At 34.3% G+C, this 118,773-nt stretch overlaps 1 protein-coding gene across 1 annotated transcript; it reads left to right on the top strand.

Moving 5' to 3' along the window:
- The first annotated feature begins 7,417 nt into the window (after positions 1 to 7,417).
- On the top strand, positions 7,418 to 76,301 carry LOC145294115 (gephyrin-like). Its single transcript, XM_080141213.1, has 18 exons — positions 7,418 to 9,210; positions 26,867 to 26,945; positions 29,009 to 29,066; positions 34,011 to 34,103; positions 35,437 to 35,531; positions 38,578 to 38,644; positions 40,665 to 40,841; positions 44,699 to 44,807; positions 45,954 to 46,085; positions 47,552 to 47,644; positions 48,713 to 48,768; positions 51,361 to 51,539; positions 52,597 to 52,750; positions 63,405 to 63,526; positions 65,391 to 65,478; positions 72,020 to 72,093; positions 74,130 to 74,298; positions 75,841 to 76,301. The coding sequence occupies exons 1-18, from the start codon at positions 9,153 to 9,155 to the stop codon at positions 76,099 to 76,101; spliced, it is 2,064 nt and encodes a 687-aa protein (XP_079997339.1). The 5' UTR covers positions 7,418 to 9,152; the 3' UTR covers positions 76,102 to 76,301.
- The last annotated feature ends 42,472 nt before the right edge of the window (positions 76,302 to 118,773 follow it).

Genomic DNA, 118,773 nt, shown 5'->3' with positions numbered 1-118,773 from the left:
TAGTACTTGCGATATGCGCCTCTGGTAGATCTCACTAGCTGATGAAATACCAAATGGGAGGCAGTTGAATTGGTAACGTATGAATGGGCTAATGAAGGTCGCCAGTGCATGAGATTCTGATGAAAGTTGAATCTGCCAATATCCACTGTTGGCGTCCAGTTTGTTCATTGTTCTCAGTTCCATTTAACTCGGCTAAAAGTTGATTGACAAAAGGTAGTATGTGGAGTTCACATTTTTTGCACTTGTTGAGCTTTGCTTTTGGTACTACAACCATGGGAAAACGCCAATCAGTTGGTGTGTCATTCTTGCTTATGACCCCCAGCTTTTCCATTCTCTGGAGTTCTACCTGCATCTTCTTCAACATCATGGTGTGGTTACTGAGTCTGGACTTGGATTGGTGTGTAATGGTATGTTGCATTCTTTCCTAAATGTGTCTATTGACATTTCCTTTTTCGCATCAAATGGTCGTGTTTTGCTTTTCTCTCTCTTTTTTTTTTTTTTTTTTTTTTTAAATTTTTTTAATTACATTTTCACCCCAAACAAGGCACATTGCCACTTTGGTGTAGGGGGCTACTATCAGGGGCAACAACTACTGGGGTACTATGTAGGGATTTTGGGCAGCAAGATGTTGGTTCACGTTACACTTGAACTTCTGCATGTCAGTACAGTTGGGGAAGCAGGGACCTGGAATGGAATTCCAGGGTCTAGTGGTTCTGGGGAAGAAACTACTGGAGTAGAAAGATCTTTTACATCTAGGGATCTCTACTGTGTGGGGGTGGGATTTAGCTGCCTGTCTACGTTGTGGGGGCACAAGTGTCTGCAGTTTGATAGCATTCACCATTAAAATACTTGTAGAACAAGCAGATGGATGCAACATTTCGTTGATGGGACAGAGGCTGAAGCTTAGATGCCAGTTCAGGATCTATCAGATTGGCGACTCTCTTTTGAACCTTGTCTAGGAGTGAGAGACTAGTAGCAGATGCACCAGCCCAAATGTGACAGCAATACTCTATACATGGGCGAATGGTGGCCTTACAGAGGTACAGGATACTTTCAGGTGTTAGTAGTTTTCTAGCATGGTAAAGAGAGCCTACCTTCTTTGCAGCGGCCCTGGCAATGCCATCAATGTAATTGTTCCAACTCATGTTTCCTGTGAACGTTAGCCCAAGCAATTTGAAAGATGTACTCTCAGATAAAGAGTCACTGGCCATTGCTATTGGTGGCAGAGAAGGTTTCTTGTAATTATTGAAGGGAACCAGTTTAGTCTTAGCAGCATTGAATGTGACTATCCATTTTTGTCCCCATTCCACTACAGATTGGAGGCCGTCCTCTAGTGTTTTTGCCATTTCTTTAGATATGTGTTCACTTGTTTTTCTGTCGTGCCTGTTATAGAGTGTGGTGTCATCAGCATATATACCCATCTCAGTGGCAATTTTGTCGGGGAGGTCATTTATGAATATCAGGAACAACAGAGGTCCAAGGATAGACCCTTGAGGCACTCCCGCATTTATATCATATTGTTTAGATGTATGATCGTCGAGGACAACCTGGATTTTTCTCTTATGTAAGAAGGATTTAATTATGTTAAGTATTCTACCAGTGATACCGTATGATCTAATTTTCCTGAGGAGACCCTCCTGCCATACCCTTTCAAAAGCCTTAGATATATCTAGAGCTACCGCTCTGCCCTCCCCCGCTTTGTCCAGTGAATGGTATATACATTCAGAGATTACAGTTAGGATGTCTGCTGTGGAACGGTCTTGTCTAAATCCATATTGCTGGTCAGTCAGAAGTTTAGCATCTGTAAGGTGATGAACTAGAGCATGGTTAATTATGGTCTTAAATATTTTGGCAAAAAGTAGGAGGAAGCTGATGGGGTGATAATTTAATGGATCAGTTCTTTCGCCAAACTTCTTGAATACTGGTACTAGCAGAAGCAGTTTTCCAACAGCCCGGAAAGCAAGATTCATTAAGGCATTTGTTGTAGAGTTTGGAGAGAACTAGAGCTACTTTGGCTGAGCACTTTTTTAATAGCACAGCTAGAATGAGATCAGGTCCACATGTTTTTGAAGTGTCAAGGTTTTTTATGATAGCATGCACCTGAGCAGCTACTGATCGTATATAAGCTTAGGTGAATGGTTATAAGCTTAAATGCTTCAATGGCTAGTCTACCTAACAGTTGCTTCTCAAGATTGGGGATAATAAACATCAGCTGTTCTGTTGCAAGTTTTTTATGCGTTATGGTTGCAGTGATAATTCCAGTCACTTTGAGTGAGATGAATCTCGGATCATTTAGGGTTTTCTAGATCTCTCTGGAGGGCTAGTAAGTGTTCCTCCTTACTTTGTAGGTCCAGGGATTGCAGTCACAGCTGCTCCAGTATCCAACTTGAATTGTAATGATACCCCATTGATGATGTCGGTTCGCCAAGGTGTGCTTAGGCTAATTTTTGATATTGTCAGAACACCAAGGTATGCACTCTGGTCACCTTCATTGTCATCCAAGTCATGCTTAACTTAATGTAGCCTTCTCACGTGGCACGTGACTGAAATAGTGGGGTGTACATGTCTCTGATGGTGCGTCTTATTACCACAATGATGGCATCCAACTTTCAATCCATGCTGCCATATACTCCCTATCTTTTGTTGATCTTTGTAGTGAGATTCTCGTCTGAGTTTAGTTTTCGATTTGCTCTGCTGAGTTTTGTTGTGACTAATGAAATGGACAGCCATATTACTGTCAGTCGATTCTTCACCACCAATGTGTTCTCATGGTTGCAAGTGACAGTGTTGTGATTTTATTGTCTCACATTGCCACGCGATTATAATCCTGTCAGTTTTTGTTCCGTGTGTAGAGATCATACGGCATAATCATATTGACACACAGGTTCTTGCCAGATCACCATAGTTAAGCAACGATGAGTTTGGCCAGTACCAGATGGGTGACTATTTGGGAAGGCTAGGTGCTGTATCTACAGCGTCAAGTCATAGAAATTTCCAGGTTGGTATCTAGGGGTGTATTTAACTCGCTGGGGGAGATGCATCATTGAATCAAGAAGGAAAGCAGGGCCGCTGATGATGATGTAGAGATTAATGATAAAAGAATTAATGGACTCACCTTCTTGACATGTTTGGTTGATAAAGTTCATGTCGCCTTTGAAGTGGTCTTTGAACTATTTTTAAGTCTTGCTTCCTCAAGTGAAAAAAGATTGAATGTGGCAAAAATGTTTTCTGCTTTATTACTCATGCAATATATCAAAGCATCTACCTGGCAAGTGTTTGGCTTTTCATTAAGTCCAAACACTGTCCTGTAATGGTTGAACCGTCAACTCCACCTTTCCCATAACTTGGTTGAACATAAAGGGTTTTGTTGGACTCACATGACTAGTCATATTGGGGTTTATTTGTGGAACTAGCTGGCAGCCTGGCATTGTCCAGCTGGAAAGTACGCTTAAACATACTTTAATTTATGCAGATTGCATATGTATTATTATAGAATCACTCCTTTATTTATTATTATATATTACGAGGTATAATTTGTCTGGTGGACATTCGAAAAAAAAAAATTAATAATTATAATGTTGTTCATCAAATTCCGTTTGTATGTATTTGTTTGACGATGAATGCCATAGAAAAATCTGTTTAGTTTTAAAATATGCAAATGAAAAAAATGATTTGCAGCGATTTTAAATGGTACCTCTTTTATCATAAATTGAACTTATCAATAAGAAAAAATTAAAATAAAATGGTGAGGTACATACGGGCTTGAACAGAGGATCATTCAATCTGTAGTTGAATGCTCTACCACTAAGCTATATCTCCAGGTTATAATAAATCTGTTTTTTTTTAGAAGAAATGATTTGATGAAATTTTATTACCTCCCTTGGTCGATCTAACATAAAATATTATCTTGTAAAAATTATTCTTTTCTATCTAACGACACTGCCAGACATAAATTAACTTTGTGTGAAATTTGCAGAAGATAGGCTCAGCCATTTTGGAACCTATGAGAAAGGAATTCTTTCACACACACACACACGCACACACACACACACACACACACTGCCTTTTATATAATAGTAGAGATAGAGATTTTACTTATTTATTTTTATGTACAGCTTTCGGGATTGATATTTAGTTTGGCTTCTTCCTTGTGTATTGCTCAGGTTCGTTTGTAAATCCCACTTCTGACACCATGTTTTGTTATATTTTTATTGGAAAAATGCTTGCCAATACTAAGTTGATTTCCAATCTCATTTTATTTATGTTGTTGGATGGGAGTTTACATTATTAAAGAGAGGCAACTCCCATTAATGCAGCATTTTTGTTAGCATAATACTTTTTTAGGCAATTACGTGTGAACATCCTGAAAAATGTGGTGAAAAGTAATAATGACTAAAAAAAAGAATAAACTAACCAAAAACGAAAACAATTATTTTAGAATGTAAATTGGGGCTATAAATTTCGCAAATAAATTTAACATAAAACAATCCTTCACTTTTGGGATATTGCAACGTTTTAGGGTAGTTAATCAATTTTTTTCCTATGAGAAATAAATTCTGTGCATTTAATTTTTAAGATGATGCCAGTCGGAACCAGGATTATTAGTAAAACAATTAGTAAACTGCCTTGCCTGGAAAAGGGGAGGGTCATTTTATGTTAAGTTTATTTTATTTTATTTTTTTTTTATACATAGGCATCACCACTTATCAAGGCCAAGAGGTCACTCGAGGATAAGGGTTAAAGAGTGTACAGTAGAAATTGGACAATGTAGTAATCGTTAGTAATGGAAATTCGGTAAATTTGTTAACTTATATGGAACGGCTCATCAAAAACTTGTTCATGTTGGACTTGAAGACAACCATATTGTAGTCAGCTGGAAAGCAGGAAAACGGGAGACAATTCTACAGGTGTGCAGTTCTAAGAAAGAAGCTTTGTTCATGGAATCTACGTTTAGGTTTAGGCACAGATAAAGAGTGGGCGAATTATTGATAGTGTTTTCAGCTAGACGGGTGTTTCTTGTGAAAGTTTGGCAAGAGGGACCATAGATTGGAGCTCAGCCGAGCACTTGCCATGAAAATAACGATAAAGCAGAGACAAACTCACAACATTTCTTCTGTAATAAAGAGGTTGCAGGTAAGAGAAAAGGACATCCCCCACAAGGCTACGAAGTCTATTTTGAACTTTATCAAGGCAGGACAAGTCCTTTATAGCAGCTCCTGCCCAACTGTGGCAACAGTATTCCATCCTTGGACGTACCTGGCTCTTATATAGATAGAGAATTGCATCAGCTGTGAGATATCTACTGAAGCGGTAGAAGGATCCCACCATTTTTCCAGTGGCCTTGGCAATGGATTAAATCTATGTGTTCCATTTAAGATCAGGAGTAAAGGTCAAGCCCAGAAGCTAAACATGAGGCCTCCCCAAGACGAGAGCCATTCATTTCAATTGATGCCAGATGGGGATCAGAGCGTTGATGATGTAAAGATAAAAGCTTAGTTTTAGATGCATTAAAAGTAACAAGCCACCTCTTTCCCCATTGAACCACTTGCTCAAGATCAGAGGAGAGAGAATCAGAGAGAACTTGGTCATTTACGGTTTTAGATGTGCTACCAAAGATAGTAGTGTCATCAGCATAAATGTCTATGAATGATATAAGGATGTGATTTAGAAAATCATTAATATAGATCAGGAAGAGAGTTGGACCCAGGATGGACCCCTGAGGGACTCCAGCATTAATACTGAGAGCTTCTGATTTCTGCCCATCAACCACTACTCTTATGAATCTATCAGAGAGAAATGATTTAATAATTGAGAAGACATTTCCAGCTATACCATAGCTGGAGATCTTGTGAAGTAAACCTTTATCCCATACTCTATCAAAGGCCTTTGATATGTCAAGAGCAATTGTCTCTCCGTTGAGAGATTCGCTAATCCTATGAGATATAACTGCAAGCACATTTGCTGTAGATCTAGCAGAACGGAAACCATATTACATGTCACTAAGAAGGTTATTTTTTGCTGAGATGGTTGATTATTATTTAACACAGATTCCAGCAACTTACTCATGGCACACAGGAGATTTATTGGCCTGTACTGAGAGGGGGATGAACGATCACCTGAATTCTTAAATACAGGACAAACTGATGAGATTTTCCAGGGTGATGCAAAGCAATTCTCCTTAAGACAACATTTAAACAGTTTTGTAAGGATGGGCGCTAGTTCTGGTTGAAGTCTTTTGAGTACTATAATTGAAATACCGTCAGGGCTGGTTGCTTTACTGAAATCAAGGTTTTTTATTAGCTTGGCAACATCATGTACAGATATTTGTATATCACAGAGTGTGTTTTCTGATACAGAAGGAAATATTGGAGGTTGGCGCCCTTGGTCGCAAAGGGTAGAGTTAGCTACAAAGTTCTTGGCAAAGAGTTTGGCTTTGTCTGATGTTGACGAGATTACCTCAGGTCCATTAATGATAGTTGGGATAGAGCACACGCTTCTGTTCAGGATTCTGTTTGCTATTTGGGACCCAAGCCGCTGCTCAGCTACTTTGGACTTGACGGACTGAACATACAACTCTCATGCGTTCTTTATTAATTTTTTACAGTGGTTGCTGGCAGTTCTGAAAGTGGCTTTAGTCTCAGTACATCTATTACGTTGGAAGCAATGGAAAAGGTGATTTCTGTGCGCAATGGCAGCAGCACATTTTGGATAGAACCACGGCTGGCTGTTAGGTTTTTGCTGGAATTTTTTTGAGGGTATGAAATTAACCATTCCGTCAGGTCTGATACTATAGAGGACACATCCTTTTTAAACATGGAACGCAGAGGTAGATCTGATATAAATGTACGGAAGCTATCCCAGTCAACCATAGGGTATCGATATACTGTACGATGAAGAGGTATATCTGAGGACTTATTATATTTAATTTTTATCTTAACTGATACAACAGAGTGGTTAGAAGATCCAAGTAGAGACAGAACGGAAGTTGAACACAGTTCGGGGCAAGTTGTAAGAAAAAGGTCTAGGACACTTGCATACTGGCCGTCAGTATCGAACACATGGGTTGGTTCGTGAACAATCTGAGTGAGGTCATAAGCAATGGAGAAATTATGACAGAACCTCCCCCTCATCATCGGTCTTGCAATACTTATCCCCTGCTTTAAATTTTAAAATATTTATTTTTCAAGATGTTTTTACATGTAATAGCCTAAAAGAATAGAATTTCATTTTCGTAGGAGAGGATCCTCATCTACTTTTAATGTAGATATAATTTCTTTTTTTAAACTTGTTAAATTTCTTGTTGTTTTCCACTTTTATGCATTGTAACCAACATTTTGATGGACTTGTTAAGTTTTCATCAATTGTGCTGGTTTTCACTAAAATCCAAATAAGACGAAAAACAAAAAAATGATTTTTTTTATTTATTTATTTTTTTATTACATTTTCACCCCAAACAAGGCACATTGCCACTTTGGTGTAGGGGGCTACTATCAGGCGCAGCAACTACTGGGGCACTATGTTGGGATTTGGGCAGCAAGATATCGGTTCACGTTACACTTGAACTTCTGCATGTCAGTACAGTTAGGAAAGCAGGGACCTGGAATGGAATTCCAGAGTCTAGCGGTTCTGGGGAAGAAACTACTGGAGTAGAAAGATCTTTTACATCTAGGTATCTCTACTGTGTGGGGGTGGGATTTAGCTGCCTGTCGGGTTTGTCGAGGGTGTCTACGTCGTGGGGGAACAAGTGTCTGCAGTTCGTCAGAGCATTCACCATTAAAATACTTGTAGAACAGGCAGAGGGATGCAACGTTTCGTCGATGGGACAGAGGCTGAAGCTTAGATGCCAGTTCAGGGCCTATCAGATTGGCGACTCTCTTTTGAACCTTGTCTAGGAGCGAGAGACTAGTAGCAGATGCACCAGCCCAAATGTGACAACAATACTCCATACATGGGCGAATGGTGGCCTTATAGAGGTACAGGATACTTTCAGGTGTCAGTAGTTTTTGCAGCAGCCTTGGCAATGCTTTCAATATAATTGTTCCAACTCATGTTTCCTGTGAACGTTAGGCCAAGCAGTTTGAAAGATGTACTCTCAGACAGGGAGTCACTGGCCATTGCTATTGGTGGCAGAGAAGGTTTCTTGTAATTATTGAAGGAAATCAGTTTAGTCTTGGCAGCATTGAATGTGACCATCCATTTATGTCCCCATTCCATTTACAGTGAGGATTGCACAAGTTTTTGCATAGGAAAAAAAAAAAAATGGTATTGTAGATTAGCACTTTCTGCTACCTTTCTCCACAAAAAAGTGATTCTATTTATTTAGGCAATTACGTAATGGAAAGGAAAAAAGGTTTATAATTACACTTAACAAAAAAAAAAAAAAAAAAAAATACAGAAAAATCTTTATGATGTACATACTCGTTACGGATTGAAAATGTCATATTCCAAAAAATTATGTAAATTGAGCACATACTTTTTGTTTAACTAAGAAAATCAAATTTCATGAGGAAGTGAGATGGAGTACAACAGGGGGGATTTTGTTTTAAATGTCAAGGGCGACAACTCAATTAAACTACCGAGATTTTGTTTGTATTCAAAATAATTAAAACTTTTTAATCGCTGCAAATCATAAATTTTTATTTTCTTACTTAAAAGACAAACAAACCCTACTTGATGAATTTACGTGAATTTTGGAATATGACGTATTCGTTTCGTGACGAGTGCGTACTACTGCGTAGATGATAAAGATTTTTGTGTGGTTTTGTTTTGTTTTTTAGTAAGTGTTATTCTAAATAAGTACTTAAAAAAGTTACTTTAGAATGCAATTTTTTTTGATTGTGCCATTTTTTTGCTATTTATTCTCTTGTGCCATTTTTACCTAAATTCGTACGCTACATTTAAAATATTTTCGAGGTATTTTCCCGCCACCAGGAAAGTAGGGCGGGAGTAATAATTAAAATAAAAAAAAAGAACAAAAAGTCAATTGTTATCTTTTTTTTTTTTTTGCTGATTTTGTTGGGTGTGTTTTGCGCATTTCCACATGACTCTTTCTTACTTCCTGTGAGTCAAGAAAATGGTTCGGCTGAGGCGAAGTTGAAAACAAAAACAAAAAATACGTTTCCGTTTTTTTTTTTTTATCTTCCTGAAAGAGAATGGCGACCGACAGGATGGAACTTCTGCGACAAAGAATTACAGTCGGATTATTGACAGGTTATTATTTTTTTGTTGTTGTTTCTTTTGTTTATTTTTATTTTAGTTTTTTGTAATTGACATCAAACATCGTTAACAACAAATTATAAGTTTTTAAAATTATCTTGAAATTTTCGGAAAATTTTGTTGTAAATGCCATTAAAACATTTTTTTTTTTTTTTGCAAGATTAACACTTCGTGTATGTGTGTGTGTGTAATAAAAAACATTTAGAAGGTCCCTATTCACTTGGCAAGAATTATACACAAGGTCATTTTTTTAATGTGGAGGTAAATCTAGCTCCCTAAAAACAAAAGGCGGCAGGTGCTTGTTTACATCGATGATCTTTTAAAACCAACGCATTTCAGGTGAAAACATGATTACTTAATGACGGGGTTTGTATTACTGTACACATAGATTCAAAAAAGTTGTCAAAAAACAAATATATAACAAATAAATGTTATCAAACGCAAGATAAGTTACGTGTTTTTATTCAATGTAATATGTTTATTCAGCTCGAAAAACATACAGTGTTTACCGATGTATTGGAAAATTCAAAATGGCGCCCGACTCTCTCTTTAACACGGTAAGTTTGGGAAAAGGTGTTATAAATAATAAACTAGAAATAATACTATTAAAAAACCACCGAATATATGTCAAGTTATGTCACTGTAACATATATTGAGCGAATTTCTAACAGTATTTTGTCTAGTTTATTATTTATAACCCCATTTCCCGAACTTACCGCGTCAAAGAGAGAGTCGGCCGCCATTTTGAATTTTCCAATACATCGGTAAACACTGTATGTTTTTCGAGCTGAATAAACATGTTAAATTGAATAAAAAACACGAAACTTATATCCAGTTTGGTAGAAATGTAACTTATCTTGCCTTTGATAACATTTATTTGTTATATATTTGTTTTTTTACAACTTTTTTTGAATCTATGTGTACAGTAATACAAACCCCAAAATAGAGTTTTTATCGAATTGAGACAATAAATTAAAAAAAAAAAAAAATTGATCCGCTTTAAAAGGATTTCTTCTTTTGTCGACTGTGACCGAGAACAGAAAAGATGAAGAGGAAGAACAGATACTAGACTTTGATTTCAGCCAAAATTTAAAATGTCATTCAAAATAAATGTTCTTGTTCAGTCATATTAAAAAAACCCAAAAACAATTAAACATCGTTTAATATAAATTTTGTTGCTTACTTAATTATTAACAATAATTATTTTGGCCAGCCTGAACGAGAATCCCCCCCCCCCCCTAATTTTAACTAGTGTTCTGCAGATTTCTTTTCTTTTTTTTTTTTTTTACGGTCTAACCCAGCGGTGTATAACCCCCCCCCCCAACCTCTCCATGTTAAGAACGGCTATCGGAATACCCACCCCTCCAACTTCGAAAAGTATACTACATACTAAAAATTATAAGGGGGTGATTCTCGTTCAGATCCGCACCGGCGCACCACCGGCGCACCGCACTTATTTTTTCCGGAATGCAAAGTAATTTTGAAAAAAAAAAAAAAAAAAGAAAAAAAAAAAAGAGAATTAAAGTAGGATTGTTGTTTAAAAATGTGGTACTATGCAGAGAGTGATCCGTGCTGAAATAATAACATTATTATTTAAAAAGCCATTCTTAACATGGGGGAGGGTGTTTTGTACCTATTCTGTACTTTACTAGTACAATTGAGTAAAAAAAAACATAAAACTTTAATTAAACGTAGAAATACGATTTAAAAAATAGCGCGGATCACTCTGCATTAGCACCAAAATTGTTAGTACCTATTTACAATGCCTCCCCACGGGACAGAGTTAGATACCAGGGTCGTTTTTTAACGTGGAGAAAAGCCTACAAAAATAAAAATTGTCTCAGTCGTGAAGGATTTCTCCTCCACTGAAAGAGAACGAGAAATGGAAGTGCCGCAGTGCCACATCTGAAGAACAGATACTATACTTTGATCTTGGCCAAAATTGTTAGTAAATAAGTCTTTGTCGCGTTAAAATTGTTTTTAAATGAACAAAATTCTTTTAAACGGCTGATTTTTGCACAGTGGACTAATTTGACTTGTCACCGCTATGAAAACCAAAACTAATCGTAAAAAAACAAAAATGGTTAACACTTTTAGGGCTAGTATCTTCAAGATAGTCAGTAATTCTAACTTAGCAAATATCAGCAAACGAATAAACGTTTTTGGTACGTATGCAGAATTGCAAAATACGAACCGTGCTGAAAGAATAGGCATTTTGTAACTGTTTGTTCTGTACTTCCAGCTAACAATTTAATAAACCAAAAATATAAAAATTGAATTTATTTAACGATCTCTTTTTGACACAATTATGTTTTTACGTATCATCTTTACATCTTCGTTCAAATTCGGTAAAATGTGCTGATTTATTTTTTCTTTCATACGTCGAGCGAGGATCGTAATTTTGATCTTTTTTTTTTTTTTTTTATTTTCGAATTATCTGTACATCTTTCAATCAACATGATCCGACGGGAAAGGTGTGCTTGTAAATTTTTTTGTTGTTGTTTTAAATCCAAACAACAGTACTTACTTGTCATGTCGAAGATAGTAATATATCCCAAAATTAAGAAAATTCATCAGGGAGAAAATTATGTATAGTTACAAGTAATTTTTTCTGAAAATTGGGAAATTGTATTTTCCCTAGATGTGAACACCTTGAAGATTGCGAATTTCGCCACTTTAATGATTAACGTTTTGTTTTAGCCGATAGAGATAAACTTTTTTTTTTTTTTTTTTTTTTTTTTTTTTACTAAAGACACAATAACAGTTGTTCTACTCCATGGATGTTCGTAATTTTTGGATATATTACTATTTTCTACATGACAACTACCGTTGTTTTTGCTTAAGACGATGTATTAAAAAAAATCGACCGAAATCGAAAAAGTTGTCAATTTAAAAATGTTTTGGTTGAAGAAAGAAAACATAAACAAAACATTAACACCAACTTTAGATATTTAGTTATTTTAAATGCACCCTCCTGCAGTCCTGCAGTTGCACCCCACGTCTTAATCACGGAATTTGTATGTCTATAATATTATTTCGTCATAATTTGCACTTTTTAAATGATAAAGAATAATATAAAAGCGAATTGTGCACATTTTTTCTCTTTTCTTTCTTTCTTTCTTTCTCGATATTTCCCCGTCTGGAATGCGAGGAATTCAAATAATAGAAGCCAGCCACATTTTTTTATTTTATTTTTTATTTATTTTGGTTTTAGAAATGTCAAGAATTTCTCCAGAAAAGAATAAATTGTGATTATTCAGATTGGCACTTATGGCGGCAATTAATATTAAAGAAAGTGCAAAATTGTTGATTTTGATGGGGGGAATAAACGCGCCCAATAAATCGAAGGGCAGACAACCCTAATGCACGTGAAAACTGTCAAAATAATCACTGATTACCTCCCCTTATGTTCGTTAGAGAAACATGGTCTCGTTTGTTATTTTATTGGTAATAAACGGCAAATTTGTTTTTCGTAAATAACCCCCCCCCAACGATTTTATCAATTTTTGTGATTTTTTGGAAATATATAAATCTTTATTCCGTGACAAGTAGGTATAATATAAAAGTTTTTCTTCATTTTTGTTTATCGTTATAAGTGCCAATCCGAATAAGCACCAAATAAATGGTTCTTATTTAGAATTCAACCTAAAAAAAAAAAAAAATACAGAAATATCTTTATGATGTACCTACTGATCACGGAATGGAAATGTCATATTACAAAAATCATATAAATTGATCAAGTATATTTTTATAAAGAAAATGATTTTAAAACGATGAAATAATGACCAGCCTTATAACATATAATGCTGGTCATGCAAGTTCGAGTTATTGTGGACTTATCTGTTCTTGATAGCAACGTGAGACAATTCCTTTTTTCCTTACTCATAAAATTTGATCTTCTTAGTTAAAAATAAAGGCAATTTGGAATCTTAACTCATTGTTCTAAGGGAGGTAATTCTATTTTACTGAAGTAGTTGAAATAAAAATCAATTTTTCTGAACTGGAAAAGTTTAAGAAAAATTACAATATCGTCACATTTTACATTTTTTTGTTATTAATTCTATAAAACTTGAAAAAAAATTTTTTTTTTTTTCTTTAGAATTCTTAGTAAAATTGAGTTACCTCCCTTAAAACACTGTGTTAAGATTCCGAATTGCCAAAATAAAACTACTTGATCAACTTTTTTTTTAATCGAAATCGCTCCAGACAAGGCGTAAAGCCATTTAATGTTAGGGAGTTAACAAGAAAGAAAGATTATAGCAAAGACAGTAGATGCCTATTAACCTTAGTCTTAAAAAACCAAGGTTAAAAGTAGAGGGAAAACAGTCAGCAGGGAGAGAGTTGCACAAGTCTGCGGTTCTGAGAAAGAATCTACTGGGACATGAAGCTGTATTACAATGACGTATTAAAACAGTGGATTGATGAAGACTACTAGACAAACGAGCTGGAACAAAGGAAGCAGGGAATAGATCAGAAGAACACATGGCATTTATAGAAAAGACTTAGACTAGCAATATCACGTCCGTGAGAGTGGTTGCAGAGAAGAGGGCATGGGGCCAATTAAATTGCAAATACGTTTCTGCACCTTATCAAGAACCTTCAAATGGTATAGAGATTCACCAGCTCAAAAATGACAATACTCCATACATGGTCTGACAGTAGATTTGTAGAGATAGAAAATTGCTTCAGGTGTTGGAAAGAGTTTAGAATGATATAGAGAACTTATTTAACGAGAATCAGAAAAAACAATGGATCAAATATTTGAGGAGAAAGAAAGACTAAGAAGTTTCATAGTCAATTTCTCCTCAAGAGCAGAGCAATCCATGAGAATCTCAAAAAGAAAAGGGATACACCTACGATTGAAAGACAAGCTGAGTCTTAACAGGATTGATTGAAACAAACCATTTCGTACCTCAATCTATAACCGAACCCAGGTCAACTTCTAGATTAATTGCATATTTCAATTGATCCGAGGGAGATGGACGAGAATCAACACCAGAATAGAAAGTGGTATCATCAGCATAAATATTAATTTTCTTAACAATTTTCCCTGAAAAATCATTGATATTGAGAAGAAACAGAATTGAGCTTAGAATAAATCCCTGAGGGACACCAGCATTGATAGGAAAAGAAAATGAAGAGACACCATTCAGAGTTACTTGTAAGCTTCAATAAGAAAGAAAATATAATAATAATATCAAAAACTTTACCACCAATACCATAACCTCAAAGTTTATGTCAACGACTAAAATGCTGCACTCTGTTAAACATCTTCAAAATGTCGAGCATAATGACCCTACCATCTCTTGAATTATTCATAAGCTGACACAACAGTTGATAGATCAGCAATTGAACAAAAAACACACTGAACATAACTAAAGAAACCCAGATTTTCTAGAAAATCAACAAGCTTGCCTTTGATTAACCTTTCAAAATTGTTGCTAATAACTGAGGAGACTAACTGCTTGGATCACAAGCATTTTTTAAAAATAAGGATAATAGAGGACTCTTTTGAGCAAGAAGGAAAACACGATTTTGATAAGCAGGGATTGAATTATTTTGAGAGGATGGAAGAAAGTTAAGGATTACAATTTTTGAGAACGGCAACAAGAATTGAATCAGGACCAGAAGCGTTAGACTGGTCAAGATCAGAAAGAATGCCAGCATCTTTAGAGTGATAATTATGGAATCAAAAGACTTAATGGTTTTCAAAGGAAAATCAGGAAGAACAGCACCAGAACCATCAAAAGAAGAATTATCAACAAAAAGATGAACAAAGAGATCAGCGTTATCCTTAGAAGATGAAATAAAATGAAAACCATTAAATGGAGCAAGAGAAGCAGACTTGACACTATTAACCACACTGGTGTAGCGTCTCTAAAAATCTATCGCGATAACCTGTTGATATGAGATAGTCACAAATCTTTTGAGAGTAGGTAGACTTAGCCTCAGAAATTGTTCTCTTGCAGGCATTTTTAACTCTTCTGTAGAATTGTGTAGAAGGCTCAGAACCATCTCGACAATACTGATTTAAGTAATGATTATGAGCAATGGCAGAAACACAGACTGATGAAAACCAAGGAGAAGAATGAGGTTTGGATTGAAACTTAGGATGAGGAATGAAGGTATCAATTCCAATAAGAAGTAACTTCCTTTGCAGCATCATTCGGAGACATACCAAAGATAGGACCCCATGAGATGTCACACCAGAAGCTGTGAAGCTCATCCCAATCAGCCCTTTTGTAGTTAAACATATTTCTATGGAATGGACGATCAATTGAAGGCTTAACAGAAAAATCGATCTCAACATCAACAACATGACCAGAAGAATCCAATGGAGAGGAAATAAAACATGATTCAAGAACAGAAATAAGAAAAAGAATCAAGTAAAGATGGTTGATGAAGGTCGTGTAGGGAAGGTGATAATTTGGAACAAATCATGAGACAGAGAAAAAGTTAAAACAGATTTCATCAGCAAGATCTGTATGATTAGAGTGGACGAGCCAGACAGAATGATGAACATTAAAGTCAGTAAAAACAAAGATGAAGCTTGGTGGAAGAAGTTGCAATGCATTATCAATAATGCTGGATATAACAGCAATAACTGAGCAGTCATTGTCAGAAGGTGAACGATACAAAAAGAACAGGAAGTAGAATATTGGCAAAGACAACCTAAGACGAGTAAAAGGGCACCCATGCGATTCAAAAGCTGGGGCACATGAAATGGGGACATCCTTGTGAAGATAAAGAGCAATGCCATGTAAATAAGTAAGGGAATCTAAGCAGACAATAGCCAAATACTTATGTGATTTTTGGAATATGACCTCTTCATTCTGTGATTGGTATGTATATCCTAAAGTTTTTTTGTTTTTTTAAAGATTTTTCTCTATTTTTTATTTATTTTAATTAGGTTGAATTCTAAATAAGAACCAGTGCTTGTGCAGATTAGTGATGTTTTAAATCAACGCATTTCAGGTGAAAACATTACTAACATGTCATATCAAAATTAGTATAAATTCCAAAAATTACAACAAATGATTCAGTAGATGTTCTAGATGTATTTTTAACAAAAAAAAAATCATCCTCAATCACCTTCTGACATATTGTGTTTAAAAATGGTGGAGCCTTAATTTAAGTCAAGGGAGATAAGTCAGTTATGCTGAATTTGTCGCACAACTCTTCCACATTAAAACATGATAAAACTTAATAATTCGATAAATTCTATTTTTACTTATTATTTTTTTACTGAATCGTTTTCACTTATTTTGAGAATTTACACTAATTTCACCATGCCATCTAAATACGTAATAATGTTTTCACCTGAAATGCATTGGCTTAAAACATCAGTAAATTGCACAAGTACTGATTAATCTTTAAAATAATCTATGAAATGCTTGAGTTAACTTTGGAGAAATAAATAAAAAAATATGCTTAAAACAACTTAATGATTTCATTTCTTATTTTTTTAAAAAATTCTTTTTAACTTAGGAGTCACCATTTATCAAGGCCTGAAGGGGCCACTCGAGGATAAAGGTCAATGACTGTAAGATGGTAGTGTAGTAATTGTTAATGATGTGAATTGGGTAGAATTAGATTATTTATGGGGATGGTTTAACAAGAACTTGTTTACATTGGATTTGAAGACTATCGTGTTGTATTCAACCAGGAAGCATGCAAGCGGAACAGTGTTCCATAGGCGGGCAGTTCTGGAAAAGAAGCTTTGTTCATAGAATCCGCGTTTAGATTTAGGCACAGATAGAGAGTGGAGGAAATCATTTATAGTAGTTGTAGCTAGTCGAATGTTTTTTTTATATGAAAGTTTAGCAAGGGGGAACCATAGATTGGAGTTCAGTTGAGCACTCGTCATAAGAATAACGATAGAGCAGAGACAGGCTCGTAACGCCTCTTCTGTGAGAGGGAAGAGAAATTCATATAAATTATTTGGATGAAATATGTTTCGGCATTACTCCCAAATAACTTATCATTAGTAACATTTTTTTTTTATTTGAACCATGTTTTTAAAAAAATATTAAAACAAACATTAAAAAACGGGAGGTTATAACGAGTTTCATCGTACATATGAAACAGCAAAATAAAAAGATGGCAGAAAAATAACTATTTTTCATAAGAAAATAATTTTCTAGTTAAAGAGTAAAATGCTGTTTACTCCACCCTCCACCTTTTAAAAGGGTTTTCTGTTTTTAACCATAAAATTATGAACTAGAGTTATGTCCCCTTTGTCTATTTTTCAACTTATAAAGATGCCGACTATCTTTTTTTGGTTGCTTATCTATTTTGGTGTATGATGCGGCTTTCTATAGCTTAACTGATTTTTTTGTTTCTTATCCAGAATACAATCTAAATTAAAAAAAAAAAGAAATGTAGAAAAATCTTGGATGTATGTACTTGTCACTGAATAAAAATGTCATATTCCAAAAATCATATTAATTAATCATGATCAAGTATTTTTTTTTTTTAATGATTTTTAGCGATTACTAGTATGTCATAGCCATTATAAGGCTGATTTTAAAATCCCAGTAGTTCAAATTGAGTTTTCTTTCTTCAATAAATATGGCTGATCAAGCCACACCGTTCTCACTTCATTATAAAATTTATGTGAATTTTAGAATATGACATTTTCATTCCATTGCAGGTACATGGATCATTAATATTTTTCTGTATGTTCTTTTTTTTTTTTTTCTTTTTTTTTTTTTTTAAATTAGTTTGAATTCTAGACTTGTACCATTTTTTAATTTTTTTTACTAAAACAGGGTTTGGTTAACATCAAGTTCCGTTCGTCTTTGTTTAAACTCTCCATCAGCTGATCTTATTTGATATATGTGAATGCTCTGGAAATGTCACTTCTGATTAATGTTTACTAGTTTTAAAATATTCAAATGAACTTGGATGTTTTCCAGAATAACAGACTATTTTAATACTGGTGAACATTGATCAAAAGTGAATTTTTTAATTGGCTGGTCGGGTTTGTATTACTGTACACATAGATTCAAAAAAGTTGTCAAAAAACAAATATATAACAAATAAATGTTATCAAAGGCGAGATAAGTTACTTTTCTACCTAACTGGATATATTTTTTGTGCTTTTATTCAATGTAACATGTTCATTCAGCTCGAAAAACATGCAGTGTTTACCGATGTATTGGAAAATTCAAAATGGCGCCCAACACTCTTTAACATGGTAAGTTTGGGAAATGGTGTTATAAATAATAAACTAGACAAAATGCAATTAAAAAAATACCGAATATATGTCAACTTATGTCACGGTAACATATAATGAGTGAATTTCTAACAGTATTTTGTCTAGTTTATTATTTATAACATCTTTTCCTGAACTTACCGTGTTAAAGAGAGTGTCGGCCGCCATCTTGAATTTTCCAATACACTCCTCAATCCCCTCTAACTACTTTAACATGTCTGGCTATCTCCCACTCTGCCGTAAGGACTCTGACAGACATATGCATGAATTTGGAGTCTGCATTCGTAATACCCTCCCCCTGACTAGAGAAACAAACCTAGAAACGAACGATCAAGCCTTTATGTGTTTTAGACTAAACATACAACATAACATTAGCTACTTTTATTTTCTCTACCGCTCTCCCTCGACCCAGGACTGCACCATGATAAACAAAGTCTCTGACAGCATAGATACAGCACTCTCCCTCGACACTAGCGCACAAGTACATGTATTTGGTGACTTTAATGTTCACCACAAAAACTGGCTTCGATTCTCTACTTACACAGATGCAGTGGGCAGCACAACACATAGCTTCTCTATATCTCACTCCCTATCACAAATGGTTATGTTTCCAACCCGTTTCCCTGACCAGCAAGAACAACACGCATCACTTCTAGATCTGGTTTTGACCACAGTTCCCGAGGAGTGTAAAACAAATGCTGACAGCCCACTCGGGAACGCTGATCATGCAGTGATAATGGTCGAAATCGCCCTAAATTCTAGACTCAAAACTGAAGAGCCAGTGCTCAAAACAACGAGATATTATAAAAAGGCTAACTGGGAAGCCATCAGAGATCTTATCAGAGACGCCCCACAGGAAAATATTTTTTCTCTTCCTGCTGAGCAGTGTGCAAGTGAGACCACTCAATGGTTCAAAACAGCAATTGAAGCACATGTTCCCATGCGGAAATTTTATAGCAAGCCCCACTCTTCCCAATGGTTTACTTCTACTTGCGCAACTGCCATTGCTCAAAGGCAGCATGCATACCGCAGAGTTAACCGACATAAGTCCAGTTCAAACAGACATAAGTATATAGAAGCTAGAATAAGAGAGAATTTACTGAAACCACTAAAAAGCGCATCGAAGCACAAAAATTAGGAACTCGTGACTTTTGGAAAATCTACAACAGTGTAGTAAATAATGGGCAATCAACAATTCCTCCACTAACCAACAATCACGAGGTTGTTTGCTCAGCAACCGACAAGGCTAATATGCTTTCCAGCCGGTTTGCCTCAAACTCCACACTGGATCCTTCCAAGCACCCCCTGCCTGACTTTCCTTTGCAGACAGACGCCACGCTAGACGATCTACAAATCACCCCTGCTCAGGTACATGCTATCATAAAAAACCTTGACACTTTAAAAGCATGTGGTCTTGATCTCATCCCAGCTGTGCTATTAAAAAAGTGCTCAGCCGAAGTAGCTCTAGTTCTGTCCAAACTCTACAACAAATGCGTTAATGAATCATACTTCCCGGGCTGTTGGAAAACTGCTTCTGTGGTACCAGTATTCAAGAATTCTGGTGAAAGAACTGACCCATCAAATTATCGCCCCATTAGCCTCCTCTCACTTTTCGACAAAATATTTGAGACCATAATTAACCATACTCTAGTCCGTCACCTTACAGATGCTAAACTTCTGACTGACAAACAATATGGATTTAGACAAGCCCGTTCCACAGCAGACATTCTCACTGTAATCTTTGAACGTTTATACCATTCACTGGACAAAGCGGGGGAGGGCAGAGCGGTAGCTCTAGATATATCTAAGGCTTTTGACAGGGTATGGCATGAGGGTCTCCTCAGGAAAATTTAAATCATACGGTATCACTGGTAGAGTACTTAACATAATTAAATCCTTCTTAGATAAGAAAAAAATCCAGGTTGTCCTCGACGGTCATACATCTAAACAGTGTGATATAAATGCGGGAGTGCCTCAGGGGTCTATCCTTGGACCTCTATTGTTCCTAATATTTATTAATGACCTCCCCGACAAAACTGCCTCTGAGATGGATATATATGCTGATGACACCACACTTTATAACAGGCATGGCAGGAAAACAAATGAACACATAACTAAAGAAATGGCAAAAACACTAGAGGATGACCTCCAATCTGTAGTGGAATGGGGACAAAAATGGATGGTCACATTCAATGCTGCCAAGACTAAACTGGTTTCCTTCAATAATTACAAGAAACCTTCTCTGCCACCAATAGCAATGGCCAGTGACTCCCTGTCTGAGAGTACATCTTTCAAACTCCTTGCCCTAACGTTTACAGGAAACATGAGTTGGAACAATTATATTGAAAGCATTGCCAGGGCCGCTGCGAAGAAGGTATGCTCTCTCTACCGTGCTAGAAAACTACTAACACCCAAAAGTATAAGGCAACCATTCGCCCATGTATAGAGTATTGCTGTCACATTTTGGCTGGTGCATCTGCTGCTAGTCTCTCGCTCCTAGACAAGGTTCAAAAGAGAGTCGCCAATCTGATAGGCCCTGAACTGGCATCCAAGCTTCAGCCTCTGTCCCATCGACGAAACGTTGCATCCCTCTGCCTGTTCTACAAGTATTTAAATGGTGGATGCTCTGATGAACTGCAGACACTTGTGCCCCCACGGCGTAGACACCCTCGACAAACCCGACAGCCAGCTAAATCCCACCCCCACACAGTAGAGATCCCTAGATGTAGAAGATCTTTCTACTCCAGTAATTTTTTCTCCAGAACTGGTAGACTCTGGAATTCCATTCCAGGTCCCTGCTTCCCCAACTGTACTGACATGCAGAAGTTCAAGTGTAACGTGAACCAACATCTTGCTGCCCAAATCCCAACATAGTGCCCCAGTAGCTGCTGCCCCTGATAGTAGCCCCCTACACCAAAGTGGCAATGTCCCTTGTTTGGAGTGAAAATGTAATAAAAAAAAAAAAAGAAATTTAAGTGATAATATCAAGAAGTCGGTCAAAAGGCAGAATAAAACAAAGAACATGAATATACAACGTTTGTAAATGGACAAACTTGAATGCTTGACGTGACTAAACAATCTGAAAACTTGCATTTGATGACAGAAGACCTTGTGCAATTCCGTTTATGATGAGTAATGAAGCATATAATGTGGCTCTAGAAAGTTTTTACTTTTTCACATAATTTTACGGTCCAGTTGACACGTTCACGCCTGTATAAAAATACAGGAAGGATAGAATATATGTGCTATAGATGTTTGCTTTGGTTTTGTATGGTATGTGTTAAGAGGTTTGAGCGGTTTTGTTTCATGTCAAGAAAGCCTAACCTAAGCTGATTCCGTTTGATTAGTTAGTAAAATATAAACACAAATTGCAAAGCATATTATTTAAAAGTAGTTAAATACCCCCCCCCCCTCCCCAGCATTTTTTACTTTTTCAGCATTTTTAAATTACTGAACAATTTTTAAATTACTGAACAATTTTTAAATTACTGAACAATTTTTAAATTACTGAACAATTGAGAATCATACTATTCAGTACTATGTTTCGTAACTTTTTTCATTCAAGATGACACACCAGTTTTCATTAGATCACAAAAGTTAAGCAATGTTGAGTCTGGTCAGTACCAGATGAGTGGCTATTTGAAAATCCCAGACACTGTATATGGGAAGATAGTGACACCTCCCTGAAAAAAAAAAAACTGCAATAACTCATGTTGTCGTTTTACCTGACAGAAATATATAGTTTTTTTTTTGTTTTTTTATTTTTTTGTTAGAGGCATTGAATTTTAAATGAAAATAAACCACAGAAAAATATTTTTATCTTACAAATATGTGATTTCTTCCAAAGATTAAGTTTTGGCATTTGTAATTTAAATACTATTTCAAGCACATGGTCCTGTGGTTCTTGTGTATATGGAATAATCTAGAGGTCTAATTTTTACAAATTCTATTCATTAAATTAGGTTATATTTCAGTAATAATATGTTGAATGTTGTCTTTTAAGTGGTGTATTGTGTCTGGTTTATCAGCATAAATATGAGACTTTACTTATCCGCAAAGAAAATAATCTAATGGGGTTAAATCACACAAACAAGATGGTTAGTTGACAGATCTCCATTTTGTGAAATTATTCGTTCATCAAATATTTCTGCTGGTAAATTGATCGTATCATTTACAATTTACAAATCCTGCTCGGTTATCAGTCTCTTCATGATGAATTGCCAAACCAATGTGAACTTAAAATAACCGATAGTTGCCGAATCGGTAATTAAAGAAAATGAAGTTGTCAATTAAAAGTTTGCTGCCTCAAAAAAAACCCCAAAAAACAAAACCAAAACATCTTATACATTCTACTGGGAACTGCTTGTGAATTTACTATTTCCTAGAAACTTTTACCTTTGGAGGAAATTAGTTCAACCAGGGCAGAGTGATTGAGTTTCTAGCAAACAATTGAAAAATATGCACAAATTTGAATATTCGGTGCCAAACTCTAAACGCGGTATGATATTGGTCACATGACTATTTTTCTATTTTTTTTTTTTTTTTCCACAAATCCTTGAGGCAAATTGATGTGCATTTTGTATCCTCTTTCGACCTGACATGTTACGTTCCCACGTTATCGGAGCTATTTAATAGATTTTTTTTTTTGACTCATCTTATCAACATTCCCCTTATTTGGGTGGTCTTGGATATGACCTTAAACTATATCCGATGGTGAGGCCCCAGCTTGCAGGCTTTGGGGAGTGTGGAGCCACCCTTTAATTGCCATTGCTCCCAGGTCCACTCTGACCCAGAGTGGTAGTACCTGTTAGGGTCCCAACTATGGGTTAAATAGAAACCGACTTGAAAACACCAAATATATTCTATTAAAAAAAGTTTTCTTCAAAATCACTGGATTCGGCGTTAAATAACCTGAAAAGGATTGATATGCCGTAAAACAACCAACTTTATTTGGGACCATAGATAAGGTTAGATGCTTGTAGCATCCTTAGAAAAAATGTTAAGATCTATGCTGACAGTTTTAAAATGTTATGAACGTTTGAAAGTGGTATAAAACAGATAACATGACTGTTGAATAATCTAATATATAAAAAGCTATATGTCTGTCTGTCTGTCTCCATATTTTCAAACTCTATCTCTTCCGAAACTAAAAGTCGCAGAGAGGTGCTAGGAGCCTCAAATTGGATTTTTTTACGGACTGTTCTTTTCTGGGTCTTTAGCCGGTTAAAATAGTTTTTAAGGAATCAAAATTTAAAAAAGCGTTATACATTTTGTACATTCATCTTAGTTTATTCTTAATTTTTAATCAGTTCATATGCGTGTCACGTTGGTTCAGTGGTAACATCACCAGCTTTGAATGCTACAGTTTTGCTTTCAGTTTCGATTCTAGCTGAAGGCACCCAAATACGTTTTTTTTACTTTTGAAATCTCAACTCTATAATAATATATATGAAATGGGGACAAATTAAAATATATTTACGCATATTTTACAACCAGGCAAAGCCAGGCTCCGCCCCCACCCCCACCCCCCTGCTAGTCTAATTTATAAACTCACTACATCTGTCTGTTTCCATATTTTCAAACTCTATCTCGTCCGAAACTAAAAATCACAGAGCTGCGCTAGGAGCCCTAAATGTTTGGATTTTGCATGCGCCGTTCTTTTATGGGTCATTAGCTGGTTAAAATAGTTTTTAATGGGTAAAAAATGAAAAGATCGTTATACATTTTGTATGTTTGTCTTTGTTTTTAATTGGTTCATATACGTTTGATGTTGGTACAGTAATAACGTCACCAGCTTTGAATGCTTCAGTTTTGCTTCCGGTTTCAATTCTAGCTGATGGCATCCAAATACTTTTTTTTTTTTTTAATCATGACTATGATAATATATATGAAATCTGGACAAAAATTAAAATATATTTAAGCGTATTTTATGACCAGGCACAGCCCCCCCCCCCTCCCTCAGTCTATATATATTAGTGGCTTGGCAAGGCCACAGGGGAGACAATCGGAGCAGCAAAACGAAAGCTGCTTGCTAGGACACTAAATGTAGGAAGATTTGTGCATATTTTATTGGTTTGAAAATATAGGGTCTTTTTTGCCAATTATTATAAAATTTTGACCATAGAATAGTATTATAATCTTCAAAAAGCCTGCAAATTTTCATGTAGTTTCGTTCGATACAACTAATGGTATGAGCATTTCAATATTCAATTTGGTTATGAGTATATATATATATATATATATATATATATATATATATATATATATATAAGTTATGTGGTTGTATTTAAATTCTGAAAAAACAACATATATATTCGAATTCAGAATTTATTGTTTGACAAAAGGAATATATAGAAGGGGTTATGTTGATTTTCTTAATCCATGGATTTTCAATTAAGGCTCATATCATCAGAGGAAATGAAATGCGTTTAGCAAAATTTTCAGCTGTGAATAGACACTTATTTTGCTTTTCAGCACAAATATTGAAAATAGTTTTTTGAGTGATGAATGATAATTATATGGAAATAATTATAGGAAAAGGAATTTGAGACAACCTGGGCAGTCCATTATCGGAAGGAGTACAATGTCCTCCGGGGTTATAAATCAAGGTAGACAGAGTATTGGTCCAGGGGAGAAGGCAGTAGTCCCATATAACAAAAAAGCGTGGTTGCTCCTTATTGATTTTCCGAAATGTATATGGGGAAGCCGTATTCGTTGGTGTGTTGAGCGTGTTTTGGTAGATGTATCTTTCATCTGATTTCTAATCAGTGTCTTATCTCGATTATATATATATATATATATATCCCCAAAACGTCTGCCCTTGTTAGAGGGAAAACTAAAACTTGCTGCTATGTTTTCAAATAATCTGAAATAACAAGGGGAGACTTGATTCCAAATTTTTTCTCATATGTTATATCTCTCCTGTTTAGAAATGGGTTACGATTATGAATATCTCCAGTATCAGATAATCCTTATACACCGTTTGCCTGTTTCTCACCTGACTACAATGTGGATGTCTTTAAGTCCAACATAAACAAATTCCTGATAAACCGCCCCCTTAAGTAAGACACTTTATCAAATTTCCATTACTAACGATTACTATGATATTATCCCATTGATTACAGTACACGCAATAACCTTTATCCCCGAGTGGCTTTGGGGCCTTGATAAGTGGTGACTTCCATGTAAAAAAAAGAAAACAACAAAAAAACTGAAATTTACTTTATGTATGAGAACCAAAGAGTGGAGATATAACATATGAGAAATATTTGGAATCAAGTCTCCTCTTCCTGTTATTTCAGATCATTTGAAACCATAGCAGCAAGGTTTAGTCATCCTCTCCATCAAAACCAGTGGTTTTGAGAGTAATTCTTTATTTGAATAGTGGAGTCCTCATATTGTAGAAAATTCGGCGTGATAAAAGTTAACATAGCACACATCAAACAAATGTTTCAGTATCATCATTTCAGCCTTCAGAATATTTTTTTTTCAGTTTTTTCAATCTAATATATATATATATATTTAAAAAAATTTTTTTTATTGCATTTTCACCCCAAACAAGGCACATTGCCACTTTGATGTAGAGGCTATTATCAGGTACATAAGCATCAGGAGTACTGTGTAGGGAGTTGGACAGCAAGATGTCAGTTCACGTTACACTTGAACTTCTGCATGTCAGTACAGTTGAGGAAGCAGGGATCCGGAAGGGAATTCCAAAGTCTAGCGGTTCTGGAGTAAAAAGGTCTCTTACATCTAGGGATCTCTACCGTGAAGAGGTGGGATTTTGCTGTTTGTCAGGTTTGTCAGAGGTATTTACGTCGAGGGGGCACAAGTGCTTGCGGTTCGTCAGAGCATTCACCGTTAAAGTACTTGTAGAACAGGCTGAGCGATGCAACATATTGTTCGCTAATTGTAAGAAACAGATATAATATAAATCTCACCTGTCTGTTTAAATCTATGTTTGTATGTCTACCTAAAACTTTTGACAGCTGCAACAGATTTTCACAAGATCGGTATCATTTTAAAGCCTGACCCTTCGGACGACAAATATCGAAAAATTGGCTAAAAACATTAATTCCTTCACCCTCAACTGGGCACTTTTCTACAGGGAGGAGTCGCTTTTTTTGCCGATATTTTCGAAAGCCATCCTCCCTTTTTGATTGTCTTGCCTTAATTTAAACCTACGTCACTTCCAGTTTGGCGATAGGCGCAACAGCAAACATGTTGGGTTTTTTTTTTTTTTGCATTCTTTTCCTCCTTCGAGCTACGGGTCCGAGCCTGCCTGTCTACTACCATTTTTTTTTTAATCTTTTTGTTGTATTTGTTGTTTTTCTTTGTTTTTTTATCAAATCCATTCTTTTTTCACTTATCAGTTATTTTATATTCTTATTGATTTTATTTAATTTTTTGTAAATTCCTGCATTTCCTTTCCAGTGAGTGACAGTTGTTTCACAAAGAAAGCTCATGATAAGAGCGGGAGTAATCTGCGATGTCTTATTGATGAACAACAAATGTAAGTATATACTCCTCTTTCTTTTATCTACATCATTTTCTATTTTGTTTTATGGGAAAAATAATTTTTGATGAATCTGTTACGAACACAAAAAACCCCAGATGAATTGGACTAAATACAAACAGCATTTAAATTGGAAATAAGTTCTAACATATACACAGGGTGAGGACGATATTTGTTGCAAGATTATTGTCTAGCAAGCAAATATCGAAGCTAGGAACCACTTAAATTAATACTTAAGCTAAGTGTAAGAAATATCGGCCACTATGCAATACCATCCACACCAGACAGTTAAAGTTCTTTGTCCATTTAATGCGGGCGGACAGTTTGGAAAAAAAGCTTGATGTTAAGAAAAATCACCGGAAAAAAATGCAAAGGCAAACAACGGACAAAGTTGACTGACATTCTCAACAGGGTCACTGGAAACACAACCATAGATCTCATCAGAAAGATCGAATGCAGAGGGGACTGGAGAGCCATGATTATCGATGCCTGCAATAACAGACCTGATAGCTGAAGAAGAAACAAATTCGCCAACAAATTCAGATTGTCTATTTAATCGCACAATTCTATGTATTTGACTATTCCTCCAAATCTGTTTGTCATTTTTTTTTTGTACAAGGGAGTGGCCACTTATTAAGGGCCGAAAGCCACTCGAGGATAAAGGTTAATGAGTGTACGGTAGTGTAATGTAGTGATTGTTAGTGATAGAAATTGCGTATAATTTGATTATTTAAGAGGGCGGCTCAACAAGAACTTGTTTACATTGGACTTGAAGAGCAGCTCAGCGGAACAAAGTTTAGCAGGTGGACAGTTCTGGGAAAGAAACGTTGTTCATGGAATTTGCATTAAGATTTAAAGTGGGGGAAATTACTGATAGTGGTTGTTGTTAGACGAGTGCTTTTTGTGAAAATTTGAAATTGGAATTTCCCTTAAAATAGTATGGATACATATACACAAGGGCTTAAATCTAATGACCTTGGCGTTCATCCAACGATTTCCCTTTCCGAGATCAAACATCCAAGAAACTTGTCCTTCTGCATTGTTCTCAATTTTTATTTATTTGACAAAGGGCTCGATGGTCACTTGAGTGGTGGGTTAGATCATCATCATCATCATCATCATCATCATCATCATCAGTTTAATGTTTTTTTTACATGCTGGCATACGTTGACAGCTTTAAGAAATTGACTTCCAATCTCTGACTAGGCCTTTATTGATCTCTCTTTTCTTCAAATACATTTTTATCACTTTATTTGTTTTCCTTGATCTTCCTTTGTGAGCTGACCCTGCTATCTCAACTGTTCTGCATCTACTAAATCCAAGAACTTCTATCCATTTTTTTTCAACGTGACCATATCATAGATGTCTACTCTTCCATACCTCATTTCATTGCACCCACAGGCCTGATAGCCTCTTCTCTTGGTCACTTGAGTGGTGATGCTCTCTGCTGGTTACTAATGGCAGAAGTTCCTTGAAATTATTCCATGCACTTTTCATTTTTTGCAATCACACTAGCATCTGCATCACTCTCTGCTTCACTCTGTTATCACTATGGTAACAAAACTTTGCAACAATCTCAATAGCTTCACCATCCAGATGTATTTTCTCCACACGAATTTGTTCTGCTATCTCAACCTACCTGTGATTTTACTGCATTTCTTGTGTACTCAATGCTTACAGACACCACAACGCCAAAAAAAAAAAAAAACATTGAATTACATCTGATTACTTTTTCACAAACTGAACAGGGGAACTTGTCTCATCTTGGGAGCTACCCAGCTGTCTACAACGTGGTCATTTTCAAATCCAATGTAAACAAATTTCTATTAAGTCATCCTTTTAAATAAACAAATTCTCCCTAGTTTTAACCATCATCATCAATCCTCCAGGTGTTTGTCTCTTTATAGACTCATTAAAACCTATCCTTGAGTGGCTTTTTGGCCTGGATAAACGGTGAACCATTAGTACAAAATTTTTTTTTTTACCTACCATATGTGGAAAATATCGTTTTTAATGTTCAATTCAATATCATCAAAGTTTTATCTCATTCGTTTATACAGTATACCTGGTGTCGTTGAAGTCCAGCAAGTTGTTCCTGATGAGTTACAACAGATTAAAGTAAGTTCTTTCTTTTTATTTTTTTTATAAAACAAATGAAATTAAATTATCTAAACAATAAAAGTTTAATAACAATATACTTTTTTTTTTTAACAAAGGCTGTTTAAAAAAATATCTGAAGAAATTAGAATGTTCATACCTTCAAGTATCAACATAAAATTTCTTGTATATTTAGAATTACACTTTTCTTTTTTTTACAAGGTGGTCACCACTTATCAAGGCCAAGAAGCCACTCGGGGATAAGGGTTATTGCGTGTATAGTACGTTACTGTTGAGATTTTATAAAGTGTCTACTTAAGGGGCCGGTTCATCAGTAATTTGTTTATGTTGGACTTGAAGACATCCCAGTTGTAGTCAGGTGGGAAACAGGCAGACGGAACAGAGTTCCACAGGCATGCACTTCTAAGAAAGAAGCTTTATTCATGGAATCTGTGTTTTGAATTTTTGACAGTGGTTTCAGCTAGACGGGTATTTTTCATGAAAGGTCGGCAAGGGGGGGGGGAACCAAAGATTAGAACTCAGACGAGCACCTGCCATGGAAGTAATGATAAACAAAGACAGGCTTGCAACGTTTCTCCTGTGGGAGAGAGGTTGCAGGGAAGAGAAAAGGGCATCCTCCACTAAACCGCAAAGTCTATTTTGTACTCTGTCAAGGCAGGATAGTGTTTTTAGTAGCTCCTGCCCAGATGTGGCAACAGTACTCCATCCTTGGACATACTTTTATATAAGTAGAGAATTGCATCAGCAGTGAGATATCTTCTGGAGCGGTAGAAGGATCCTACCATTTTTCCAGCGACCTTGGCAACAAACTTGATGTACGTGTTCCATTTCAGGTCAGGAGTAAAGGTCAAGCCCAGAAGCTTATCAAAGCATGGAGCTTCCCCAAGTCGAGAGCCATCCATTTCAATTGATGCCAGATGGGGATCAAAGTGTTGATCATGTAGATAGGAGCTTGGTTTTAGATGCATTAAAAGTAACCAGCCACCTCTTCCCCCACTGTACCACGCGCTCGAGATTAGAGGAGAGAGAATCAGAGAGATTTTGGAAAATCCGTGATTTCCGATTATTTTTGGCTAATTTTGGGGTAATTTTGACCCATTTTGGACTCTGAGATACCCTAAAAAGCCCTATACTTGTGGGATAGCCAATGGGAATGTTAGATTTAATGATAACAATGCATTTATAGTAAAAAAATGCACCCTGTGGCTTTCAATAAATGATTGTGTGTTCGGGGGCGAAATTTGGGCCATTTTCACGTGTTGATGCCGTCAAATCACGTTTGGGGCCAGCGACCCTCCAATTTTGACCCGTTTTGAAAAAAATCACTTGTTCCCATCTATTTACATATAAATGAAGGTAATAAGCCACTTTTGGCATTTATTTGAAAAATTTTGTTTCTATAGCGTACCCCTACTGCAGGCCTCTGATTTTTGTCAATCGACCACTACTCTTATGAGCCTATCGGAGAGAAATGATTTAATGATTGAGAAAACATTTCTTGTTGTACCATAGCTGGAAATCTTGTGAAGTAGACCCTTATGCCATAACCTTGTCGAAGGCCTTTGATATGTCAAGAGCAATTGCCCTAGAAAGGAAGCCTTTGTCAAAAGATTCACTCATCCTGTGAGATATAACCGTTAGCACATTTGCGGTAAATCTTGCAGAACGGAAACCATATTGTGTGTCACTAAGAAGATTGTTTCTGCTGAGGTGGTTTACTATTTCTCTATTTAATATTGATTCCAGCAACTTACTCATAACAGACAGGAGGCTTATTGGTCTGTACTGAGAGGGAGATGACTTATCACCTGAATTCTTAAATACAGGGCAAACTGATGAGGTTTTCCAGGGAGTCGGAAAGCACTTCTCCTTAAGGAATGCTTAAACAGTTTCGTAAGTATGGGAGCAAGTTCTGATTGAAGCTTTTTTAACACTATAATTGGGATGCCGTCAGGGCCAGTTGCTTTACTTGAATCAAGATTCTTGATTAGCTTGGCGACCTCATGCACAGATATTTGTATGTTACCTAGTGTGTTCTGTGTTATAGGAGGAAATATGGGGAGTTGATGGCCTTCGTTGCATAGGGTAGAATTAGCTGCAAATTCTAGAATTCTATTCATAGCTCTCTTGCATTTTTTATTACTCTTTTACAGTGGTTGCTGGCGTTCCTGAAAGCAGCTTTAGTCTCAGTGCATCTATTACGTTGGTAGTTATGGAAAAAGTGATTTCTGTGCGTGATAGCAGTAGCACATTCTGGGGAGAACCATGGCTGGCTGTTAGGTTTTTGTTGGAATTTTGATTGCAGTAGTTCTTCACTGAAAAAAGAAGTTAACGAAACTTTATGTAAAAAAAAAGGAATCCTTCAAAAGAAACCGGACAAAAAAAAAAATGAACATTGTTTGTCAAGAGGTGCTAGACCGAAGGAATAAAATAAAAATTGTCTTGTGATAATATAAATTAATAAATTAAAAATTATATATATTATATTATATATTATATATATAAATAATAAATTAAAAACTGTCTCTTCCAATGTGATTTTATTATTTGTATTGAACTATGTAGCACAATATTACTTTCTGAGTATTTATTAGTACTTATGAATTTATTTCATTTGGGTCAGTTCTATATTTAATATATAATGGACACTATTTTCATAGAAATGTTAATAAAGTTTTTTTGCTGTGTGTTATTGGTTTTTCTGTCAAAAAAACTAGTTTTTTTCATTATGAAGAAAAATGTTTGCTGGTTAAATATTTTTATTATTCTGTGGAATTTCCATGGGTCCTGCTAGTTGTTATATTTTAGAAAGAAATTTTGAATAAATAAATGAACAAAAAACAACATTTGTAATTGACTGAGGAAAAAAAAATTGTTTTTAATTAACTGTTAGTGTTCTATGCCATCTAGAACCACATTAACCGAAAATGAAGTTTGCATCATTTATCCGCTCAACAACACATGAAGTCATAACTCTTTGTTTAAATCTATTTTTAAATAGGTTTAAAAGTTGTCAGTAGAAAAGACCAATCACTGTGAGGCTTACAAGTAGATACTGATACAAATTTCAGTATTTCATTGTTTGCATAAATTTCTTTCAAAATATCTGCTTTTGACTCTGTATTTTCTTGTGATTGTCAGTACTTAACTTCTTTGAATATCCCAAGTATTTACGGCATATTCTGAACATTTGTTACAATCCCAAGTATTTACATGAATATTTACTCAAACTGAATTTACTAGTTCATTCTTTGTTGCTGATAATTTTTAATTTATCTCAGAAACTTTTAGTTCTTTGCCCGGTCGTAAAATATGTTTAAATATGATATTTTAATTTGTCCAGATTTCGTATATATTATGATAAAGTTGTGATTTTATAAGTAAAAAAAAAGTATTTGGGTGCCATCAGCTGGAATCGAAATCAAAAGCAAAACTGTAGCATTCAAAGCTGGTGATGTTACCATTGTACCAACGTGACACGCATATGAACTGATTAAAAATAAACCCAGATGAAGGTACAAAATGTTTAACGATTTTTTAAATTTTGAACCATTTTACTAAACTATTTTAAACCATTTTAACTAGCTAAAGATTTATAAAAGAATGATCCATAAAAAATCCAATCATTTGAGGCTCATAGCGACTTTTAGTTTCGGAAGAGATAGAGTTTGAAAATATGGAGACAGACAGATATAGTGACTTTTATAAATTGGATGGGTGATAACTTTTGCTGTTTTTTTTCTCATGTTTATTTCTAAGTACAAGTCATTAACTTCTTTTCTCTTAGCAATTTTGGTGTATTTTCAAAATATAAAAGAATAACTTTTCAATAGTTTATTTTTTTTTATTGTGTTAAAAATTTCAAATTGAAACTGATACTGAGAAAAATATGAATTTTTTTTCTATTGAATTTAAATGATTTTTTTTTTTTGCATTTGAAATTTAAAATTTCTCTTTACAAAACTAAAACTATGAGAAATGTAAATGAAACAGTTTTTGGGATAATTACAAATGAAATAAATAAACTTAGATGCGTACAATATTGATTCTTTCAATTCTGTATGCATATATTTTTATGCGGAATGCCTGTACCAAGAATACTCATGCTAATAATGTGTATAAATTTTTAACCTACATAACCTTTTCAAAATATTGATTATTTTATTAAAAATATTTTCAACTTAATCAAATATACAAGATAATTAAGCAAATAAATAACTTGTTTTGGATGAAGAGGTAAAATATTAAACGAAAACTTAACTAATTTATTTAATAACTAGGTTTTTTATTTTTTGGTTAGAAACAAAGTATTGTATCTGTTCTGATGGTACACATAATCTATTTTGTTTCTGGTCAGTGAAGGAGTAGTCCTTTTAAATTGATGTAATTTTTATTCCAATCCATAGTGCCCTTTTTAAGGATCTGGTTTTTCCTCATATTAAAAATTGACCTTGTGTCTAACTTTTTTCTTGTGGCAATTGAAATGCAAGTAAATAAATTGGAACTATTGTTTTTTGTACAAATGATAATTAACAAATGATAATTAACAAATGATAATTAACAAATGATAATTAACAAATAATGTTTTTAACATCAAGTTTCTTCAAAATTTGTCTAAAAGTGAAGACCTTGTAAACATTTGAATAAAAAAAAAATATGATTATTCCTTACAGGACCTTATCCTCAAGTGGCTTTATAAAGGTCTTGATAATCATTGACTTTAGTAAAAGCAACAAAAACAAAAGAAAGAGACTCCGAACTTGGAAAATTTTCATAAAAGATCAAATATTTATGGACAAATTCTTTTTCGACTGAAATTATTTTTATGATTTTAGTTCAGAAATTTGAATCCTAAATCCAATTTGATATTTTCGTTTTTTTTTTTTGAATGTTTGATCTTAATAGTTTTAATTATTTGTTTTTCTTAATGTTTATAATCTGTAGGACGTTCTCAAGGACTGGTGTGACCGTTTGCAACTTGATTTAATTTTAACCACTGGTGGAACAGGTTTTGCACCCCGTGATGTCACACCAGAGGTCAGTTTATTTTGTTTAGTATACATTTTTTTTTAATTTGAATTGTTCATTTTTTTTTTAATTTGAATTGTTCATTTTTTTTTTAATTTGAATTGTTCATTTTTTTTTTAATTTGAATTGTTCATTTTTTTTTAATTTGAATTGTTCATTTTTTTTTAATTTGAATTGTTCATTTTTTTTTTTTAAATTTGAATCGTTAATTTTCATTGGTTTGCTTCACAGTTCTCATTTAATTTGAAAAAACCCCCCAAAAAACATTAAAATTTATTTTGAAAATGCATTTGAAACTAAAATGTAGATAAAAATAAACACCTAAACAATTTTTGTTCAACAAAACATCTATAAAAAGTATTACAGTAGAACCCTGGGATATGGTATTAATCTATTCCGGGATTGGTGAAATCGATGTATGATGGGGGTCTAACCAAATTTTTTACAGTACATATAAAAAATTAGTAACAAAATACAGTAATACACATTCTTTTAAAAACAAAGACAAATATGGACTCTGCAAAAAGTTTATCATTGATTGAATGTATTTTGAAAATAAAATATTTAACACCTTTTCAAATTTTAACATGTTAAACTAACTTAAAATTAAAAATGGTAAATAAATGCCCTAGTTACAAAAAGGAGATTTTTGAACCAAAGAAAAATTTAAGATATTGTTAAAACACAAAAGCAAAAAAAACAATACAAGCCTAAAATCGAGATTAGTTATCTCCCTTAGATTGTCAACCTTCAACAGCATCAAAGTAAAAAAGAGGATTAATTTTCCTGAATAAAAAAAAAATAAAAAGGGATTAATTTGCAAAGTCAGCCAAACAGAACTAATTAATAACCTTAGCAGTTGTTTATCATCTCATATTTTTATTAAACGTTTGTCAAAATTTATTTAAATGAAGATTTTTAAAAATTTCCATTGAAAACAGTTTTTTATTGGTTGATCTTTCTTTGAATTGAAATTGCTTTAAGTTACTTTCTTTTCGTGGGCGAATGAGTAACTTATCCAGTTTTTCGCCTCAACGTTCCGGGTTCGATCCTACCTACCTACCAAAACTTTTTTGTATTTTTAAAAAATTTTTCTTTTTTTTTTTTTACATCATGTTCGTTGTTTTTTTTTTTTTTTGTTTTTCTGATTTTTCAAAAGAAGTTTAACATAGGGTTTAGATCTACCCTCCCCCCCAAACACACACACCTACAAGCACCCGGGCAACGCCGGGTACCCCCGCTAGTCTATGTTAAAAAGAAATGTGTGAAAGTTTACTTGCTACATAATTTATTTTAATGTGTAAATGATAAGTCTTTTATAACTTTTTCCCTCTTTATTTAGGCAACCAAAATGATTATTGAGAAGGAAGCACCTGGTTTGGCTTTCACAATGATACAAAAGTCTTTGGAAATAACACCAATGGCTATGCTCTCTCGGTATGTCACATTTTTCTTGTTAAACTCGGGAAAAATATTTTAAAGTGTGTGTGTGTGTGTGTATATATATATGTGTGTGTGAGAGAGAAAGAGAGTAAGTAAATGTTGAACTCAAATTTAGTATAATAATAATAAATTGCACACACACACACACATATTCTCATCACAGAGAGAGAGAGAGAGAGAGAGAGAGAGAGAGAGAGAGAGAGAGAGAGAGAGAGAGAGAGAGAGAGAGAGAGAGAGAGAAAACAGGAACAAACCAAGTTATGTATTCATCAACGTTTTGTCTTTATTGCAAGACTTCCTCTGGATGAATGAAATTAAGAAAACAAAACACAAGTACAAATATTTGAAAATATATTTTTGATGTATGACCTTGTTTCGTTTCAGAAACAAAAAAAAAAAAATCTCTCTTTTTCATAATCCTATGCCCCCCCCCCCACACACACACATTTTTCGTTTCTGAAAATGAAATAAGGTCATTACATCAAAATTATTAAAAAATATTTGTACTGGTGTTTTGTTTTCTTAATTTCATTCATCCAGACAAAGTCTGGCAATAAAGATGAAACGTTGATGAACACATGACTTGGTTTGTTCCTTTTTTCTCTCTCATCGGAATACTATTTCCATTATTGTCACCACATATGTGTGTGTGGATATGCAATGTAAATGAATGAACAATAACCAACAACTTCGATTGCTTGTCTGCATTAAGAATTTCCCCCAATTGTGACACATCTCAAGTCATCCCAATTGTTGCTATTAGTAAGGTCTATAATAGCTGCATAAGAAGTATGATGTTGTATGGCAGAGGGTGTTGGGCCCTCATCCAGGCCTCATTTGCCCAAGTTCAGAGAAACGATAAGGCAATGATTACGTAGATATGCAAGATAAATCCAGATCCGAATCCAGAACATTAGGTCAGACAGTCTACATGAGAAATTGGCAATCTCAAAACTTGATGTCCAAATTCAAATGTTGTATGAAACAAGGGATACAACAAAAAGAAAGAAGCTGTGTGTACTAAGATGTCATAGAAAGAAGACATCAAACAAGATTATGAACAAATGATCTCCACAGTTGGAGACTTTGCATAAGAATCTGTTGTTGTTGTTGGGAACATCAACAAAAAATCTGGATAGTGTGTGATTTTTACCATAAATTATTATTTTTTCTATACACGACTTTTAGCTGATATGTCTGGGTTTCTAATCCCCGCCTCATAACATTACATGATCAGTAGAGATGATTGTCTTTACTGGAAACAAAAATGTTGACAAGTATTTAACTCCTTGAATACTGAGCAGTAACAGTCATAGAGATGTTGATCATTCTCTATGTGGTTGGGGTAATGGGAGCAATTAAAAAGAACAACAAATTGTTCCATTATTTTCTCTGGGATTTCGTTTAATTTTTAAAGCAATGTTCAGCAAGTACATCTAGATGAACTGCATTTGTCTAGTCAACCCATATAGATGTGATGGCAGCCACAAAAGCAGATACTTATTTCCTTTGACATCAAATACCTAAAAAAAAAACAAAAAAAAACAGAATCGATCTCTTGTCCATTTTTCTGTGCATGTAGTATAACCTCTTGACCTCCAACAGAAAATTTCATTTGCTTAATCTAAACTTACATGGAATTTTCTGTTTTTAATCTTATTTTTAACAACTATTTTTGCTGCATTTATTTGTTATCGAAATGCATTGAGATTATAATACTATGACATTGGGAAAATAATAAGTAAGATAAGAATGGTAGTCTAAATCAGGGTTTTCCAAACTTTAGGACATCATGGAGCCCCTGAACAAGGCAAAGGTTTTTCACAGAATACTAACAATTTATAAAATGAATATGCAAAACATTAATTTCAAAATTTAACACTAACTATGATAATGATAATGTTTACAACCCTTTTTTGTTTTTGATTAATCAAAAATTGTTGCATTTTTTGTTAATTTAATTTTTATTTACTTTTCCATGAACCATATGGAAACTCTTTACGCCTGTAGTTATGTATCGTATCTCTTTCCAGTAAAAAAGATCAATAATTAAATGTTTGCAACCATTTAATTTTTCCATATAAAGCATTTGGTCCTCTTTAAGAAAGGGCTTCTGGAGAAGAAAATTGGGTATTGCATTAACCAAAACATTGTAGAAATGACACTCAGGATAAGAACAATAGTCCGAAGAATCCAAACAATATGAAGAAAATTGCTGATAAAAATAATAGATTGAATGAATTACAATATTTATTAATTGATCAAATATTCAAATGCAGAATTTAAATAAAAAAAAAATCCTTAATCTATGCATCTAGTACATTTTCTATTGGATCTTTTTTGCATAAAACTAAATCAAACAAAATATAACCCACATCAGCAGTGTTTCAAAATTTATAATGATCAGCTGATTAGTTTAGGAGTGAATCCTGTAGACACATAGACATAGAGCTCACTTTGAAAATTCTAATGATAGGTTTATTAGTTTTGGAGTGGATCCTGTATGTACAGATATATAAACAGAACTTTACATATAGACAGATGTGTACCTCATTTCACAATACTTCTACAGAATTTAAATCAAATCAAACAGATTTTTTGTCAAATTAAACCTAAAACTTTGGGTAACCCTGGTCTAAGTAATACAATTTATCAATCCTTATCTCAAAAATTTCAAAAACGTTTGATCTGTAGTCGCATATTACTGTCAAAAGCCAATATAATGTCAATCAATTTTGAGTTTCACAAACGTTGGAGCAATCTATTGGTTAAAAATTAATGAGCAAAATAAAAACCAAGATGAGAATAGTAGTCTGAATAATAAAGATTATCAATCTTTTAAATATTTTTCACATGTTTTCCTAATTGATTTTTTAAAAAAATTATTGGTACACAAAATAAGAAAACAGTACAAGAACAGAATAGTTAACAAAGCCTGTTCCCATGTCAATAGATATTATAAACATTTGTTATTTATATGGCTTATTGCATTTTGCTATTTTTTCTGCCAATAAATTTGATCTGCTGTATTTGTTTTCAGATTAGTGTGTGGAATCCGAGGCAAGACATTAATCATGAACTTACCTGGAAGCAAGAAGGCTTCTCATGTAAGAAAAATAAATTTATATTTTATTTCTAGATCTGATTATTATTTAGTCTGTTGTAATTTTTAATGTCTGACAAACTAAAAAAATGTCATTTTGAGTTTTTTTTTTCTTGATGGAAATTCCCTTTTGCTTGTAAGAAAAGAAAAAAATCTTACAAATACTTCTGATTTAAAACAGTTTTAACATATTGACAGTGCCATAATCAAGTGGCTGTGCAACAACAAACTAGAGGATGATAAGATATTAGTGTGATTTTGGATGCTTTATGGTGTAAATGAGTTAACCTGTATCTAAATTAAAACTGTTTTTTTAATGTGTTTACTTATTAAAGGTGATATTAGTGTCTATTTATAGTTGTTGTGGATGGTACATTCTAGAATTTCTAAAATGGAACACTACGGCTTGGAACTTTTTGGAGCATTCAGAAAAAGAACACTTTTCTGTCCTATTTTTTTTTTTTTTTTTTTTTAGAACTCTAGAAACACTTTAAAAGAATCCTTTCATTTTCTAATTGTAATTTTATGTATTTTAATATTAAAAGTTTTGGTGCTTATGTCAACGGATCATTGAATCTAAGGGAGATAACCAGCATAGACATTGCAAAAATAAGCATATTTTGCAAGATATAATTTGGGACGCTGAAATAATCAGTAGAACAATGAAATAACTTTAAATGAAACAGAAGAGAAAAAATATGATTACACAAATACTGAACCTGCCAGAAGTTGCTGTCCAATTAGCCAATGAAAAATGCTTCCCTTATTTAAAAGAGAAAAAAAAACCCCAAAAAACTCTGAACACGTTATCTTGTGCTTTGAACGTGTTATTTTTTCCTCCCTTTTTTTTTTAAAAATACATTTGCACATAATGGTAAAAAATAAATAAACTTTAATCATAGGCAGAAATGACTGATTACCGAAAATAAAGAAAAACAAATTTCTTATTTTTTAATTTTTTTATTTTCGTTAAAAAAAAATTATATTGACAGTTTAAATATGTCAAAATCTCCTTCAAAAACGTTTTCTATTTTCGTTGTTTTGTGTATGTTGTTATGCGCCCCAAATCATACCTTCCAAAATGAAACTACAAAATAGTAAAATAAATAAATAAATAAATAAACTTTAATCATAGCCAGAAAATGACGGTTTAAATACTTCAAAATATCCTTCAAAAAAGTTTTAATCATCCTAAGAAAAACAAATTTCTTTTTTTTTTAAATTTTTTATTTTCGTTTAAAAAAAAAATTAAAATGACGGTTAATTAATCTTCTTCAAAAGAGTTTTGTTATTTTCGTTAATTAACAAGTTTATTAAATTTTTGTTTTTGATTAATTACCATCGTTTAAAACAAATTTATTTAATTTTTATTGTAGATTAATTAACATGGTTACAGTGTAACAGGTTGTTTACTTTTGTTTTGTGTTAATTAATAAGTTTATTTTGTTACTTAACATTGTTATATTTTAGGTTCGTTGAGTAACTTCGCTAACTTGTTTCCTTTTCGTAAACTGCTTCAACAATTTCCGGAACTCGACTACAGTAATCGTGTTATCATTTTTTTTTTATTTTATTTTATTTTTTTTTAACATTCTTTCATTGTTCTACTGATTGTTTCAGCATCCCAAATTATATCTTGCAAAATATTCTTATTTTTGCTATGTCTATGCTGGTTATCTCCCTTAGATTTGATGACCTGTTGACATAAGCGCCAAAGTTTTATATTGTTATTTATTATAATATTAATTTTATGTTATTATTTATATATTTATTTTATATTTATATTTTATTTTATATTATTTATTATAATATTAATTTTGTTATTATTTATATATTTATTATATATTTATATTTTATTTTATATTGTTATTTATGAAGAAATTGTAATTTCCTAATATATTAAAGAGGAAAATGTCCTCTAATAACACCGCGACATCAATCCATTAAATAAAAATATAAAATAAATCAGAATATTTTGAAATCTTCTAAAACCAAATGCTAATGTTCGTTCTATCTTTTCAAAGGAATGTCTTAGCTTTGTGATTGATACGCTTCCACATGCCATTAATTTAATAAAAGACAATCGCGAAGAAATCGCCATCACTCACCAACAAATCCAGAACCAAGTGAACCAAACAAACCACGAAGAGGTCAACAGCCCAACTATTGTGTTGCCATCAAATATTTCTATTTCAGATAAAGTAAGTCCCGTTGCTTTCCACTTCTTATTATCACTCATGTTGCATTTTTCTCATCTTTGTCGAATCCTGAATCTTTCAATTTCTTTCAGACATTTTCTACCATCCCCCTAACCATAACTCTAACCTTTGGCTAACACTGACTTAGACCTAGGAACTCCTGCGTCTTGCGGAACGAGTCAGACAAAATATACCATCATGTTTGATCTGAAACCAAATCACAACGACCTTCCAACTTCTTCTTCCTGCTGCAATAAAATCTCTGTCCCTCCAATTCAGTTTTGTTCTTCCTCTTATTTTTCCATAAGTGGTCCATTAGAACACTTGGTTGGCAATTCTCTTGGGGGCCAATTTCAGAATATGTCTGAGCCAACCTAGATATCGTTTGCAGATTATTAGTGATACTACCTGTTGGTTAGTGTGATTTCTGTCTTCTTGATTTGATCACTCCATTTGATCCCTGGAATCAAAAATTTCTTCTCTCCTTGATTTTAAGATGCCAAGTTTCACTTCCATATAGCAGTGTGGACAAGATGTTCCTGTTTATAAAATTTTGATTTGGATCTGAGGGTGGATTTTAAAGGAAATCAGAAATCGTATTTGTTCTTTCAGTGTGAATTCTAAGGAATTTCAAAGTAAATATAATCACTGTCTTCTGAATACAAGACAACCAAAGTAAAAGAAAAATGCAAAAAATTGATAGTTAAAAATCATGAAAAAATATCTGCACTTCATTATCATATTGTATGAATCTGAAGATGCTATTGTTAGCATTGGTTTCCTCGATATTTTTCCAGTCAGAATTTATTCTAGAAAGACATTGAGTGCTTACAGGAAGGACCATGTGAAGGTGCCAACATTCTAAGTGAAAGTGATTTTTTGTGTGGATTGAACTGGATTTGAACTTGGGACTCCCAGGTCATATTGTTAATCACTTGACTACTATCACCTCCCACTCAGAACATGAAGACAGTTTTTTTCCAAGAATTTACAATCTGTGGAGCACATTACTGCAAGATTGCTTCTCTGTGGGTTATGATAGGGTTGTGGCATCTGAATTATGAAGCGTTTCCCACAAACGCTAAAAAGCAAATAGCTTTAATTACTATCGTTTTTTTCTTTCTTTGTTCTTTTAAGATTCGCTTTCTTCAGAAAGTTGGTTTTTCACATTAGCCTGTGAACTGAAAATATTTTCCAACGAATGAAAATCATACCAAAGCTAAAAAGTAACACATATATGTGCATGTAATAAGCCAATGCAACGTTTGAAACTCCTATAAAACAAAGAGTCAAAATCTATTGACATAGAGAGATTTCACCAGCTGCACCTGCACGGAAGAACCCAGGAACATTTAAAAATCTATCTCATTAACATGTGTTCTTGAGTGGCTTTTAGTCTTGGTAAGTGGAAATCCATTAGTAAAAATAAATTTTAAAATTACTTAGCCATCGAGTCAACATTAATTGAAGTTTAATATTGTATCATTAAGACCTGCATAAATTAAAAAAAAATTTTTAAAGAATTTTAAAAAAATTAAAAAAACTCTTTTAAAAAAATATAAAAAGGAAAACGTAATTAAAAAAGCCCTTTATATTACGATTCTGATTTTTTGAGATGAGGATTGATTCTTCGTATTATTTGGATTCTTTAGACTTGAGTGTCACAATGCTTTAGTCAAACTAACCTCCAACCTTCTTTATCTATGCGTACATTTACAATTCACTCTACCAACCAACAAGGATGTGTTCTTTCACCTACATCTTTCATTTATGCTATCGACTGGATCACATCGAATGCACTGGCCAACTTTCATGGTGTAACAGTTGTATCTACAATTATTGGATCTCAACTATACTGATGATATTGCCATATTGGTTGAAAGCTTTGCTGACATTCAGTCAGCCATTGACAAGATGCAACCTTACACTTCAAAGATTGGCATGAAGATAAATAAGACAAAGATGCTGACTGCAGATTGTCTTCCAAATGAAAAACAACCGGTTGTCCTAAACATCAAAACCCTTGAAGATGTTGATTTGCTCAAATATCTTGTCACCATCATCACCGCAACAGGTCAAGGGGAGGAAAACATTTTTAATCGCTTGCACCGCCTTCTGCCGACTTTGATTACAGCTGTGGTCTTGAAATAAGGCTAAACACCAAAGTCAGAATTGTCCACACCATTCTTCTTTATGGTTGTGAGAGATTGCCTATGTAGGTAAACAACCTACACCAACTGGAGATATTTAACCCTGACTGACTACACTGCACCCTCAACAGTACAATTTGTACTTGTTGTAAGATCCACATCCTCTAAAAATCTCTCCTTGCCAAACACCTTCATTGATTCGGCTACATCCTTCGAGGACACACGGGTGACTTCATCCGTGAAGTCATTAATCCAACTCCACCACCAGGTTGGAAGAAATGTTGCAGGGACTAACTCAAAATCTGGCTCAGGACAGTAAAGTAGGATGCTAAACTGATTCTGGGCCCTCACCTTTTCATGGTACGTCACTGGAACTGCAAATGGCTTACACTTATAACGAAAGCAGCCTTGAATCGCTGTGTCTGGTCAACTAGTGTTTAGGACGTGGTGGACTTGTTGGAAAGAGTTGACCACACCGATCCAGGATGAATACCACGACCATGATCATGACTAAAATTCATTGATCCTTATTAAATTCTGGGCAACATCTGCTAGTTTTCTTTATAAAAATAACATTACTCGACTAATTTACATGATTTTTGGTGTACGATTTTTTTTTTTGTCACGAGTATATGTATCGTGCATGTTTTTCTTAATTTTTGTTTTTTAGGAGGAATATGGAATTATGAACAAAGACCTAATTTTCTTACTATTCTACATGTACACAAAACATACTTATCCCCCTTTGTTTTTAAGAGACTACCATCTATTTATCTATATTATAGTAATAATTTTATAAGTTGAAAAAAGTTATAGTAATAATTATATAATGGGCAGGAGCTGCTAAAAACAGCCCATCCTGCCTTGACAGAGTATAAAATAAACTTTGTGGCTTAGTGGGGGATGCCCTTTTCTCTTGCCTGCAGCCTCTCTCCCACAGGAGAGACGTGAGCCTGTCTTTGTTTTATCGTTACTTCCATGGCAAGTGCTCGTCTGAGCTCCAATCTCTGCCCCCCCTCGTCAATCTTTCATTAAAAACACTCGTCTAGCTGAAACCACTGTCAAAAATTTTCCCCACTCTTTATCTGTGCCAAAACCAAAATGTAGATTTCATGAACAAAGCTTCTTTCTTAGAAGTGCATGCCTGTGGAACTCTGTTCCATCTGCCTGTTTCCCACCTGACTACAACCTGGATGTCTTCAAGTCCAACATAAATAAATTCTTGATAAACCGCCCCCTTAAGTAAGACACTTTATCAAATCTCAACACTAACGTACTGTATACGCAATAACCCTTATCCCCGAGTGGCTTCCGGGTCTTGATAACTGGTGACCACCTTTATAAAAAAATTTTTTTAAAATAATGTACTTCTTGGCTAAAAATGTTGAAAAACATTATCTTTAATCCAGTTAACTAATAATGTTCAAATAATTTTTAGATGTTTAATTTTAATAAACTACTTGATAAATTTCTATGAATAATGTCCGTTTGGTAATCTCTATGGAGTTATCTTTTTTATTATTTATATTATTTGAACTATGATTCTCATCTTGGTTCTTGTTGAACTTGGTAATTTTTAATTTCATAAACTGAATTTAATATGTGGTAGATTGTTCTTGTTTCATCAACTTGATCAACTAAAATAATAATCCAAATAATTGATCCTCCTCTAAAAAAAATTCTGAAACATTTTTTGTTTAATTTTTTTAGTTGTGCGTGAACCAGCCAACTCCGCCTCATAATTACCGTATTTATCATGACCAGCAGCAGCCATTAAATAACCCGTATGCGACTCCTCACATGCATTGCGCGAATGAAAGTAAGTATAATTTGTAGTAGTATTTGAAATATTCATCGAATCTACACTGTAGTTTAACCCCCACCCCCATAAAAGCATTCTGTTAGAATTTGATATCAAATTTTTAAGTATTGATGTCTTTTATTTAGTGTTGAACTCCAATTTCTGAGTTTCATTCAGACATATTGAATCTTTGGTTATAGTCAGCTAATGTACTTCCTAACTTCTGGCATGGCTGCTACCGGAAGTGATGACAAGGTAAATCAGATCTTTCACTTTTATTGTTCATTAGTATTTCTATTGTGAAGCGATTTATTGAAAAAAATATAACAAAAGGACATTATTGAAAAATATACAATAAAAATCAAAATTATAAAAAAATCAAAATAACACAATTAGTCTTTATTTGCACTTTTAATTATAAAATTAAAAAAAGTTTTATTTTATTTGAAATTTTATAAGAATTAAATTATAAAAATACATTGTTTTATTTTACTTTTAAATATAAAAGTTTTTTTATTTGAATTTTTATAACATGTTTATGAAAGTATAAAAATAAAATTATTAAAATCCAAATAACAAAATTTCAAACGTCGTAAAAAACATCCAATACATATGCCCTAAATAGTTTTAAAAGATTTCAAAGTGTTTTTGATAATTTTTTTCAAAAACTAAAAAAAAAGAAACTGTAGAAAGTGTTTTCAGTAATTCTAAAGAAAAAAAATTAAACTAATTTGAATAATTCTTAAATAAAATAAGTAAGAAAAAACTTTTCAATGATTATTAAATTAAAAAAAAGAACAATTGGAAAAACATAATAAAAAAAGTATATGCACAGGGGATATATAGACGTGAGAAAAAAAAAAGCGAAGGAACTGATTTGCCTTGTCACCGCTTTTGGTACACCAGAAATTAGAAAGTATGTTGCTAAATTTTCTCATTCTCTCGTTTGGCTGATTTTCGTCTAATCCATGCCAGACAGGGCATACTTGAACAATTCTCAAATTATAACTAAACTTAAAATAAACATTATTTAAAATGAGCTAAAATACTTGAATAGACATTGATATAAACTTACATAAATACACATTTATTTCTTCAAATAACAATGAATGTTTAAAAATTTTTATTTATTTAATTATTTTATTTTATTTTATTTTTTTTTAGGTCAAGTGGATGCTAGTCGTGTCGCATACAGGGCTCGCCAATCTCCATATAAAATGATAACTGTTGAAGAAGCACTTAGTATTGTTCTTAGAGAAACTCCTGTGTCTGAAATGGAAACCATCAAATATTCTGGTAATTCATTGCATCTGCTTGAACTTATTGATGTGTTTGATAATCTACATAAATTCTTTCCCTGTGAAATTGTCACAGCTTTGAGTAAACTCATTCCTAAACTTGAAATCTGCACATTTTCACTTCAGAAAATTTTTTTTTACAGATTTATTCCTTTAAGGGAGAGAACTTTGTAATTTATAAGAATGAAAGTACGAATTGAGTTATCGCCCTTAGACTCTAAATGGGACAATTGAAATTCCATCCGCATTTCTTAATTGCACATGGTTCTATATTTTGATTTTGTCAATGTGATGACCTATGGAAGAGAAAGGTTGAGGACATGCGTTGCATGGAAAGAAATTATATAATTATGATAAAATGGATGTGTAATATGAGTTTCAAAGACAGGTTTAGATCTGATGACACCAGAGGGAAATTAAATTCGGGCAGTATAAAGAGATGTATGCAGAACAGAAGACTTTGATGGTATGACCACAGTGAGAAAAAAATAGATGAGAGTATTTTGGTTTGTAGATGGCGAACATTGAAGTAGCAGGTCTAGTTCGTATTGGAAAGCCAAGGAAAACATAGGAAGTGATAAATATTGATTTGAGAAAAAGAGAGATGAATAAAGGCTTGGTCAGTGATAGGTCAGTTTGGAAGTCAACGCTTGTAATTTTCGGCATCTGCATAACACTCGTATCCCTTATTTTGTCCATTAGTCCTCACATTCCAGGAGTGATGTTTCTGACAAAGATGGAAGAATTGCTCTTTTCTGTGTCCGAATCTATTCCATCTAACACTTATTGTTGAAAAGTTTTTGATCTTGCAGTAGTATTTTTCTTTTTCAGCTTACATGTTTATCTTTTTTAGCTTTTTACATCAAATGGTTTCATGCCTTGTCTGGAACAATTTTCATAAAAAGTAAATAAATTAACTGTGGTTGTAGTTAGATATGTGGAGGTGAAATATCACACTTCAAAATGAATAAAGCGGGAAACTCTTTAATATATTTACATATCAAACAAACCTAAATATCTACACCAAAAATTATGAAAATTTATCAGGTAGACTTTTAATTAAAAATATAAATCAGTTTTATTGTATATTTCTAATCCTGCATCTAATCTCCATTTTCGATTATGTAAAAGGAAGATCAAGGGAGATAAGTCAGTAAAATGAATTCATGCCAATGGAGACTTGGAAATATATGATTAAAGTGATTTTTAATTTTAATCAAAATTCTACCTAATAATATTTTGTATTTTATGGTGCAGATATCGACTTTTGCCTGATAAGTAGATATATCAAAGAATTTTCTTGCTAATTTATTTTTAATTGCCATATTTCATGTGCAAGCACCAAATAAACTCTGAAATTTCATGTTGATGATTTATTTGGTAGAAAATAAATTTGTTTAGACCTTGCTATAAAATTTAAAAGAATATTGTTTTACTTTATGCCATATTTCTTTTTATTTTAAGATTGTCTTGGACGTTATTTGGCCGAGGATGTATTTGCAAAAGAACCATTGCCTCCATTCCCTGCTTCCATTAAAGATGGCTATGCTGTAGTGGGTAAGTTGTCATTTTTGGATTGATTTGAAAATATATTAACTGCATAATTGTTATACAGTTAATTTCTGCTACTAATATTGCTGTCCGAGTTTTCCTTAAGTCAATCTCGTATATAATAAGACGCTAAGTCACTTTACGTTTATATGTTATCACTACGCCTATGACATATTCTTTTCATTGATTTTACTCTCGAGTATATATCTGACACGGACATAATCCTCCGAGAACCACATCACTCTACATAAAAATATATAAGATGTCAATGAATATATACCTGAGAATCAAAACAAGGAAAAGAATATGCTGTTGTCATATAGCCATAGTTATCACCTTTCACAGACATTAAAATAAATGAAATCGTTTAATTAACAAAAATGATGATTAGTGATTAATCTGATGTCACTAAGGTAAAAAAAAGTCACCATTTTAAAAGAAATTGTTCCCAAATCAAATCATGTTGTCCTATTGACTAAAATAGTACAATTTTTAAAGTAAATGCATTTTAAAAAGTGACATTTATTTTATTTTTGCTGACAATTATTTTTTTATGGTAAGAAGATGAAGAATATTGTTTTTAATTGCAAAAAATTTCAATAAATAAAAATAAGAAAAGGAATTATTTTATTTAAAAAATATTTACTTGACAATGACAATTATTTTTACGGAAAAGACAAGACATTTTTTTCTTAATAATAATGACCCTTTATTTCAAAAAGAATATGATTAATAACATTAAATTATACAAATTGATGTCAAAATCCCCATTCAATTTCTATGTTAAAGAAATATTACAGTAGGAATCATGCCCTACATTCTGTCATTTGAACCTGAAATCATAAAAATGGTCAGTCATCTCATAAAATGTAGTGAATAACGTAGTGAATTTTCAAGAGTCTACGACAATTTTTAAATGATTGTACAAACAGTATGGAAACTTATTGAAAGCACTTCATAGTTTAATCAGCTAGAAAAAATAACTTCATGAAAACGGTGTAGATTTCAACAAATATCCCCCTTTTTTTTTTTTTTTAAAATGATTTGTATCAGTAGACATTTTTTTATTCCTAGCCAAAGATGGTGCTGGAAATCGACAGGTTATTGGACAAACAACTGCTGGAGTCACCGTAAGTATAGCATTAAGTTCTTTCATTTTAGATAACCATTTTGAAGATATTTTCTAAGATTTACTGCAATACATCTATTATTTAAACGGTGGTTTTATAAATATTTTATAATTAGGCTGTTTCAAATTTATTAGAATTTTTTGTTTGATTATAAATTTGAAATCGTGAACCCATGTTGGCAAATCCAAGATGGCACTTTCACCATCACCCTAGCAAACAATGGTGTGGGCTACTCAACTAAAAACACTAACACCACGCAACACATATCTACTTGCCAACCGTATGTTAACACCTCGACTCCCCTAGATGAAATGCGTAAAATTCGCCTTTCACCATGCGCCTTTATGCACCCTGCCAGCGAATGTATAAAAAACAAAAATATTTTGTCAGCCACTGACCCCTGACCCGACCAAACCCATTCTTTGGTGGACATAAGTGAAGACACTCCACATGACAGAGGCTATCGACTTTCTAGCCAATCAAAATGCGCAAAAAAGCATATTTTCACCAAACCTTTGCACACTATTGGCTCACTGCCTCTGGTGATGACGGCCATCTTCATTGAACAAAGTGCTTAGTTGTAAACAAATATGCAAATCAGTGTCACCGGTTATACTGATGAGTCATTTCAACAACCAATCACTGAGAACTTTCACATAATATGAACACATGAAATTTGGTTTATTCATTTGTCCTCTTTTGTTTTTTGTTCTGTGCATGTCATGGTAATATGCTATTGATTCTTCTGTGTTTACGTTTTTTTTTCTTACATCTGCTGTTCCCATTTGCCATTCCAGAAGATCTTGATGAACTTTTAAAATGAAGAACGTCATTATCATAATGTTTCAGTATTTAAGGTGCTACGAGTGTCCTAGACTCGTCTGGGCAACACCAGGCAACATCTCATGCCAATTTTCAGGATAACTCGGTTCTTAGACAGCCTCACATGTATAGGCCCCGGCCTTTCTAAAGGAAAACTTCCCGGCTTCCGACCAACTCCCACCCAGTACCTCAATCACCGACCAGCCAGACGTAACCTTCTTGCGGACCCTGGGCTTATGAAGACCTACCAGTACTAGTGCTACCGAAAGACTCGATTTCATGCAGTCCAATCTATAGGATTAATATCAGTTATGTTGCATGCAGTTGTGGTTAAATAATCAACTTTTTTTTACTATTCTGCACTTTTCCAGATGAATTATTAACCATTCTGTATTTTCAACTAATTATTAACCATTCTGTATTTTCAACTAATTATTAACCATTCTGTATTTTCAACTAATTATTAACCATTCTGTATTTTCAACTAATTATTAACCATTCTGTATTTTCAACTAATAATTTCTGAGGTTAAATTCAACATGTTGCTGTCAAAGCTCACTACTTCAAATTCGCACCAGTCTCTGAAAAATAGGTTTTTCATTCAAACCAGCAGCATCTCATTAGCATATGAGGTAACGATCACAAGACCACCATCACATAATTTAAAAAAGTAGCCATGTTTTTTCTTTCTAATTTATTCTGTTTTATGTTTTATTTTTTTAATTTTTATTGGAATCCTTTGAGAGATGAATAATTTTGTGAATTCATTCTTCTTTGCGGACTGCTATCCTCATCTTCATTGTTGTTGTTGTTTCACCACGTTTCAGCCAACTCATCTTCAGGCCTTCTTCAGGTGATTAACCGTGATGGGATAGGAATGTTGAGTCTTGTAACCCCCCAGTAATTACTGCCTTCCATAGTTGTTGTTGTCTCACCACGTTTTTGCCAACTAATCCTCTGGCCTGTTTTGGATAGGATTGGAAGTCAGAGGATTAGTGGCCCAAAATATGGTGAGACAACTATGGAAGGCAGTAATTACTGGGGATACAGTTACAAGCATTCCTTAGCATTGCTATCTCGTTGGGTTAATCACCTGAAGAAGGCCATTGTTAATATCACGAACACCAAGTTTCCAATAAAACAGTTTAAAGGATCCTTTCCTCTAGTTTGCAGCCATGCCTTCACCTGACGATGACACGATCATTATGCCCAGAGTGATTACAGATCAAAAGTGCATGTTTCACTGTTCTGCAATATGACAGAGTGAACACAGTTTGAAAAGACTTTGCCCTGAATGTGCCGAGATGTAAGAATTGGAAGCAGCTTCCCAACCTTCCCCGCTCTTGCTACCAGATTAGGCTGTCTAAAGATACCAGCTTCCTAACCAAAAATACATCAAACATTGATCTTATTGTTTTTACCTTTCCCTTTGCAAAACTCAGCCATGTTCTGCAAAATAAAAAAAAAAAATTTTTTTTTTTCTATGAATAAATATTTGAAGATATAAACACTTTAACGCATAAAAGCTGTTTCCAAAATTACTGGATTCGGCATTTAATAACCTGAAAATGGTTGGTATGCCATAAAACAAAACAACCTGAACCTTCCTCCATGTAACACTATAGCAAGCGGTGACAGCATATTTACAACTACCACCAATATTTAACGTGTCACCTCAGTCGCAAAGGATAGCATCATCATTCACAACAATTTGTCCATTGATTAAACGAGCAAAATGTTAACATCTTTTGTTTTATATATGTTTTTCAGCCACAAACTCGTGTCCAATCCGGTTTTTGCATGCGTATAACAACAGGAGCTCCTGTACCAATCGGGGCTGATGCAGTGGTCCAAGTTGAAGATACTGTTCTTGTTCAGCAAGCTGAGGACGGCAAAGAAGAATTAGAAATCAGTATTACAAAGACCCCTTCTGTTGGACAAGATATCAGGTAAAGTTAAATCTCTGTATATTTGTATAAAAATTGCAATCTAATAATCCCAATCATGCTTATATATGAACAAGCATTCGATCTGTAGTCATTTGATCTACCATTAAGCTATATCTCCAGATATCAACAAATCTGTTTATTTTTTTTGTTGTTTTTTTCAAGAAGAAATGATTTGCTGGAATTTTATTATCTTCCTTGGCCCGGTGTAACATAAAATATTCCCCCACAAAAATTATTCTTTTTTATCTGTAAGAGAGAAAAGCTATTTTTAAGATCGGATTTTTTTTTTATTTTCAATACTTATGGGATGAACTTCTGTACAAAACATATCTAAGAACACTGCCAGACATATAAATTAGGTTTGTGTGAAATTTGCAAAAAGATAGGCTCAGCCGTTTTGGAACCTAATGAAGAACTTGCTCACTTACACACTTACACACACACACACACACACACACACACACACACACACACACACACACACACACACACACACACACTTTTATATAATAGAGATATTTTAAAACAATTTCATGTTTGTATGTACATTATTACCCTTCACCCCTTTTTTAAAAAATAGGATTGTCCAGTTGCTGAAATGACAATGGCAAATAAGTGATATTTAAAAATTGGAAAATTTAATCTGCTGTTGTGTTGAATATGAAACTCAAACTAAAATACACTTTCTTAGGGTTAACATCAAAGTGTTGTATCTGTTCTATTCAAAGATGATACAATAATATGGGGGAAAGATTATCTGCCAGATTCGACATCTTTTGACAATTGTGATAAGAATAAACTTGAGAGAAAGAGGGATAAATAAAGACCTGACCAGAGATAAGTAAGTTTGAAAGTAAATTTTGAAAAACATTCAACGCATATCAGCATGTAAAGTAGATGTTAAACTGAATATGATTATGAATACTGAGAAAGGTATTAACCCCAATATTCCTCTACTTTGGATTTTATTATTAAATAACTGAAAAATATCGACATGCTTTTAAACGGATTGATTATCTAATATTGCTTAACATTTTTCTGATTTTCATATTTTTAGGCCAGTTGGTTCCGACATCCCACAAGGTGAAAAAGTTCTCAAGAAAAACCAGTTTCTTGGACCTTCTGAAGTCGGTTTATTAGCTACAGTTGGTGTTTTTAAAGTGAAGTGTTTTAAAAAACCTACCATTGCAGTATTATCCACTGGAAACGAGGTCAGTGCTGTTTTATTTATCTTTGCTCCATGCATGTTTTTTAAAATGCCTTGGATATGACACTACCATTTTCAGTATCATGAGTAGGGCTATGACAAGAGAGTATTGTTATCATTGTTTTGACTCTCGAGTATATATCCGACACAGTTAATCAATTGAGAACCACATCACTTTATCTAAAAACATATAAGATATTAACTAGAACAAGCTAGGTAACATACAAATATCCGTGCATGAGGTCGCCAAGCTAATCAAGAACCTAGATTCCAGTAAAGCAACTGGCCCTGATGGCATCCCAATTATAGTGTTAAAAAAGCTTCAACCAGAACTTGCTCCCATACTTAGGAAACTATTTAAGCGCTGCATTAAGGAGAAGTGCTTTCCGACTCCCTGGAAGACCTCATCAGTTTGCCTTGTATTTAAGAATTCAGGTGATAAGTCATCTCCCTCTCAGTACAGACCTATAAGTCTCCTGTGTGTTATGAGTAAGTTGCTGGAATCCATATTAAATAGAGAAATAGTCAACCACCTCAGCAGGAATAACCTTCTTAGTGACATACAATATGGTTTCCGCTCTGCAAGATCTACCGCAGATGTGCTGACGGTTATATCCCACAGGATTAGTGAATCTCTTGACAAAGGCTTCCTTTCTAGGGCAATTGCTCTTGACATATCAAAGGTCTTCGACAAGGTATGGCATAAGGGTCTACTTCACAAGATTTCCAGCTATGGTATAACTGGAAATGTTTTCTCAATCATTAAATCATTTCTCTCCCATAGGCTCATAAGAGTAGTGGTAGATGGACAAAAACCGGAGGCCTGCAATATAAATGCTGGAGTCCCTCAGGGGTCAATCCTGGGCCCAACTCTCTTCCTAATCTACATCAATGACCTCCCTAAACACATACTTAAATCATTCGTTGACATCTATGCTGATGACACGACCATCTACGGCAACACATCAAAGGCTGTAAATGACAAAGTTCTCTCTGATTCTCTCTCCTCTGATCTCGAGCGCGTGATTCTGTGGGGGAAAATGTGGCTGGTTACCTTTAACGCATCCAAAACCAAACTTACATCATCAACGCTCTGATCCCCATCTGGCATCAATTATGATGGATGGCTCTCGTCTGGGTGAGGCCCCGTGTTTTGACAAGCTTCTGGGTTTGACCTTTACTCCTGATCTGAAATGGAACACGTACATCAAGTCTGTTGCCAAGGTCACTGGAAAGATGGTGGGATCCTTCTACCGCTCCAGAAGATATCTCACTACTGATGCAATTCTCTATCTATATAAAAGCCAAGTACGTCCAAGGATGGAATACTGTTGCCATATCTGGGCAGGAGCTGCTAAAAACAGCCTATCCTGCCTTGACAGAGTACAAAATAGACTTCGTGGCTTAGTGGGGGATGCCCTTTTCTCTACCCTGCAACCTCTCTCCCACAGAAGAGACGTTGCGAGCCTATCCTTGTTTTATCGTTATTTCCATGGCAGGTGCTCGTCTGAGCTCCAATCTCTGATCACCCCTTGCCAATCTTTCACGAAAAACACCCGTCTAGCTGAATCCACTGTCAAAAGTTTCCCCCGCTCTTTATCTGTGCCTAAATCAAAACGCGGATTCCATGAACAAAGCTTCTTTCTTAGAACTGCACACCTGTGGAACTCTGTTCCGTCTGCCTGCTTCCCACCGGACTACAACTTGGATGTGTTCAAGTCCAACGTTAACAAATTCCTAATGAACCGCCCCCTTAAGTAAACACTTCATCAAATCTCTACACTAACGTAATGTACTTGCAATAACCCTTATCCCTGAGTGGCTTCCGGGCCTTGATAAGTGGTGATCACCGTGAAAAAAAAACAAAAAAAAAAAAACTGATTAACTGATATATACTCGAGAGTCAAAATAATGAAAAAAATATTCTCTTGTCATAGCCCTAATCATGAGTTAACTGGTGAAATTAATCAGATCTTTAATTAATTATACAAATTAAAAGGATAAGTTAATTGATTGTGAAAATAATTAATTTTCAAATTACTGTATCGTTTGGATTTGAGTAAGTAACAAATTTGTTAAAATCAGTGAAAAAATGAAAAAAAAAAAGTCATCGAATACAGAGACGTTAAAAAACCAAAAGTAAAACAATTGTAAGAAAATGTACGGAGTTATTAGAAACAAAACGAAATCATTTTAGATTTTAATAAAATTAAAACAACACAAAAGTGTCGAACATTGACAAGTGCACTGGTTCAACATGATTATGGCAGAGAGTGCAACGTTTGACACAAGATCTCGGGAGCATTCAAAGAAATTGAAGCCTAGATCATTAATTATGGCACTAGCCATTGGCTGCTTTAGAATGACCAATCATATACGAGTCTGGGGAAGAGGTGTTTCCTCTTGCCCTCCTCCATGGTCGTGGTGTTAAACCATTGGTTGACACTTCTGATTGGCTAACTAACCAGAAAGTGCATCTGCCAAAAATTGGGTTCATAAAAATGGGAAACCAAATTGAGAAATCGAGTTGGTTTGTTTCCCGTTGACCAAGAACCAATTCGCTTGCCGACAATTCTGCTGCCGCCGTACCTGCTATTTTTGATTATCAAAGACTAGTCAACCATATTCTCCCTGTATCTCTGGTATTCGACTTTATTTTAACCAAGTTTTTTTTCCACATATCATTGTAACACTAACCTGTTTCAGTAAACTTTGTTATTGTTGTCGATTGGTTGTTCTCCACATTTCTTTTGGGGTTACTAAATGCGTTTGGTAATCCCAACTATAAGCATTAAACATTCTTTTGGCTGAATTACCTCAGGCCTTCTTTTGTGAAACTATTTTAACACAATGTTAGGCGTGAAGGAAGGTTTGAATGGCCGAAAACCTATGGGCTAGTCACAAAATCCCGACCACTCCAGTATCATGACAAAATTAGGACCACAGGATATTTCTGAGTGAAAAGAAAGATCCAGAGCATTCTTTATAATCGTACATCCAAACGACACCACAAGGGGTCGATACTTGTATCTATATTATCTTCATGATACAATCTGAGATGGGTGTATTTGTTGATGACCCTATGCTCTACTTCCGGGAGAAGGGGAAACCAAATGCCCATATATGCAAGACAGTAGCTGAATCTTTAGAAAATAATCTTCAGTTTGTAGTAAAATGGAAGCCAAAAATGGATGGTTGCATTTAATGCTATCACGACAAAGCTTCTTTGTTTTAACAATTATAAGAAACCTTTTCCATCATTGTTTATCATATCCAATTGCACCCTTCCCAAGATTCAAATGTTTAAACTCCTCAACCTAATATTCTCAATCAACATGAAGTAGAATAAGTATATAGAAGATACTGCCAAGTCTGCTGCAAAAAAGTAACCCCTCCCATTCTAGTAAACTACTCGCACCTGTCAGCAGAGTTAGGTTTAGCTATTGTGGGACCCAATGCAAAACAAGAGTGCATGGAGCCCTGTATGGGTAGGCATAGGGATATTACATTTCCACTCCTGTATTGAACACTTTAGTTATCTTCAATCCATGCATGAAGACTAGTACATAGATACTCTGTTTCAGCTTAGACAAGGATGAGGGAGTCTATCATTGAAAATGCGTCACCCAAATCTATCCCACCAAACGAAAGCCTAATGAGGAAAACCTTCATATGGTGCCGTGTCGGGTATGGGCTAATATGCTTATATTCCTCGAATAAAGAAGGAAGTGAGATTGGCAGGTTAGTAAAAAGCATAAACGTTAAACAAACGAAAAAACAGAGAATTAAAATTTTATAATTTTTTTGTTTTTATTTTTATGAAATCAACAACTCAATGGAATTGGAAAGTAAAGACGAAAAATGAAAGTTGTTTAAAGTTCTCCATTGCAGGATAGCATGACAAGGTAAAAATCCTCAGAGCACTGAAAGCTGACAATCCAATAATTTCCTCAGTCAGGAAGGATTACTTCTGAACCAGAATATAAAAAGTGAATGTCAAAGTGCAAATCAACCAAATATGTGTGAAAACGCCAATCCCAAAGTTATTATATATCGAACCGGCAGCCATTAAAACACCACATAAGAAATTTAAAAAGGAGAGAATTGAGAATGAAAATGAATTTGTCACCAATCTTTCCATTAGGTTAAATCCACGTAAGGAATATTAATTCACGCATGATGATCTCATACCATCCATGGCATTTTTTTTTTTCCTCTTTTTTCTCTTTTCATTTTCTTTTCTCTTCCCCTTATTTTATTGTGCATCCTATATCTCTATAAGCCCACCATTTGTCCATACATAAAGTATTGTTGCAATATCTGGGCTGATGTATCACCCTCTAGCCTCGATCTCTTGGAAAGGATACAAAAAGGAATTTCTAACCTAATAGGTTCTGCACTGTCTGTTAATCTCCTGCTCTGTCACATCACTGCAGTGTTACATCTTGAAATTTGCTTACTGCACTTGTAGCCACTCAATATAAATACTCCTAACCCACTAGACTAGCATCAAAATCCCACTTCTTCACTATAGAGGAATTCCCTCTCTGCTTTCTGTTTCCCTGATCACATCAACATGCAGAAATATAAATGTAATATGAACAACCACCTTACTGTCCAAATTCACACATAGCTTACCCCTCTATAAATCTAACTCCTATCACAGTAACTTGTCACGCTTTAGTGGCAATATGACTGGCTTCAGGCAGACAAAAGTAAAGAAGAAAAAAAAGGAAAGACCTTGATTTGCCAAGTTCCAATCCAATCATATGGATCCCAGGTAAAACTAAAATAACGAAGGAAAACGTTACAATCTCACTAATAAATAAAAGAAATCCTAAAGTTAATTAAACAAATATATTCAACTGCTTAGAAATACATGAACCTGCCAACTGACTGAGCTTCAATCTATTGTCTCCCCTCGCCAAACTTTCACAAGAAACACTCGTCTAGCTGAAAACACTATCAATAATTCCCCCCACTTTTTATCTGTGCCTAAACCTAAATGTAGATTCCATGAACAAAGCTTCTTTCTTAGAAGTGCACACCTGTGGAATTCTTCCGTTTTCCGGCTTTCCAGCTGACTACAATATGGTTGTCTTCAAGTTCAACGTAAACAAGTTCTTGACGAGCCGTTCCACTTAAGTTAACAAATTTACCGAATTTCCATTATTAACGATTACTATATTGTCCAATTGACTACTGTACACTTTTAACCCTTATCCTTGAGTGGTCTCTGGCCTTGATAAGTGGCTATGCCGATGTATAAAAAAATTCCAAAAAACCTTCACCTGCTATTATCACGAGTTTAATCTTTTGTCATTTAGATCGGTGATGTCGACCGAAATATAAAATATCTACTGATAACAGCAATGAAATAATAGCAAGAAATCTGGTCATCATAGAATTATGAAAATATCGTTGGTTCGTTAGTTTTCTCTTAATAGTTGTGTAAAGACTACATTTTGTATTGATGTTATCAACTTTGTTTACAATTCCGCTACGTTGCATTTCCATACCTTTTGTTACATGATAAGGGCTGTCCCCTTTTCATGTAAGTATAAAAATAGAGAGATTTAGTTAAAATGAAATAGAATAGACGAAATTCGAACCTCGTAATTTAGGTTTAGAAATAGATTACGAGAGAGAATTAGCAAATGGAATGTAAAACAAACCATTGTTTAGCTTAGAGATAAAATAGTTTTAGGAAAAGAATGTGTATTGTCAATTCTGTTATGAAATTCAATTGAGGAATGCAACTATAGGATAATTTAATAAACATGTTTTTAACATATTGGAAATATAGGTTACTGGGAATATAGGTTAAAATTCCTTTTGTAAACAAAGAAAAAAGTTTTGGACACGCATTTCCAGAACACGTGAAAGAAGACACATGTTTTAACATGTGTATGACGTCATGGAAAATGCGAAGTTCTCGATATAGTTAGAAACTTTAGAGTTAAGAAGAGAGAGTCTGAGGACGACAGACGACAGTCCAGACATGGGATTCGAACGTCTAGAAGCGAGACGGTCACCTTTGAAACATAGAATGTGAAACTTTGAATTCAAAGCCACCGGCCGGTCCATGGAAATAAACCCATCATGTGTTTTTATAAACGTCGTCTTTGTGTTGTAATTCTACCAAAAAGGTAAAGTGGAAATTGTCATTATATGTCTTCTATATCATGTGGTTTAAAATGTCTTTACATACACAATGTCTCAACACTCAAAGAGCTTCTACACTTCTAAGTATGAACATTTTATATATATGAATCGCTTCATAACACGAACACAGAACGCAACAACATCTCTCTCAATAAGGCTCTCTAAGACTCAACAACATAAACTCTTAATAAGACTCTCAACAACATCTCTCTCTCTAAGACTCTAACTCACTTTTAATAAGTCCTAACAACGAACAACAAGAAATGCGAACAACAATAACAAGAATAATAATGAAAAACCTATATATAACAGTTACAGTAAAAAAAAAAAAATGTCTTCACATCTTTAAAAGTTTCATCTTTTGTATTTTTTTAGGTTAAAGACTATTTTTTAAAAAAACCTTAGCATAAAATTTACTTTTTGATTAAAAAAAAAAAAAAAAAAAATGGCCGCAGCTTTATTTTAAAATGTTTTCATCGAATGCAAATATCGTTTGTTTGTTGGTTTTAGCACCGTAAATTATGATATGAAAACAAAAACGATTCTCTTAATAGTCGCGTAAAGACTACATTTTGTATTAATAATGTTATCAATTTGTTACATTTAAAAAAATTCGTTGCAGCTTTCATTTTTTTAACGTTATGCTTTAATAAAAAAAAAATACTGAGCGTCCTAAATTATGAGATGAAAAAATGAATCTTTTAGTAAACAAGAGTTGTCTCCCTCTGCATAGTGACAAATTGTAAAACAACGCCTTTTAAACGACCATATTTGGTATGTATTGTTGAATAATCGGGGTACATATTGAAGACACATATAACGGGGACTCATAATAGAGGATGATAATGACATTTATAATCTGAGAAAGACATTTATGACAGAGCTGAGAGAGATGCAAATTCATTATCGAAGGAATGTGTAATACAGTTCTTTTACATTAGAGGGGAAATACTTCGCTTATGATGGAGGAGGGGTTTATACAAAGTTAATTTCAGATGATGATCAAAACGTATTTACCTTGCGGTTAAAATGACGACACGAAGACAAACAGTTACAAAATATGGATGGTGATTTCTTTATTCATCAGCCGGCTGATTGATGACTCAAGAATTCAAGCTCGTATGACTACATGGTCTACTCTCCTCCCCTTCGCCTCTAAGGGCATCAGCTTCACTGTCGCTGTGACTGTGATTCTCTGATTGTCTCTAACTTCAAACCCTATCTCAATATATTGAGAATCTCCTTTTTTTATGACATCAGAGGTGTGGTCAACCAATGTGACTTTATCATGTTTCAATTTACCCGTGCCCTTTGCACATGTATCTAACACTTCTCATGAACAAAGCAAATCCATAAATTAAATTATATCATTTAACCGGTTTGTTACATAACAGTTTCAACTTTGTTATTGTTCATTCTTTTAACTGTCATTAATATCCAGTTATTTCCAAAAGAATGGACAATCGCACTATCTCGGACATAAATAATACTTAGTTATTTGCGAGAACAATGCCCATCATTCTGCATTCCTAGCATTTCAATATCTATTATCTTTTAATACTTGTCTACTGGGTTCGATTCTAGTAGCAATACACATGAAAAAATTTAAATGGCTTAAAATATTTCAATATTGGTATATATAGAAAGAGCTTGATAAGCTAAGAAAGAATCTTAAAATTTTTAAAATCCAATTAAAAATCAAGGAAGTTATGACTATTTTTATGCCCTGCGTGTTTGGATATTTTTCCCTCTTTAAGACCATATGCGTTTTGTCACATTTTTTTGCACTACTTTTTCAGTAAAAATGCTATATCTTTGTTAAAACACAAGACTAAGCAATGAAATTTGCCATATAAGTGTATTTTTGTGCAAGGAGTCTGAATATGGTATTGAAAATCTCCAGAAATTAATGGTTTCCAAATAATCTGCAGTAAATGCACATAAATATGCTGCGATTGTTTAAAAGTGCCATGTATTCATTAAAAGAAAAGAAGTTAGAGAACGCAAAGTTTAGTTGTAATGTATTTTATGTGCCAAAAACTGAAATCGAAGTCTAGGATTGGTTAAAAATGAATATATTGCAATATTTCTTTGGTATTATTATAGATTAATACCTTCTGCTACCCCTCCCCATCTGACCACCTCTCCAAGATATGTGATTCTACCTTTATAGACAATTGCATGTGAACAACTTGAAAAACTTTAATAAAAGATAAACAAAAATTATTTTAGAATTTAATGTAAAATGATTTCCCATTTTGAATCATTTGAGCGTTTTAGGGCAGTTACCCCCCCCCTTTTTCTATGATAGATAAATCCTTGGTGTTCTTTTTTGTTTGTTTGTTTGTTTTCTAAAAGGTGATTATGCGTGGTTTTAAGAGGGTCTTTGTGCAATTATGAGAAGGTAGGGAGGTTGCCACTCTGACTTTGGGTTAATGATAGGGCTAAGAAAAATTCTGTGTGAACATCCTGAAGACTTGATAGAAACAAAACAAAAACAATTTTAGAATTTAGAGTGAGGGTTGGTTTCACATAAATGTAAAATAATTCACCATTTCAAGATGATCCTAGCGTTTTAGGACAGTTGACCAATTTATTTGGGGGGGGGGATTAATATGTGCACTTTTCTTTAAACGTTTTTTATGCTTTTTTTTTTAACGTTTATATGAGCTCACAGAGGAAATTTGTTTAGTGGGGAGCTCTGCCACTTGTACTTAGTGTTATTGTTAAGACTAAAGGTTTTAGAAGGCTTGCTACTCGTATCTAGGATTAGACATAGAATTAAGCGAGTTTTTTTTAAGAGGGTGTTTGATACAATTGTGAAACTTTACAAGAATTATGACAAACAGACAAAAATAAATGTTATTTAAAAAAGTGACATCCCTCTAACAGAAAACATGATGCTTGGAAAAATATCAAGTATTTAAATTCTATTTAAATATAAAAAAAGAAACAAGTGTTTGCTAAAGCTGACAAATTGTTAAAAATTTTGAATTAATGTTATTTTGATTTTTAATTACATTTCATGTATTTTCCTACCGTTGTTATTTTTTAACTGAGCACCTCCTATAAATATTTAAATATTGATTATTTTTTTTTTAATTTATTTTTTTTTCTTAATAATCGGGTAGATTAGTTTCCATTCGATAATAATTCACTGAAAACATTTTTTAAGGAACGAAAATTAGAAGTGTGTGTACCGTTCGTACACGTGAACCAAAACATATTTCACATTTTCGCTTGTTAAAATATTTTAAAATTTACTACTACCCAATTTTTAAAAATATTTGTATGGTTGATAATAAAATAGCTCTAACTAAACATGTAAGAATTTTTTTTATTACCAGATTTTCAATTAAAAAAAACGATTTGGATAAAAATAAACAACAAAAACAAACGTCTGTTTACGCCATATAATCGCAGCTGCTGCTGCTGCTTCTATCACTATTACTACAGAAGTCTTGATTCAAATTCATAACGATTTTTTCGGATATTATGTTTTTAAATTGCTACGTACCACTAGAGAAAACCCTGTCCAATCATCTTTTTAACGAATAAACATAGTAAAAAGATTGTTTTATTTAATAGTGAGTGTCCGAAAGAAAATTTTTTTCAAAATTTTCAATACTCATTATTTTGAATTCTTTTTTTTTAACACAACAAAAAAAGAGTGGTCAAATGAATTTCGGACACTCGAAATTATTAAAAATGACATCTCTTTTGGCTAATTTCCAAATTTCATTAAAAAATTCTTAACAGAAACACAGTACGAATGTTTAAAAATCAGGGGGTATTGTTACAAAATCTTACCGAAAATGCTGTTCTATGATGTTCACATTTTTATCACTTTATTTGTTTAAAACTCTAAAAATATATAATGTATGTTATTATTTACTAATTCATTTGAAAGTATATTCATTTCTGAACAAAACGGTGGTATTTTGAAGACTTAAAGTGCTTTGGTTTTTAAAAGATGACTATTTTAGCAGAAACCTTTTGAAATCTGTGATTATCCAAAGCATTTTAACGGCCATGTGTATTGCTGATTCTAGACTTTTAGCCTTTTCCTAATATTTTCAAACTTGTCTGGTTTTGTTTTCTTACTTACTGGGGTCTGTCTCTTTTCATGACAGTATCTCAATACAAATAAGCATCAAATATTCAGTGGTTTCATGTGAAATAATATTGAACGTCTAGAAGTGTGTATAATATCCTCCTCTGTGTGTTTTCATGGAGACAATGAGATGTTACTTAGTTAAGATACAGTTTGCTTTATTCCATGTCTGATGTGGTTCTCCGTTTGACGTTTCTATTAAAATTTGCACATTAATTTTTGTCTTCCATTGTGCGCAATATCTCAACAATGGGGAGGGCATAACCTATATATTTTGTATAAAAGATAACGTTTGTCTCTTATGAATGATTTTTCAATCTACCTTAGTCTAAAAACGAGTCAAAATGTCACAAAATAAAATGATTTTTTTTTTTTCCAGTTGGTGGAACCAGGTGATACTTTGAGTCAAGGAAAAATCCGTGATAGCAATCGATCAACGTTACTTGCTCTTCTCAAGGAACACAACTTTCCAACCATTGATCTGGGCATTGCTGAAGATAGGTAACTATAATCTTGTCTATTATATAAAGGGCAAGTGGTTGTATGTCTAACTAAAACTTGAAAAATACAAAACAAATACCTACAAATTTTGTATTTTTTTAACAGGTGTAACTCCAGATGTAATTAATATCTAAAATTAAAGATTCATTATTGGGGGGGGGGGGTCAAATGGCCATTCATATCATTTGATTATGTCAATACATACATCTTTTAATATTATCTATGTTTTCCAGCCATCACCGAAAGGGAAGTAACTGATTTTATTTCACAGAATTTCTTCCATTATGCAGACTTGTGTATGTTCAGAGAGAAGAATAGGCTGGGTTAAGAAGAAATAGAAGGTGGGAGAAGAAGAGGAAAAGACAGAGGCATAGAAGTTATGTTACACTTTTACCTTGGGCAAGGCTGGGTAGCTCTGCTAGTGTTATATAAAAAAATTGTGAATCCTAGAAAATATAGACTTGCGAATTGTTATATATAAGGAGAGTTAATCTTCTAATCAATGCAGTGTTTTAAGTTTATTATGTCAGAAATTTTTTTCTAAATTTGAACGAAAGCTTGACCATTCAGATATGTTTTATCTGATCACTCTTCCAATCCTTCCAAGTAAAGGCTAAACTAATTTCTGGAATCATGGATGAGGTACCAAGATTTTATCTTCCAGCAACATTCAATAAAATTAAATGTTTAAAAGGAAATATTGATTTTGTAGGAGTAAACAATCAAAGACAAAATTGAGAATCCAGCTGACTTTATTATATTTATTATGTTATTGATGAGTGAGATAGTTGACGGCATCTATACATTAACTGGCGCAATTTTTTTATTTACTAATTTATTAAAATTATTATTTATTAAAACACTTTTGATATGTCAGTTGCAACTGTGACTCAATCATGTGATCATTTACTGATCAGAGAACATCTTGACTCTTTAGAAAAGATGTAATTTGCATATTTTAAGCCCCATTGATTCGCCTGATAATGTAGGAAAGTTGTAGTTTTATTTTAAGAAAAATCCTTATTTTAAAGAACTAAGAGTTTTACAAACTGAACAATCCTTACAAAAAGAAAAATGAAATTTAGAACCATTAATTACTGTTAGGTGACTACATCAGTAAAAAAAAACAAAACAAAAAACTATCGCCTAAAAATTAGATTTATAGTTAAAAGATAATTAAAGGGAAGTAACTTTGTACTTGGGAATTAAAATTGTGAGATTTTGGAAGCAGGAGTTATCTGCCCCTTAATTGGGGCCTGACGATGATAGAATAACAAATATTCAATGGACGTTTATCATTGATCTACATGAAATAATTTTCATCCGAATTATTTCTTAATATTTGTTTCTTTTCACACTTAGAATACTAGTTTATTTCATTCTTATATATAAGTTAAATATAAGAACCAATTTAATTATGGATACAATAAAATACAATAAAACGAAAATAAATAGATTTTTAAATTTCATATTAAAATTAAACCAGATTTTTTTATTAAATTTAGTAAAATTTAATTAAAAATTTTTATTTTAAACTTTGATGAAAATTAAGATAAATTTTGTCAAAAAACCCCCAAAAAACAGAATAGACCCAGATTATTAAAAAAAAAAAAGAAGAAACTATTTGCGTTTTGAATTTCTAACGGCTGTGTTCATTGGGAAAGCAAAAAAAATAAACAAACATATTTTATTATTCACCAATAACATCCAATGTGAATGCACCTGAAGATGGTCGGAGGTTACATCGGCCGAAACGTGAAAAAACAACCAAGATGAGAATAATAATCCAAATAATACAAAAAATAATCTTTGTATGTTTTTATTATTTAATATTTCCTTTTATTTCTCTTTTCTTTTCTTGAAGTACCGATACATTATTTACGAAACTTGCAATGGCATTTTCTGAGGCGGACGTCGTTGTCACATCAGGTGGTGTATCAATGGGAGAAAAGGTTTGTACATTTATTTATGCACAACTAGCAGTTCAGCTCAGCATTGCTCGGGCCTATATACTGTTCATAACTTGCCCTACGTGTAAATACACTTTATGTAAAATTTCAAATGTTTAAGCCAAAATTTGTCTGAGTAATTTCATAGAGACCACAGAGGTCAATTTTTTAAAAACTTTGACCCCAATTTTGGCCCCTTAACATTTATTATTTTGGTCTCAAATCAAAATAAAAAGTTTTACCCATGTCCAACTTGCCTACATCTAAAATTTCAAGTTGGCAGAGGTAGAATCTGCAAAGGTCAACTCTTTCAACTTTGACCTTTTGGCAGCCAATTTTTTGCCCCCAAACTGATTAAAATACTTGCCACACATCTGAATACCAGTTATGTATAAATTTCAAATGTTTAGACCCAAAATTGGCTGAGTAGTTTGCTAGAGACTGCAAAGGTCAAATCTTTTGAACTTTGACCTCTTGGCCACTCAAATTTCGACCCAAACCGATTACAAAGATTGCCCTATCTCTGAGTACCCTTTATGTAAAATTTCAAATGTTTAAATTGGCTGAGTAATTTGGTAGAGACCGCAGAGGTCAACACACACATGCACACACACATTTTCACTTTCTATATATCTATAAAAGTGAAAATGTCTGTCTGTCTGTATATGTACACTTTCTTACCAAATAATTAGGTCAGTTTTCGATTTACAGACTCGAGATAACGGGTATTGAGATTTGGGAAAATCTTTTTAATTGGTTTTTGGTCAGAAATTTGGCTGTTAAGGTCAACGACTTGGTCAATTTTGGGTCTAAACACTTGAAATTTTAGATATAGATTACTTGGACATGGATCTAACTTTATAAATTGATTTGAGCCCAAAACAAATGTTAAGGGGTCATAATTGGGGTCAAAGTTAAAAAAGAATTGACCTCTGTGGTCTCTACCAAATTACTCAGCCAATGTTTGGTCTAAACATTTGAAATTTTACATAAAGTGTATTCAGACATAGGGCAAGCTATTTAATCAGTGTTTTGCTGAAAATTTGGCTTCCAATGGATCAAAGTTAGCAAACTATTAACCGAATTTTGGGTCTAAACATTTGAAATTTTACATAAAGGATATTCAGACATGCAGCAAGCTTTTTAATCATTTTTTTGGCAAAAATTTACCTGGCAAGAAGTTAAAGTTGAAAGATTGACCTTTGCAAACTCTAAACTCCTCTGCCAATTTTGGGTCTAAACACTTGAAATTTTAGATGTAGGTTACTTGGACATGGGTCAAGCATTTTAATTTAATTTGAGACCAAAACAATAAATGTTAAGGGGTCAAAATTAAAACTATTTGACGTCTGCTGTCTCACCAACTTTTTTCTATGGTAGTTAAGGAAGATTATTATATAGAAAGGCATTACCGGATATATTCACACTTTTTAACATATACAGTTATATACAGTACATAGGGCCCGAGCAAAGCCGGGTGGAACTTCTAGTATAAATATAAGGCGCTTTTCTAAAACCGTGTCATTGTTCTAAGGGGGATAATCATTTGTTAATTTTTAATTTTTTTTTAGGAACCAATGCAACTTAGGGGGATTGTTAAAAAAAAAAAAAAGAAAGATGTGACTCCTTTTTTTTTTTTTTAAATGTAAACATTACAAAAAAAAAAAAACTGTTTTCGTTTTTTGTCTACTTTTTTATTAAAAAAATAAACTTTTTAAGAAAAAGTTTTTGTTTTTAATCAATTGTTAACCTCCGATACTTTCTATGAACCTGTTAACAGAAGCGGTGAAGACTCAGAGTAATCCCTTCTGTTTTTTGTTTTTTTTTCACCTCTGCATGACTGGTGTAATTTTCTTATTTACCAGTAAAATTTATTGAAAACACTTTGTAATCTTTTTTTTTTCAAGATTTTCCATGAGTTAACCTGAAGTTCATTACTTCAGCAACAAAAGTCAAAATAAGGAGTTTTATTTTTTTAAGTTTTATTTAAAAAAAATCTCATTTCCTAAACATTTTTATTATAAAATTCAAATAAAGAGTTTTATTTCTTAAAAAATTTCATTTCAAAAAATATTTTTATTTGAGGACTATTTTTTTTTATTTTAATAATTTTCAATAATTTTATTTTAATTTCAATATTTTTTTTTGTTTTAATTTCAATAAATTGCTTCACAATACAAATAGTCTTTACATTATTACACAACCAAAGTACCACTATCATTGCATTTTCCTTTCATTTTTTTTTGTAAACTGCGTTTTTTTTTTTTTGTAAAGGGTTTTAAAAACTAATCTTTAACATTACAAAAATAAAAGGAAAATGTGATGATACTTGCAAAGGAATTGTAATTTTTATTAAACAAAAATTATTATTAATAAAAATGTGATTTATTTTTTAAATTAAAGAAAGTAGTGAAAATAATAAAAAGTAAGTAGCCATGTCGTGGTTTGTTACATTAAATTTTTTTTTCATTTTTGTGTTCTTAAGGTTAACATTTATTTAAAAAAGTAGTCGCATCTATTTTTACAATCCCTTGAATTAGCATTAAATTCTTTTATCTAAAACTTGAATGAATCTTTTAGTAAAATGAAGTTATCCCCCTTAGACCAGTGTAAAATGAAGTTATCCCCCTTAGACCAGTTGTAGAAAAGTGCCAATAATATTCTTTCCTACTATTTGTAGTGTTACAAGTTGACCTTTTCTTTTTAACTTATTTTATTAACGTGAATGAAAAGAGTTCAAAAGTTATAAAGAATTTGAATTTGTGTTTTTTATTAAACATTTTTTAAATAAATCCTTTGAAAATGTGGAACCTCATTTCAAGAAATTTGATATTTCACCATTATTTGTGAAATTTTGTTGTTTCATGTTACTTCAAAGTTCTCAGAAATCAAGGGATTCCCTTACTAGTGCTAACATTTGATCTTTATATGAGATACATAGATATTCGAATGTTCCGTTAATGTTCTCCTTTACCTTTCAAACTCTGAATCAGTAAAGAAGTTATGAATATTAATTGAACATTAACAAATAGTACAATAGTTTGAAATAGTATAGTTTTCATTTCAGAAAGACATACCAAATCTCCATTAGTAATAGATTTTCCATAAATTATCAGAAGTATTCTGTTTAGTGAAATTATACAAGGGAAGATAAGCTATGTTCTTTTAGTGATTATAATTAATATTTCAAATTATATAGTAGTGTGATTAGTTTCTAAATTGTCACAGGTACTTCAGCTTTTTTTTTTTCATTTTACTTCAGTCGAAGTTCTCAGAAATTAAAAGGCCCCTTATATGGAACTAACATTTGATCTCTATATGAGATACATACATATTCAAATGTTCATTAATCGCCTCCTTTACCTGTCAAACTCTGAATCAGTAAAGACGTTATGAATATTAATTTCCCTCTCTCGAATTGACCATTTAAATATGTTATAGTATATCTTTCTTTTTATCTCTTGGTCTTACTGGATTCCAGGACAAGAATTCATCTAGTCTGGTGGAGTATGCAGCTTCGTGCTGTTACTTGAGGTAACATCACTTGGAGAAGGTGCACGATTCCTTGTAAAAGACAGGGTTGGTTAACAATACCAAAAAGATCTTACTTGGGCTGCGAATATGTTATTTTGAATATTTTGCTTTATCCTCATGCCAGGTTGTTCTGACAAACCCCTGTATAAAGAGACGTTAGACACTCGAGAATAGTGTCTAGTAGACATTCAAGTTCTCTCCTTCGCACTCTTATGTACTTTTTTATTATGCAATCAGATTTCATGTACAGGATGATATAATAAAGTTGTCCACCTAAAGAAAACAATACTACAGCTTTATTTTAAAACTTTTATTGATATAATCAATTCAGGTAACTTGATTATGTAGTACTTACATCTATTCAATGTAGCCACCTTCAGCCTCAATCACCGCCTTGATACAGGTCCGGAACTGGGAGCATGCCTTTTCCACTAGTGTTGGTAGGAGCTCAGTGAATACTTGGCAGATGGCAGTGATCAGGCTGACATTGATGTTCATGACGTATGAACAAACAAAGTAGTTCAGCGGGTTCAGATCAGGGGGGGGTGGGAGGGCAGTAAGAGAAGGGTACAAAATCATTGCACTCCTTCTGAATCCAAGCCGGAGTCTCTTTTGACTTGTGGGCTGGCGCTGAGTTTGCTGCCACACCCAGGGTCTGCCAGCGGCCACCTAAGTGCATCAGGGGATCACGACATTCTTCAGCACATCCAGGTACACTTTGGTGTTGAGTTTCAAACCAATTTCAAAGATGTGAGGTGGCATGATGTGGCCATCACTTGAAACCACACCAAAGACCATAACCGTGGCCAGAAACTTCATTTGCATCATCCTTGGCGTATCCCTGTTATTTGTAGCAATCCAGCAATGCATTTTGAGGGTGCTGGCAATGGTCCTGTTATTATAACTTGGATCTGTAGAGAGCATGAATTGTACAGCGGTGCATCTCTGATCTCACTCGTTGAACATTGCATTGTATCACTTTCAGACATGATAGAAGGCTCCTATTGCTCTTGGGATTTATACACAACCGGCCAACTAATAGATGGTCTGCAACAAAAAAAGAAAATCGTTTTTCATCAAACTGAAATGGAATCATGTCGTCTTTTCTAGGGCGACAATTTTATCGTTCCACCCTGTATTTATTTATCTTAAGCCATGAATTATATAAATTAAGATGTGCAAATTTCAAAGTTTTAAAAACTGGCACATTGTATCATACAAGGTGGGAGTCTGTTTGTGGAGATATTTTATTCATTTCACTGATTTCTTGTTTCCAACTATTTGTGAAACAAAAAGTTTGATTCTTGTTCAGAATTAACCCACATTAAAACAAATATAAAGAAAAATCTGTATGATGTATGTAACCGTGACTAAAAGAAAATATCACATTCTAAAAATCACGTAAATTGATCAGGTAGTTTTATTTTTAAATAAGAAAATCAAATTTTATGAATAGCAGAACAGTCTTATTCACCATTTTGAAAACCATCTAAAAAATAAAATCAGATAACTCAAGAATTCAAACTGTCAAGATTTATGTTGTAATGCCTATGAATTCTCATTAATCACTTAAAAATGATTTTCTTTATAGTAAATAAAACTACTTGATCAATTTATATGATTTTTGGAATATGATATTTTCGTTTCATCATGGGTATGTACATTATACAGATTTTTAAAAATTTTTAGTATATAGAATTTTTGTTTAATATAGAGATTTTTTTTGTTTTTAATAGAGATTTAATATAGAGATTATTAAAAAAAAATCTTTTCATAATTGTAATTTATAGTCAAAAAAGGTTATGAATTACTAAATATTGACTATGAGAATCTGATTTGCATATGTGTGTACGAATCGTCAACATTTTCATGTCCCAAGCTTTATTTGAAGATTTCTATTGAATCCGTGCAAACTAAACAATTTGTCCAAATTATATTTTCTTCCTAAAATTTATTGGTAAAACTCTTGTAGATTTACAGCTGTTTACAAATTTACTTTTGTTTTTGTCTCTTTTTATAAAATTTTATGAGTAGCCTATTTTGTCAGCCAACTTTGTATCCCTTTTCTTCCTTATTGAACGGCTTACTTTTTTGACTACCATGTACTGTACTTACAATAACCCTTATCCCTGAGTAGCTTCCGGGCCTTGATAAGTGGTGACCACTTTGTAAAAAAAAAAAAAAAAATGTTTTGAGTCCAGGAGATTGAATGTTGGTGGTTGCTTTTTTTCAGGCTTCAATTGTCTTGAAATGATTCTACCTTCCTCTCTCTATTGTTAGAGTAAGCTTCTTACATCAAATGGTTTCATGCTTTACAGGAATGACTTCCGTAAAAATACTAGTAAGAAAAAGACATGCTTGTATGATTAGCGTCATTTTCATCTTTTTCTTCATCTTCATGTCCATTTTACATGCTGGTATGCAGTCGATTGCTTGAAAAAAATTAACTTCCAATCATTAACCGCATCTTTATTGATTCTTACATTTTTACATGGTTGACTGCTTTAAGGAATTGACTTCCAAACTAACCTATCACTGATCACATTTTTATTGGTTCCTCTTTCTCTCAAATTCATTTTTTTCTTCCCATATTTTCCTTGGCTTTCCTTAATGAACTGAATCTGCTACCTCAACTGGTCTATATATACTAACCCAAGAATTCTCATCCATTCTTTTGATGTGACTAAACCAACAAAGTCTCCTCTCCTTATACTGTCCCGATTTAATCTTCCTCTAAAGTCAGCAAGTGTAAGTCTGTCTTTAAGACTCAAATTACACATCGATCATAACATTCTCGTATCATTTCTCTCTATGCAATCTAACCATACAGTTAACGGTAGTAATATTCTACTAGTTAGTAATAGCAGAAGGTAATTTATAAAAAGCACTCTCTCCTCCATGCAAATAAGATAAATACGTTAAGAAAAGTTTAAAAATGGAAGCGTTTTTTTTTTTTTTTTTTAATCTTTTTTTTTAATAATATATACATTTTTTTTTTGTATTCATTTAGGATTTGTTGAAACAAGTTGTGGAAGTTGATCTTGAAGCCACCATACATTTTGGACGAGTATTTATGAAACCAGGGTTTGTTTTCAAATTTTTATTAAATTGTTTTATTTTTTTTAAATCTTGACTGCATATCGTTTGATATCTTTTAAATCATTGCATCTATCTTGTAACTCTTTTTAATTATCACTAAAACAATTATTTTCATTCTATTCTTAAATTCACAATATTTTGACAGGAAATTTAAATAGAATCTTAACCAAGATGAGAATAGTAGTCCCAACGATACTAATTATCAATGTTCATCTAAAAAATTTGGAAATATAATGCCCCTATAATATGGATAATCATGCTTCCTTATAAATCCTATGATTCATAGGTTGTAATAGGGACTTTATCTTACTCCAAAAGTTGATCAACAGATGACATCGAAGTTTCAAATTTTTATTTGTCGGTGCTGAAAAAGGAATTAAACTGTCAATCTTTATAAAGCATGACATACAATCCATTCTGCTCAATGTTTTTTTAAGCAAGGCATATTTCCACTTGAATGTAGGGATTGTGTCTAATGGCGGACTGTATAGAGTTGAGCAATAAACTTCTGCAGGTTAGTACAATCAGGGAAATGGGAAACATGGAGGGAATTCCAAAATCTAGCAGTTTGAGGAAAAATCTATTAGAGTAGAATGCTTTCCGCATCTAGGAACCTCAATTGTGAAAGGGTGGGATTTTGTTGCTTGTTGCATTAGTCAAGAGTATGTATGTCGAGGGGGGGGCACAGGTGCTATTGGCTTTAACTAGTGCCAGGAGCTACCAAACCATGTGAGTTCTGTAAGAAGTCTGGTATTTGTGTTCCTACACTTGAGTTTTTGATTGGTCTTGAAGCAGGTCAATCACGCTACTGATACACCTGTCCATTTACATCGAAAGAAAAACCAATAATTTATATAATTAGAATATGTATTGCATTCTCACTTTATTTGATGATATTTCTATAAATTGTTGCTCGAAATATTTTCTGTGACATTTTTACAAATCCATCTTAATTCTGTCAGCAAGCTGTTATACAAACATTGACAACAACAGAAAATAAATTCTTGCACTTTTAAATGAAACGTTGAGCAAACACAGTTTATGATTCCAAAACTATCGTCTGTATAGTAATTAATGGAATTTTAGTTTATGGAATAGGGGACAAGCATTATAACAGACTAATAGAAATAAGAACCATAAAACTATATAAAGAAAATGTTAAATAAAATACCTATACATGGTATAAAGATGCAAATGTTGTACAGCATATTAAATATCTTTTTTATATTTATAATTTATTAGTAGAAAATTGTCTGAAAATCATGATAACAAAAAATCAAATTCTTCATTTTAGAAGTTTTTATTTTGTTTGGACCAACCAACACTGGTGCTATGAGAACAGACTGTCTGAAGATACCAACTTCCTAAGTTTAAACGCACCAAACATTGATTTTTTTTTTTCCTTTACAAAACTCAATCATGTTCTGCAAAGTAAAAAAAAAAAAAAACCCAACAATTTTCCTCTACAAAACAACCAAACTAAATACAATGAATAAATATTTGAAGATATAAAGAACTTTAAAACATAAAACCCCTTTTCAAAAATTAAATAACTTGAAAAGAGTTGATATTCTGTAAAACAAAACAACCAAAATGATTGGATTCAGCATTAAATAACCCGAAAAGAGTTGATATTTCATAAAACAATCAAACCAAACCAAACCAAACTAAAAGTTTGTTCTGGAGGGTGGTCTGTCTCCATGAAATGCTCATTTTGAAAGAATGATTGATTTGTTCAAGTGAGGACTGTTGATCTTGGTTAGTAACTCACTTAGATATTGTCTCAATAAAACATCTGTAACAGGTTAGAGTTAGGATAGGCATCCAGCTTCAATTCTAACTATGAATGTACTGAAAGACTTTTTCCATGATAACAAGATAACTGAAGGTCGGCAAATCAGCAACTTTTTTACTGGAAAAACTAAAAACCGTCTCAAAATGTTTCGAAACAATTTTTTCTGTATTTATTCTTTGTCATATAAGAACAACTCTTTTTTTTTTTTTCTCTAATGTTTCACTAGAAAACCGACAACATTTGCAACAATGGATTCTCGGCATGGACGGAAATTATTTTTTGGTTTACCAGGCAATCCTGTCTCGGCTCTTGTCACCTGCAACCTTTATGTGATTCCAGCAATTTACCAAATGGCAGGATGTCCAAATCCACACAGAACGGTTATCAAAGCCAAGGTAAGATCTGATTTGGGCTAATGATGGAATGATTCCAATATTTTTCCAAATTCTGATACAATTACCGATTCCAATTCCATGTTAAACTTCTAAATATTGAGCTATAGAGTCTTTGCTTTTTTAATCTTGGGAACATTCAAAACCCTTGTTATGTGTGCATATACTTTCATTTTGTTTAGTTATCATTCCATTTTTACCTGGCTGTTTTCTCTGATATCATTTTTATAAAGATTTTAGTTTTATTGGTAGTTTAAAGTTTAAAGACATTAAATATTAGTCATTTTATCATGAGTATCTACAATGGAAAATTCAGTTTTAAACAAAAGAAAAATTGCAAGAATCATTTTGAAAATCAGACATTAGTCTAAAGTTTTTCTGATTCTGATATTTAATTTCAGTACTCTGAAAGATCTTTTTTTTTTTTTAATTTCTGATTTCAATACCGATTATTCTTCTAGTTCTCTTTTTGAAATACTCAGTTTGTAAAAAGTATTTTTTTGAAAATCCATTTTTACCGAATTTCAAATTCTACAGAACTTTTGCGATTTTGTATTTATTGTTGTTAATTTAATAAGAAAATGTTTTTTTTTCTTGGGTCATCCATCAATTGATGGCGAAACATTCATAAAATTCATATACTATGATGCTTGCTCAATCATTGCGTTCAAAAGCTTCAATTGTGAGAGATCAGAGTCTTTTTCAAGAATAATCTTGATTTTAATACAAGGCTTCCAGGGATACGTTTTTTATTTTTTGTGATGAGTCACCATTTATCAAGACTAAGAGATACTCGAGGATACTTATGAGATCATCCCTCACAACTGCAAAGCCGATTTTGAACTCTTGTCAAAGTTAGAGTGTTCTGAGCAGCACCTCTTCGCATCTGTCTGATAGAGAATTGCAGCAAGAGCCAGATACTTTCTGGAGCGATAGAATGATCCAACCATTTTTCCAACAACTTTAGTAAGAGATTAGATATAAATCTTTTGTTTTAAATGTGTCCTACTTTCATTGTCTGCCGAAAACACGTTTGAAATTGAATGGGTGGATCATCATAATTGAGCTGAGAATAACAGGAAGAGTCAACAGGGGTTCACTTTATGAATCCTGGTTCACGATTACTTAATGTGCAGGAATATATAACAACAAATATGACATCACATGTTTCAAAGAAACAGTGATAGGAAGTGGCAGTTCATTAGGAAACACACAAGATCATTGAATGTGTAATAACATGAGCTGACAAGATGTAACTAATTAGTGATTTTCATCTCTCTCTCTCTTTTACCTTGTTTAGCCCCCGCACTGGTTGGCCATTTAATGAAGATAAAATTGAGTAAATGACTTGCTACCTTCCATCAAATCTTTTAATTGCAGGATAAACATTTGATTAAGTTAAGAAGCTTACTTAAAAAAACAATCGGCAACGAACGTATGAATAATTGTGAACTTTAGATAACAACAACTCATGCAATGAAACCTATTTTATTTGTTTATTGAAAAAAAAAATGAAAATAAATGAATTTTTCTTTTTTTTTCCAGGTTGATCGAAGCATAAAATTGGACCCTCGTCCTGAATATCATCGTGTGATGCTTTCGTGGAGTCCTGGTGGAGTTGGTGATGAAGATGGACTGCCAACAGCATACAGTACTGGCAACCAAATTAGCAGTCGGTTGCTGAGTATGCGAAGTGCAAATGGACTCTTAGTGTTGCCTGCTCAAGCTGAAGGACGTTTGACTGTCACACAAGGAGAAGTCGTTGATGCCATTGTGATCGGAAGTTTAGGATCATTGGGCATGTGAATCAGGGGTCACTTTGATTTTTTTTTTTTTTTTTTTTGCTGTTTGTAAATCCGACTTAGAAATAATTTATTTACAAATCCATATTTCATTAGGAAATAAGGCAAGACAGAATAAGTTCCAACTCAAAGAAAATGGTGTTAGGCCAGAATAGGTTCCCGATATAAAATATTTCCTGTTCCGGTTTTGGTTAAAAATAAAAATTTTTAACTAAAAATAAATGTATGAATAGTTTGCATGATTTTTTTTTTTTTTTTTTTAAATTATTTTAAATATAATTTTTTTATATATCTAAAATGTTTTTCTTTTAATTATATAAATATTTAATTAAAATGATTTTAATTTGGAAAAAAAAACAAAACAAAACTGATAACGGTTGTTTGAATTTAAATGCTAAGTAATTATTAAATTCTTGCCATTTAACTCATCATTTCTAATTCTTTCACTGATTACATTATAAATGGCATATTTTCATTACATCACGTAGGTTAAGCTATGTTCAGCCTGGTTAGTACCAGATGGTTGACTATTTGGAAATACCAGCTGCTGTATGTAGGAAGATATGAACACCTCTCTGCAAAAACTGCGAAAACCTAACGTTATCTCACTGACCAGGATATACACGTTTTTTTTTTTTTTTTTTTTTTTTTTTTTTTTTGTTACATGGAAGTAACCACTTATCAAGACTCAAAAGCCACCCAAGGATAAGGGTTAATGAGTGTACAGTAGTAACTGAGAACTTGTGAATCTAATATTTCCTAGAGACTTCTTTCTTTGGAGGAAGCTGGTTTAACTTGCCTAGGGTGAATGCTGCTGGCATGCATACATATATGAGGGACTAATGCTTAAAATGCCAATAGTTACTTGCAGGAGTTTCTCTGTCATCAATAAGTAAAAGAAAATAACTTTGGACATATATGTGTGATACACTAGCGTTATAAGTGTTAAAGAAATTGCTGCATTAATTATTTTTATAGTTTAAAAATATAGTTTTCTATTTCTTAAACTCAATTTTATTACAATTAAAAAAAATAAATTAAAAATTTTTATAATTTATAATTTCATTAAGTATGTTTATTATTAAAAAAAAGAAAAAAGCAAACTTTTCATGATATTTTTTAAATAATATCAACCCATCTTGGTAAGTAATTGTTTTTGTAAAAAATTGTAGAAACTTAAATTTTTAACCAAAACCAGAAGTAGCAGAAATATTTTTGGTATTTTTGCAGTTTAGTAAAAATATTAAAAAAAAAAAACATAGAAAAAGATGATGTGCTTGGATAGACTTCTTAGCGGTTCTTGAGGAACGAAGACCCTGTTGTGCCACTGGCTGTGGTTCACCATTACCACTTGTGGGCGTCACCTACTCTTTGCTTGAAGCTCCCTTCCTGGGGGAACACCCCACTTGGGGAGCAGCGGTGGAAGTTGTTGCTATTGGTATAGGGGATAGAGGGACTGTGGGTGCCACAGGCTGTGGTTCACCTCCTTCACTTACAGTCGCCTCTTCCCTTGCTGTGTATGTGGAATGAAATTCTCATAAAAGAAAAATCGCTTAATTTGATCAAATAGTTCTTTTTTGTTACAGAGGAAAATCAAATTTTAGTGTCAATGATTGCGACGGAGCCATGTTGGCAATTCCAGCTATGAGGAAGATAACTTCATCTAATTCTTAAAGTTTGCCTAGATACACATGAAGTTAAGATTTTTTGAAAGAAAAATAAAAACAAAAAGGAGAAAAATTTTGACAAATTTCAAGAATTGGATATGGTTATCTTCCCTGGTATTCCTCCTCCCTTGTCCTTGTAGTTTGAATTGCCAACATGGCTCCATCGCGATCACTGTCAGTAAAATTTGATTTTTCTCTGTAAATTGATCAAATTAAGCAATAACTTCATTCCATAATAGGCATATACACCATAGAGATTTTTCTTTAATTTTGTTTTTTAATATTTTTACTAAACTGCATACGCACCATTTTTTTTATATTTGGAACCTATTTTAGCCTAACACCGTTTTTTGTTGACTTTGAGTCAGGAATTCTGTTTTGCCTGAAATGAAATAATTAAATTTTTCTTTGAAATTGAATAACAGAAGCTTTATTGCAAATTGTTTAGCTTATGATATACCATAAACAGTTCTTGCGATTGTATTTGATATGAATTAATTTTCAATCAATCAGATTCTTATAATTCTTTTGAAGAAGCAAGAATTTACCCAGTGCAATAGAATGTCTCTTTTTATAAAGAAGTCTGTATAAATTAACTATTGATTTTTTATATATATATATATATATATATATATATATATATATCAATAAATGTGAAATTTTTAAAAAACTAAGTCTCCATTTAAGTTGCCTCCCCTGAAACTTAATGAATATAGTTTATGAAAGATTTTTTTTATGACATCATTTTAATTACTGTTAATATCAACACAACTATTGCATATATATATATATATATATATATATATAGAGAGAGAGAGAGAGACAAAATTAGAAATGAACCAAACCGTAATTGATTATAAACTGTTTTAAAAATAGTTATGCAAATTAGGTATATAAATGCTGTTTGTGTCTTTGCTGTCTACTGTATATGCAGTATTCTGTGCTGCTTCTTCATTATAAGAGCAAAATTAAAAATATTGAATTTCAAGTAAAACTAATGCAATCTACTTATCGTGTAGCGAAAACTGAGTTTTACTAAATTGGCTGCTGATATTTACCTCCCTTTTGCTACAATTAGAACTCTCCATTTGTTTTTTCCTTTTTTTGTTTTTTAGCAAAACTAAAACTATTTTCATTAATAATTAATTTTCTAACTTCATAATTTTTGGATATGTTCAATACTGTGGCATTACAGTTAAGTAGATACTGTTTTTTTTTTTTTTTTTAATATTTTGATTTTCGAATTTTGCTCTTATAATGAAGAAGTACCAATTATTATATTGATTTTAAATAATAAGTCATTTTGATGGCAATATGGGTGTAAAAAAAATAAATCAGATTGAATGTAAATTGTACATTTGAGGAAGAATCCTTCAATAGCTGTCAGATGACAGGTAAATTTTTGCTTATATTAAATTATGAAAATTTATTTTACTGAAATATTTTTTCTTTAAGAAGTTATAAAATAACCGAAACCCTGTGCAGCAACGACAACAATGACAATCAAACCAGTAGAGTGGGATGACTTTGCGGCTTGCTGGAACCCGCTATAAGAAATGGATAGTTGATTATTGTACTCATGTGAGATAAGAAAGACAGTTGTTGGCATTTTTGTAAATTTTGATTGGAGTGTAAAATCTGAGAAATTAGGGGCTCGTGGTTAAAAAAAATGGAGGTTTATCAGCTGCGAATAAAACATATACCAAGTTAAGACGTTGGTCATCCTTTTCCATTAATATACCCCCCTCCCCCTAAAAATAGAAAGGGGATCAACAAATTACCATGAAAGATAAAAAATATAGTATGTATTAAATTAAGATCTACTAATACCAACAGAATAATTGACTGTGTATCCAGTTGTAGACGGGTTTTCCCGGCTTGTATGGGTCTGCCTTTTGGCGGCTGCTTTGACGTATATGTTCAGCACTTAGACCAGCCATAGCTTGGTTAAAGCAAAACATTTTTATGGTTAGATGCCCTTCCTAACACTAACCTCTCCAAAGGGGCATTATAGTTCTCCACTAATTGGGGCATTATACTTGAATTGAATTGAAAGCAAAAAAGACGGTTTCCCTGTTGGTGCTTTGGATCCAATTTTTTTTTCATGGATGACTGCCTATAAACACTACAATAAATGTATATTCTTTTTTTCACCGAATCCTTTTTATTCTAAAGATGTAAATATCACTATTTCTTTTTACATCTAGAAACAAAAATAGGTTTACACCCTCCCCCACCTCAAAATTTGTACTAGAAATTTCAACTCATTTATGGTTGAATGAAGAAATCTGTTTGAAATTCCATGCAGATTCATGAGTTTAGCAGAAAGATTTGCAAGTTTGACACGATACATCTGAAGAAATTTGGAGGTTGTGTCAACAGAAACGTTGTGCAAATAACTCTCAAGATGAGAACAATAGTTTGAGCAATCGAAATAATATGAACCTAATTTTTTTAATGTAATGATCTATTACTTTCTCGCATGTTAAGAAAATGACATAATTGATGGCCCTCTGTCAGATATCGATTACATCACCTAAGGCCAATCTTAACAAGGGTCGAACTAAGTGTAGATTGAAGTGGCATGAAGTTTGGGAAATAAATTCGTTCCCATGAAAAATAACAAGCAGAGAGTACCTGTTGTATAGAAACAAAAAATAGGTTTAAGACCTCTAAAATTCATACTAGAAACTTCTATCCAGCCATTACTGATGCAGCAAGAGCGTACTGCTCCCATAGGTTAAATGAAGAATTTCGTTCAAATTTCTGAATTTGACAGAAAGATTCCCAAGTTCAACAAGATACACCTAAAAATGTTTGTTTTTTCTTTTTATAATTGACTAGTGTGATCTGTGTCCCAGCATTGCCTGGGAAAATTGAGCAAACCAATAATTGCAACCACCTGAAGTAAATTGACAAGAAAGATTATTTTCGCCGAAAATGCATAATATAGAAAATATTCATTTAGATTATATTAAGATGCAAACAATCACAGAATAAGAAAAAAAATAAACAATGCAATAATTAATTAGTGAGAGTTCCTTTTACAAAACAATATGCAAATTAGTTAAGCTAAGATATTGATTGCGCGGATATGAGTGAGTATATTAAAAAGTTGTTGGACTTTTAATCTAACTGTCAGTGTTGCAAGTGCCGCAACTTTATTAATGTACAGATCAATAATATAAATTTGGAATATTTACATTTTTTGGATTAGTGTTCTCATTGTGAATGTTATTCTCACAACGTTTCGACCGATGTAACCTCTGACCTTCTTCAGGTGTATCTCGTCAAATTCTGGAATCTTTATTTCCCTGCTTCTCTGACTATATTAACCTGCAGAAGTTTAAATGTGATGTGAACAGACATCTTGTAGCTCAACTCCCCATAATATCCTGTTAGATACGATCCCAAATAGTAGGCCCTTATATTCCAAGTGGCAATATGTCTTGTCTGGAGTGAAAAAGAGTAATAAAAGAAAAACTGCTCTCCAAAAGGTTAAAGACACGTGTAGCAGAGCACATATGAGTGTGTCAGAAAATATCAGCAGCAGCTGTAAGATAGCTGGCTTGCGAAGATGTTAGCAGCAGTAGCCGAAAAAAATGCACATATGCAAATTAGAAAGTGTACACAAGCTGGTGCGACAAGAAAAAGAAAAAAAGGACACCACATGATCGTTGAGAAGAAAAAGTGCGGTTGAAAAAGATGGACGTGTAAAGTCGAAGACAAGAAATGGCTGTCTACGTGTCTGTGTGTAGTCGAGCAGAAAGAGAAACGCAAGCCAAGTAAGATGGACATGTGGCCCCAAATAGAAGAAAAAGAAGAAGCAGGCATTGTTTGGAAAGTAATGGAAATAAATGCTGAGTCAGATTTATTTTTGTTTGTTCCTTTTCGACAGTACCAGATGGCGTGTGGGTCTGAGAGAGGTTTCAACTGTTTGAGCTTCTTTATGCCAAACTTGAGAATCTGTATGGACTTTAAAAATGGAATCCTTTAATTAATCCATGGTGTGCTTGTTCCATCAGCCATAACTGGAATTTGTAATTGTATCAGTATTGCCCGTACTGAGGATTAAACTGTTAAGCTTCAGAAGTTTGTCAATTAGAACTGATTATGAATTAGCACTTTTATCCAGTGTACCACGGTTTCTTGCAGGTAATAAGTGCAGAAAGTTTTTTAAATTATAAGTTTTCTTTTTTTACAAATTTTATACAAAATGTGCCTGAAAGAAATTATTTTGTGCCTTATAATAAAAGAAGGAAAGTGAACAAATATTGTAAATTTTTTATGTGCAAATCTTCATTTCTCAAAAAAAAAATTTGCAGAATCATGAAAGAATATTTTTCTGATTTACAATGTTTCTATTTATTTACCCCCATTACAAGGGCAGAGTTAGACACAAGATTGTTTTTAATGTGGGGAAAATCCAGTGCCCTAAAAAGGGGTACTTTGTTTAGGGGCAAAAATAAAAATTGCCTCTATTTATAAGAATTTCTTCTCTGACTGAGGAAAGAAAAAAGATGAAGTGTAATATCAGAACAGAGACTACACTTTGCTCCTAGCCAAAAGCTACTTTACTATACCGTATTTTATACCAAAGTATTAAAAAAATGACAGTGCATCTATGTGTTTTAAAAGACTAATATTTTTTTCAATCAGGTTTATACTTCCTTTGAAATAGTTTTTATATGGAAACATTTTGATATACATTTAAGGATTGGATAATGCTTTAATTAATAAATGCAAATATTCTATTCGGTTTTATTTATATTTTCATAAAAAAAAAAAATAAAAAAGCTCAAAACATGAAAACTGAAATGTATTTAAAAAATGTTTAATTCTATAAAGCCTATTTGATATTATCAAACCTACACTGAGTTTGTTGATTTTTTTTAAAACTCCTTCTTCCTTCCATCATCATCATCATCATCATCATCATTATGATCGTTAACAGCAGTTTAACATCCATTTTACATGCTGGCATGTGTTGAATGGCTTTTAAAAATTAACTTCCAAACTAATATATCTCTGCTCAAGTCTTCATTTGTCCCTCTTTCCCTCAAATCCATCCTTCATCCTTACCATTTCCTTCCAATGTTTTTCTTTCCAACTGATCCTTCTACTTCAACTGTTCTACATTTACTAACCCAATCACTCTCCTCCATTCTTTCAACGTGACCATAATAATGAAGACTTCTGTTCTGCACACATCTCTCTCTACTGTCCAGACTTAATTTTCCTCTGAAGTCATCTGATCTAAGTTTGTCTTTAAAACTTGCATTACATATTCATTGGATCATTTTTTCCATATGCATGTGTGACTCGTGTCGGCTATTGGATGTGTATGTATGTGGGTCAGTGTTTAGACATCCAATAAAAAGTTTGCCAAACACGGACAATAACGTACAAGGGACAGTTCGTTAACAGGACGAATAAACATCTTGGTGGCACACAAGACAAAAGGATATATACCTTCTTGAATAATTCTTTGACATGCTGTTGTCCTGCAACTGAAGACACTTTTCTCCAAAGAAACTCCAGTCGACAAAGTTATATTTTCTTTATATAACATTCACTTAACGTTCTGATTCTCGGCACGCTTTTTCTGTTATTTCTACATCATTGTAATCGGTGGGTCAAAATTCTTCTCTGACTGCCAGACAACTCTAACTCTCTCCTTCTCCAACCATCTAACTCTGCAACTGAATCACTTGTGTGTTCTATTAATATATAATTCTGTCTTTCTTTGTTAAACTGACGTCACACAACAAGGTCAGTCCCTATTGTTCAGGTTGTCCTATTGTTTTTGCTTATTATTAACTAGCCTGGGTGGGCAGCATTGCTCGGGTGTTTGGAGGTATGCATTGAGCACAAAAAAAAGTGGTAGTATGCAGGTAGACTCGAACGAAGAAGGAAAAGGGCGTAAAAAAAAAGTGACATCTTTGCCGTTGCGTCCATTGCCAAATCGGAAGTGATGAAGGTTTAAATTAAGGCTAGTCAATCAAAAAGAGGGGATGACTTTCGAAAATATTGGCGAAAAAAGCGACCCCTCCTTGTAGAAAAGTGCCCAATTGAGGAATTAATGTTTTTAGCCAATTTTTCGATTTTTGTCGTCCGAAGGGTCGAACTTCAAAATGATACTGATCTCGTGAAAATCCGTCACCTCTGTCAAAAGTTTTAGGTAGACATACATACATACATATATTTAAACAGGTGAGATTTATATTATAGACTAGCATGGGTGGCTGGCGTTGCCCGGATGTTTGGAGGTGTAAAAGAAAAAAAAAGTTTTGGTAGGCTCGAACCCGAAGCCTTGAGGTGAAGGTGGAAAAAAAAATGTGATAACTTACCGCGACACTAACTGGGCAGAGAAGTGAGAAGGGTTGAAATTAAACGTTTAAAAACGTCTGCTTTTCTAAGTCAAACAATCACGCCATAGAGAAATGAAATCATGCAGAGTCAGTTAAGCTTTACGCTTTCTGCATATTTGTTTCCCTAAGATGTTTGGGAAAAGCAGCTCTCCATAAAAAGGGGAGTGTCCAAATGAATAGCAATTGTCTGATATGACGGGTTTTGCCCGCATTGACCAAAGCTCATTGCTTTCTGGATATCTCTGGCGCCAAGGAACTGATTTCATTTTCAATTAGTTTCACTTCATACTAAAAAGCCAAACAAACAGGCGGGACCATGGGATAGCGTGAATTTTATAAAATAAAATCCCTCAAATAAGATAGGCATGACCTCCTTTCATAAATCATAGATATTATAATCTATGGAGTATATAAAAAGTTATAAGAAACAGTTCGCCCCCCCCCCCCCCGAAAAAGCCTTTGCCGGACATGCAAAAAAAAAAAACACACACACATACACACACAAAAAAATGCACACAAACATACACACACATACAAACACAAACACACACAAACATACACACATACACACACACAAAAATGCACACAAACATACACACACATACAAACACAAACACACACACAAACATGCACACAAACACACACAAACACATTTTCGCTTTTATAGATTATTGTTTATGAAATTAAATTCCAAATTTATTGCGACTTTAAAATTTATTTGGAGCAATTCTACTCTGTTTACCTTACATTCCCATATTTTGTTATTGTTCCTAAAATCTTTTTGTAACATTCTTATATTTTAAAACATTGTACAATTACCATGTTCTCTTTTGGCTTTACTTTTGGTAACCTGCTGCTGCCCGGGAGTCCAATATTTAACACATAGTCATTAGCTTCTCTAAATTTCAATTTCTTAAAACCTGATCATTACAATTTTGAGATATTTTCTAGAATCCAAATCATACAATGGATATTTGATGAAAAATGGGAAAATAAGTTTATTATTATTGATGTGGGGAAAGAAGCAACTCTAGTTGAACTAAGTGTCCCTAACGATGCTGGCCTTAGCAGAGCTGGGAGAGTAAAGATAACGAAATGCCAAGGTCTTATGCATAATCTATAAATATAAAAGCGAAAATGTATGTTTGTATGTGTGTTCGCTTTTTCTGTATGTCTACAAAAGGCTTTTTTCAGAGAAGCAGTCGGTCGGTTCACAACTTTTTAAAACTTGTTATATCACATATAAATCGTAATATCTCAGAATTAACAACGGAGCTCCCCTGTCTATTTAATTTGCTCGACTTCGGGAAGATAAATATTCAACATTTGTCGCTTGCTGCATGTGGATTAGTCTTTCCTATAATGAAAGCAACACTAATTCTGGCGGTATTTTCCGTCGATTGGCAGAAATGTCCGAAAGCAATCAGCTTTGATCAATGTGGAAATATTTTCCATATATCAAACAATTGCTATTCAATTTGGACAAGTGGAGCTGTTTCCCCCTACCCCCAACATCTTGGGAAAAAAAAGCGTTCCCGCACTAAATGAAATACTATACCGCAGTCAAACTTGACCTCATTGTCATTAAAACGTGCACCTGCCAAATCCAAGTAATTAAATAAATTCAAATGTGTTTCCGTTAGCATCTCGCAGTGGCCCAATGGTTGAAACCATCGCACTCTTTTTTTTTTCACACTTTAATTTACAACTTTGCCTCAACTGTTTGGGTTCGATCCTCATACTTACCTACCAAAACATTTTTTTTTTATTTTACCCCCCCCCCTCCTCAGAGTTTTGATTTACCCAAAACCACACACCTCCAAACACCTGGGCAACGCCGGGTACCCCTCGCTAGTACTTTCATAAATCAGAGTCCATTTTCTGTAGGCTGTTTTTTAACCCAGTCAACGACGGGTACTTTTGCTAGTCTAATATATAAAAGGCAAAATGGGCATCAGTTCTTGTGTCGGTTCTTGCATTGATTTTTGCGTCGGTTCTTGTGTTGGATTCCAAGAGAAGTTTTCTTATATGTCCTAGATCGTAATATCTCAGATTTGCAAACGGACATTGTCTATCTCTTTTTTGATCGAGTTTTAAAAAATTCCCTCGTTTTAAGCGTTTGTATTTTTTGTATAAATAAAGCGAAACTAATTGAGCAAAAACGCTTGGTGCCTGGCCTTCCGACCGGGTACTATCTGTTCTGTAATTCATCTTTCGTCAATGTAAGGGAAACCCTTCATACTGAGACAATTACTATTTATTTAGATACTGCCAGAATGTCCCCTTTTGTGGAAGCTGCTTTTATCCCCACATTTAAAATGACCTTTGTGGGAGGTTAAAAAGCAAGGTCATTTCCATAAGTCATCTTTTCGATTGACTATGTTAAATTTGAATGCTTTACGCTTCCAGTCGCGTTGTGGAGTAAAGGTAAGATGTCAGGTTTTCTTTCACTTTCTTTTCCACCTTCGTGTCACCGGTTCAAGCCTACCACTTTCTTTTTTTTTTTTTTTCTCAACACACGCCTCCAAACACGCGGGCGACGCCAGGCACCCCTCCACTAGTATGATAAAAAACTTGAATTATCATTAGTTCTTGATTTTAATCTTTTTAAGGGAGCATGAAGGTGGTGCAAAACTTGTGTTTGTGAAATTAATTTTACCTTTTTTTCTGGGACGCTATTCCTCTCATTACCTTAAAAATAGATTGAAGAAGCCGAAACAGACGCAAAAGTTTCTATATGAATGAATAGCAGTTAATGAAGAAAGAGACGGAAATCAAATACAAAGTTACAGCTTCTACAGTTGCAGTAAATGCAAAAAATTGATTAATTTTTGATAGGATTTTATTTTCAATAAAAGTCATTTGCCAGTCGGCAAAAGTCGTACAAAATACTCCATCAGTGTGATCCTCATTTATCCAGCTTTATTATTTCTGAGTTCTGTTCCTGGAACTCCAGCTGAAATTTCGGTCGAGATAGTAATTCCATCTGTCGAACAGTTATTGTAATGAATTAAACAGGCGTCAAAAAATAGGTCAAAACATTGACATAACGATAAACACATGGCTTTCACCTGCTTTAAAAGCATCATTTGTGGATGCGATGATGAAGAAAAATGGGTCGTATGTTGTTACGGCATTTAATCACGAGACGCAAGACAACATCACATATGTTGCTTATTTTGTAATTCTATCTTATATGTATATGTAAAAATGACTTCTATCTGTTTGCAGAACGGTCTCTATCAAACTACATTATCAATTTTTGCTTTACGGACTTGAAACTTGATGTACAGGAGGTTTGAACTGGCGGGACAGATTTGATTTGGTTTTTAGCTGGTAAAAATAGTTACTTAGGAGTCAAAATAAAAAAAAATTGGAGTTTAGTAAGCATAAGAAGTTTCTGAATTTTTGAGATGAGGATTAGTTATTCATATTATTTAGATTTGTCGACTACTGTTCCCATCTTGAGTGTGATTTTTACAACGTTTCGGTTGATGTAACCTCCGACCTTCTTTATGTATATCTTGTCGAACTCTGGAATTTTTCGGTTGAACTTGGGAATTTGGACAGTTGTAGACATTAACCAAAGTTTTCAATAACTTGATGGATTATTTTGAGTGGATAAGCAGCAATTTCAGAACTCGTTATAAGTTTCCAAGAGATCAAGGGCCGTGGCTGAATACTTTTAACTTCAAATATCCCTACAAAAAAAAAATTCACAGGGGTTTAGATCAGGCGATCTTGTGGGCCAATCAATTTCACCACGCAAAGAAATCAAATGATTTGGGAACATTTCCTTAAAAAAAATGCATGAATACAGATGTAAATGAATTTAGACCTAATTCAAATAAAATAGCATTCTACATACATTTAAAAAATAAAATTTTTTTTTTTATTTATTTGTTATTTAATTTTTTTTATCTACAAATGTGTCAGATCATTTTGGGACACACTATATGTATATATATATATATATATATATATGTGTGTGTGTGTGCATATACTGATGAGCTGCAAAACTACTGTATGTGGATGACTATAATACTCCCTATCTTGGGTTGAGCATATTGGGAAGTGATATACAAACTGCCATTAGCATCTTAAGCGACACTCTTTGTGTAAACAAATCGAGCGGAGGCATTTGGACGATGTCAAAACATCGTTAATTCATTACCCTCACAGCAGCAGCCGTATAGCGTAATGGTCAGAAGCCTTGACTGTCATTTGGGCATGGTCAGGTTTCGATCCTGGCTTGAGGCAGTTGCCTGTCCAGCCGCACTGATGAGCTGTGAGTACTGTATGTGGATGACTATATATATATATATATCTATCTATATATATTTTCGGGTCTCGCTGGATGCAGCCACTCTGGTGAGTCGTGGACGACGAGGCACGTGTCGGTGGATAGTTACATTTTAAAAATAAAAATGATATATATACCGCTCCCCATGTGGGGGTGCCGGGCTGGTTAAAAGGGAAAATTATTCCCAACTCCCATTTGGGTAGAAATGCACTTTCGTAAATAATTGAATTTATTCAAAACATATCGCTAAAACCAAAACAAAAACATCTAAATAAATTGCGATATATCCAGACAGCTGGCGATATAGTCCAGGGGTAAGGGTTTGGGCTCATTGCCGTTGGGTCCCGATTTCGGGTCTCGCTGGATGCAGCCACTCTGGTGAGTCGTGGACGACGAGGCCTGTGTCGGTGGATAGTTACATTTTAAAAATAAAGATAATATATATATATATATATATATATGTATGTATGTCAATGTTTGCTTTTTGTGTTGTAGAAATCAATATTTTGTTGTTTCTTTACTAATAGGTCCATATTTATCAAGTCCTGAGGGCCACTCGAGGATAATAGTTAAAGATATGTTCAGTTAGATGATGAACAACACAATGAAACGATTAGAACCTGTGGTAGTGGGCTAAATTATCTTAATATTCCATAAGAATCTTTTACTTAGTGATACAAACACCAAGTGAAAGATTGTTTCAGCAATCTGCTCCACTATGGTGAACTGGTAAGAGTCCGCAAGAAAGACACAACTCTGTAATTAAACAAAATATATTGAATATACAGCTCTTGGAACACTTAAATAAGGTTAAATTTTTCAATGAATCTGAAAATATTGAAATTTTCTTTCAATTCCATCTGGGGTCACTAAGGAGCAATTATCAGTTAGGTCCATAAATTAACGGAAATACAAGAGTCATTCCAAAATTAATGCCTCCTATTGTATTTTTCTGCCCTAATGGATCAGAGAGTATTGCAAATGGCATTGTTATGATGACTAAACTTATGCATTCATGACCTGAAAATTTCATCTCTTTGTTACAGATATTGACAGTGTGAGGCACTAAGAAAGTAACTCCTGTCATGAATGTTCATCAGAAGCAGAGATGCGTCATTGAATTCCTAGCAAAAGTGCATTGAGAATGGTGGTGACTATGTAGAAAAATAAATTCTGGAGTACAAAAGGTTGCTCGTTTTAATGGTACCATCCACTCTTTGTAGCTCTTCAACTTTTTGAGATAAAAAAATAGGAGGCTTTACTTTTTGAACGACCCTTGTATATTAGAATATAAAGAAACAAAATTAACTTTTTAAAAACTGATTTTCTGAATATGATAAAAAAAAGTAAAACAAAAAGCAACAAAAAATATTTTCCTGAAGAATGTATTTTAAAAATAAGTTTAAATATTTTAATCATATTTTAACCATATTTTAATGATATTTTAATGACATCTATTGAGTTGATGAACATTGCTCATTTGTTTTGGCTTCAAAGTGTTTGATAGAATTTGCTGCTAACAATAAGTGTTGACAGAAATCATGACATAAATGCTCCTACCTCCATACCCAACTAATGCAGCTTGAAAGATCTTGCGGAATGCAATAATAATGCAAAAGACTGTGTAAAAAGTAGGAATCTGAGGTGATATATAATTGTTTCCACAAACAATGTTCCAGCCCACATAAACCATGAAAGCTGCGTGCAAACTGGAAGTCCCAGTGATGAATTGGAGTGTTGTTCCAACAAATTACTATAATTAGTTGAATGACTCGTATGAGTGATGAAGTATCGAACTGAAAACCCCTGACGTCTCATATATTCATCATAAACCATCGCATTAAGTAATAACTTAGTTTATTGCATTGTTAAAGCTATCAGTAGTGAACGCCATCTCCTTCATGGGCATGGACCATTGGTCCAATGACTGAAGTTAAAGAGAAGCTTCCTCAGCCATGTTGGACCGCTTACAACATCTCAGGAAGAGATTAGACTACAGCTCTGGACAAGACGGCTAGAGAATGGCCTCTTACTTCTGACATGGGAATCTTCTCTTCTGAGGTGGTCCAGAATCATTCTAGCTCAACCACCCAAGAACAGGAATGGGGTATTCAAAAGTTGCTATGACCAGATAGGGCTATAAAACTAACCCAACCATCAATGCAAAACTACTTTGTCTGCTCTCTGTTGCCCAATCAGTGCAGCTTGAAAGATCTTGCAGAATGCAACAATAATGCAAAGGACTGCATAAAATGAGTAAAAACTGCTGGATAATGCTTTAAAATCATGCAAAAAAGAAAAATTCTGTTGACATTTTTAGAATTATTAAAACAAAAGAAGCATCAACTTTAAAAAATTCTCTATGTTTTATTTTTTAATTCAGAATATTCATGTACATCCATAAAACAACCCAACACTTCCTTTTCTTCTATGGGAAAGAAGTAGAAACAGCTATCCAAAAGCCCAACGACCTTCTCTGGTAACATAGGCTAAAGGAACTCGATTCCCTTTATAAATTTGCCGCATCTGCTAAATGTGCCAGTGACCGCCCAGCCAGGACACATAGCCTTCCTCTAATCTTAAATGGAAAATTTCACTTTATAACCTCACGTGGAAATTTATCATCCTGATCCTATTCTTAAAACATCCATCTTATACGCTTCCCTCTACCAGTTTGATACATTTGTTTCCCCACTTCCTGTGCTCATGATGTCACAGTCAAAACATATAGTCTTATTCTAATTGTTGCAATATTTTGGGCGCATAATGGGGTATGATCCCACACAGTCGGGCGATTCTATTTATAAACGATGCTGCTAGGAACTGATGAATCGAATTAATTCATGTTCTGCTACTAACCAATCAGAAACCAGAATTGCTCCATAAGTATTAAACCTCTTCTGTAGCAATTTCACATGTTTTTTTCTGTCTCGACACGGTAAGAATATTTTGCTCTGTGGAACTGTCTACTGCAAACAAGTCACCTCTCAGGACTTGTGTGTAACAACGAACCATCGGAAATTGTTCTGAAACTAAACATGGCTTACACTTCTAGACTAATCTTAAATTAAAAATTCGACTCTTCTCTTTACATCATCAACATTCTGATCCACATCTGGTGTCAATTAAAATGAATGGCTCTCGGACACAGCTGGCTCTTAGTAACGGTCAAGCCCAGAAGCTTGTCAAAACTTGAGGCCTCCTGAAGGAGGCCTCAAGTTTTGACAAGTTTCTGGGCTTGACCGTTACTCTTAAATGGAACACGTGCATTAAATTTGTTGCCAAGGCTGCTAGAAAAATGGTGGGATCTTTCTATAGATCCAGTAGATATCTCACTGCTGATGCAATTCTCTATCTATATAAGAGCCAGGTATATCCAAGGATGGAATACTTTTGCCACATCTGGCCAGGAGCTGCTAGAAAGAACTTGTCCTGCCTTGATAGAGTTCAAAATAGACTTCATAGCCTCGTAGGAGATGTCCTTTTCTCTTCCCTGCAACCTCTATCTCACAGAAGAGATGTTGCGAGTTTATCTCTGATGTATCGTTATTTTCATGGAAAGTGTTCGACTGAGCTCCAATCTATGGTCCCCCTCGCCAAACTTTCACAAGAAACACTCGTCTAGTTGTAAACACTATCAATAATTCCCCCCACTCTTTATCTGTGCCTAAACCTAAACGTAGATTCCATGAACAAAGCTTCTTTCTTAGAACTGCATGCCTGTGGAATAGTCTTCCGTTTTCCTGCTTTCCAGCTGACTACAATATGGTTGTCTTCAAGTCTAACGTAAACAAGTTCTTGATGAGCTGTTCCATATAAGTTAAATATAAGTATTTACCGAATTTCCATTACTAATGATTACTATATTGTCCAATTTCTACTGTATACTCTTTAACCCTTATCCTCGAGTGGCCTCTTGGCCTTGATAAGTGGTGATGCCTTTGTAACAAAAAAAAAAACTTAATTTTTAAACCTACGTGGGAATTTGTGATACTAATCCTATGTGATTAGCAACATTGTTGTTCTCTCTAACTGACTTCCACATTGGCCAGCTCTCAATACAAAGTACCAAACATGCCAGACTCTCAAATGACAGCGCCAGACACTGCTGGCTTTCAATACATTGCACTAGACACACCTGGCTCTCAATAAACCGAACCAAATGTAATTAGTTCTCAATAAACAACACCAGACATAGCTGGCTCTAAATACACAGAACCAGACGTGACTGGCTCTCAATACACGACACCAAACAAAGCTGACTCTCAAAACACAACACCAGACACTACAGGCTCTCAATACATGGCATCAGGCACAGCTGACTCTCAATACATGCAACCAAACTCAGCTGGCTCTCACTACACAGCACCAGATACAGCTGGTTCTCAATACACGACATTGGACACAGCTGGCTCTAAATTCACGGCACCAGACGCAGATAGCTCTCAATAAATGGCATTAGACACAGATTGCTCTCAATACATGGCATCAGACATAGCTGGCTTAGTTCACAATACACAACAGCAGATACAGCTGGCTCTCAATACATGGCACTAGATGTAGCTGGCTCTCAATACACGACACCAAAAAACAGCTGTCTCTCAATAAACAAAACCAAACGCAGCTGGCTCTCAATACACGACACCAGACAAAGCTGGCTCTCAATACATGACATCAGACATAGCTCTCTATACACAACATAAGGCAATGCTCTCTCTGAATACACGACACCAAACACAGCCGACTCCAAAATCAGTGGTCTCTCAGTACACAGCAACAGACATATCTGGCTCGCAATACACAGCACCAAACACAGCTGGCTCTCAATACACAAAACCAAACGGAGCTGGCTCTCAATGCACGATAGCAGACACAGCGGACTCTCAATACATGTCATTAGACACAGCTGGCTGTGATCTCAATACAGGAAACTAGACAAAGTTGGCTCTCAATATACGGCACTAGACAATGCTAGCTTTCAATACACAACAGCAAACATAGTTAACTCTCAATACACGACAGCAGACACAGCTGATTCTCAATGGATGGTACCATAAATGGATGGCTCCTAATACATGGCACTGGACGCAGCAAGCTCAAATACATGGTACTAGATAAAGCTGGCTCTCAATAAACGGCACCGGACACAGCTGGCTCTTAATACACAACACCAGACGCAGCTTGCAACTAATACAAACTTGACACAGCTAAGTCTCAATACATGGCATTAGACACAGCTGCCCCGGATCTCAAGAAACGAAACCAGACACAACTGGCACCTAATACATTGCCCTAGATACAGCTAGATCTCAAAACACAACACCAGACAATGCCGGCACTCAATACACAACACTAAGCATAGCTGCTTTTCAATACAAGGAATCAAACATGGGTGCTCATAATACACGGCACAAGACTTAGCTGGATCTCAATACATGCGACCAGATATAGCTGGCTTTCCACACACAGTACTAGACACAGTTTGCCCTTAGTACACGGCACCAGACACAACTGGCTCACAATACACAACACCAGATATAGCTGGTTCTCAATACATGGCACCAGACACAGCTGGCTCTCAATACATAGTACCAGACACAGCTGGCTCTCAATACACAGCACCAGACACAGCTTGCTCTTATGAGATGACACCATACAAAGCTGTTTTTTTTATATTTGGCACTAGACAGAGCGGGCTCAATATAGAACACAAGACATAGCTGGCACTAAATACACGGCACAAGACATTGCTGACTCTCAATACATGACACTAAACACAGCATGTTCACTGTACACGATACCAGACACAGTGGGCTTTGAATATTTTGCACTTTACACAGCAGGCTTTCAATACACGAAACTAGACGCAGTTGGCTCTTTATACACGACACCAAACATAGCTGACTCTAAATGCACGACACATGGCACTGCTAGCTCTCAAAATACAGCACCAGACAATGCTGGCACTCAATACACAACGCAAACACAGCTCAATACACTCAATACACGGTACCAGACAAAACTTGCTCTCAATACACAACACATGACATGGCCGGCTCTCAATACACAGCACAAGACATAGCTGGCTCTCAACACACGGCACCAAACCCAGCTTGCTCTCAATGCACTGTAAAGAACACACCTGACTTTTAATACACGGTAATAGACATAGCTGGCGCTCAATACATGGAATCAGACACAGCTAGCCCCCAATAAATTGCTCCAGACACAGCTTGCTCTCAATACACGGCACCAGAACCAGCTGGCTCTGAATACACGGTAGCAGACACAGCTGGCTCATAACACACAACACCAGGCACAGCTGGCTCTGAATACCCGGCACCAGACATGGCTGTCTCTCAATACACGGCACCAAACACAGCTGGCTCTCGATACACGGCATCAGACACGGTTTGCTTTCAATACACAGAACCAGACATGGCCGATACAGCTGACATAGCTTGCTCTCAATATACGACACCAGGCACATCTGGCTCTTAATACATTGCATCAGACACAGCTGGATCTCAATACATCACACCAGACACAGCTAACTCATGGCTTACATGGCTTGCCTTCAATATACGGCATCAGTCAAAGCTAGCTCTTAATACACAGCATTAGATACAGTTGGCTCTCAATACTCAGCACAAGACATGGCTGTCTCTCAATACACGACAACAGACAGTTGGCTCTCAATACACGGCATCAGAGACAGCCTGTTCACAAAACAAGTAACCAGACACAGCTGGCTCTCAATATATGACACCAAACACAACTTGCTCACAATACATGGCACTAGACACAGCTGACTCTCAATATACGGCACCAGATACAGCTGGCTCTCAATACACGGCACCAGACACAGCTGCTAGTTCGGCATGTTCTCAAAGGGGCAAGAGAAAGAGTCTTACATGCTTCTCGTGCATCTTTTAATTTTTCTTCTTTTTATTTCCTCCCTTTTTTTCTTCCAATTTTTTTATTTTTCTTCTTTTAATTTTTCTTCTTTTTATTTCCTCCCTTTTTTTCTTCCAATCTTTTTATTTTTCTTCTTTTAATTTTTCTTCTTTTTATTTCCTCCCTTTTTTTCTTCCAATCTTTTTATTTTTCTTCTTTTAATTTTTCTTCTTTTTATTTCCTCCCTTTTTTTCTTCCAATCTTTTTATTTTTCTTCTTTTAATTTTTCTTCTTTTTATTTCCTCCCTTTTTTTCTTCCAATCTTCATGCTTATATATGCTTTCCATTCTGTGGTCTCACGCAAAAATCATTGTTTAAAATGCTGACTCGGCACGTGAGTATTCATTTAATGGCGCATGCAGACGACATTACAGAATAATTACTTTATTGTTTTAAGATTTAAAATAATTAAAACAAAAAGGAATTAATTTCTATTCACCGTTTTACAGAAAAACTGCACGAAAAAGTAGTTTACTGTTTTCAAGAAAACACCACCACGCTAACAGTTATTAAAAAAATTATTTGATCTCGTATTGCAAATATAATTTTTAACTTTAAATCTGTCATTATTTGAAATTAATTTTCGTAAAAATACTTCCAACCAACAATATATCTCCAGACAGGCAATGCCAGGTTAATTTGAAAATTATATTACCATGCAGGCAATGGTAAATGTAACCGATTTAATAACTCTGCCATTATTAATGATACTCGTGCGACTAGATTAGGCTGTCTGAAGATACTGGTTTCTTGGCCTTAACTGCACAAAACATTGATATTATTACTGTTTATTCTTTCTCTTAGTAAAACTCAATCATGTTCTGCAAAAACGAAAAACAACAATTTTCCTCTCCAAAACAAACAAAGCAAACTCAATGAATAAACAATTGGAGATATAAAAAAAGTGAAGAATAAAATCTTTTTTTCAAAATTACTGGATTCGACATTAAATAAATTGAAAAGGGTTGATATGCCGTAAAACAAAACAACTAAACCAAACCCCCACGAATAAATATTTGGAAATATAAACAACTTAAAGCATAAAATCATTTTCCAAAATATACGGAATCAGCATTGAATAATCTGTAAAGGGGTACTATGCCGAAAAACAAAACAATCAAACCAAACACAGTGAATAAATATTTGAAGATATAAAGAACCTGAAGCATAAAACTTTTACCAAAATATATGGATTCAGTATTAGATAACCTGAAAAAGGTGAATATGTCATAAAGAAATACAACCAGTTAACAATCACTATTTACCTAGCAATACAGGGTGTAGCAAAATTAACGCCCTCCTTTTTTTATATTTTACCATTTATGACTTGATGAAAAATATTTAATGTTAATTTTAGTTAGTTTAAAAGGTAATGATGCTATGATTGTCTTCAAACTGAAAAATTATGAAGATCAATAGTTAAATTACCACTGAGGATTTTTGCATTTCATAAACTTACCTTGATTATTATCCACATGCTTGAAAAAAAGTGTTTCCGTGTTTCTTTAGGTGTATGCGTTTGACCTCTAGAATCTTTGCCAAGGTCGCTGGAAAGATGGTGGGATCCTTCTACCGCTCCAGAAGATATCTCACTACTGATGCAATTCTCTATCTACATAAAAGCCAAGTACGTTCAAGGATGGAATACTGTTGCCATATCTGGGCAGGAGCTGCTAAAAACAGCCTATCCTGCCTTGACAGAGTACAAAATAGACTTCGTGGCTTAGTGGGGGATGCCCTTTTCTCTACCCTGCAACCTCTCTCCCACAGAAGAGACGTTGAGACCCTATCCTTGTTTTATCGTTATTTCCATGGCAGATGCTCGTCTGAACTCCAATCTTTCACGAAAAACACCCGTCTGGCTGGATCCACTGTGAAAAATTTCCCCCACTCTGTATCTGTGCCTAGATCAAAACGCGGATTCCATGAACAAAGCTTCTTTCTTAGAACTGCACGCCTGTGGAACTCTGTTCCATCTGCCTGCTTCTCTCCGGACTACAACTTGGATGTCTTCAAGTCCAATGTTAACAAATTCCAAATGAACCGCCCCCTTAAGTAAACACTTCAGCAAATCTCCTCACTAACTTAATGTACTTGCAATAACCCTTATCCCTGAGTGGCTTCCGGGCCTTGATAAGTGGTGATCACTGTGTAAAAAAAAAAAAAAAAAAAAGATTTACAAACGAAATCCTCCACTCTCTGAGACAGATGGCGGCATACTGAATGTAAGCAATGGACAGTTGCAACCTGGATGTACCTGGCATCTACCCAGATACTGAACTAATATGTATAAGGCGTGTTTGAATTAATTCCCACTTTATTTCTGCCGTTATATTTATTTATTTATGATAAGACGAATTAATTCAATCAGGTCATAAAGGGTTAATAACTTTTTTAATGGTTTTTATTGAACGTAAATTTATTGCATTACATAAAAAAACGAATAAAAAAAAACAGAAAATTTGAAAAGAATGTTAAATTCAGCAGATAAAACCAGTTTTCTTATTGCTGAACTTTTTTTTTCTTTGTCCTGTCGTTAACGTCATGATCGTATTTCTGAAATAATAAGAGTAAACAACAATAATTAGCAAACTCTGATATACAAAAAAGGCGTATTTCAAAATTGGAAAGGAACTCAAGCAGAAACGAAAAAAACTCAAATAACAAAAACGTTGTTACTTTTGCCGCACCCTGTATTGCTGAATTATTCATATGAAATCATAGAATTATGCAAGTAACTTAATTTTTCACACACACACACACACACACACACACACACACACACACACACACACACACATATATGGGGATTAGAACAACAGTCAGAAGAGCAGAGTATATTTTAATGTATTAGTAGATTCATGAATACAATTAAAATAAAAGAAAACAGTGCTCGTTGTAATGTAGATATATAATAAGCTCGATAGAGCTATTTTAATATTGAGTAAGATGATTGATAATTTATAATTAAAATTAAAAATTAAAAATCTGTTTCATAAGGAAGAACAAACAAAATCAATAAATTGTACGATCGTTTCGGAAACGATGTTTTTATTGTGATAGACAATGAGTCTTGGACAATAATTTTATCATATAGTTTTTTGAAACAAAGCCTCCTCATCAGCAAAAATATTGGGTGTTTTTTTTTTAAAGACACCAAAAATAAACCTAACATTTTTACGACTTTTAGAAGGCGAATCATTAAAAGGTATATATATTTTTGTTAATTTTTTTAAAAATATTCTCTCTTAACCTTGCCCTTCAACCCCATTTTATTTTATTTTTATTTTTAATTTTATTTTCATTTTATCTTACTTTGTTTATCAACATCAAAAAGTAACTATTTTCCTTGGAAACTATTCTTGGAAACTATTAAAACACAATTAAAATCCTTTGAAGTGTAATTCCTGGAAAAGTAAAAAAATTAAAATTTCACTGGATAATTTCCGTTGCTTTTTTATTGGATGAAAATAACTGCCGATTTGTATAAGTTTCGTTATTTTTTCTTTCGGCAAATTTTTTTTTTTTGTTTAAATATCAGTATTCTATGTTACTATAGAGATTTTGTATATAAACTTGTCTTGTTTATTTAACCAGGGTATTACATTGACCCGTTTCCAACTATCCATATACTACGCTAAGGCAATTCCGTCTTTGGAAATACATTGCCACGCTCTATTCCTTTAGCTAAAGTGCTACGTTGATCTCTTGTTTCGAAACAATATAATATTTTAAGTCAATTCTATATCACCCTGAAGGTCGTTAGCTAGAGTGCTACGTGTCTCCTGTTTCGAACCAATACTGATAATATGTTAATTTAATTTCATATATGTACGTTATAATTCTATAGGTCGTTAGTCAGAGCGATTCGTTAATCTTTTTCGAACTAATATAATATACACCAACGCAATTTAATCTTTATATCAATCGTTATAACCCTGCACACTCTAACCAGAGTGCTACGTTGATCTCAACCATCTATATATACGCCAAGGCAATTTTGTTTTCATATGTACGTTATCACGCTGTACCTCTTAGCTAGAGTGTTCCGCTGTTCTCCCGTTTTCAACAACCCATATAATCATACGCTAAAGCAATTCCATGCTTGTACGTACGTTTTCACGTTGTACTTCAAAGTGTTTCTTTGACGTCCTCATCCAACCATCACTATAACGACATGCTAAGGCAATGTACGGCATGATTACGTTGGCACACTGGTTCTTGTTTGTTGGATCACCGAAGTTAAGCAACGTTGAGTCCAGTTAGTATCAGATGGGTGACTATTTAGGAAAACAGCTTCAAAAACTGTTGTGTCGTGGCACAATAGTAAAAAGAACATCAAGTCGAGGTTGGTTTAAGGAACAAGTGTCTTTAACATCACAGGTACAAAGGTACAACTGGCTTGCACGCAGATAGTCAGTGGTAGCATTGTCGCTTCTTCCATCGGTGTAGGTATTACTGGCACTATATATAGTGAGAACCGGTGTAATTTCCCTTGTGTTAGAAAGACCGGTGTAACAAAAACCTAACATCGTCATCTCCCCCAATGGAGATGTACATGCGATCCGGAACTGATTGTCAATTTCATATTCCCATGAAACTCCCTTCTTCAGAGGAAGTCAGTTCAACCCACCTAGGATGAGTGCGCTTTCAATGCAGTTCAGAAGATACAAATATACAAATATATACACATACCCAACTTTATATAAATAGTTGGTTGTCATTAATGTATTTGATTCGTATTGCTTTTGTGTGCATCATTGCAAGGTTTTGTAGCATACAACTAATTTGTTTGAAAGCCGATGCTATCAAAACATCAAATTATAAATATATTTGATACTCTACAAAATAGGATGCTAAGAGCTGTGGTCAGCATGTGGACAACAAACAGTTCAAGAGAGTGTTACATCTATCATGGTCGCTGAACTCTGGATCATTATCCGACACTTGAGCAGCGCATTATCACGTTAATACACTAATTCTCGTTAGATTACGGAAGTTAAGCAACACTGAGCCTGGTCAATATAAGATGCGTGATCATTTGGTAATACCAGGTGCTGCATGTAGGATGATGTCAACACCTTCCTGCAAGAGTTCCAAAAAACGCAACACCGCCATCTCTCCTGACGGGAATATACATTCGACTAGGGACCGCTTTTGAATTTCATATTCCCATCAAACTTCCCCCTTCGGGGTAAGCTTGTTCAACTCGCATATGAGGAGTGCCGGTATAGTATAATACAGTAGTGCGATACGTACATTATCACTTTGTACTCATTAGCCAGAATATTTCGCTGATCTACTGTGTCTAACTATCAATATAATAATACGCTAAAGCAATTTCATGTTTGTACGTACGTTATCACCCTACACTCCCCTAGACATAGCGTTATGTTGAATTCATATTTCTAACCATCTATATAATATTCTGTCTGTTCCTTCCTTAGTTAGTCTATACATTATGCTTTGAAAAAGGGTAAATACAAATTTTGAAGGTCAAACGTCTTTAAAAAGGCCAAAATCGCGAAATTTAGAAACCCTGGACAAGAATAAGTGACCTCCCTTTGATGTAGTCTCGTTTTCGAATATCATTCTAATAATGATATACGATTATTGTTGTGATGGTTTGAGAATAGAATTCATAGTAATTTCGACATGTAGCGGTTCTTCACCGAAGAAAGAAGTTATCAAAACTTATACTAAAAAGGGAATATTCCAAAAGAAACAGAGTTAAGAAGAACATTGTCTGCCAACAAGATTGAAGGATTGAATTAAAGACTGACTTTTACAATGTGATTTTATCATTTGTATTGAACTATGTAGCAAAATACTTTCTAAGTATTTACTAGTACTTATTAATTTATCTTGTTTGAGTCAGTTCAATATTTAAAATATAATGGACACTATTTTCATTGAAATGTTAATAAACCTATGTTATGTTGGATTTTTTGGCTATGATCACAGCGTAGTATCTGTGTTATGTTGTGGCGGGCAATGCCAAAGGTAGGCACGATTATTATTATTGATTTATTAACTGTTAGATAACAAAGAACAAAGAATTTTTTGAAAGAAAGGAATGGTTAGCTAAAATATTTATGTTAAAATCTAATGGAGGAATTTTAACTTAGATTTATGAGTGTTATAGATAAAATATTACATAGATATTTATGTAATAAAATAGATTTAGGAATTCAATCTTATAAACAATACACAATGGAAGTGACTTGGAAACAAAGAAAGAGTAGGTTTTAATATATATTGACTAGAGATACAAGTAAGAGCTGAAGAGAAAACTGGGAGCTGTCCACAAGAGGATATTGACTTTGTCAGTCGTGGAAGTATTCGACTGCGCTGAGAGACGATGTAAGGAAGGGGTGAAAACGTTGTAAATCACCGAGGGAAACTCCTAACTGTAAAAATGAGAATAAATGAAGAAAAACAAAAAGAAGTAATGTTGTTATTGCTTCACAGTGAAATGCTTTCTTGCAGTGACCTAGAGACGAAGGGGGCCACAATCTAAGGTTAGTAGTCCGTTATCAAACGGCCATTCTGTACTTACGTGCCATGTTTGTTGAACCTGTCCCGAACTAATAACTGTTATTTTGTTCATGTTACGCAAACTTTGAAAATGTGTAAACACACACACACACACACACACACACACACACACACACACACACACACACACACACACACACACACACACACACACACACACACACACACAACGAACATTTATAACCACTAGACGATACGAGCATCGGTTTCATACACACGTAATTTATATAGACTAGATGTGCATGAACGCACGTATGTATACACTCATTATATACACCTCACAATACAACATTTTTATTTGCTGCGTGTTAGTTTTTCTATCTAAAAAAGAAAACTCATTTTTTGCGCAATCCAGAAATATATCAGCTTTATCAAAACATATTTGTTGTTTAAATATATTCCATGGAATTTCCACAAGTCCTCAATACTCAGCGACAATTTCATGCTTGCATGTACATTATCAACTTTTACAATTTTAGATATCTCTTGTTTCTAACCATATCAAAATCAATACGTTATCGCAATTAAATGTTTGTACGTGCATTATCAATCTCCGTCTCTTTATAAAGATTGTTGCGTTGATATACTTTTTCTAGCTATCAATTAATAATAAGTTAAGACAATTTAATGTTTGAAATGTAATACATTTATTAGTGATGGGATGATTCCCATATTTTTCCCGATTCCGATACAATTACTGATTCTGTTCTAAATTTCAGGTTCCGATACAATTACAGATTTTTATACCGATTCTATTTTAATTTCTAAATATAGAGTTTTTTTTTGTCGGAGAAGGGTGGATTATCGTAAAAAAAAAAAAGAAAAAAAAAAGACGAAAACAACAACAAAAAAAACATGCAATATGTGCGTATATTTTTGTAAACGTAACAAATACACACATGGGGCTGACGTATAAATTTTAGTTTGGTAGTTTAAAGTCCATGAATATTTATCATATACTACGAACCGTGGAAAATTAAGTTTTGAATCAAAACAAAGAAATAAAAACGAGTAAAAGAATCGTTTTCGGCATCGGAAAATATGCACACATTTTTCGATTCCCGATTCCGATTACTCGTCCCAACACTAATATTTATCATTTGCATATCAAAAGCCAGTGTTGTATTTATCTCTTTTCCAACAATCTAAATTTGAAATAATAATAAGTTATTGTCTATACTTTCTCATCTTCCACATCTTCATACGAAGTGTTGCGTTTACGTTGCTTTTCTAACCATCAAAATAATAATACGTAAAAGCAAGTTAATATTTGTACGTACGTTATCACTCACTAGCTTAGATCGAGTGTTGAGTTGGACGGCTGTACCCAACAATCTTAATAATAATATGCTAAGGTAATTTCATGTTCGTACGTTATCACCTTACACCCTTTTAGATAGCGTGTTGCGTTGTTCTTCTGTTTCAAACCGTCTATATGATAATAAGCTAGAGCAATTTAATGATTATAGGTAGATTATGAATCACTATCTCCTGTATCCAATCCCCATAATCGTATTACGTTAAGGCAATTTAATTTTTGTACGTACGTTATCACCTTACACACCTCGGATAGAGTGTTGCATTGATCACTTGTTTTTAACATCGGAATAACAGTACATTAAGGTAAATGTTACAGAAGGGGGGATGAAGTTGCAGATGGCAGAGGTGAGGACGGTCGGTTGTCTGGGCTTGCGAAGATGACGTCAAAAGAAAGTCAAGGCAGCAATCCTGGATCCAAGTGCGCCCGGGAATCACGTCAAAGTTCAAAATGTGGGACGGAGAATTCCCGAGGATAGGTATCAGCAGAACTGACCGAAATTTGAGACAATGCGTGGAGAAATGTTCTAATGCCATCTGCGCCAATAAAATAGAAACAGTCAGACAACGAAAAAGAGAGCAGCGACCACGGAGGCAAGACACTAGATGCATTATCTCTCTGCCATTTTGCACACACATCTCACACACGACCTCACCATGCTGTCAGTGTTGTCACTGGAAAATAAACATTGTTTCTAATCATTCATTCCTGTTACTTGTTATTTAAAAGTACACGATGCTTTTTTTTTTGCATTGACGTCTGATTGTGGAGGCATGCCTTATTGTTCGGATTCAAATAAGCCCCGACTAGCGACCCGAACAGTTTTATGAATGACACAACACTCTCTAATCCGAGTAATCATAATACGTTAAGGCAATTTAATGTTTGTATGTACGTTATCACCCTCCACCCATTTAGCCAGAATGTTGCACTGATCTGTTTTCAATTACCCAAACAGTAATTTAATGTTTGTTCTTACAATATCAACTTCCACTTCTTAGACACAGTCTTGGTTTCAAACCATGTGTACAGTAATACGTTGAGGCAATTAAATATTTGTACGCATGTTATCAACTCTATCATCTTAGATAGGGCTGTTGCCAGTAATGTAAATAATAATACGTTAAGATAATTTCATGTGAGTACGGACGTTCTTTCCATTAACTCTTTAATCCAGAATATTGCGTTTATCTCATGTTTTACACAATCTATATAATCTTACGATAAAATAATACAAAATTTGTACGTACGTTATCACTTTACACCCTTTAACTGTCAATATGGATAATACATAAAGGCGATTTAATGGCTGATCGTACATTATTACGCTCCGCCTACTTATACATACGACATACTTACGTCGAAGCACTAGTTTTCGTTAGATCACTGACATTCAGCAACGTTGAGCCCGGTCAGTACCACATGGGTGACTATTTGGGAATACCATGTGCTGTATTTAGGAGGACGTCGACACTCCCTCAGAAGAATTGTAAAAAACCTAACGTCCTGACAGGGATATGTATGCGACTAGGGACTGCCTGCAAATTTCATACTCCCATGAAACTTTCTCCTTTGGAGAAAGAGGATTCAACTCGCTTAGGGTTAATGTCGCTTCGGTACAGTCGGGTCGCTTCGGTACGGCCCCCACTTATACAGAATGTAGAATTTATCTCCTGTTCCCAAATATCTATATATCATTCTTCTGGTTCCTTTTTTTATTTTTTTATTTTTTTACACAGTGATCACGACTTATCAAGGCTCGGAAGCCACTCAGGGATAAGGGTTATTGCAAGTACATTACGTTAGTGTGGAGATTTGATGAAGTGTTTACTTAAGGAGGCGGTTCATTAGGAATTTTTTAACGTTGGACTTGAATACATCCAAGTTGTAGTCAGGTGGGAAGCAGGCAGACGGAACAAAGTTCAACAGGCGCGCACTTCTAAGAAAGAAGCTTTGTTCATGGAATCCACGTTTTGATTTAGGCACAGATAAAGAGTGGGGGAAATTTTTCACAGTGGATTTGGCTAGACGGGTGTTTTTCGTGAAAGATTGGCGAGGGGGGACCAGAGATTGGAGTTCAGACGAGCACCTGCCATGGAAATAACGATAAAACAAGGATAGGCTCGCAACGTCTCTTCTGTGGGAGAGAGGTTGCAAGGTAGAGAAAATGGCATCCCCCAGTAAGCCACGAAGTCTATTTTGTACTCTGTCAAGGCAGGATAGGCTGTTTTTAGCAGGTCCTGCCCAGATATGGCAGCAGTATTCCATCTTTGGACGTACTTGGCTTTTATATAGATAGAGAATTGCATCAGTAGTGAGATATCTTCTCGAGCGGTAGAAGGATCCCACCATCTTTCCAGCGACCTTGGCAACAGACTTGATGTACGTGTTCCATTTCAGATCAGGAGTAAAGGTCAAACCCAGAAGCTTGTCAAAACACAGGGCATCTCCCAGACGAGAGCCATCCATCACAATTGATGCCAGATGGGGATCAGAGCGTTGATGATGTAAGGATAGGAGTTTGGTTTTAGATGCATTAAAGGTAACCAGTCACGTCTTCCCCCACTGAACCACGCGCTCGAGATCAGAGGAGAGAGAATCAGAGAGAACTTTGTCATTTACAGCCTTTGACATGTTGCCGTAGATGGTCGTGTCATCAGCATAGATGTCAACGAATGATTTAAGTATGTGTTTAGGGAGGTCATTGATGTAGATCAGGAAGAAAGTTGGGCCCAGGATTGACCCCTGAGGGACTCCAGCATTAATACTGCAGGCTTCTGATTTTTGTCCATCGACCACTACTCTTATGAGCCTATCGGAGAGAAATGATTTAATGATTGAGAAAACATTTCCAGTTATACCGTAGCTGGAAATCTTGTGAAGTTGACCCTTATGCCATACCTTGTCGAAGGCTTTTTATATGTCAAGAGCAATTGCCCTAGAAAGGAAGCCTTTATCAAGAGATTCACTAATCCTGTGAGATATAACCGTCAGCACATCTGCGGTAGATCTTGCAGAGCGGAAACCATATTGTGTGTCACTAAGAAGGTTGTTTCTGCTGAGGTGGTTGACTATTTCTCTATTTAATATGGATTCCAGCAACTTACTCATAACACACAGGAGACTTATTGGTCTGTACTGAGAGGGAGATGACTTATCACCTGAATTCTTAAATACAGGGTAAACTGATGAGGTCTTCCAGGGAGTCGGAAAGCACTTCTCCTTAAGGCAGCGCTTAAACAGTTTTGTAAGTATGGGGGCAAGTTCTGGTTGAAGATTTTTTAACACTATAATTGGGATGCCGTCAGGGCCAGTTGCTTTACTGGAATCAAGGTTCTTGATTAGCTTGGCGACCTCATGCACGGATATTTGTATGTTCCCTAGCTTGTTCTGTGTTATAGGAGGAAATATGGGAGTTGATGGCCTTCCTTAGTTGATATGCCACACTTGCCAAATTGCTTTAAAAAAGGCCAAATTCATGAAAATTGGCTTTTAAAAATGCTAATCTAGCAACCCTGAACTAAAATATGAGAGTGACTTCCCTTTGATATAGCCTCGTTTTCAAATATCATTATAATAATATATGGTCATTGTTGTAATGGTGTAAGAAAGATACTCGTAGTAATTTCGACGTGCAGCGGCTCTTCACCGAAGAAAAAAGTTAACGAAACGAATATTCGAAAGAAAAAGGGCAAAGAAACATTGTCTGTGAACAGTTAATGGACAGAAGAAGTAAATTAAAGATTGTGATTTTATTATTTGTATTGAACTATATAGCACAATATTACTTTCTAAGTATTTATCAGTAATTATAAATTTATCTCATTTGGGTCAGTTCATATGTATTAAATACAATGGACACTTTTTTTCATAGAAATGTTAATAAACTCATATTTGCCGGGTGTTATCGGTTTTTCTAAAAAATCTATTTTTCGTGCTATCCAGAAAAATATTAATTTAATGAAAACGTATTAGTTGATTCAATATATGTCTTATTCCGTGATATCTCCACATGTCCTACTAATCTATATAATAGTACGCTAAGGCAATTTCATACTTGTACATATATGACGCCCCTCCACAGGATTAATGAACTATCTCATGACGTCACTTCCGTTAGTGACGTCACTTCCGGTATCGAGATTGGTACGCGACTCTAAACTCACTTTGGTTGTAATATATATGAATACATGTTCGTTTCCTAAAAATCCTGGGTTCCTTTTCGTTTATTACCATTTAACCCCACAACAACTGTCGGTTCTAAAGTAAAAACTTTTTTTTTTCTGCCGCGTGGGGACAACCCCCACACACAAGCGATAAATTGCTACCTCTTCATACGCACACACTCAAGGAAAGGATATTTTGTTTTTTTTGTTTTTTAATTATTTTATCTCTCTTCTCCAGTCAAAAACAGAAATAATTTTTCTTGTGCGTAGAAAAACCATTAAAAGATGGAGAACGTTAAAGCAGTATTAATACAGCTAATCAAGGCTCAGATGGACCAGCAACAGAAAGCTGAGGAAAATTTAAAAGAACGTGATAAACAGCTCCAGTTACAATTTCAAGAGAGGCAACAAGCGTTGGAGGAGAGAATGTTACTTCAACAACAGAGACAAAGAAAAGCTATTGTTAAAAATATTCGATAGAACGAAACACAGGGATGACAGTTTTGCTTTTTCCCAAAGTACAATATGGAACGCTATAAAAACTTTCAACTACTAACCGGAGTTGGAGGGGACGTTTGACGCTTTCTATCGGAGATATGAGGACATATTCACCGCGGATTGTCAAGAGTGGAGCAACGCTAAGAAAGTTCGCTTACTTTTGAGGAAATTAGGGACCACAAAACATAGCAAGTTTGTGGATTATATTCTCCCCAGGAAGACGAGTGAATTGGAATTTTCTGAAGCGGTCAAACTTTTATCCGAACTATTCAGCCCGAATTCTACCCTCTTTCATAGAAGATGGAAGTGCTTGAGCCTGCAAAAAGCGACAACGACGATTACCTAACCTTCGCATCTTTGGTAAATAAACACTGCGCTGATTTTCGTCTATCTGACTTATCGGCAGATGACTTCAAGTGTTTAATTTTTGCGCAGAGTCTCGTCTCATCCAAAAACGCTGAGATTAGACAACGTGTTCTCTCGAGACTTGAGAGCGAACAGGCCTCACCCTCCAGAAGTTGGCCGAGGATTATCAACGGGTAGTCTGCGTAAGGAACAACTCGAGACACGTCGAGGAGTCAAGCGCAACATGCATTAGAAGGACCGGAAAAATACTCACCCTGAATAAGCAAAGCTGGAAGTAAGAAAACTCAGGCTACACCTAATAAATACCACCCAGTCACAAGACCCGGATCCTCTACAAGCCCGTGCTATCGCTGCGGCGGGAAACATTGGCCGAATCAATGTTTTTACAAATATAAGTACTGCAACGAATGTAGCAGGAAGGGCCACAAAGCAATCCAGTGCAGGAAGAACACGGTCAAGAACAGCGTCCGACGGACTAGATTTGATTTGGATTCGGATAAGAACCGGCGCAAATATGTCACAGTTAACATCGCAAATAAAACTGTGCATCTACAATTGGATTCCGGATCAGACCTGTCCATCATTAACCTTAAGACGTGGAAAAGGCTAAACAAACCAACCATGCGGAAGACGAACAAATCAGCTCGAGCTGTGACAGGCGATAAAGTGGAATTTGAGGGAGATCTCACACTCCCGGTGACCTTAAATGGTGTTACTAAAAAAGTGAAAGTGTATGTACATAGGACATTTGAAAACCTCTTCGGTACTGATTGGATGGAGCGATTCGAATTGTGGGACCAACCTATGAATAAATTCTGTCATAGGGTAGAAGACTTGTCTACGGAGGAGCAACAACTGAAGGTGGGTTAAAAAAGGAATTTCCAGAAGTATTCTCACCAGGACTAGGAAAATGTACAAAGGCTATAGCAAGAATCGAACTAAAATAAAACACTCCGCCCGTTTTCAAGAAGAAACGAAACGTCCCATTTGTAGCAACAAAAAAATCGAAAAAGAAAGCTTCAACAGAATCTGCCAAATGAGGCATAAAAACTGAAACTGCAAAAAGAAATGAAACTGCAAAGCCGAAAGCTAAAAAAAACCTGCGCCAAAAGAACTTCCAAGCCAAAGCAACAATTTCTACACGTGTATAGGATTACACCCAACCCGAACACATCAATAGCAGTCTCACATGCAGATACCATCTTTGTGCGTAAAGTGAGAATCAGGAGCAGCCATATCCGCGACGATGGGCAAAAATGGGAAGAGTTGGTGAGACTATAAGTAATAGATAATACTAGATATGGTTGGATGGAAGCGGCAGGATCACACTATGCAATCGTCGTTTCCTCCGGAAAAACCAACCTATCATGGATAGATTATTCGCTTATACAACCACCTCTTCAATCACCTCTTCAAAGACCAAGAATGGAAGACAGCGTATTTCCGTGTGACATACACAAGAGGATGAACGTGGAAAAGACGGAAGATGACGTAGTGATGGCAGACGACACATCTGACGCAGATATGAAGGTGGATAACTAGGACCCGATGAGGCATAAACCAACCAGTCCAATCCCATGACACAGCATGAGAGTAACACGACCACCAAAATCATTGTCTCCACAAATGCAAGGACCAACTCACAAGTATACAGAACTTTCCCAACAAGTGACCACAAAACACTAGTGTTATAGTCATAAGGGCATGTAGAGAATGGGAACGACCGATTAGACAGGACAGGAAAAAGTGGAACACCGAGAGTCATGCAGTGTTATAAATTCAGAGCTAGTTTCGGACTCGGGAGACTTTTAAGTTCACTTTACATCGATGCCATTTTTAAAACTCGAAATCCTGTACATTTGTTTTGACTTCCAGATCTGTTCTATTCCAAGATGGTTCAGTAATATTGCGGGATCTGCTTTTGAATCGAAAATCTGTAGATTAGAATTGAGAACAATAAGAATTAAGTGTTTTAGAGATTCCATTACCAAATATATTTTGAAATTTTATTAACCAAAGTATTTAGAAATGTTTCAATTTAAACAAAGATGGCGCCATAATACAGTGAGTTATGCGTTCGCGTCGGACATTAACAGAATTGAAATATTTTAAAGTACGACATAAATATACAACAAATGAAGGATATAATTGTAGAATTTCCACGGGTCTCGCTATTCTATATAATGATACTTTAAACCACTTCATGTTCGTACGTACGTTATCACCTTTCACACCCATTAAAAAAGATGCGATCATCGATGGTGATTAGTAATTGATGTAATGTCGCTCACATAAATTCTAACTTCCCCCATTTCAAAATGAATTGTTCCAAAATTAGATTATATCGTTCCATCGACGAATAACATTTTTAACTAAATACATAAAAAAGTGACTTTTGTTTTATTGATTTAAAAAATATTTACATGACAAGCGCTTTTAAGGCAAGAAGACGGAAGATATTTATTGTTTTAAAAAGAATTAAATTGCTATAATGTAAAAAAAAATGTTACTAAAATATAATTAAAAAAGTACAAAAAATGAGCTCGACTAATCAGCAAAGATTATTGATTGCCTGATCTCAAGATAAAAAATACCGATCTTACTCATTTTTTAGAGAAATCGCTCAAGACAATGCATGAAGCCACTTGATGTAAGTAGCTAACAAGAACAAAAGATGATTATTGCAAAGACACGTGTGATGAACTTCTTCCAGGGTTATATTTCTAATTACAATAATTTAATTTAAGAAATTACTTTCGCCAGGCAGCAAGGAGAATTTTGCTTGAAGTTTCGCGCCAATTATTATTTCGATACTATCTCTTCCGTCGGATGAGATTAATCAAATGGGGCATGTAATCTCTAGCTGAAACCACTATCAATAATTTCCCCCCACTCTTTGTTTGTGCCTAAACCTAAATTCCATGAACAAATCTTTTTTTCTTAGAACTACACGCCTGCGAAACTCTGTTCCGTCTTCCTGCTTTCCAACTGACTACAATATGGTTGTCTTCAAGTCCAACGTAAACAAGTTCTTAATGCTCCATCCCCTTAAGTAATACAATTTACCAACTTTCCACTACTAACGATTACTACGACATTTTCCCATTGACTACTTCACACTCATTAACCCTTATCCTCGAGTGGCCTCCGGGCTTTGGTAAGTGATGACTCCTTTGTAAAAAAATATCGTCTCCCCGACTAGAAATAATTATTATACGCTTATTGCAGTACTCCATATATGGTCTGATAATAGATTTGTAGAGATAGATAACAATCTCAGGTGTGAGAAAGTGTTTAGAGCGATAAAGAGAACTCTTTTTACGAGAAAGAAAGACCAACAAGTTTTAATTGATTTCTCATCGAGAGCAGAGCTATCCATAAGAATCTCAATCCATAATAGAACCCAAATCAACTTCTAGTCAACTGCATATTTTAACTGATCCGAGAAAGATGGGCGAGAATCAATACCAGAATAGAAAGTGGTGTCATTGTGACCTCTGACCACGTCCAAGTCACAATGGTCGTAATCGTCTTTTCTCCGGGAGTTCTCTACATGATTCTTCCGCGTCGCAGCCCTCGTTTATCGGGTTGATATGCCGGTTTTTGGGCAGCAAGATGTTGATTCACGTTGCACTTGAACTTCTGCACGTCAGTACAGTTGGGGAAGCAGAGACCTGGAATGGAATTCCAAAGTCTAGTGGTTCTGGGGAAATAACTACTGGAGTAGAAAGATCTTTTACATCTAGGGATCGCTACAGTGTGGGAGTGGGATTTTGCAGCCTGTCGGGTCTGTCGAGGGTGTTCACGTCGTGGGGGCACAAGTGCTTGCAGTTCGTCAGAGCAGTCACCACTAAAGTACTTGTAGAACAGGCAGAGGGATGCAACGTTTCGTTGATGGGACAGAGGCTGAAGCTTATATGCCACTCCAGGGCCTATCAGGTTTGCGACTCTCTTTTGAACCTTGTCAAGAAGCGAGAGACTAGTAGCCGATGCACCAGCCCAAATATGACAGCAATACTCCATACATGGGCGAATGGTGACCTTATAGAGGTACAGGATACTTTCGGGTGTTAGTAGTTCTCTAGCACGATAGAGAGAGCCTACCTTCTTCGCAGCACCCTGGCAATACTTTCAATTTAATTCTTTCAACTCATGTTTCCTGTGAACGTTAGGCCAAGGAGTTTGAAAGATGTGCTCTCAGATAAAGAGTCACTGGCCATTGATATTGGTGGCAGAGAAGGTTTCTTGTAATTATTGAAGGAAACCAGTTTAGTCTGGACAGCATTGAATGTGACCATCCATTTTTATCCCCATTCCACTACACATCGGGGGTCATCCTCTAGTGTTTCTGCCATTTCTTTAGATATGTGTTCATTTGTTTTCCTGTCGTGCCTGTTATAGAGTGTGGTGTCATCAGCATATATACCCATCTCAGAGGCAATTTTGTCGGGGAGATCATTTATGAATATTAGGAACAATAGAGGTCCAAGGATAGACCCCTGAGGCACTCCCGCATTTATATCATATTGTTTAGATATACGACCGTCGAGGACAACATGGATTTTTCTCTCATTCAAGAAGGATTTAATTATGTTAAGTATTCTTCCAGTGATACCGTATGATCTAATTTTCATAAGGAAATCCTCATGCCATACCCTGTCAAAAGCCTTAGATATATCTAGAGCTACCGCTCTGCCCTCCCCGCTTTGTCCAGTGAATGGTATATACGTTCAGAGATTACAGTGAGGATGTCTGCTGTGTAACGGGCTTGTCTAAATCCATATTGTTGGCCAGTCAGAAGTTTAGCATCCGTAAGGTGATTGACTAGAGCATGATTAATTATAGTCTCTAATATTTTGCCGAAAAGTGGGAGGAGGCTAATGGGGCGATAATTTGATGAGTCAGTTCTTTCGCCAGAATTCTTGAATACTGGTACCACAGAAGAAGTTTTCCAACAGTCCGGAAAACAATGTTCATAAAGGCATTTGTTGCAGAGTTTGGAGAGAACTGGAGCTACTTCGGCTGAGCACTTTTTTAATGGCACAGTTGGGATGAGATCAGGTCTACATGCTTTTGAAGTGTCAAGGTTTTTTAAGATAGCATGCACCTGAGCAGGGGTGATTTTCAGATCGTCAAGCGTGGCGTCTGCCCGCAAAGGAAAGTCAGGTAGGGGGTGGTTGGAAGGGTCCAGTGTGGAGTTTGAGGCAAACCGACTGGCAAGCATGCTAGCCTTCTCGGTTGCTGAGCAAACAACCTCGTGATTGTTGGTTAGTGGGGGAATTGTTGATTGCCCATTATTTACTACATTGTTGTAGATTTTCCAGAAGTCTCGAGTTCCTAATTTTTGTACTTCGGTGTGTTTTTTAGTGGTTTCTGTAAATTCTCTCTTAGCTGTTGGTATTTCTTTCTTAACGTTACTTCTAGCTTCTATATACTTCTGTCTGTTTAAACTGGACTTATGTCGGTTAAATTTGCAGTATGCATGCTGCCTTTGAGCAATGGCAGTTGCGCAAGTCGAAGTAAACCATTGAGGAGAGTGGGGCTTGCTGTCCTGATTCCTTACATGGCCCGAGAATCTGTGATCACAGCTCAACTCCGTTCAAACGATTAGAGGGGTTAACACCGTGACCCTGGTCTGGCCTTTTACTCAGAACCCGACGGCATCCTTGAGTTGGGTTTCGCCAAAAACGAAATTATATTTCGTTCTAGCTTTCAAAATGGCATCACTTGTCATTTTTCTCAAACAACAGATTTAACCGTCGGGTTTCACGAAAAAATAAAAAATAAAATCCGTTTTTTTCAGCCGGGTCAATCGCCGCTGTCCGGGCACATAACGATACTTAATCATATCTGCACAGCATTCCCCAGCGTTTGAGGAGCCCAAGTCATCCTCAATTAGGGAGATCTACCGCTCTCTGGGGCGGTCACACCACATCATCAGCATGAACATTAATTTTCTGAATAATAATATCTGAAAGGTCATTTATATAAAGAAGAAACTGTGTTGCACATAAAATAGAGCCCCGAGGAACACCGGTATTGATAGGAAAACAATGAAAATACTCCATCACGAGTTACTCGCAAGCTTCAATCAAAGAGAAAAGAAGTTTAGCACCAATACCATAACTGCAAAGTTTATGTAGAAGACCAGAATGCCAAACACTGCCGAACGCTTTTGAAATGTCAAGCGGACGAATTATCCATAAACCGACAGATCCCTTCAGTTACAGCAGTCAATAGATTAGTTGTTGAACGAAAACCACAAAAGCCACAATGAACATCACTATAGAGGCCCAGATTTTACGGGAAAATGAACAAGCCTGCTGTTGGCCAACCTCTCCCAAATTTTGCTAATAACAGAGGGACGACTAACAGGACCATATTTAGTTGGATCAGATCGCTTACCAGCATTTTTAAATATTGGGAAAACAGAGGACTCCTTCCAGCAAGAATTTAATAGGACTGAGACAAACAAATTGAATAATTGATGTGGTGTAAATGTTGAAAGGAATAACGAGAAGGGAAACATAATATATTAACAGAAATACAGACAAGTATGTTAGCTTAACTGAAGCACAAGTAATGTTACGATTGTATTCGTGATTGGAAAGCAAAACATGCTTACCAAACCTGACACTAGAAATAGTCGATCGTAAGAATGTGTAGGAATGTCACCCAATAAGAATATTCGAGAAGATAGGAGAAAGTTTAGACGCATGAAGTTCGAGAACAACCGAAATGAAATCAGGATCAGAGGACTTAGATTGGTCAAGACCAGCAAGAATTCTCGCAACCATCTTTGGAGTGATAATTACAGAACCAAGAGAAAACCTTCGAAAGCAACAACACTTTTTTGTTGAATCACAGAAATCAAACTTGCCCGATCCGAGTAGTGAAGCTAAAAATTAATTTTTAAAATGAATTGTTCCAAAATAAGATTATTTTGCTCCATCGACTAAAGCAATAAAATGTGAAATAAATGCACATAAAAATGTGACTTCCGTTTTATTGATTTGAAGAATATTTAGATGGAAATTATTTTGACGGCAAGAAAACAGAATATGTATTGTTTATACCGAATTAAACTGTTACAATTTTAGATGATTATATAAAGAAACGTATTCGTTTTATTTATTTCAAGAATATTTTGCTGACAATGAAGATTTTTTTTTTCATGGAAAAAGAGAGAGTATTTTTAATAGCGTTGCCCCGACAGACATCAAATATTTCAAACGCAATATTATTAACAAAAATTACACATATTGACTGAGAGAGTACAATGGAATTTCCACGAGTTCTGGGAGTTTTTTTTTTTTTTTTTTTTTTTACAAAAAATTAGATTATATCAAAACTTGATTATATGCAACCCATTTATTTGTTTTTATCAACCTGTTTCTTTGACTTTATTAACCCGTTTATTTGCGTGTATCAACCTTTTTATTTGATAATATGGACGAATTTATATGATTATATCAAAACTTATTTGATAATATCAAACCATTTATTTGATTATATCAACACGTTTATTTAATGTATCAACCCGTCTATTTAATTGCATCAAGCAGTTTATTTGATTGTATCAACCCGTTTATTTGATTATATCAACCAGTTTATTTGATTTTATATTGATTTTATAACAACACGTTTGATTACATGAATCCGTTTATTTGATTATATAACAACACGTTTATTTGATTATATCAACATGTTTATTTGTTTTTATGAACCCGTTTATTTGATTATGCCAACCCGTTTATTTGATTGTATCAACACGTTTATTTGATTGTATCAACACGTTTATTTGATTATATCAACACGTTTATTTGATTGTATCAACACGTTTATTTGATTATATCAACACGTTTATTTGATTGTATCAACACGTTTATTTGATTATATCAACACGTTTATTTGATTATATCAACACGTTTATTTGATTATATCAACACGTTTATTTGATTGTATCAACACGTTTATTTGATTATATCAACACGTTTATTTGATTGTATCAACACGTTTATCTAATTATATCAACACGTTTATTTGATTATATCAACACGTTTATTTGATTATATCAACACGTTTATTTGATTGTATCAACACGTTTATCTAATTATATCAACACGTTTATTTGATTGTATCAACACGTTTATCTGATTATATCAACACGTTTATTTGATTGTATCATCACGTTTATTTGATTATATCAACACGTTTATTTGATTGTATCTACACGTTTATTTGATTATATCAACACGTTTATTTGATTGTATCAACACGTTTATTTGATTATATCAACACGTTTATTTGATTGTATCAACACGTTTATTTGATTATATCAACACGTTTATTTGATTGTATCAACACGTTTATTTGATTATATCAACACGTTTGTTTGATTATATCAACGCGTTTATTTGTTATATCAACACGTTTATTTGATTATATCAACACGTTTATTTGATTATATCAACACGTTTATTTGATTGTATCAACACGTTTATTTGATTATATTAACCCGTTTATTTTATTGTATCAACGCATTTATTTGATTATATCAACACGTTTATTTGATTGTATCAACACGTTTATTTGATTATATTAACCCGTTTATTTAATCGTATCAACGCATTTATTTGATTATATCAACACGTTTATTTGATGGTTAACCCGTTAATTTGATTATATCAACCCGGTTATTTGATTATGTAAAGACGTTTATTTGATTATATAAACCCGTTTATTTGTTTATATCAAACCTATTATGTGATTTTATCAACCCGTTTATTTGATTATATCAACGCGTTTATTTGATTATATCAACCCGTTTATTTGATTATATCAACCCGTTTATTTGGTTATATCAACCGTTTATTTGATTATATCAACCCGTTTATTTGATTATATCAACCCGTTTATTTGATTATATCAACACGTTTATTTGGTTATATCAACCGTTTATTTGATTATATAAACCCGTTTAATTGATTGTATAAACCAGTTTATTTGATTGTATCAACCCGTTCATTTGCTTGTATCAACCAGTTTGTTTGATTATATCAACACGTTTATTTGATTATATCAGTCCGTTTATTTGATTATATCAACCCGTTTATTTCATTATATCAATCGTTTGTTTTTTTATTTAATCGACCAATTTTTATCGTTGTATCAAGCCGCTGGATTTTATCAACCCGTTTATCTGATGGTATCAACACGTTTATTTGATTGTATCAACACGTATATTTGATTATATCAACACGTTTAGTTTATTATATCAACACGTTTATTTAATTATATCAACACGTTTAGTTGATTATATCAACACGTTTAGTTGATTACATTAATCCGTGTTTTTATTGTATCAACACGTTTATTTGATTGTATGAACACGTTGATTTGATTGTATCAACACGTTTAGTTGATTATATCAACACGTTTATTTAATTGTATCAACACGTTTATTTTATTATATCAACCAGTTTGTTTGATTGTATCAACACGTTTATTTGATTGTATCAACATGTTTATTTGTTTGTATTAACACGTTTATTTGATTATATCAACACGTTTATTTGATTTTATCAAACACGTTTATTTGATTATATCAACCCGGTTATTTGATTATATCAACCCGTTTATTTGATTGTATCAACACGTTTATTTGATTATATCAACCCGGTTATTTGATTATATCAACCCGTTTATTTGATTATATCAACACGTTTATTTGATTGTATCAACCCGGTTATTTGATTATATAAACCCGTTTATTTGATTATATCAACACGTTTATTTGATTATATCAACACGTTTATTTGATTGTATCAACCCGGTTATTTGATTATATCAACCCGTTTATTTGATTATATCAACACGTTTATTTGATTATATCAACACGTTTATTTGATTATATCAACGCGTTTATTTGATTATATCAACCCGGTTATTTGATTATATCAACCCGTTTATTTGTATTTTATCAACACGTTTATTTGATTATATCAACACGTTTGTTTGATTATATCAACACGTTTATTTGATTATATCAACACGTTTATTTGATTATATCAACCCGGTTATTTGATTATATCAACCCGTTTATTTTATTGTATCAACGTTTATTTGATTATATCAACACGTTTATTTGATTATATCAACCCGTTTATTTGATTATATCAACACGTTTATTTGATTGTATCAACCCGGTGATTTGATTATATCAACACGTTTATTTGATTATATCAACACGTTTATTTGATTATATCAACGCGTTTATTTGATTATATCAACGCGTTTATTTGATTGTATCAACACTTTTATTTGATTATATCAACACGTTTATTTGATTGTATCAACCCGGTTATTTGATTATATCAACACGTTTATTTGATTATATCAACACGTTTATTTGATTATATCAACACGTTTATTTGATTTTATCAACACGTTTATTTGATTGTATCAACACG

This window comes from Euprymna scolopes, chromosome 15, assembly GCF_053919585.1.
Source record: "Euprymna scolopes isolate OS-2025 chromosome 15, ASM5391958v1, whole genome shotgun sequence".
In the NCBI taxonomy this organism is placed as follows: domain Eukaryota; kingdom Metazoa; phylum Mollusca; class Cephalopoda; order Sepiida; family Sepiolidae; genus Euprymna; species Euprymna scolopes.
This window is presented reverse-complemented; position numbering and strand designations above follow the sequence as displayed.

Bases quoted from the DNA above. Each gene is read 5' to 3' on its own strand.
- LOC145294115 (XM_080141213.1), top strand. From the start codon at position 9,153: ATGGCGACCGACAGGATGGAACTTCTGCGACAAAGAATTACAGTCGGA. The intron at 34,104-35,436 runs GTCAGTTTATTT...CTCTTTATTTAG, and splicing joins CCCGTGATGTCACACCAGAG to GCAACCAAAATGATTATTGA. The intron at 35,532-38,577 runs GTATGTCACATT...ATTTGTTTTCAG, and splicing joins CCAATGGCTATGCTCTCTCG to ATTAGTGTGTGGAATCCGAG.